Here is a 122,364-nt window from a genome sequence, read left to right on the forward strand (position 1 = left end):
CCTTAACCTCCTTTTTGTGTTTTACTTTTTTTTTTGCTTCTTTTATAGTTAGTATTCGTTTTCAGGCTATTTAATCATGTTGAACAAATATCAGGGGATGTGATTCATTTAAGATTAGGGCTGAGTATTGCAGGGTAACAAATGATGCTTTTAACTTGGGAAAGGGCAGTTTGCAGATTATCTGTATCGGCGTTTTATTTGCCTGATAACCAGTAAAGTTAATACATTTAAAATGTGAGCTATTTTGGCTCCGCTACAGCTCTGTGTCTGTCCCTCTGCTTTGGCTTTCACCCACCACTGAGTCTGACTTAATGTCTCACCCAACACTATCTGACTATCTTTTATTGTTTATTATCTTGACAGCTTCACATTTTTTAAATAATTGCTTAAAGCATTTGAACAAAGTTTTGTGTTGGAGTTTGTAACATTCCAAAATCTTAAAGCTATAGTGCGTAGTTTCTGTCTCTCCCATGAGGAATTCTAAGTAATGACAAGAATTCTGTCGGTGCATCCACATGATACAAGCCTTCCGTGATCACGCTTCACCCCCCACCCCTCCTCCACACAGTTGCTATAGTAACCAAGGAGGACACGGAGGATTAAAAAAACATGATGGACTGATTAATTAGCTTTGTAACAACTCATTTGGCAACAGCTTTAATGTAACGGACGTTTATTATTATAAAGGTTTAAAGCTTTCATTTTGATTTAAAGATTTTAATTTTTAAATGCGGTTCCAAATATTGTACTAATAAATAATAAATAATAAAATCGGAAGTACTAATAATCAGTATCGGTATCGGCCTTGAAAAACCAGTATCGGTCAATCCTTACTTTTAACTATATTTTGTACATAATAACTATACATCACAGTACTTGACTAGCTGAGCGAGAGGGCAGACTCCTTGCTTGAAGGCGAAATGCTCCACAGCTAAGAAGCTAATCTAAACCTGGGCCTGATGTGGCCCCAATATAGATCTAACAATAGCTACACAGAGCCCCTAAGAAAATACTGTCCAGATGCTTTGAAGCAGAACAGTCTGAAGTTGGTATGTTCAAAGACTTTCTGTTGTTACTTGGAAAACCAGAATGTGTCTTCGGTTCAGATATTATCTTCATCTAATCTAAAAGGACATGAAGGCAATGCATCGGAGCTTTCATTATTCACCCAAACTCAACATGACGGGCTAAGATAGTAATGTAATTGATTCTGTTTTCTCTTTGAATTAGTTCACTCTCTCAACATATTGGTGTATCCAAATACTCCCCACAGTAAAGGTAGATTTGTCCACATGGCAGACATCAAACATGCGGCCTCTTGGCTTTTGTCTTTGGGTGAAGAAAACTCTTACTTCTGTGTTTTTGGATGCTACCACATGGAGTTACCAAAGTCTGAAAGTGTTTGTACACACGCATCACATCCATCGATCCCTCTAATCCTGCTTTTAATTTGTGTATTGTGAGCACAACACCTGATAATATTCTGACTTCATTAATCCAACTGTGACTGGAGAAGTTTAACAGGTCCCTCTCTCCCCATTTTTCTCCCCAGTTTCTATGGTTAATGCCAGAAGATTCCTCTCAAAACATCTCAATATTTTACACCTGGAACATATCAAAGTAAATAATGGTAATGTCATGAACAAATAATTCACATTAAAAAAGAACAAAAGTACCATTGTCGCCACAATTAAGCTTTTCTGATTGTTCTAGGATTAGTGCTGGGTATTGAATGTCAATATTATAATAAAGTTATCATATTTTTTGGTACAAAATTAAATTCGTCCATAGCACAGAGTATCAAAACTTTAATTTATCACAAGTTGGAATTGATCCCAGGCTCCTCTTGTCCATGTGGGGAAATGTAATTGATAAATGATCATTCCTGCTTCAAATCATTATTTAGCAATTCTAGACAGAATTGTATTTAGGCATAGTTCTTGTATGTCTAATTTGTAAATTAATAAAGGATTTATTCCTCAAAGTATTGAAAAAAAGAATACTTATGGAAACAGTACTGCCAATCGGTTACTGTATTTGAAATTATTTTTTAAATCATTAGAAAGGTTTCAATGATATCCACCCCTATGTTTAATGCACTAATGGACAAACACCTGGTACCATTACCTGCAGGCAAGACAAACCACACCAACAAATAAATACAGGAAATGGCACAAAATAAGAACAAAATAAAGATACCAAATCCCAGATGACGAAATGCATGCCACAGTATCTTGAGCAAGCTTTTGGTGAGCACTTTGGCAGTCCTTATCCACATGCATTCTTGTCAAGATTTCCTTACATTACATTTTAACACAGGAGAGGAGAGATATTTGTACAACAAGACAAAACTGGGGGGAAAAGAGTAACAGACAAGTGAAGAATGTCTTAACAGGATAAGAGAGAACTGAAAAATGATAGCAGTATAAAGCGGTATAGGAATATTGTGGTGATGGAGGGGGGGATGCGGGGTACAGGAGAGCACAGGCTGAGCAGTGTGCACGTGAGACTGCGTGGGGTGCGCTTAGAGATGATGAACATGCTTGCAGGCAATAATCTATAAGCTGTGTGTGCAGGCATGGAAGTGGACCGCATGAGCACGTGAGCCTGATGATGATCATGCATGCAAAGGCGAGTTCTCCAGAAGCTGATGAATGTGGATGCACGTGTGTGTGTGTGTGTGTGTGTGTGTGTGTGTGTGTGTGTGTGTGTGTGTGTGTGTGTGTAAAGAAAAAAGTAGAAGAAAGGAAAAGATGGAGAAAGGGAGGAAATGAGAGTCATGCTCTACTTCCTGCTGGGAGGAAATGGCAAGGAGTAAGGCTTGCAATGCTATAACGATTGATGTGTAATGTACGCATATAATAATAAATTGAATTTATATAGCGCGTTTCACAAACTCAGTCGCTTATATATATATATATAGCATATGCATATATATATATAGCATATGCATATATATATATAGCATATGCATATATGTGCTGGGAATAGTCCTTCACTTTTTGTACTTTATTGCATTATAGATTTGATTAAAATGTACTTTGTTGGCCCTCAATCTACAAACAACAAGCCATAACGACAAAGCTAAAAGTTTTTAGGCCCTGCAGAACCACGGTTTAATTCCAGACACTATTTCCTGTTTCCTGAGAAATACTGTATAATGACAGGAAAAAAGGAATATTTACGTTTTAGGTGTAAACCAAGTAGGCTCATAGGTACACAATTGCGTAAGTCTTCTAAAGTAGTTGGGTAAATTCAACATAACAAAGTTTTGTGCCTCAGGCATCTGTCATATTGGCCAGTTACTTATCTGCTTTTATCTATCACTTAGTTTTTCTCATACGGGCTCTTCTTTCTAATCACCTGAAAAATGTTGATTAAAAACCTGTACAACTTAGCAACAACAAATACTTTGGCAACAATCCCAAATGAAGATATTTAGTGCTGTAACATTCATACCAAGTGATAGTAAATGACAAGGTGGGTAAAGTATAAACTCCAGACAGTAATCTGTGTGTGCTTCAGAGACATGTCCTAGATTGTGTATTATTCTAGTAGTGTATGTTCGGTTTCCTGTTTTATTTTGATAGTCTGGTGCTCAACTGTATGATCATATATCGCAATGAACTCTCTCGCACCACGCAGTTCAAAGTATGCATTACAGCTACGGTAGCATTCACGCTTTTTTCTGATGACACCGGTCTCTTGCTCTTTTCAATATCCTTTTTCTTTTACTGGGGGAAGAAGAAGACTCCTGTACCTGAAATTTACGTGTGGTCCTCCACGTTTCCTTCTTCAAGCTTGCCGGGGCCGGGAAGCTACGATACCCATTAGCAGCATTAGCAGCACCTGTGAGTTTATCATGTGACAGCGAAAGGCGGAGCAGTATGTCCTGTATGCCCCTTACCGGCTAACTTATTTCAAGATGGCACATGAATATGGAGCGTCTACCCCAGGTCATGCAAATGCAAATGTAAAATTTCAAGCCAATAGGAATACTTGGAATTGATGGTGGTGGTAAATATTTAGTTTGCAAATGGGCAACACAGATTTTGATAATGAACAATTAAAAAATTACACACTGGACCTTTAAAGCCTCTATAGACTTGGATAGCTTTGTGACACCGGCTACAGACTTCTGTCACAGCGCGGTCGTATCAGCGGCAGTTAGTAGATGTGTTTAGCCGCTACACAGCCCTGCGACGCCGGCTATGGTGTAAGAATAGGTGATTTTGAGCTGGGCACCGAGCACAGCGAGCTGCCAGTGAGCATTATGCAACAACAAAAGTTAAGTTCAGGAAAAAGGTTGTGGTTTTGATTGCAACACTCTTAAGGAACATGCTTTAACTGGGTGTTTTCCCCAGAAAGCTAACTCTGCTTCCTGGCTTGAAAGTCCTGTACTCCCTCCCTCTGCAGCCAGCCACGTTTTTATACAGCAGCAGTAAAATAAAAAAAAAAAACGTGGAATGCTTACAACTTACAGTGCTTAACTTTTTGTATCTTTTTGAACGTATGGTTCATGAGAACGGGCTGTGCTGTTGTACCAATAAATGAATGCACAAGCATTCACAAACATACCTGCAATTATTAAAATGACGACAACCTTTGGACATTTTTATTAACCTTAATAGCATGTTGCATTCAGAAAATTGTATTCTCCACTCCATGCCGTGACACAGCCTGTTAATTCTCCATATGCGTTTTCACTCTCAGATGTTATTACATTTCCAGAAATCTCTACCTACAAAAGACAAACAAAACCCATGTTAATTACTATAATCATCTCTATAATGTCATATTTCCTCACACACACCCCGACTGCTGGCTGCATATTTTCCATTGCAAAACAAACATTTTAGTTGCTGTTTGCACAGTCGACGTCATGCAAACAGTGAAGTTCTTCCTGCACTCAGTCTGAGTTTCCATCTTCACTATTGACATTCTCATTATAAATGTATATATTTTTTTCAGAATATAAGTATTCTATGACACATAATGCAAATCCAAGTTGTTTTTCACTTATTTTATTTGAAGATGAAGACGAAACACTGAATCGTGCTTTATTTTGAAGCGGTATTTGTTTGTGTGGTGGCTTCTCTTAGTGTGGCTGCTCCGCACGTCTTTGATTTTATTCTGCTAAATAAGTATTCATTGTCATTTTTCTTCTGGGTCACAGATGGCTATAATGAGTTTCAGTAAAGTATGAAATCCTTCAAATTTGAATCTAAACTATTGATCTGATGTAACATATTTATGAAAGCAAATAGATTTTGAACATGCAATGGATTGAATACAATGCACTAAAGGTTTCAGACCTCAGCCATGTTTTTCTTAACATTCTTTCATTGCAGTTATACATTTCTGTGACACTGATCATTTTTAGAGCTAGTAAGATGCACATACTACAGTGAGGCAATTGCCAAGATATTGGGAACTATCAATCTGGTTTGGGCACTTTCAGAAGAAACATTCTTCTGCTATGCAAGTTAAAAACACAACAAAAGTTGATGATAGCAGTTGGCATATTGTTGGCAATTATGAAACTGTGTTGGACAAGTTTAACGTATAATTATAATGAATTATAATTTATTTGTCTCCAGGGGGAAAAATTGGTTTTGGACTCTGCACTGCAGTACCACAATAAATGAATAAATAAACAAGACAGAGGAACAACACAGGCAATCACAGCACACATGATATAAAACCACCAATCATAAAAAAGATCAAATGTAAGACCAGCAGCATAAAAACATAAAACCTGCAGCTTAATAAACTAAGAGTAGTAAACATGCAGCATGAGTCACATCAGTCTTACTTCACACCCAAACACAAGAAATGCAATGATAGTGATGATAAATGAGAAAAATATCCATAAACAATAGATAAGATCAACTTTATTGATCCCCGGTGGGAAAATTCAGGTGTTGCCAGCTGTGTGGAGGTGAGAAAGTAAGCTGGGTTTCAAACTTCTCTGTCAGCCCTCTTTTTTTCATTCTTGATGAATCTATTTCTTTGACTTTTCATGTGAACAACCGTTTGCAACACTATGAATGTCTCCCAGGAGAGAGTGTCTAAAAAAAATGCATTGCTATCTCTGTATTTAAATGATATCTTGTCTTCCCCCTCTCTATGACAGTCAGCTTTTCACTCCACCATTTGATTATAGCCATTCGGAGACAACTATAAACACTTGATTATTGATCAGACAACGCGTCTTACAGTTAGCCTTTAGACAGCTAGTATAATGGCTGCCTTGGTTAGCAATAAACTGCTCAAAAAAAATCTACATTCACACATCACACTTAATGAGCACAAACCAGCTTAATAAAAGGATACAAACAGATAATGGTTCTTTTGAGATATAAACTAAAATATTTCTAAATCATTTGAAAAACCAAACATTTCATATTCAAATATGAAAATGTCCAAAAATACTTCAGATATGAGCTCAGGCTGTTAGGGACACAGTATACAGTATGTGATGTGATTCTCTGTTAGGAAACGCAGCCTCAGATCTCATCACTAAGAGGATTACTTGGGAGTAGAAGACTGGTATCTGGGAATCACTGTAGAGGAATGTACAGTATGCTCATTAATCCCTCTGTCTTTTATCCCCTCAGGCAACAAGAGGACTTCCAGGAAGGGGAATTCCTCCAATATCTTTTTTCTTAATGTTGAAATGAAACCTCATTATTCCTCGGCAAATCCTCTGTGCATAGCTGCAGACAGATTACGGTGGCTCTACTGAACTGAGCACAAGCAGCTACAGTACAAGCAGCTATATGTCAAACCATATATTAGCATAGACTATTAGAGTTTTAGGGCTGCAAATTTGATTATTTTTATTATCACTTAATCTTTTCTTTTTTTCAATTACTCAATTAATTGCTTGGTCTGTAAATTAAAAAAAATAAAACTGTAAGAGAATTGCCCAATGATATGTCATCAATGTTCTTATTTTGTCTCGAATCAACACTCCAAAACCTAAATGTGTTCAGTAAGGTAAAGATAAGATAAAGAAATACAGCAAATTCCCATAATTTTGAAACTAAAATAAGTGAATATTATTTCATTGAAAAATAATAACTGTAATAATAGTTGCCAATTATTTTCCTGGCAATTAACTAATCCATTAATATGCCATTAATATATTTGTAATTTAGTAACATTGGTTTTTATTAATATCCAAGCCATTATTACTATATTGGCATTACTTTCCTTTTAAATTAGTAAAAGAAAATTTAAAAAAACACAAACTTGTTTTTAGTCATTAGGTTATTTAACTGAGAAAATAATATTATTCTGAAGAATGAATTACATATTCAACTGCATGTAACTGCATTATTGAGTTTGTATGATAATTAATGGGGCTGAAGCCAACACTAAAATCTCTTAAATCATACATGTTGAACTTGACAACTGTAAAAATGTAGACTGTGATTTAATGTCTTCTCTCTAAAATACCACAAACAATTAACCGAAACAAAAAAAAGAATCATCACAATCTCAATTCATGCAAGAAATAAAATTGGATGTGAGGACGTGAAATGAACAGCAAAGTAATCCTCTCCTCATCAAAGAGTCCATCCAAGCTGCAGCTCCCTGAGGCGGCTCAGAAAAGCACATCAGGTCCCGTCTGGCTCCAGCAGCCACCCGGGGTGCCTCGTCCACGGGACAGCAGCCCAGGATGGATGGAGTTGTCTCTTTGCTACCTGGCGACTCCCCTCACCATTTCTTGTCTCCCCAGAGGCAATTGTGGTGTCAGTGAGATTAGGTAGTGATGCATGACCAGTGTGCCTTCTGTTTGGATTCATGGTGCTGTTGTTGAACTCATCATGTGGCCAGCCCAAACGCTCATAATATCCGATCGCACAGAGTGTCACTGCTGGCCTCTGCAGTGTGCTAGTCAAGAAGAGGACTGTGTGATGTGTGGAGGTACAGTACAGGCCAAAAGTTTGGACACACCTTCTCATTCAATGAGTTTCTTTATTTTCATGACTATTTACATTGTAGATTCTCACTGATGGCATCAAAACTATGAATGAACACATATGGAATTAACAAAAAAGTGTGAAATAACTGAAAACATGTCTTATATTTTAGATTCTTCAAAGTAGCCACCCTTTGCTTTTTTTGATAACTCTGTAAACCCTTGGTGTTCTCTCAATGAGCTTCATGAGGTAGTCACCTGAAATGGTTTTCACTTCACAGGTGTGCTTTGTCAGGGTTAATTAGTGGAATTCTTTCCCTTATTAATAAAACAGCAAAGGGTGGCTACTTTGAAGAATCTAAAATATAAGACATGTTTTCAGTTATTTCACACTTTTTTGTTAAGTACATAATTCCATATGTGTTCATTCATAGTTTTGATGCCTTCAGTGAGAATCTACAATGTAAATAGTCATGAAAATAAAAAGGAAACGCATTGAATGAGAAGGTGTGTCCAAACTTTTGGCCTGTACTGTATGTGATTCATCAGATTATCAAACGTATTCTCCTTATCCATTTTTGCTGTACTAGCAGAGAAAAGTCTACTTTATCTGACCTCAATTTGGGTGCAACAGAGTGCATACGAAGTACTTCCAGAGAAACACGGAAGTATAGTTAGCTGTTTACAGCAGCATTCCTCCCATTCTGGTTTCCAAGAATTTTACCGTGCTCTTCTGGCATCTGTGGGCTGAATCGGGACCATATCTGTTATTTTCCATCCCACCCTGCACTAAAACTCTCAAATACTAGAATTCTCTGCAGGGTTTGTCTGGTTTAGTCCAAACCACATGCTCATGTGGGTTGACTTCCTGAGCTTCCTTTCTTCAATTCCCTGACTGTCTACATGCAAATATGTTGCGAAGATGATGACGAAGATAAGATGGTGAATGGCTGCACTGCCATGAAACCCACTCAGACTCGGCGAGCAGCTAAAAGTGTGTCATGAAAAAACTATGCGTGCCCAGTAGGTGTGGACCGATTCTGAAGTACGTCAATCGTTTTACAAAGTTGGGGGGGAGAAAAGGACACTTTGTTCAACGTCAGATTGTATTCCGTCAAGCCGGAAGCCACATGAAAGCATCAGAGTGACTCAGATCTAATAGAGATTCACATTCAGTCATCACAGCAGTCCTGAAGAAGACAAAACAGAGCACTGACTCAACACAGAAGCTGAATCTTTTGTACCTCCTTTTCATTCTTCAGACCTTTTTGTGTTCTTCTTTTCCCTCTCATGAGTCACGAACAAACATGATTATGAACGTCAGCAGTGGCAGAAAGTATGGCATTGTCGTTGACGCTCTTGTGCATCTAATGCTGCATTTTATTGTTTTTTCTCCCTCTTAGTGCTGCTTACTTTCTTCTGTATTCTTTGTGAATCACACATACATGATACCGTGAACCTACAGAGTTCAGCAAAGGAGTAACGGTATTACCAGTATTATTTTATATTAAAATGAATGGGACACGGGCGAGTGAAAGTGTGGAGTTTATTAAACCCAGCAGGAATTATTAAGATCCTATTTTTAAATAATTTTTTGCATTGTTATCAGAAGAAATATGTAATTTAATAAAAATCAGAAACACATTATACTGTAAAAGTGGAATTTCTTCCAGGAAACAGAGTACCAAGTTAGCAAGAGATAAGCGGGGTAGTTAGCATTTCACCATTAGCCCCGTTGAGCAGACCACTCCGTCTTTAGCGGCCCCTGGTCGGTCTTTTGTCGGGAAGTGATTTAAACATGAAGATTTACCTTAATTGAGATTAATGAAAGTGAAATTGATTTAATGGAGCTGAGGCTTGTGGCGCCCCCCCCCCCCCCTCAAAAAAAAGTCTTGGGATATTCTTGTTTACAATGAGCATTACAGCCTCACGAAGCCACCAGTGTGGGCTCATTCTTAGTATTTCCCAAAGTCAATCAAACAGAGCAGATAGTACTACTACCCCATGTTGGATTTTGTGGTGGCTATTATTGTTGTGGATATCTACCCAGTTCCTCTTTGTCCTGTTTCAGACAAACATTACTGGAAGTGTACAATGCAACACTTCTTGTGAACAAGAGGATACATGTATATATCCCTGGAAAAACCTACCTGACACCAGGTTATTAGAACAAGGTCAAATGCTCAGTTTACAGAGTGTGTCTTTCCACACATCCATCTGCGTATGCGTGTCTCTGTGTTACTGCCGTCAGCACTATTAGGCCAGTGGACATCTGCTTGGCCCGTGTTTGCAATCCCAAGTAGCCTGAGCCTAACAGCTACATAATGAGGGTACAAAGCAGCTGGTCTGTGTTGATGTGTGAGTGCGTCCTTGCCTTAAGATGTGGACACAAAGCAGTCATTAGGTGTGTTTGTGTGTGTCTTTGTGTGTGTTTAGTAGATAGTCAGGACACAAAGCAGCCTTTATAGACTGAACAAAATTGTCCCATTCCCTACTGAGAGGGCTGTCTCAGGGTATGTGTGTGTGTGTGTAATGTCTGCGCAAACTAGCCATTTGGATGCAGTGTGTGTTTTAGCTGTTCAAGAGTGTATTCATGCTTACATTTGTGTTGGTGTTTATGTGCGTGCTTGGTTGTGTCGTTATGTTATGTAAGTGTGTGTGGGTGTGTGTGAGTCTTGCGTCTCATTCACAAATAGTTTCCACCGTTGGTCTATAGCAGTTGCTTGGATCAGTCGAGTTTGTGTGCCAGTGAACATGCAAACACACACTCACTCACTCTTTCTTTCTCTCTCTCACACTCTCTCTCTCTCTCTTTATTTTGTCTCTTACTCATTCACTTACACACACACACACACACACACTCACAGCTCAGGCTGAAGGTGACTGTGTTTTTATGCCAAATTACAAATCTTAGCACAGCAAGTGGTATTTGATTTGTTGCAAAAGCAGAGTTATGAATAATTGTGTGCACATGTGTGCATGCATTTATGTCTGTATCTTTGTACAACTGTGTGTGTGTGTGTGTGTGTGTGTGTGTGTGTGTGTGTCTTTGATATTCAAATTGAGCTCCTTGCTCTGGGTCAGTGGGAGGTGAGTCCTTGTGAGTTTTGTCTCTTTCGTGACATCATTTAGCTCCTGCAGTTCAGCCCCGATGCGCTGACTTTCTTTCACAGTGATTAATTAGCACATTTAATAAATGCAATATCTTATAGTTGAGGGTCATGGATGTTTTAAAAATTATCACCCGACAGTACCCAGACTGTTCAAATGTAGTTACTTGTGTTTGTGTGAATGAAAAGACGCGAGTAATCTGCCTCTTATCTGTCACTGCAGGTTTTAGCTGCAGCTCATTAGCATTGTTTTTCATTGTGACGCTCCCTCTCTTTTCACATCTGCAGGTCGTCGTCTCATCGAGTTCAGAGTTGACGTTGTAAGCAGCTGGATGACGGAGTTAATCACTTGTTGCCATGAGAGTTGAGAAGCTGTCTTTGGTCTATCACAGTAACACAAGTCTCAGATGTCAGTGTGTGTATTTGCATCCTTCAATGAGCGAGTCTGCTTACCTGTGTATTCATGCTTTGTCTTGTGTTCATAAACACGTGCGTTGCTGAGTGACATCAATCTGAAAGGTGACTCATATACCTTAAGGTCACTGTGAGTTAACTGGGACAAACTAAATAATTAACCGGCCTCATCAATACCTTATGAACACAATGCAAAGCTGCCTCGTTTACATCGTCCACAAAACTCAAACATCTAGAGGAGGCGATCAAATCAACAGAGGAAAATCTGAAAAATAGTTTTTCTCTCTTAAATTCAAGAAATCAAATTTCCGTTTCATATTGATCGGTTTCCCATGATGGCACTTAAATTAGATACATGTTCTGCTCTAAGCAAGATTTCTGCTTAACGCCCCCTTCCCTAACTACATTTGTTAACACCAGTATGGTCATGTGTTATTCAAATAGTGTTCTTATATGTCAGGACGTCAAATCTTTACTTGTGCCGTAAATGACTCCATTTGAATCCATCCACTCAGTTTTTATGTTCTCATTACCGTCACACCCCTCAACGTATATCCTCGAGCTCCAGAACGAGCCGCCTTTCTGTGCGTGTGATCTCTGGGCTATCCCTTTACATGATATGTGAATTATTCAGAAATCTGGTCACGTTACCATGGGTGTGCACCTCGTCTCATGCCAGCATTAGCTTGGTGACCTATATCATGTTCTCAGCTTTTATGTTAACGATGAAAATTAATCTGTCGCTGTTGTTCACCTACCACAGACATAATCATGGTGGAGATGAGCTATTTTGTCTCTTCTCCTAATGTTGCAACATGTACATACCTCCTACATGTTTGTGTATTGATTCCCTGTCATGATAATATTTTTCAGTGGAATAGCTGGGAACAATAGACTGACAGTCAGCTGGAAGCACCTCTGTTTGTTTTTTGAAAGTCAGAAAAGTAACAAATGGTTGGAGATTTCCAAGGTGACGCCTGTCCATGAATGACAGTATGAAGGCAGTGGACCATGCACCATCAAGCGGCATAATTGTACAGATCTGACTGTTGTCCTTTGACTTCTGGGTTTAGTGCAGCTTAGAGGTAACCTGTTTTCTTTGAGAAGTCAAACTTATTTAAGAAAAACATAATCTGCCAGTGGAGGGATTTAGATTTTCTAGACAACCGTTCTTCCGAGTGACTTCCCCCTTGGCGGATGTATTACTGTGGACCCAAAGAAGTGCAGGGTTGAGTGCAAACTCTTGAGATCTACAGGACATATTTATGAGTAGTTTGTTATGTGCAGTACACACTGTGTAGTGTATTGAGAGGGAATAGATGCTTTTGTTCCCAGAAATAGCCTGGTCCCAAATAGATACAGTAGCTGTTAGCAAACAACGCGTATACTCTTGCATTGCAAGGGGACACGACTACGTCGTGGCAGGTGTATTGCTCAGGATCCAAGGAAGCGCAGTGTCGAGTTTGAAGTTGTTTGGATGAGCGGTTCTTGAGAAAGCTGCAAGCTGCAATACTGGAGGTTTTGAACATCCACTGCACTAGTCTTTGAAAAGACATGATGATTGAAACTCTCAGACATTTTCACAATTCAATTTTCGATAGTCCTAATTTAAAAGTTATACATCAGAGTTTAAAAATAAAATCATGATCACGTCAAACTCCATGTTGAAGAATTTCTCATACAACGTGAGAACAATTTCATTGCACAAAATATTTGTTTACCTCTATAAAGAAGAGAATAAAAGTCTTCATGTTTGGAAATGCAGTGTACTGTATAATACAGAATATTCAAGTATTAAAAGATAATCAGCCAAGGTTTTATTCTTATATAACTATGAATGATATGGGACCTGTTTATTAACCATTGTGAGGAAAGATGACACAGCTGCTGTTTTTGACATTTCACTGTGTGACACCTCCTGGTTATTACTCACTGACTCACCGAGAAAACAAAATGATTTTGTTTGATTTTATATGATTGTAAATGACCTCAGCAGAATTGCTTTCTAACGAGCAATAATGACAGTGTTTGGGCGAATTGTGGACTTGGCACAGTTGAGCCAAAGACAGACACATGTGATTGTCTTGGAAAAGAAAAAATATGACAATTATTGATTGGAAACTTGAGACACTAATTGTGGACTGTGGTGTCGAGGACAATTGAAAATTCTCATTGACAGTCTAGTTTGAGCCACGATATCTTCCCTGTTATTAGGAACATTTTAAAAGTAAGGAGAGAAGATATTCTTAAAAAAGATGAGAAAGATGCAATGCTTAATGTCAACTATATGTAGGGGGAAGGTTAATATCCATGTATTTATGCATGTTGGAGAGGAACAATAATTATTTTGAAACAGGTTTATTCAGAGACAAGACCAAATAGACTTAATTTTAAGCAAATGGAATAATGAACATCTTAGTGCTAAGGGTACACAAGGACATTTTGTTGTGTTTGGCCTTTTTTATATTCTGTTGCTTGAACAATAAAGGAGGCATGTTCTGTGTTTTAATACCTATTGGGCACCAGTACTTAATGCCCCATTTTAAAATGTTCTCATCTGGCAACCAGACATGGAGACGTGAACAGGGTAGGTGATATAAAAAAATAGAAAAGGTGATATAAAAAAAAAAGTTATGGTTCTGTTAGTAAGAGGACATGTTTTAAAAAAAACATTTCTGTCATCATTCGATAGAACATGAAGGATGACCAAAAAACCAAATCTGTCAATACCTACCAATAACCTACCAACACGTCTAAATCTCACTAATTATACACATCTCAATTGTTTTAAACTGTAAAAAAAAACCATAAAAACACGTTGGGGATTTATTGTCTATGTCCCCGACTATTTCTTGACAGGTTGCAGTGACTTCTAGGATAGCTGTTTTCCGGTTTCCAGTCTTTGTGTTATGCTAAATGAAAGCTAACTGGCTGCTCTCTGGAACTTCATATTTACTCTACAGACATGAGAGTTCTCGTAGTCTATATCCTTGACGTTCCACTTCCGGGATTGCTCCGTTGCCTTGGACTTCCTTTGTGTTGGCATTTTAAACTCTGGTGGATTTATGAGGACTATGGTTAACTGCTCCTCAGATCTGTGCAGGGTAAATCCAGACAGCTAGCTAATATCTGTCCAATCTGAGTTTTCTGTTGCACGACTAAAACAACTTTTGAAAATACATGTTTCACCCAAATAAGTTCCTTCCAGAGGCTATTTTGCAGCGGAACCGCAGCTTTTCACGGTACTTGGCGCCGCCCAAGACGATAGTAACTGGTTTAAAGAAATGCCAATAAACCAGAGCACGTTTTTCTCCCATCCCGGAATGCTGTGTGTAGTAGCCAGACCTTTCTTTGCAGGGCTGTGGAGGAAGGTCTTCTTTTGTTTCTTTACACATCTTTACAAGCAGTTCTTGATACGAAACACATTTTATTTACATGAAATGTCTTGTCCATGTGTTTTGGAGAGAAACATGGTCCAAGTTAGGACAGCACAGGGAACACATGGATAACATCTCTCCTGCATCCGTTCACTGAAATCATCCATCTGCAACAACAGAGAGGATCAGCAGGAGGGAGAGATGGGGGAGAAGGAACACAAAGGTAGACAAAAGATAATAGAGTTAAAGAAAAATTAACTGGATGCTGGAACGACAAATTGATACACACCAAATTTCAAAATGAAAGTGTTTTTATAGTGTTTCTATGAATCTGCATGCACAGATCGGAGCATTACTATTACTAATATGCATGCCTTTAACTGTGGGATTACTTTGATGTTTAAAATTGGCCATATTTCTAAATTTGTATAACAAATTATAAAAGAAAATCCCCAGAAGCCCCTTTACAGTACTTTCATCAGCCATAGTGAAGTGTCAAAATAATATTTTGTTATTATGTTTAGTGTTATTATGTATGATGAATGAGATTAAATGGAATAAACTATATATCCCATGTATCTTTTAATGTACACTTTTAATTAATAGATCGGATTGCATATTCAGACATGGTGAGGTCCGCAGCATCATGAGGTATCCTAGAGTTTCTGAAGAAAAAAAATATGATTCATTATGCAAAGATTTTAGGCTTAGTTTAATTTTATCAGCTGAGCCACAACCACCACCTCTCCAGAACCCAAACATCCTTGTTTCCTGAAGCAGACAGTGTGGCATCATTGTCAACACAGGTACTGGGTCAAGAAACATAATACTGTAAAGTTTGTATTCTCTATTCATCAGAGGCAGAAAGGGTTTTCTTTTTTATGTTTTACAACTCTTTAAGTAACAAAAACAGGTTGTTTTAGCTGCAGCTGTGCTTGCAGCTGAGTGTAATTCAAACCTCCGGGCCAATCGTGACAGCTCTGCTCTCATGGGCTGTACTTTTTCACAAACAGATTATATTTCCACATTTGGCTGTGTTCCGATCACATTCCTATATTTTGTGTGTGTGTGTGTGTGTGTGTGTGTGTGTGTGTGTGTGTGTGTGTGTGTGTGTGTGTGTGTGTGTGTGTGTGTGTGTGTGTGTGTGTGTGTGTTTGCATGAACTTGTTTTACCTTCTCCAGATAAGACTTTATATGATATTGTAATACCAGGGTTGGGTGCACTAAACTTGGCTAAGACTTAAAGGGGAACATACATTTATCCATACTGTACATATATATATATATATATATATATATATATATATATATATATATATATATATATATATATATATATCAATTTTCTAGCTGTGAAAACAGCTGCAAATAATGTGGCTCTAGTGTCAGACTGTAAGGTATACATTTTGAGGCATGTCAGATGGTCTTATGACATCCTGGTGAATCATAGCACTATGATGTAATTAGAAATAAAACATACAAGCAGAGGTGTCAAAGCTTTGGCCACAGCATTGACACTTTAATACATACAGCGAAAAGAAGGCAATAAAAATGCAGATTCTAAAAAGTGATTTTGAGGTAACTATGTTTTTAGCTTTCCACTAGGTCACCAGTGTGTTCTGCATCATTTCATGTTGTATTTTGACCACATTTCTCTCATAATTATCAACTTTTGTCTGGGACGCACCAAAGCTGCAGTCACTAAAACTCTTCTCCCTCTCAGTGCTTGCTCCATAACATTGTTACTAAACCACAAATATAGCTTTGGTTTCCTGAGCTGTAAGGCATTTGTGATGGTTACAAAGGAAAAACAGTTCTAAGTTCTGAAATAGCCTGGGGACAGGGTGGATTACTTTTTTTTATTTTTTTGTCTAACTCACATTTGGCTATAGTCTAATTCTATTGACTAGTCTAACATACTCTACTTGAAATCAGATCCCATAATCAGGTCACGCATAGAACTAGATTCAGCTCAGTTCAGTCCACAATGCAGTTGCTCTGTTAAATTAATGAAATGTCACTCTTCATCTACAGCTCATGTAAGGATAGATCATGTTTCTGTTTTGATTGCATCCAGGTTAAAAGACTTGTTTCTTTTATTTATTTGTGTTTTTTTGTTGGAAGTCCCTCTGGAATTTTTACGAGTCCTGTCAGAAACCTTGAACACATCAAGGCTGAACAAATTCCAGATCAACTGCAAGCCAAAAGAACAAATATGACATGTTTGGGGTTTATAAAGTAATAACTGGGATAGTAATACTAAATCATTCTGAAGAAATACTGCAGTGAGGAACACTCCTCCGTGTGTGTGTGTGTGTGTGTGTGTGTGTGTGTGTGTGTGTGTGTGTGTGTGTGTGTGTGTGTGTGTGTGTGTGTGTGTGCGTGTGTGAGTGAGAATGTGACCTCCTGAACAGTGCTACTTCAAAGGACAGACTTTGTGTTTATGTTCTGTGCCAGAGCCAGAAAAGTATACACATAAATGGCAGCAATTGTTGATAAGATTGACGTAGCTGTACATGTCCATGATTTACAGAAACTCTGAAATCAGCATTGTGATTAAGTGATAAACGTCAGCTAAACTGCTTCCAAGTAGCCTGCACCACAGCTTCTGTGTTAACTGAAAATGACTTCATTAGGACGGATATGTAAGTTGTTATTAGAAATCAACTAACACAAACATGTCAGGCCCAATGAGTAAAGTGAAACAACATTGCAATTCAAGTTACTGATCTATGCATGGTAAAATTAAGATTTGTATTTGTGTTATGGGTTGTAATAAACACTGCAGTCTCTTGGTTATTGGGAGCACTATATATGTTGTTTTGCAATTCGCTATACAAATTTAGATCAAAGATCATTTTAAAAAAAGGATATTTGCACACCAATTTATCAATAATGCTAAGCAGCTGTTTATATCAATGTTGTTAAGCCCTGTTCCCACTGCCCTATTGTTGTCTGTGCTCCCATCAGACCATCAGTCCATTCACATCCAGCGTAACCTAGATGTGAATGGACTGAGCAGTCAGTTTTTAAAATATGGCCATAACAGGTTGTAAAAAAAAAATGACATATGACATAACATTAACATAAGCCAGGACCCATGTCATGAAATACCTCAAAATAGGACAACTCCTGGGAATGAACATATGCTGCTTTCATGGTGAATTTGATGATGGTATGGTTGTTTTTCCTGTTGACCTAACATCCCTGTCATCAGGGACCTTTATACACATTATCACAGAAATGTGAGTGTGGTGTCTTTGACATCTAAAGGCTTGCATAACAGGATTTGCCATCATCGATATAAGCAGTTAATTCTTTAAAGCAACACAAAAGCACTTTTCCTCTTCGGTCCCCCTTCAGGTTGGAAGCGGAATTGTCCATTGTAGTTTCTTATGTCTCATTTGAGCTACAGATCCACTACCCGATCTGGCAAACTTGCATAGTGCTGTTATAGCCGATAGAGGGCCGCAAAGCGAATGCAGAAATGCTGTTCACCCTGTTACAAGTTGATGAACCACTGAAACGATTTTGGAAACATTATTTTAAGGTACAAAAGAATCTTTGGTGTTGCTTTAAGGAATAGTTTAACATTTTTGGAAATACTTTCCTTGCTTAGATGATGTTCTTTGAATTGAACAAAGAGCTTTAGAGGTGCGGAAGATGGTGGTACATTTGAACAGAGCCAGGCTAGCTGTTAGGTAACTGGCTGCTGGTTGTACCCTCATATTTAATTGACAGACATGAGACTAGTATTTATCTTCTCACCTAACTCTCTACAAGAAAGTGAATATGCGTATTTCCCAAAATCTCAAACTATTCCTTTAATTGATTGATGATTGATTATTATTCAGTCAAGTCTTTATTTTAAAGGTCTCCATGTTTTTCTTTAAATCCATTCCTTTTTTTCCATCCACTCTGTTATGCTAGGTTTCTGTTGTTTCTCCGTGGTGAGCTCTCATGTCCAGCCCTGTGGACATTAGGCGCACTCACATACTTTTCTACAGAGCTATATGTCAAAACACATCGACAGTGAGAGTCTCTGCTAAGCACTAATGGCTTGTCTGTTTATGTGCTGACTGAAGTGAATTTAGGGGATTTCAAGCAGGAATCTGTACAAACACACATACTCTGCCTTTCTGTAAAACTATTCACTGTCTAGAGACCTAGTTAAAGTTCTGAATTTATTTCTTTTGTAGAAGCCATGCAAATCCAAACAAGCTACTACTGATGGTATGTTTGTCTTCTCTGTTCTTTTTTTTTTTTTTTTTTTTTTTTTTCTTCTTATACTTTATTAATCCCGCAAGGGGAAATTCCAATGTTTTCACTCTGTTGTTATTACACACAGGTCTAAATTACACACACATGCTCAGTACCTCTACATGCACTAATGGAGAGATGTCAGAGTGAGGGAGCTGCCCATGGAAAGGCGCTCCGAGCAATTGGGGGTTTGGTGCCCTTGCTCAAGGGCACCTAACATATAATGTTCAGACTCAGACTCAGGACTATATAAGGAAGGATAGTCTCTTTCAGTTTAAGCATTATTTCAACAAAATGATTTAATTTTAAAGTTTCTAAGGACGTCGTTAAATACATAATCCAGGTTTTTTTATGGCAGGCCTCACAAAGTGCTGATCTATAATTTTGACTTCCACATTACTTTGAATAGAAATGTAATATTACATGAAAGATATTTTAGATGTCTATATTACATGAAAGATATTTTAGATGTCTATAGGTACAAAGTACATTAGTTATTTAATAGTGGGTGTTCAAACTGTATGCAAAGTAAAGTACAGAGGCTGCACAATTGCATATGTCAGTGCAAACACACAAGTTGACATAAACATGCCATGTCTAATGTGAATTCACATATTATGTGAATTCACATTAGACAGGGCAATTTAGCTGAAGATGCAATGGCGGCAGTTGAAAATGGCTCAACATTTCAGGAACAGGAGGAATTTAATAAAAAGAGCTGGAGTCAGACACACTCCGTGGACACGTTTGGTGTGTATGTCAGCCTGCTACAGCTAACATCTGAAGTCCAATGGTCAAATTTGCAGGAGTAAAGTTTAGTCTGAACTTGCCTTAATAGTGTAGTAGCTATTGTCATTTCTTGCCCGTATAAAAGCACTTAAATTAACTTGAAATTGATATTGTACAGATCTCAAATCTCCATCTCAAATTAAACAAATACGCAAAATTATGATGACTTAAAAGGTAATCAAAAATGGCCACAAGAGGAAGGGAAAATGCACCCTGGAAGAAAAAAGGCAAAGGTCCAACCTCCAGTCAAAACCATCCAACCACCACTTATCCTGTTGGCTATGAACTTGTGAAAACAGCATGATGTGACATTTTAAACAGCAATTTAGCCTCACCCTCCACCCCACCTCAGTCACCTGAGAGGAATTATCTTCTCCCACCTGCGTGCCTCTCTGCCTGTTTGCACCTGTCTGTCTGTCTGTCTGTCCATTTTCCTGTGTCCGCTGGCTGCTCAGCATCTCACACAGACGTACACACACATGTTGACGTCCACAGAAACAATTAGGGTAAACTGTCCATACAGGAATATTCTGGTTTTACTGGTTTATTAATTTCTTCCTTCTGGCAAAACGTTAGCGGCTGCTTAGCATCCCATTATTACCAGCAATTACTCCCCAGCATCTGCACACCTGTCTGCATTATGCAGTGTCCCTACATGTCTGCACTATCTAAACACAGAGAGAGCATAATTATTACCTGCAATTACCGATACCTGTCTGTCTACATATCTGTCAGCCAGCTGTCTGCATGCAAATCTTAAAGTTAAAGAAGGCAACTGAAGGAAACCCAACACAACATACAAATAAGTAAAATGCAAATAGATATTTGTATAGTGAAATTCTGAAAATCTTTTAAATACAACCTTTCATTACGATCTTATATTGTATAATTTTAAATGTTTCTGTGGTTTTTCTTAAGGCTTCATTTGTGCCTATTTAAAGTCAGTTAATCAAGGGTTTACTTTATTGTATTAATGTAGCTGGTTGAAGCTGTGGTACTTGAAGCAATTGATAAAGCCCCATGATTTATTTTAATACTGTTAATATTTAGAGATTTAGAAGTCTTGGTTCAGTTTAGCCTATTTTATCATGATCATGTATTGTTTAATTCTTATGAAAGTGTTGTTAATTCATGTGTAATGTGCAACTGTTGCTGGGTTGGGCGATTTTGGAATTTACTACTTAAGCAAAATGTACATACAGTAGGTATTAAATGGATTATTCATTTCATTCTATTATTTTCCTATTTGAAAAAGAAATCATGTTTTTTTTAATTTGGACTATTCTAGAATTCAGATCATTGCCTACAGTATGTTTACGTCAACGTTAATATCGTATTTCAAAGCAGACGTACGTTTTCCATCATACTTCAAACCGGCCCCAGATTTGTTTCAATTGAGATTCAATTCAACATTTTACATCAAGAAGTACCACAGTGTTTGAAAGGAAAAATAGATGTCTCATTTCAGAACACTGTGCCCCAACAGGATTTTAATAAATCAGTAGAAATCTGTTGGATTGCTTTGTGGCACAAAAGAGGAAGCAAGAGGAAGGCCAAGGTTTTAAAGTGTCTGTCAGTAACAGAGACATTACCTCCAACATGTTAGTATATCTTCGACTAAAGTCATAACATCTTTGACATAATCTACAAGCTGCTGATATGTCCTCAGTGATTATTCAAACATAGCATATCACACCTAATTTTGGGGCCATATTGAGCTGTTTTGAAGCAGTTGTATGCAGAGACAGTCTATGCACTGATGGTTATAATCAACCCAAAAGGTTTTTGTGTGTTTTATTTACAGACTGCAGCCTGCATTTATTTATATATCTAGACAGTCTGGCTGCCAATACACATCTCTCACAAATATACTCCCTGTCGATGTGACTTAGAGTGTGTGAAAAGAAGGTAAAAATAGATAAAATAATGAAACGTAATGAATGGTTGAAACATCCCAGTCAGTCTGATACACATGGCCAACAAATGGCAACAGAAACCAAGCCTTAACATTGACAATTACATGATCTATCTTGGATGTCTTGTAAGAAAAAAAATATCGTAACAATATCCAATTTTAATTTTTTTAAGTTTAATATCAAATTCAAATGGACACATGTGGAACATAATGGATTGCTGTGGATAGGGGTACTTGAGTTCATCTGATGGAGCTGTGAGGGAACATGTGACAGAAAAAAAGTTTGAGAACAGCTGCTTTAGGGCTTTCCAAATGTCATTACCATTATTATCTCAATGTCCTGAATGACGTTGTGATTAGTAATCATATAATAAATGTTTCCAAACCTTTCCCTGAACCAGCACCCTCTTTGACTGATTAAAAATGACAAATGATCTCATTTTCATCATCATTTCAAGACAGATTCCTTTTGGCTGAAATCCTCTGTATCAGTGTCTTTCTTTCCTTTGGTAGATTATGTGAGGCTGAAGCGATCTAATGGATGAAGACAACAGACGTCTGACTGATTAACAGTCACTTCAGCTGAAGACTGGAACAGACAGCTCACTGATGTGAGATGTCTTATCCTGCAGATCAAAATGACTGGAGATGGATTCGCACAGCATCAGTGTCCTGCAGGGGTCACGACCATCGTAATCCATCACAGTTTGCTGTAAATGGTAGCTGGCGTCATTTCCTACTGTCGTTTACTGTATAACCAGAGGACCAAGGGAAGGATTGGCAAATATTTTACCACTACAGGATTCTCCATGTCCAGGCAGAAACATTTGTGGCTTCTTTGGGTTAAATCTCAGATTTCTTGATGCTAAATTCAAGATAGATTCACAGTTGACTTGCTCATTGCTCAGGCTGTACATGTAAACTGCAAATTAGGCAGCATTTTACAGATGTTCATGCTCGTACTCACGTAGGCTACATACACACTCACAAACAATGATCTGCAAGCATGCACAAACTGTATACACACACATACAACCATACACACAAAGGTCCATGGTGCAGACAGACATTTCATGGCCGCTAGTTTGAGCGATGACAGCAGCTGATTGCATCAGTGTTCAGGGCACGGAGGTTAACACAAACGCACACATAGAGAGAGAGGGCAGAGTGAACACCCACAAACACACACAAATCCGTCATGATGCAGGATGGTGATGAATCCTGTTTAATCGTGTGGTCAGAGCGTCCCAGGTGGGTGGGGTTAGACCTTCTTGGGGCTAGCTCTTACAGGCCAATGGTTCAGTCTGATGGCATCCCCAGATAGAATGGCAGCATTTATTCATATCCACAGAACAGAATAGAATGATACCGAATTAGACTTCAATGTATTGACATGAATTAAGATAAAATACAAAACAAAAATGGTAGACAGTGACACTGTCCTGAAGCTGCATGTTTCTGGAAGTTAGATTACTGTTTAAGTCAAACTAAAAAATAGATTTGACTACACTTTTTGTGTAAGGAAATATATGATTTCTACACAAGTTCTAACAAATGGCTACCAAGGATGTATGTTGATTTTCTCAAGAAAAAAAAGACTTCCAATGTAACATAATCTACTGTTTTCTGTTTCAGTAAATTCCCTGCTTGTCTTGAAACTATACACAATAGGTTACTCTTCATGTGCCCTAATTGCTCTACAAAATAATGGGCTCATCAGAGAAAATGAGGTAACACTTTACTTAAGGTATCGACATAATCGTGACATGACACTGTCATGAACGTGTCATAAACGTTATAAACAAGTCATAAACGTTTATGACTTCTGTCATTAAGTGTCATTCGGTTTTTGTCATGACAAGTTGACATTGTTTGGGTTGTCTTGGTTATGACAGCTTGACATTAATCAAAGGGACATTACCAGAAGTTGTCTTGGTCATGACAAATTGACATTACATTTGTTTGGGATGTCTTTGTAATGACAACTTGACATTAACCAGGATGACATTACCAGAGGATGTCTTTGTCATGACAACTTGACATAATGTCATCCTGTTTAATGTCAAGTTGTCTTAATAAGGACACTCAAAAGAAATGTAATGTCAAGTTGTCATGACAAATACATCTTCTGGTAATGTCATCCTGGTTAATGTCAAGTTGTCATTACAAAGACATCCAAAACACATTTAATGTCAACTTGTCATGACCAAGACAACTTCTGGTAATGTCACTTTGATTAATGTCAAGTTGTCAAAATCAACACAACCCAAACAATGTCAAATTGTCGTGACAAAACCGAATGACACTTAATGACAGAAGTCATAAACGTTTATGACACTTTTATAACGTTTATGACACGTTCATGACAGTGTCCTGTCACGATTATGTCTGCATGGCATTGTGGTGTTCATTGTATCTGTTTTATTATTTGAATTTTTCAGGACGCTGCAGAGTGTATCATCCAGTTTAGCGCTTTGTTAATATAGAAATGGATTAAATGATTTCATTGTGACTTTTCCAAGTGTTGTCGGACCGAATTTATCAAGTTCTGATCATTTCGCGGGGGTGGGTGGGGGGGTTGTGACGCTTCAAAAAATGTAAACCGCTGATTTACAGACGTCTCTTTTCACCATGTATGTCTATAGTAAAAAGTATTTTTGGGCAAGAGGGCTGAACCTGACGGGCCGGGAGTTGTAATGCCACTATTTGACCACTATGTATAATTTGCTTCAATGCTCGGCGCACTTCCTGGGGGCCTGTGCGCCAAGCCAAGATTAGCGCTTCCCGCTACCCGTCTCCACCGCTCTACCCATAGGAAAACACTGGCACAGCCAGCGCAAAGAGCTATTACCGTGGATCATGTGCAGGTGGCTTTAGCCTACAGCCTATGTTTGACGTATTCTCTGATGAGCCAATCGGAAATTTGGCTATTTTCTACGTGGCCAAAGTGAGCAGTGAACTCAGATATAAAACAGTCGTTTTATAGCCTATGGGTGAACTACTCGATGACATATTGTAGACTCATTATTACTCTGCGAAGCATTTACGTCTCAATTAAATGTTGACCCACATAATTGTAAGTAGGTTACACACAAAAGCCGCCACTGAATCTTATTGTTTATTATATAGCCTACCGTTGTAAACGCTCAACACTTAAACACCGTGCGCAACTGTTGCCAATCCTCTCATGATGACGTGATTCTACTCCCCGCGAAATCTTCTGTCAGTTATAATCAGGACAGAAGCTGAACGGTTACAGTGGGATGTCAACATAAACTGGCCAACACCGTCTACCAAATCAGACGTCACTCCACCCTCGTTTTGAAGGACAACATGTGCATTTCTTTATTTCCCCCCCCCTTCCTTCCCTCCCTCCCTTTCCATGTTCTCCACTTCTCCCTCGCAGGCCACAAGTGTTTGATTCGCTGTCTGGCCGTGCATAGTAATGAGAAGGGCACATCGGGCTGCTTTTTAAAAGAGCTGCTGGCTGCCTCTCCACAGCAAGCGAGAGAGAGAGAGACCTAAACGACTGATTGGAGGTTCATCCAAGCGCTCAGGACGCACAGAGTTGCACAATCAGCGCAAGACTCAAAGGGACTCCAAAAACAGAAACCCCTCAGCGGCTCCTTCAGTTTTGCCATCCAAACAGTCACTGCAAGTGGATTTTATATGCACCTCGAAAGACTTGTGTTGTCTTTTTTTTTCCCGTGTGTTTTCGAGAGCTTGGATTTTTAGGAGCTGGTTTTAGAGAACTTTTTTTATTTTTATTTGTGAAGACATGCATCGGTGCACAGCGGTGCTGCTTTTGTTAGTGGTGGCCTTATACGTCTTGAGCGCAGAAGGTAGGCTAAACTTAAAAAAAAAAATGTATTTGTTCATTTTTAGTTTGTAATTTTTGAAAATGTTGCATTGAAGTGATGGTAACATAACTGAATAACAAATATACGGTATGGTTTTTGACGCCTTATTTGCTTTGTTATGTGTGCATGGAAGGGAATTAAGTGTAAAATCAGTTTTCCATCCTGAGTTTGAAACGTGAGTAGAGTTGATGCCAAAGATCCCCTCATCTCCAGCACAGGTTGTGAAAAGAACTGCTTAGTTAAAGTGTCTCAGTGGTGTGTTTGCCTGCATACTTACGCTCACAAAATTACTCTGTTGGCATCACAAATATGCAACCTGCTGCGTGCATTTTACTGTTAATCTGGTCCCAAAACATTCAATTTAGCATCTTTTTTTCATAACCTTATTTTATCCATAAACATTAACAACCAACTAAAACTCGAGTGTGATGATGAATACAACTGTGGTGTAAAAATCTGATCTCATCATGAGCTCTTAAGTTGGCATTCACAAACATTTCTACACCCTGAACACCATTCTTGGACTCTATGTGTCTGGCAGTGCAAGTGAAGCTCACAATATGTAGCTGAAATAATTTAAGGCCGATACTCATTGGGCAATGAGGAGGACGGATTCGGGGAATGAAGCAATGAAATGCCAGTGTTGTGAATAACAGATTTAAGTAGGAACACATTCTACAGCACAAATCTAAAAGTTTAATTGTACCCAGTGGAAGACTTGTTTCTGCAAATGACAACTTTTTAGGACAAACTGTATGTCTGTATTTGCCAGGGGCATTGTTAGTCTTTATTAGCTCTTTGAAAAGCACATATTGCTTAAATGAACTTACATACTATCATAGTTTGGGACTAAAAGAGGGGAAACCATCAACTTACATTCAGCTCACATCAAAGTTGCTTACATTTTTATATACAATGTTTTATTATTGCCATCACCTAGATGCCAGGATATACATGAGTAAACAGGTACATATCTTTAGAAAGGAGACCCCAGCTCTTCCGATAGACTTAAGTGTTGAATCCATTTACCCCCATCAAAACCCCCATACCACCATTTACATGAATACATTAACCTCAGAGCTTTTGTTGTCCGGCGTGTCTGTGCTGAATGCTGGTACCACTACAGGGCTCGAGACTGATTTAGTGGCTTGTGGTGAGGACAGATAGCAGATGATGGATGAAGGAAACCTTGGACTATCCAGGTCATCACCTCCCACCACAAATATACAACCCAGCAAAACTCAATTTCCTCTGCCTTTTTTCTGCAGCGTAAAGTCACAGCTACTAGAAAACTGGACCTCAAGAAGATGTTGGACTGAAACCAATAAATGTATAAAGTGTGACTGCATGTTGCCTCAAGTGCAGGCATCCATCCCTAATGGGGTTAGGTTAGCCTGATAAAAAAGCAGCATAAAAAAGTTTCTGTTAAAGCCACAGGCTCTTTGTGCTTATACTTGAATCCTTTCAGTGTGAATTCATAAAATCATCTGAGCATTGGATGAAATAGTAAATCAGTTATTTTTGCTGACGTGCAAACATTAGTTTCTGAAGTAGCACGCAGCCTATGTTGAGGAGAAATTAAGCACATTTTTACATGCAAATTGAACACACACACACACACACACACTATTTTTCATTTATTTTTGTTTTGATTTATAATTTATTCTTATTTTCAACGTATTCTACAAGTACATGAATTAAGGAGTTGACTGAAAGAAACAGTGTTTGTAAAGCATGTGATGTTTCACCAGACTAAAATATTGGCTCTGATAAGCCGCCCGCGTCAGTGTGTAATTTAAAGATTGAGGAGCCAATTTGCTGTCAAATGTCACAAATAATTAATGTTTCTTTCACTTCAGTGTTCAGTGACTGAGACTAACTTTAATAATCTGTCACACAACACGATCAGTTTCCAATATTTTGAAATCCCCAGCGTTACAAGTTCATTATGTTACTTTTTGATGATTTTCGCATGCGTTTGGTTTCTCGACAGCCTACAAGTGCAGGTGCACCAGGAAAGGGCCAAAGATCCGATACAAGGATGTGCAGAAGCTGGAGATCAAACCCAAACACCCGTTCTGCCAGGAAAAGATGATATTGTGAGTGAGACTTTCATTCTCTTTCATTCTTCTTTTCTTCATTCTTTTTTCCCGCTGCTAGGTATCTTCATTGTATGTCCAGTTGTACCCTTTCCTTACTGGCTTTCTACATCTTTTTCCTTTCCTTCTTTTTTCCCCTATTTCCTCTCTATCCTTCTCATCCTTTGTACGCTTCTTTTCCTTGATCCCTTCACCTTTTCCTACCCATCTTTTCCTCACTTTTCATATACCCGTTTTAATTTTTTCCTCTCCTTCCCTTTCTCCTTTACTTCTTCTTCCCTTCTTTCTCCCTGTATTGGAATGCACTACAACATCACAGTATTTGTAACTGCTTCACATACTGATGAATAACCGTGATGTTTCCTTGACCATAAACATATTTGGCCGCCGTACAGGTATAAGCTGTCTGTGCTTTAAGCACTTAGGAGGATTTACAGTGTGATGATTAACTGATGATTTAATGGCACCCTGTAGTCAGGAGCGAGACATTATTTATTAGAATGGAATGGTGGAGGGAAAAGAAACACCACTTTCCAGAACTTTCAAACACTTTCTACATGACAATAATAAAGGGTTCAGTTAGATGTTCTACACATATGTGCAACATCTTAGGCTACATTTTAGGTTTTTTTAGCTCCAGTAGAAGAACTAATATCCATTTAAAATAACACGCCCAAACCGATTGTCTCATGAACAATTTCGTATACTGGGCATGCGTGCGGGGGTGAACAGTAAGCAGCATGTAGACTCCGCCCGTTGCTGGTGGTTGCCATGGTATCGTTAGTAGCTTAGTCTCACGTCTCAACGTTGGCGTCAGTGTCGTGTTGCCAAAGGTCTCCGTTTGCAGCCGTTGAAACTGCAACACAACCCCGGAGATTCCAAACCAAAACGTAGCAGTATAAATGTGGACTTAGGTTGTGTGCAATGTATGCATCATATGCACATGCATCTTTATTACATTACATCATACAAAAAATAACAATGATATTTGTATATAAACAATGTACGTTTACCTATCATCCCAACAGTATTATATTTCTATTATAACATCCCAAACTGGAGTGTCAGTTACAGCTTTGGCTTGCTTTGTGAATTACAGTCTGTTTGATCTGTCCACCTACTCTCTCCCTCTCTGCTATCTGACCTCTGACCCATAAAATCACAGCTCGAGCAAACAGACAGCTATTATGTTCAATTTGAGCCATCGTGGAATGCAGCATGAAAACTAGGCCTCTTCCTCTAAAGGGATCCAAACACACTCAAAGTATCCTGTGGCGCCCAGATAGCCAAACGACTTTGAATAAATAAACTTTAACATTATATATACCGTATGTTTTTTTTTTTTTTTTTTTTATGATCTTGGGTCAACTCCTGGAGACAAAGTCTCAGCAGCTAGAAATGTGAGCCATGATTTGCGTGTGGAATTCATTTGAAGTTTCATGTCAAAGCTACATGAAGGGACAGCAGATGGGGATGGGGATGTTATGTCAGCCTCCCTGGAGTCCGTTTTGTGTTCAAGGCACAATCTCTGCCGCCACCTGCTGGCACATAACATTATCACACAGACAACATAGTGTGGGTAACAGCAGTGAGAAAGTGATAATGTGGATTTGACATATGGCATTTTAGGGACAAAAATGCATTTTAGGGTTAAGACTTGGTTTACAATTAAGGTTGAGGTTAGGCATATAGAGGTTATAATACCTTTTAGACAAGTATCCAATGAATGAATGAATGTAAACCAATGCAGTGTCCCCTTAAGATATTGAAATGTGTGTGTGTGTGTGTGTGTGTGTGTGTGTGTGTGTGTGTGTGTGTGTGTGTGTGTGTGTGTGTGTGTGTGTGCGTGCGTGTGTAGATTAATCTGATTGCATGGATTGATCCTATACATTTTAGTGTTGTCAATTGATAGAAAATGAATCTGAAGCAATTATATTAACAGATTTATCATTATGAACTATTTTTGGATTTTGGATTGTAGGCATACAAAACAAGCAATATGAAGATGCCGCTCTGGGAAGTTTTAATGTGCAGTTTTCACCATTTTCTTTTTTTTTTTTTCTTTTTTTTTTTTATTGTGAAATGATTAATCGATTAATCATGAAAATAATAGACAAATACATTTATAATGAATACAAATCATTGGCTGGAGCCAAAGTGTTGTTTTCAAAGATGATGCTCTATAACGGGCAACTATTATTAAAGTAAACAACCTTTAAAGTGACATAAGTGCGATATAAAGGTTGAATCTTGTCTGTACAGGAGTCAGAATGTTTAACCATGTTTCCAGCTAATTTAAATAGCTCACGTTACTGTATTGTGTGAACAGTTAACTTTAGTTAATATTTGATGTGGCATTTTCTTTTGTGGGGTGCAAATGTTCCACCAAAACAAGTTCCTTCCTGAGACCATTTTGCAGAGGCACAGTCACTGCGTCCAGAACTTAGCGCCACCTAAAACGATTGTGATTGGTTTAAATAAATGCAAACCCTCAACCCAGAGCCTTTTTTCTCCTATCCTAGAATGTATCTGTGGTGTAGCCAGACCTTACTCCACAGCACTGTGGAGATTGGTCTGGCCATGTGAGACTAAATCATGAGTAATAAGTGTAATCATCAAGCGTGTTTGTGTGAATGCAAAACAACACTCTTGAGAAGTGCTAGAATTGTTCTAGTTCAGCTGTCTGGTCTGTTTCTGTGTGAGTGTGTGTTACCCAGCCACACAGCCATTATTTAAGGCTGCTCTATTAGCATGAGATGGGGGCCACCAGCCGCTGGTGCCCAGTGAAAAACGAGCCTCAGCGGGCTCCGGAAAGCCACAGAAAATAAGGGCATAGGAGAGAAATGAGCGAGAGAGTCCCCCTCTGGCCTTTGTTGTAGCCGTTTGGCTTACGGCACTCAATTTGGCATTCTGAGCGACCACTCCTAAACCCCACATATAAGCTCGGAGCCACAAAATGTCCCTGTTTTCTCCTTTTTCTTTTTTTCCTCTCCATTTTCTCTTCCTTCTTTTAGTCATTCAGTCTTTTATCTACTTTATCTATTTTATATATTTTTTCACCCGCTTTTTACTTCCTATTAGTCATTATTTTTCTTATTAGTGCCCTTTATCAGGTTATTTTTCTGTTTTTCTTGCTGCGTCTTGTCTTCTCCCTGTGTTGTTATGCCTCTGTCAGTTGTATTCAGATCCTTAAGTAAGAGTAGTAATGCCACACTATGAATATACTCTATTACAAGTAAAAGCCATGAATTCCAAATTTTACCTGAGTATTTTAGCAGTTTTTATATTCTCTTTAATGGATGTTTTTAATTGTTTCTAACTGCTCTTCAGTTTTTTTTTTTTAATGTAAAGCACTTTGAATTGCCTTGTTGCTGAAATGTACTATACAAATGAAGCTGCATTGCCTTTTCCCTTTTGCTCTTTGATATCTCTCGCAGCCTCTCCTTCCTCCCCCTGTGCTTATGAAACATTTTGCTTACCATGTTAGAGCCAGTGGCTGCACTTCAGCTGCCCAGGTGAATGATAATGAGGAGGAACTAAAGCTCATATTAACACAGTAATTAGGTTCAATCCCACCTCTGCTGAGCAGCCATGGATAAACGTTCAGGGTGTGTGTTTATAACTGCAGCATTGCTGATAAGAGTCCATTGGCATGTACGCATACAAAAGCACCTTCATGTTCTCTCTGTCAACCACACACTCAGAGCTCAGTTCTTCCATAACAAGGCATGTACGGCAGCCCCTCAATAGCCACACAAAATGACTACTGAATGAGCAGGAAAATAGAGGCTAAACTCATCAACCTGAATCTTTATACCTAATGAATGCAGTGTTTTTATTGAGAGTCAAGTCTTTTCTCTTCCAGTAAACTTATTTAGCATTCATGGTTTGGTGAGCCTTTGAGTGTGTCCCTGGATGGAGAGGCCCCATGGCATGCTGGGTGTTTTTTCCCACATTTCCCTTGTTTGGCCTGAATATGCCACATGCAGGCTGTCTCTACCGTTGCCTAAAGCAGAGAGTTACAGACAGACCAATTGATTCAATGAGCTTAGATGTCACATTTTTTAGTGGCAGCTCCATAATATTACTCCATTGCCAAGTAACTGGCCGCCCTGTGCAAGCTGATCTTTTGAATTGTGAGGGCATTTAACTGTGGAAATGTTATTGAGGGCAGTTTAGAATAGTAGCTCAAATTTGGGGCAAAAACATGTCAACGGTGCTACAACTTGATTGTCTCTATTCAAGTTACTCAGACGGGCTTTCAGAGAGTTCTAAATACCCCTAGCATTTTTACTTTATTCGGTTCTTACAAAAAGTTCATACAAAAACCTTTCACTTTAAGTTGGCTCCTGTAGTTGTTCTCAACCTTCTCTTAAAACTATTGAAGATAACATGGTTTTCTATTTCTCCAAACATATTGTGCAGCCTAATTAATTAAACCATTTAAACCACAAATGACTGCACTCTAAATTTCAAATGTGTATTGCTTAATCTGTACATTTTCTTCTCTAAATACGTCTACAGTAACAAGCAGATTCTGATGCCACTGTATTGTGAGTGAATATGTGACATTTTGGCCTGCTATTGTGTTATTTGGAGAACATTGGTGTTATTATCGTGTTGCTGTGAAAGCAACGGGAACTATCTTGATATACCTTACAAACTTCAATTTAACTGCCATGGACGTGCATAATATTATGAATGATTTGGTTTTATTCTTATATTTTGATTTTACTTTCTAACATCTCCGGTGTTTGTTTGTTTGTGTTGTTTTTGTTTTGTCTCCTCTTCTTTGCTCGCCCTCTCAGTGTGACGATGGAGAACGTGGCTCGGTTCAAAGGGCAGGAGTATTGTCTCCATCCCAAACTTCAGAGCACCAAGAATCTGGTCAAATGGTTCCGTATCTGGAAGGACAAGCACAGGTAATAATCTTCTAATTCCTCAGAAGGCTATGCCCAAGATGGACAAGAGGAAGAAAATTCTCATAGGCTTATATTCTCATACATGTTGTTGTGGCTGTTCTAGTAGCTCTAGTCAGCATGCAGTCTGCAAAATAACCTAATTATGCTACAGATGAAAACACTTAGCGGCTATAATCAATACTTACAATGGATCAAATAACTGTGTGTGAAATGTAAAAGGTGTGCCTCTTAGCGACAAAAGCACAAACAGCTTTCACCCGACTGTGCAGTTCCCCTCAGCTCTTCAGAGCTTTTCTAGTGTCGTTCTTTAGCGACTAGCTGGTGAACGTAGTGGAGCATTTATCTGTAATTCTCTCACGGGTCAATAGAGACCAAAAACAGAGTTGAAGGGGGGAGTGGATTTTAAAGGCAACTTTTTGCTAACACATTCATCGTATCAACTTAAAACCATACCAATGTTGTTTTTACAGCTTGTTTCTGCTGCCCCTATACAGCCAGAGTTTATGTAATAGACACATTTAGTAAGACACAACACTAAAAGGCTCATAATTGATGTTAGCAACCTATTTGTATTCTTTCCTATTATATTTCCATGTCCCTTAATGCTCCTCTAAGCACAACCATAATGCACACACCACACAACCTGCCTCTGTTATCGCTGACTCTGACTTGTAGACCATGTCCAAGCACAGTGGCCTCTCTGTGAGGCTTTATTGATTTGTTTTGTTCCAATTTCTACTCTCACTTTCCCTCCACCATGTGGAGGTCAGAGGTCAGAGTCAGCCACAGACAAAAAGCCCTGCGAAGACGGTAGAGATTCAGTATTTTGCTGAGTACAAGAGAACATTTCCACAGGGGACTCTGTGGGTCATACACGGTTTAAATGTCCTTCCACTTACATTATATCCACAAGGCCAACAAATGGAATACAAGAAACTGAGACTAAATAAAAACACCTGGTGGAGGAGGATAATGATGCTGGCAGAAAACAACTAAATGTGTCAATCTTGAATAAATGTTGTTTCTTTTTCAGGGTGTATGAAGCCTAAAACTTCGGCTACCCAGCACACGTGGATCAAGTGAGACAAAAAAAATAAAAGCAACAATACCACCGGGACTGTTTTTGCGAAGGACAAGATGTAATCTACAATCAAACTGTAGTTCTTCCCTCTTCTGCCTGAGATCTGTCGAGCACATTACGATATTTTTAGTTTGTATATATAAGCTGGTGAGCTCGTTTTAGTCGGCCATCACCGTAGTTACAGTCAGTCATCACCTCAGTCTTTACAACTGTAGTTATACTTGTCAAATAGTGGACGAGACACCACCATCTGTGTTCAAACAGTTGTAGGTTCATTCAGTTGTTACTTAAAGGGACTCTTTTGCTGTTAGGCTTCTTTCAAAGTGAAGAATGTGTATTTTTGAAGAAATGGGCAAAACTTCCTTTGAAAAATACAGTGGGTGTTTCAGTTGTTAAGATTTTCACTACTCTGTATTCAGTATGGCAGGTACGACATTTGTACAAAGCCAATATTTAGAATCTGATCACATGTGTTTAAAAGGTTGTAGTCAAAATGTAGTGATAAAGTTTCTCAATGAATCTGATACTGTATTTGTAGAGGAGAAGCAGTCAGTGTGCGATTACATATAATACAGAAGTTGCTATTGTTCGGTCAGATAGAGGAGGTCTGCCACTGTGTGTATGTTTACCATGTTCATGCTAGTCATATGTATCAAACAAACATATTACTCTGCAGCACCTATTTTGTAAAATATGATCTTATTAATTGGCAGGGTGTAGTTTCAGCAGATATTAAAGAATACAAATAGTTAATGTTGTGCCATTTCTATGTACAGTACAGTCTGTGGACTGGAGTTAATTAAAAAACAAAATCATAAAATACACTAAGAAAGCAAGACTGTCTGCAGTTTACATCAACAAAGCTCTATCTGTTATATATTTTCACTGGTTGGAAGATTTGTTAGTCAAACCTCTTGGAATAAGTGTGTAATTAGACAATATTTCATACAAACTGCCTACATAAGCACTGAATTTTGCTACTTATGATAGCGTCCTTAAAGAATAAGGCTGGTGATGTTCTCGATTTTTGTTAATGTTAACATATATCCCATGAAAATATTGAAAATCAACAATGTGTTACTTCCCAAATTCCCAAAGCTGTCTGTGGCACCCAGCCCTAAACTCCTTAAAACAGATGGGCGCTGTAGTTCTTAGCAAGCCCCACTCAAACAGGAATTAATAACGATTAATACACAATTGGTGCTCAACTGAGTATTTACTGTGGCACAACAGTGATTCCACATAAATGACAGTGACCATGCTTATGGTAATAAAGAACCATATCACCCAGTACAACAGTGAGGATTATTGATGTGTTTTTAATATTTTGTTGACAACAATAGTACAGAGGAATGAGATATATATAATGAGATATATATATATATATATATATATATATATATATATATATATATATATATATATATATATATATATATATATGTATCGACCTTGGATACACAATAGGTTAGTTGGATTGATTCATTGTTGTTGTTGTTTTTTCATGGGATTTGTTAACAATAAGAAAAATACTGAATATAATCAAAAATATATGAACTGTGCTGAGCTTTGGACCAGTGCATGAGATTTCACATTTTTAAACTTGAAAGGGGACAAATTGCCTGAAAACTTTAGCAGTCTAAAGCACACCTAATGTCCACATACAAAACAGCATTCAAATAGCATATATTTAAATAAATGTAGGCATTTCATTTTTGCTAATGATAATTTTACTGTCTCCTACAATCCTACGTGGGTGATGATACTCTGCTCTTTTACAATCTTATCTCTCCTCAAGTAGATCTCCTGAACAATGCTGTCAAATGTGTTATTATTTTGTGTGCTGTGGATACACTTGGTAATAATGACTGTTGGGTGTTGTTTTGTTGCCACCAAACAGAAATCTCACACACATATTTCTGCTTTTACACAAAAACACATTTCCTTTACCTTTTGAAGAATGTGCATTACTCTTGTTTTATATCTTATATAAAAATATATATATATAAATAAGCATTTTGTAAATGGACCAGTATAGCCTATATGTTTGTGAGAGTGAATTTATCTTAAGATGTTATATTGTTGTGTATATTGTATAACTGCATTACAATTGTTTTTTGCTATTTAAATCTTTGGTTTGGTAACATATATTGGGAGGGTGAGTGTTTGGACTGGCCCACCAAACACAGTTAAACATTCCATTGAGTGTAAAACAATAAACACAGCAATAAAGTATCTATAGAGCAGCTTGTGTTTGCATTTGATTCATTTTTCTAATGGAAAATGTGTAAAAGAGGAAGGAAGCTAGAGCTCTTTCAAATTAAAGTGTTGTGAGATAAGCAGCCCACCAGCAGCCCACCAGTTGGCGGTATATACCATATGATGTTTATGCAGACGGTAATATTAACGATACAGGGATAGTTTACCTGTAAATATTTTAGCGGGTGGGCTTTGGACACATACATTATTGTGCATACTTGCATGTATAGAAAGACACTAATTACAACAATATCTTTATTTAAAAGCTTTATTTATCAAATGTTGATACATGAAAAATAGAAGTTTATGCCAATATTATGAATAACTTTAATGTATCTGATTATGTCTACACAAAACCAGTGCCAGTTGGGATGACAGGGGCCTCTGATGTGGGTGTACTACATGGAGACTTGATAACTCTCATCAGGTATAACAATATACTAATATAATAAAGGTATAAGCAGAGCAAATGACCCCTGATCCTTTATATACATTATATATCTAGAACGGCAATAACATTCAAAGCTAAAAGCATTTACTGTTAAGAACTGTTACTTTCAGGATATTATTGATACATTTACCTTACTACCTCATTGAGCAAACTCTATCTGCTGATAAATACGTGAGATGCATATAAAAGCTTCTAAAGAAGCAGGTTAGGGGACATTAAGATTACGGATTGTATAAAATGGAAACATTCAAGTAAAGTACAGTAATATACTTAGTAACTTTTACCACTGCTGTTGGGAAGCTTAAGAATTTCACCAAGGGATTAACAAAGTCTTATCTTTAGCCAATATGATATATCATAATCAATTTGTTTATTATATTTTGTATTATTAATCTGAATCTGCAAAGTAACTAAAGGTATCAAATACATATTAGTGGAGTGAAAAGTACAACATTTGCCTCTGTAGTATAGTGGAATAGAAGTATAAAGAAAACAATGGAAATACTTGAGTAAAGTACCTTAAAATTGTACTTCAGTAGGCTAGGTAGGCCTATACTACAGTAGTTATATGTTCTATAACTTGTGACATAGACACTGTGTTGGTTAAACTGTCAATAATAGAGAGAGGGAAAAAATGAATAACAGATAAATGAAAGACAAAGCTTTTTTTGTATGTTTTAAATCAGCTGCCTCTGCCTGTCTGCCGTCTGCAAGGAGGGGACAGTATTTTTGGCAACTGTTCCCTCTGGCGAATTTGCGTTTTCCCAGGATGGCGAAGGCTTCGTTGGCTGGATTGGTTAGGTTTAGACATGAGGAGTGGGATTGGTTAGGGTTTGTGTAAGAATACCAGAGTAAGCCAATCAGAGACAGAGTAAGGCAGAGTAGGGTGGGACATGCCTTCGCCATCCGATGAAACCATGAGTGTATTGTAGGGTCCGGGAACACCCAGGGGTCCTTGAGGGAGTTCCAGGGTGACTCTGGAATTTCACTGTAATTCTATCTTAAGTAACACAATGTCAGCATGTGTGGCTATTTTGGTGATGGGCTTCATACACTTAATGTGATGAAACATCTAAAAGCTTCGATCCTACCATATGGGGGTCCCTGGGAATAAATATTTTAAAATGGGGATCTGTGGTCTAATTTGTGTCAGTTTAGGGTTCCTTGACATTAAAAAGTTTTGTAACCACTGATGTAGGAAACGCAAATTCGCCTCCCGCTGTGTTCACAGTGAGAGAGGCGGGGTCAGTGTTTGGCAGGTTCGTCCCTTGAGGGTGTGTGTGTGCGAGAGAGACTCGCTAAGCAACGACCTGCAAACGGGCATCCGAGCCAGTCCAAGCGAAAAACAGGAACCACATTATTTTCGAGTATCTTTGCAATGTCTCCAACGATATTTCTACAGCGTCTGCTTTGATTTCATCGAAGTTGCTGTCTCTCCAGACGTCGGCTACAGAAACGAAACAAGAAATTAATGCATCTTGCTCCGCGTTCCTGTTTGTTTTGACCTGGTAAGGTACCCCTGAGCGACTGATTAGCTCGCCTTGCTAACAGCGCTTCTTCTGGTTCACTCAGCATCTTAGTAGCTAAATGCTAACCAGCTAAAGCTAACTGTGTCTGACGCTTTCTGTCATCTGTTTAATTAACTATAGCTTGCATGTGTTTTCCGAATGTATCTGCCGCAGTTGTATCTTTATTTGGAGGCTAACATGTAAGTGCATAGTGGGTGTTAAACCGTGTGTTGCTTTATTTGTGTTTTTTGGGAGCTAACGGCTAGCGACGGAGGCAGTTCCATCACATCTGTGGCTCCTTTGCAGGCACAGCGAGCTAACTCGGAGACAGAAAAGGAAAAACTGACATAAATAATTAAATATTTGAGGGGTTTTGGATGCCACTAGCAAAACTGAATAACTCTTGTTTTCAGTTTCGCAGACACGTTGTAACGTTAAACAGTAGATTTGTGTCTTTGCTTCTGCATCAAGAATGTGAGATGCAACGGGTAATTCAGTCACCCTGGTTTTGACTGTTATTGTACACTACAATTGTACAGAAATGTTACATCCTGTTGTTTCGGGTGTCTGGAGTTCTTGTTCTTTTGAACTGTAGCCGGTAGTTTCGTTTTCTGTTCAGACTGTTTCTGGAAAGCTTCACAATTTACACAGATGCTCCAGCAGCTCGGTCATATTAAGCTGTCTGTGCAGGAATGTTCTAGTGTTTTCTGGCACAGTGTTGGCCATTAATCTTTTTTGTCTGTGCTGTTTACTGGTGAATGTGTTTGTATGTGTAACCGTTAATTCAGAAACGTTGTTTTAAGGAATCGACCGGCTGACTTTCATTTCTGGGCTCTCTGAAATCCTTTGCACATTGCATAATCGTATCCGGCCATTACCCTTAATAGCACACTATACGGGTTTTCCGTATAGTGTGCTGTTAATACTAGGCATACGTTTGTAGTACAAAAGGGTGTAGGGTACTGTGTGCATACTTGCATTACTGTGCATATACATGCCAACAATTTCATTCACATATACACTATAGGTTATGTGTGTATATATGTATAATAAAATAAATCACTAATTCCTAGGAAGTTAATTTTGCAAAATTTTAGAGCTGAAGCATTAATCAATTAGTCGGTCATGGAAAAATGTATCTGAAGCTTTTTGGATGGTCATTAATTGTTTAAATTGCAGTCCCCCAGTTTCCAGCTTTTTATTTGTGAGGCTTTTCTGCTTTTTTTTTTTTTTTTTTTTTGTCCTATTTGATAGTCCTTTGATCATTTTTGGACTGTTAATTAGATAAAACAAGCTATAAGGAGACATCATATATAGAGTCAAACTAAACGATTATTCCTTTAATGTTGACAAAATTCGATTATCAAAATAATTGTTACTTACAGTCCTACAATATGCCAATATCAACCAACCTAATGATGATCATTGCAGTTGTATAATAATAACTTCATTTATATGGTATATCAAATCAGAAATACAAACTGATTGAAAAATGAAGTGGATTTCACAAATAATATTAAAAGTTGTATAAAGGGGTAGAAAAAAAAAATATATATATGAAAACATAGTACTATAAATCTAAATTCAAGACTAACATAAAGGAAATCTAAATTCAAGACTAACATAAAGGAAGTTATTTATGTACTGTTAACTGTCCTGGCAGTATTTTAGTGCTACAGCAGCCTCTGATGCTTCTGCACTACATGCTTATTGGATAATGCATCTATTTGGCATTTAGCTTTAACAATATACTAATGTACTGTATGCATACAGAGGTGGAGGCATGTATTTACTTAATGTAAAGAAGTAATACTGCAGTTACCAGGAAATTTTAAAGGTAAACACACTCATTGTGAAGAATTATCACTTTTTGTCATCATCTGTTTTTAGGTTCCTGACTTTAGTATCTCAGCAACAACACAAACAACTTGACTTTAACCTGCAGCTTATTTGTGGAACACAAATTATCTATGGTCTTATCTGAAGGGCTTATGCTAAACCTGTAATATAGCTCAGTAAAGTTTAATCTGTTGGCAAAACACAACTAGGTTATTGTGTAAGATACAGCAAATGTGTCTATAGACAGACTGGAGTAAAGGTCAACTCTGCAATGATGTTGATGTTGAGTCAGCTCCTGTAATACACGTTGGAATTATGGTGTATTACACTCAGTTAAACATATGCAGTCTAATACATCAGTCCAGCAATAAATCCTTCACAAAGGTTAAAGTCATATTTATTTTTATTGTAACTGTTTTAGAGAGGTGTTGATTCAACTTTATGGTCATTTTGGAGGTTATAGTTTGTGGTGCTGTTGAGCTGTGTAATTCTGAGAGATATTTTTAATATTTGGGCCAGTCTATATTAATTAGATATTAGAAACAGCTGCTTAGGTTATTTCTGTACCATTTAGCAGCACCACAAACATAACATTCATAAACGATTCACAACAGGGCTGTGGTATGTCTCAGCTACAGGGTTGCAAGCAGCTAACTATTTGTTTTATAATGGATTCATTTGACAGTTAATTGTGGGCGTTCGGATAGCTGAATGTCTAAGTTGCAGAAAATATAACGTCCCCGATTCTTAAAAAAATAAATAATTTCCTAAATATTTTCAAGACCACATTGACATATTCAAGTTGTTTGTTTTGTCTGACCAAGCAATCAAACTCCAAAGATATTCGGTTTACTGTCATATAACAAAGAAAAGCAGCAAATCCTCCCTTTTGAGAAGTTGTAAACCAGCAAATGTTTGGCATTTTTGTTTGAACAATTACTGAAAAGATTAACTGATTATTAAAATAGATCAACTTGTTGACCGTCTAATCATTTAAGCTTTAGCTAGGTGGTTGATTAACCTCGCGACTCAGTCAGTATATTTTAATGTTTTTGACTAACTTGACTTCCCAGACTAATTAAAATTGCAAGCCCCTAGATACAGATTCACTAGGTGGGTTCCTAAACCTAGTTTGAAAACATTGTTAAAGAGCTAAAATAGTATGTTAAAGCCACACATTTGAAAACGATCGGATCGTAAATGTGGAGTTAATTCAGTGAAGATACTAATAAAATGCAGCCTCAGGGAGACACTCGAGGCATTGCCATGATTAGCATTCACCTGTAGCCTTTTATGTGAAGGATGTCACGTATGCACATAGCAATGGTGTCAAAACTCTCCAACCTCCTGCCGTGTGAGATACGACTGTGTATGTAAGACGACCCATAGTTTTTATATGGAAGGAAATCACGCGCACACACAGCAGTCACAGCAGTGTCATAACCACACAGCTGCCTGCAGTGTGGGATTGTTGTTGCCAGGTCACTGAGTGGTTGTTTTAGACTCTGTGGACAGAGGCCAAGCTAAACCAAATGTGGTCCAAATCTCTCTTAAACTGGACCCACATTGCCAGAAATTCACCAGATTTAATCCGTCTGCAGTGTTTCATAACCTCGCTTTTTATTGGTTAAAATATAATTAGCGTTTATGATTTAAGCATTTAATTATTGCTATTTTGCAGCATAACATACAATGGACAAAATAATAAGATGACAGTAATTTTAAGGAGTAATCAAAGCAGTGCAATTGTATAGAAATACAACGATGCAGGCTACAAAGGAAAAGAGACATCTTATTATCTAAAAAGAAGCCTTGGAGCATTATCTTCTGGTGTACATTAGGCCAAAATAAGCCGAAAGTGCTGTCCCCGCAGTGTGGCACTGACCTGGCCCAAAGATTGTGTAAATGGAGATCAGGCAGCTGAAATAACAAAGGCTTCTACAGGAGAAAAAAAATCTTGTATTCATGTGTTGTTATCTTTCCCCATGAATATCAGGCCCACAAGAGCATTTTACTTTCAGATCCTGGACTATGCATGTTCATTTGAACATATTAAGACATAGGAAGACCAAAAGATCTTTGATAAATGTAATATTTCCTATGCCATAGAAATGTAGTAAAATAATTAATGTGACTTGCTGACACTAATAAAAAAAAAATGTTCCCTCATAAATCACATCTTTTCCTTGCATTTGATTGTAAGCACAAAACATTGCAGAAGAGAATTTGATAAGTGGATACACTAGCCTAAGACCTTTTATCTGAAACCTGTAGAACATTTTAACCACAGTGTCGAGACTGGAATTGTCTTGTGTCAAAAAACACGATGCATTTCAGAAAATAGAAATCTTACCTTGGTTTGATAAATACAAAAAATTGTTTGGCAGCCGGTAAATATTTTTCTTTTGGGCATTATTGGATTCACAGGATTTGGCATCAATTTCAGGAATTTCCTCGATTTGTCAATTCATTGGATTAGCCAAAACAAACTTGATATCTGTTTATTTTATCCATAAATAGTTTTTCATGAAACATATTTTCCTTTTTGCGACAAGGATGTCACTAGGTAATGGCAGGGGATTTGGTGAGACAAGCTATTAATTTAGCTGAATCAGACAGAAACGCGTAATCTTTATTACGTTTATAAATTGCTGTATCATTTGACATTTTTTGTGCTACACCACACCAAACAAAGGCTTGAGAAGCAGAAGGCCTTATCTTGAGGCAGATTGAGAAATCCTGTGCTGAGCGGCTGGCTGGGTTGAAGTAATCTTGGGGTAAGAATATGTTCTCAGTAGGTTTAATCGCAGTGCTCTTAACTGTACAGCATCTGCTGAATGTGTCAAGCTACAACAGAGATTGCGTAGTGATGAAAGTCACATGACTGGAAATACAGGATAACCCACCTTCATAGCCTATATCTGTAACATTAGGCACCATTTTCCACCCTGGTTGGTGGATTTTTGCATTAGATTAAGTCTGTGGTTTTCCGTTTGAAAGATATTTTAAAACGAAAGTGTGATAGGAAATTCCCATGTACTAAACATCTTTTTGGTCACACGTTGGTCTTTTATATATTAAAGGAACACGCCGACTTATTGGGAATTTAGCTTATTCACTGTAACCCCCAGAGTAAGACAAGTCGATATAAACCCTTCTCATCTCCGTGCATGCTGTAACGCTGTCTGATGGTTCCAGCATTAGCTTAGCCCAGCACAGATCCTGCAGGTAACTGGTTCCAACTAGCCTACTGCTCCCAATTGTGACAAAAGTGACAAAATAACGCCAACATGTTCCTATTTACATGTTGTGATTTTATAGTCTGGCGTGTACAAAAAACAACGTAACATGAGACACAGCCATCTTCTAACAGTAAACAAACCGGGAACTATATTCTCAGACAGGCTTGCTGCGAGCATATCACTCCGCCCAAGTACTATATTCTTCCGCCTGAGAATATAGTTCCCGGTTTGTTTACAGTTAGAAGACGGCTGTGTCTCATGTTACGTTGTTTTTTGTACACGCTGTGACTCTATAAATCACAACATGTAAATTGGAACATGTTGGTGTTATTTTGTCACTTATTGGGAGCAGTAGGATTACTGGAACCAGTTACCTGCATGTTCTGTGCTGGCCTGATGCCGCTGGAGCCATCAGACAGCCTTACAGCACGCACAGAGATGAGAAGGGTATGTATGGACTTGTCTAACTCTGGGGGTTACGGTGAATAAGCTAAATTCCCAATAAGTCGACGTGTTCCTTCAAATGACAAATGCCCATTCACAAGGTACCAGAGCTAAAAGTGATACCTCTAGATTGTTTTTTGCTAACCAACCGATTGATTTTTGTAGTTTAATTAATCAACTTTTTAAGTGTAAATATCTTTAAATGTTTTTAGAAATTGAGCAATAGAAAAAAAGATAGATAGATAGATAGATAGATAGATAGATAAAAGAGAAAAAAATACTCCCTGTTTTGAGAACTAACTATAAATGTTTTGTGAGAAATTGCTAAAATGTTTAATATTACCAAATTGTCATGTGTGTCCATTAGTTAAGCAATACTCCCGCTGATAGATGGGCCAAAGCCACGTGTAAAGATTTTTTAGTTTAATAGACAACAAAAACAACAAATCTCTCGTTGATTCTCATCATCTTCAGTTTTATTATTGACACATTTGGGTCAATCAGTCTACCAGCCCGACCGATATCACTGTCTAGATACTGAGTGATCCATGCTCACCTTGTTAGGTAGACTGATGCTTTTTAAATACATGAGCTAATTGATTAATTCAACCTTGACCTCAGAGTTGAGCTTTCCTGCCTTGGACTTGGCAGTATAGTGCTGCTTGGCTTAGATTGAAGAAGAAAGTAATAAGGTCTGTTTCCTGGCAGCAGACCCAGTGACCAAAACTAGCCAACACTGCTCTAGAGTCACGTTAGACCCGGGCCTGCTCCAACGATTTAAGTCAACAGTTGAGAAGACACCCATATTCGACGGACTTTAATTTTGTCAATCAAATCACTGAACTTTTATCTGTGTCACTGTACACCGAGCAGTCTAAGAGTAACAGCATGGCAGAATGTTAACTTTACAAACCAAGTCATGTCTCAAAATAACCCAACCTTAAAACTAGCTAGAAGAATGGTAATAAAACCAGAAGCACATGACTAATTAATTTACCGAAGACGCCCCGAGCCTACGCTTTTATTTCCGGAGTCATTGGTTGGTTAGAAGAGCCGACTCTGAAAATCCCTATGGACCTTTTTCACAGCAGACATTTTGACTTATATCATAGTAGGAAAAGCACAGCTGAAATTGATAACCTTAACAATGGCTCAGTTCCATCAAGTGTCCCAGTAAGCTATTTCAGTGAGTCAGCATGCACAATACCAGGGCCTCTCCTAAGTGGAATGCAGCCATCATCAATGGTTTGGAATACACCTGTGCTTTTCCTACTATGACATGTCAACATGTCTGCCGTGAAAAAGGTCTACTGGTGAACAACACTGGTGAGACAGAGAGTTGTTGCTTAATAACGTAATTCCTTTCTTGGAGCTATGCTCAATTGGTCATCTCTAGCTTTTGGGTAGAACTAAATTTTGATACTAGGGCTTTAAATATTTTGTCTCGAAATATTGATTTAATGATACTGATGATGTTGACATGGCCTTTTAGCAGTAAATTAGGAATACAAATTAGCTTTTTGGCTGAGCAAGACTAGCACTGCACAGTTGTACATTTTCTTTGAGGTTTTTGTCATTTAAGGTGGACTTTGCTCATGTAGTTTGTTACTTCAGTGTGAGAGAGTGAAGGAAATCTAAGTAGTGCATCATAAACAAAAAATCTACTCTACTGTGTGTTCCTCACATGACTTTTTTATAGTTTAAGTTGCATGTGGAAAATAATGCATTTGACCCTTGGCCACTGGCAGTGATTGAGCAGCAAATCAGCGTATTGATCTCATTTGTCTGCCCTTGTTTGAACTGATAATAATATAATAATACGTTTATTTGATATAGCACCTTTTACAGACAAAGTCACAAAGTGCTTCACATGATAAACATTTGTAAAAATACGTAAGATCCAACAGAAAATTAGCAAGAAAAAATTGAAAGACCAATGAAAATCATTTAAATATTAAAACCTAACACCCAAAGTTACAACCATGAGTCAAAAGCGAATTTAAACAAAACGTAGTCATGGTCAGTAATATGCAGCTCCTCAGGGAAAACAGAGTCAAGATTAAGACCAAGTGTAAAAACAAGGTCCAAAGTATGACCCCTGACGGGTGAGGGACCAGACACATGTTGGATAAAATTAAAAGACTCCGTGACATTCAGAAAATCAGCAGTGAAAGTGCAAGACATGTCATCGACGTGAATATTAAAATCTCCAATCATAACCACTTAATCCAACCTAATAATAGATGATAAAAAATCACTGAATTCAGACAAAAAAGAACTGTTTGAACCAGTGGGTCTGCAAATTAAAATACAATAAAATGGATTACCAACAAATGGACCCAGTACCGCCTAAAAAACACTCATCTATAGCCAAATATCTTAGTCATAAAAATCAGGTACAATTCTATTAAATGGGCCTTGAAAAACTTGTTTAACATACAACAATAACCTGTCACTTCATATACTGTGTGAGACAATCCTTGGATCTGCACTGTCAGTCTGCATGGTCACTGTTTGCATGCTCTCCTGTCTGCTCATTTGTCAGCTACTCTCACAGCTGGTGTTTTGATCTGTTATTTACACAAAGGCACAGATGGAAATGACAAGACTAGTACTATCCTGTGTAAGCTATTTGTTCTGTGTTAATTGAGTCTCATTCATGTAATAGCACAAAGACAGTTTATTCAACGATATTTAACAGGCTCTGGGTTTCCTCATTTATACGCTGTACTGTCCTCATCGCACCGTCGCTGCTTTCATAGAGCTGTCAGCCATGTACAGAATATAAAGACAGCCGATTTAGAGGGATCTTTTATTTAATGCAGCAAAGGCAGACTCATACTGGCTGTTATTTTCGTAAGCAGTGCTCTGGAAATTTCCATCAGTGTGAGACAGAGCAAGAGAGAGGTGATGTAGATCAATACTAAATCAATAAGGCTCAATGTCATTGTATCAGAAGAGGCGGTGCCCAGTGACTCTGGCAAGCTCTGCTAAGGCTGTAAGTCGTACGCCCACTGTTGCCAGCACAGAGCTGCACTTGTTTCCACTGTAGGCATTCAAGCTTTTTGCAGTGTCACAACCCCTTAGGCCATCAAAATATGGATCTTATTTTACTGTTTCCCCTTTTAGAGCACTTGTATGGCATTTCAGCCCTTTTATGAAATGTAGTGGAGAGTGACATGAAACTATGATAACCTGGAGTGTAGTGAACCAGACTAGTAGATCACCAGTTCAGAGAATCTCCCTCCTCCTCCAGCAAATGCTATCAAGCAGGTCACTTAACCCTTGCAGTGGTGCACAGTGTAGTATATATATATATATATATATATATATATATATATATATATATATATATATATATATATATATATATATATATATATATATATACAGTGGGGAAATAAGTATTTGACCCCTTGCTGAAGGTTTGCCCACTTACAAAGAATGCAAAAATCTACAATTTTAATCATATGTACATTCTAACAGTGAAAGACAGAATCCCAAAGAAAATTCCAGAAAATCACATCATATGAATTTATTAAAATGATAACCATCTGATGAGGAAAACAAGTATTTGACCCCCTGGACAAACAGCATGTTAATATTTTGTAGAAAAGCCATTATTGGCCAGCACAGATGTCAAACGGTTTTTATAGTTGGTGACAAGGTTTGTGCACATTTCGGCAGGGATGTTGGCCCACTCCTCCCTGCAGACAGCCTCCAAATCATTCAGGTTCTGAGGTTGTCGCCTGGCAACTGAATTTTAAGCTCCCTCCAAAGATTTTCAATCGGATTCAGGTCTGGAGACTGGCTAGGCCACTCCAGAACCTTGATGTGCTTCTTCTTCAGCCACTCTTTTTGTTGCTTTGGCGGTGTGCTTAGGGTCACTGTTGAAACACCACCCATCTTCAGCTCTCTCACTGAGGGAAGGAGATGTCGGTCCAGAATTCCACGATACATGGGCCCGCCCATCCTCCCCTCAATACGATGGAGTTGTCCGTCCCCTTGGCTGAAAAGCACCCCCAAAGCATGATGTTGCCACCACCATGCTTGACGGTTCCAAACACGACGAGTTGAGTTGAGGCCAAAAGTTCTATTTTGGTCTCATCTGACCACATCACCTTCTTCCAGGCCTCTTCTGAGTCGCCCAGGTGGTGAATGGCGAACATCATGCGGGCCTGTACATGTTTCTTCTTGAGCAGGGGGACCTTTGCGCTGCAGGATTTCAATCCATTGTAGTGTGTTACCAACCGTTTCTTTTGTAACTGTGGTCCCAGCTGCCTTTAGTTGATTCATCAGTTCCCCCCTTGTGGTTTTGGGATGATTCCTCACTGTTCGCATGATCAGGGACACCCCACGAGGCAAGATCTTGTGTGGAGGCCCAGACCGAGGGAGGTTGGCGGTGGTGTGGTGCTTCTTCCATTTCCTGATAACATCACCGACAGTTGATCTTTTTCTCTCCAAGTTGCTTTCCAATTCTCTTAATCCCAGCCTTGTGCAGATCAACAATCTTGTCCCTGATGTCCGTGAGAAAGCTCTTTGGTCTTGCCCATGGTGGTGATGTTGGATGCTGGTTGTTTGGGTGTTGACAGGTGTCTTTTATACAGGTAGGTGAGGCAGGTGTATTTCATGTAGACAATTGGTTCGGATTGGGGCTGTGTCTTAAAGAAAGACTAACTGGCTTGTAGGAGCCAGAATACTTGCTGTTTGTCCAGGGGGTCAAATACTTGTTTTTCCTCATCAGATGGTTATCAATTTTAATAAATTCATATGATGTGATTTTCTGGAATTTTCTTTGGGATTCTGTCTTTCACTGTTAAAATGTACATATGATTACAATTGTAGATTTTTGCATTCTTTGTAAGTGGGCAAACCTGCAAAATCAGCAAGGGGTCAAATACTTATTTATATATATATATATATATATATATATATATATATATATATATATATATATATATATATATATATATATATATATATATATATATATTTATATTGCAAAATCTAAATCATTATTAAAATGGTTGTCTATTATTTTTCTGTAAATCAACTAATTATTTCAGCTCTATATCAAATATGGTAGGCTGGATTGCACATGGAGCAAGCTTTGCTCTGTTTATCCTGTCGGGCAGGCATATTCATCAGATCCCCAGGCTTCAAAGGAAATCCACTTGAAGAAAATTCAAAAGAAGCGCTAGGCCTATAGGAGTGAAGTCAATTTACCATTACACAGTATGATATATAAAAATAAGTCGGTAAATATCTCATTATTTTTGTTTGATGTTCCCAACACACCAATATTCTGCTGGTTTGGTCAGAGTTAAAGATAACAAGGCCTGAAAAAGCCCATGTCCCCTGAAGATAGCGTTTATTAATTTATCACTGACAGGGCTAGCCTGGGAGGAGTAGCTAAACTAGTCTAGGTCAGTGAGCTGCTGCTCTTGATTCAAGGGCAAACACTTGCTTTACTGCCTCTGTTGTATTTCCCCTGCTTTACCTCACTTTTTTTTTTCCTATCACTTCCTTTCTCCCCGCTGCTTTCTATCCTCTAATCATCCTATGCCATTCTCTTTCTAATACTATTTTATTCTGCATAACGCTGCCTCTCCTCCTCTTATTTTTCCTTTCATCCTTCTACATCCACCCCCCCTCCCAGCCTGACTTGACCTGCTGCTATCTGCCTCTAAGACACAGAACAATGACTTCAAAACTGTACGCAAATGCTGACCCACTATATCCTACGAAGCCTGGAGGGTATCCAAAGTAAAACTTAATTTGTGCGCTCAAATTACTAATTAATTGAGCACTAATTAGTAGCTTGTTTTCTTGTGGAAACAGTACAGATAAACAAGCAAATAGACACCCTGGCATGGAGAGAAGCATTGTACTGTAAGTAAACTGAAATGGCCAGAAACCAAAAAAAAAAGGTGGATCATCCTCTGCTAAAAAGGTGTACAGTACATTAGGACATAGTTAATACTACATATATCCAATATACAGCCAACCCTGGTTGTGTACAGGTGCAGGACAGAAGGCAGCAAAAAGGACATTTGTGTTTCACATACAAGATGTTTTCTTTTTTGTTCACATGGATGTTTGCAAGGTCAATACATTGCATCAATAAATACTTTTGTGAGCTTGGCAATTTCTGTGTGCACAACCTCTCATGCGTCTTAAGTAAACTGAAGCATGGGTAAAAAGGTAGACAGACAGGTAAATGTTGACAGCCACACAAAGTGGCAGATAGGCTTATATTAAGAGATAGCACACTTATGTACTCAGCTTTGGTCTGGTTAAGTAGAGTTCAGAATATTCAAATGACCCTCGTCTTGCACCTGCCGACTACGTTGCCATGATTCTGAGTTGGATTATTTATAGTACCTGAAAATCCGGTAGGCCTCAAAAAATATAGCATAGCACATTTGGCCTGAAACTTGGCCTTTGTTTCCAACTAAATAACCTTCTTTCTTTTTTTACATTGGTAAGCATATTACACAATAATACAATAATAATACTGGTCACTTGACTTGTACCATGTTTTCTCCAGAGAGAGCATTAGTTGGTACACAAGAATACGAGTCAGGATCCCAAAGCTTTTGGGTAAAAGTGCTTTTTGGAGAAACTGCATGTGTGGGGAATCACCCAGCAAGAGCTTCAATGCATGAATAAGACTGACGTCTGAATGCTGACCTGCACATTTTTGCAGATCAATCTATATTATGGATGTCTATAAAAAAGATGTGATTAAGAGCCATAAGACACAGTCAAATTCATAGTTTGAAAAACAGATAAAAAGGTGTACAGTACATTAGGACATAGTTAATACTACATATAATGAGGTAAATATTGGCCATTATCTTAAACGAGCAACTTAAACTTACTATCCTAATATTATTGGCTATACATTGTGTATTTACTCTTACTGCCACAAGACAAACAGTAGGGCTCACTGCTAATGGCTGACAGCTTAAAATGGGCACAAGCAGGTTTTAGGTCAACTTTAGGGCTTGTTAGGTGTTTGTGGGTTTTAATTGTTATTTTTCCTATATGTATTTATGTTTTAAACCACAGTCTTTCATTTGCAATGTTTTATTCTTTGAACACCAATCTATGAGTGTTTTGTATATACAGTAGACCGATCCAGCTGTGTGTACTCTTTGTGTGCTGCTTGCAACACTTCAGATCAAAATAACAAACTTCATATTAAACAACTTATTAATAGACTTCCTGTTACACAGCTTCTTCCAGTTAAGCAGTTAAACATCCTGGATGGCTAACCAACCTAATGTTAGCTGAAAATTAACATAATTCCCATAAGGTTTCAAGATAAATGCTCAAAGAATGGCATTGAAGGTGTTTCATATGTTCTTATCGACTTGAATATAAGACAACCTTTCTTTTCCAACAATTGTTTTTGGAAAAAGTTGGGAGTAAACTTATCATCCTTTTTTCTCATAAAAGTGGAACATGAAATCCTTCCAATTTGAGCAGAATGTGAATCCCACATTGTGCAGCTTGTCTCTCAGTTACATACTCCCTCTGGCTCTTTGAAGCAGTCAAAATGTTATTTTGTCCAGCAGTTAGCATTTTTCAGACTTTCCTTTTAAAGCTCATTATCCGTGATAGTGCTAGTACTTGGCTGCTACCCAGATGAATTGATTCAGTCCACGGTTTGTTTCTGAATTCAACATTGGGAGAGGTATTCGCACGTCATGAATGTATTTCCTTCGTGGCAGCAAAACACCAAAATCTTTGTTTAGGGATGATTTACTCAAAAGGACACACAGGGCCAGATGTACTAACGCTTTTGCGCCCACTTCAGGCATATTTGTTTCGCAACGTGCACGTAAAAGCATGGCGAGGTATGTACAGTACAAACAGGCCGCACTGAGGTAAAAGCACAGACTACCTGTCGCGGGAACTGAAAATGGCAAAAAAAGTGTCATGCATATGCATTAATGGGAGGGTGAAGGGGAAAGTGTGAATTTCCCATAAAGAGATGGGAGGGGAAGCGTAAAGTGTGCCTAATTATGTATTCCGCGGTACAAAAACCTCCTGTGGAAGCGCACCTCTATTTTGCGGTAAAAATTCTCCGCCTCTTAAAAGCAGATGTAAACCAGGAAGCGGGTTTCCTCGCAAATGCCTCCTGGTGAAATGGCAGCAGTAATCCGAGCAAGACGAAAACATAGGCCAAGGAGACGAGCTGAAAGGATTTTTGCCACAAGGATCACACTTTTTCAGTTTTTCCGCTAGCATAGCAACAATAAGGCTACAAAACAACCCATACCAACCCAAATAATATCTGATGTTGTGAATATGTAATTGTCTTGTCCTTGAATATAAGACCCAGTCTCACGGGAGTTCGTGAAATGGTCACGCTATTTAATCTATTGATTCGTGTACACGGGTACGTTTTTCTTGTTTTTTTTCGTGGTGGCCAGCACGAAAATGTAAACTAATGTATTTCAATGGGAAGCATATGTTGTGATCACAGCACGACTACAGTAGCGAGTAGTATGAAATGCCGAAAATCAGCGTAAGGAGGTTGGTTGGGGTGGTGGATGGGTCAAACAACACAGGACTTTCCCCCCGGAGACCGGGGATAGTGGCCCGGGTGTGGCGTTTTGTTTCCCCGTTGTTGTTTTCCTAATCACAACCGTCCCGAAAATAAATATTTGTGTGTGCTGTAAAGTGGTTAGAAAAAAATGATATCAGAATTGGCTAAAATCGGCATCGGCTGGCCTAACTCAATGAAAATCGGAATCGGCCTAGAAAGTTGTAATCGGTGCATTTCTAATGTTTCCCATTTCGTGCTGGCCACCACAGAAAAAACGAGATAAACGTGTTCTTGTACACGAATCGATGGATTAAAAATAGTGTGCCAATTTCACGAACTGCCGTGAGACCGTGTTGGAATATAATACAACACCATAATTCGTATTCGGGTCAATATATTTATCAGGTACTTGTTTTTCTTGGCAGGTTTATCTTTAAATCTCAGTCACATGTAGTGATTGGTATCTGTTTGTCTCCTTGCAGATACAATCCACACTAAGACATCTATACACTGTTTGTTTTTAAGGTGTGTACTTGTTTGGATGTGACTGGTTAAACCGGTGGGTACAAGGAAGTTATCCGTTGGGTCAGGGGTCATAGGATCTATGGATCCAATAACCCAACGCAGTAGACAAATACAGATGTAGCAGTAATTTGTTTCCTCCTGATTTATTTTTGTAGAGATTCAGGCCAGAGGGAAGGGATCAGTGGGAGGTGCTTCTCTGTTTGTTTTAAGATTTAGATTTAGAGTAGTAAACAAACTCAACAGACTTACTAGTCTAGATATCTGTTTGTTTGTGAGTAAAAAATGTTTCTCTTTGGGTTTTAATTTTTGCAACTTATATTGTATAGACTTTGATACACTCTTTTTAGCTATGTTTTACCCCTTGGGGATTGTAGGCTGACGCAGAAATCTGATGGATTTTAACTTCTGAAGAGGATTCCTGCTGTCCGACCTTTCTCTCTGTCATGTACCACTTCCCTGATATTGGTTGACCATGACATTTTGTCTGGTGCTGATAAACTATGCAGAGTTTGACTGCTTTGATCTTTTATTTTTTATTTTTGGGGGTTTTCACAACATGATGCAAGTTGAAATTTGAAAACCCGAGTGTAATAATTGTGTAATAATTGTAGGTGCTATGAAACTTAACTGTGTCCTCCTCCTAACTGGGCCTGGTGAGTGTGTGTCTGTGTGTGTCCGTGTGTGTGTCTGTGCGTCTCTGTGTGTGTCTGTGTGCGGGAATGTTGTCTTTCTGCACCTGCTATTCCCACACAAAGTTACACAATTGTTACATTTCAAGCACTTTCACCTGTTCTGATTAAGTTGTAAGAAATAAGCACTAATAATGATAAAAAATCTTGATTCTATTTTATATATATATATATATATATATATATATATATAATTGAATTTCCTTGTTTTCACACACAAAAAACTGAAAATGATCATAAATGTGATCTCACAGAGGTAAATGGCAAATATGAACATAAATGATGTATGTATCCTTGGTAATTGAGCTAAAGTAAACATCTGTTAAGTATTATTTACATTAATTGTTATGGCTGTATTGATTTAAAAGCCTAACAATGTGGTGGGTCCACCAGACCCGGGAACATCGGCTGTGTAACAAAATGTATGAACACCACACAAGGGTTAAAAGACATTTGCTTTAAGTGCTGCCACCCTGCAGAGCGCAGTTCAAGCTTCATCTCTGGATGTGTGCAGGTGGCGCTTTTAGAAGCCAACTGAAATCTGATATACACTAGGCTTTTTAAATGTACTGCTGCCACCACTATGGTAGAATACTCTGATCAAGAACCAAGGTACAGATTTCCAAATAGGTCTGGTGCATACCATACATTGTGTTCTCTTTTCTCCAGGTTTTTAAGTTTATCTTCTTCCGTTCTGTCTCTTAAAAGTTCAAAGAAATGATTTACTCATAGTATAAAAATATTAACTTAATCTTAAAGGGGCTCTAAGTGATGTGACGCGTTTTTTAGGCTACAACATTTTTTGTCACATACAGCAAACCTCTCCTCACTATCCACGAGCTGCCTGTCCCCTGAACACACTGAAAAAACGCAGTCTCTGTAGACAGCCCAGGCTCCAAAAACAGCAACAAAAACAAACCACGCCAACCTGCACAACGAACCATAACAAACAGTGTTCCAGCCGACAAGAAGGAGCTGGTAGAGTCATGAATACGCATTGTGTAAGTAGCCTACGTGCTAACGCTGCTGCAGTGATGGCTCAACCAGCTCCTTCTTGTCAGTTGTTGATTGGAACACTGTTTGTTATGGTTTTTGGTACAGGTTGGCGCAGTTTGTTTTTGTTGCCGTTTGTGGAGCCTGACCGGTCCATAGAGACCGCATTGTTTTACAGTGTGTTCAGGGGACAGGCAGCTAGTGGATAGTGAGGAGATGTTTGCTGTATGTGACGAAAAATGTTGTAACCTAAAAAACACGCCACATCACTTAGAGCACCTTTAACTTTTGTTGTGGTTGGCTACCACAGAATGTAAAAAGTTTTAATTCGTAGATTCATGAGTTTGAACGTTTAAGCAGTTTATAATACTACGAGGAAGGATTTTACAACCCTGGAAAGTTAATTTATTGCAATTGCAATGTAAACGGTAGAATCATCCGTTTCACATTACAAAGTAATCCACCAGAAATGAATGAATGTTTGCTGACCCTTTTTCACACGCCTGTCTTAACATGGCTTGTCTTGTTGTGTCCCCTTTTATACTTTTCTCTGTGTTCTCATATTCTCTCCGTTGGCCTTTTTTTCTCCTTCTGGTCTTAGTTCTTCTTTCTCACTTACTTGTTCTTTCTCTTAGTGCACCGCCTTAACTTTCTCTGTTTACCTTCTAACAATGTGCCTCATTGTTGAGGAGGAGGTTGTCAAGCATGATATCTGAGATTAAGACACCCATGCAGACAGAAACACAGAAAAATCCATTCTAGACTGTTCCATTACTGACCAAATCCTCACTACAGAGGCCTTTTTAGGGTCAGTTTTCATGGCGGACAAGGCACTGGTTTGGGAACATTGAGTTACATAATCTCTGAGTGTCATTGTCCTCATCTGTCTGTTACAGCTCAATGTTGAGCCTGGCAGTAACAGGACCGCCCTCGCTTAAAGGTTGTATGCACTATGGTATTGTGCTATTTAGCTCCTCAAAATTGTGGTCGTCAAAATAATCATTTTACAACAATCAACATTTTGCAGTAGTTACGGTTTTTCATATCCATTCAGTTAGCTGAGAACAACACACTCTGGTGTGTTTGTGGTACCTCCTTTGGTTTCAATACCTAAATTTTGGCCCTGACCCAATACAAGAATTTCAGCTCCAATAGTGGGATTTTCTCTAGCTTTTAAAGAGGCTTAGGACCTAGCAGGTCAGTTGGTTTTGGAAAGAATAAAGGCTGAAGAATGCCTTTAGAGGACTCAGCCATCTTTATGAGCAAACATAAGACTCCTGACACCCCTATTTAATAAGCATAAGTAATATGATAGTAGTTTGATGTGGGAAAAACGATTTTGTACAGAAATAAACAAACCGATATCAAAAGATGTTTGGGTTTTACTATCTATTATTATTAATAATAATAATAATAATAATAATAATAATAATAACCACTTTTTTGACAGAAAATACTATCCCAAAAAGACACATCAATCAAAGCATACCAGGTATTGACTAAAACGATTTACCGTATTAATGGCTTTAAAGGAACACGCCGACTTATTGGGACTTTAGCTTATTCACTGTAACCCCCAGAGTAAGACAAGTCGATACATACCCTTCTCATCTCCGTGCGTGCTGTAACGCTGCCTGACGGTTCCAGCATTAGCTTAGCCCAGCACAGATCCTACAGGTAACTGGTTCCAACTAGCCTACTGCTCCGAATTGTGACAAAAGTGACAAAATAACGCCAACATGTTCCTATTTACATGTTGTGATTTGTAAGTCTGGCGTGTACAAAAAACAAGGTAACATGAGACACAGCCATCTTCTAACAGTAAACAAACTGGGAACTATATTCTCAGACAGGCTTGCTGCGAGCATATCACTCCGCCCAAGTACTATATTCTTCCACCTGAGAATATAGTTCCTGGTTTGTTTACGGTTAGAAGACGGCTGTGTCTCATGTTACGTTGTTTTTTGTACACGCTGTGACTCTATAACACTGTCACTCCACAAATCACAACATGTAAATAGGAACGTGTTGGTGTTATTTTGTCACTTATTGGGAGCAGTAGGATTACTGGAACCATTCACCTGCATGTTCTGTGCTGGCCTGATGCTGCTGGCGCTGTCAGACAGCCTTACAGCACGCACAGAGATGAGAAGGGTATGTATCGAATTGTCTAACTCTGGGGGTTACGGTGAATAAGCTAAATTCCCAATAAGTCGGCGTGTTCCTTTAATGGCTTTAGAGAAACCTTTATTTGGAAAAGGTAAAAGAAAGTTGCCTGTGTCAGTGAGAAGTGCAGTTTAAAATTATGCAATTGTTTAGTTCATGAGTTCATACATGCTTTTATCCCTGGGAGATTAAAAGTAAATTAACAAAATGTCAGCAAATAACCGCAATATCTGTTCAGTCTACTGTGAAAATTGAAACTATATTGTGGGTACCCAGGTAGTGCTGGTGGACTAGCAATGACTATGTCATACGTTGTTTGTTAGCCCTGAATAATGTGACCAAAAGGAAGCTCCCTTGGCCATGTACGCTATGACTCGGCTCAAGTGAAAGCTTCCTCCATACTGGCAGACCGCTCTATCCTGCCTACTCCTGGCATATTGTCTGTGAGTCATACAAATTTATAGGTCAACCTCTTAAAGTACAGTGTAGCTTACAGGTGGAAGCGAAGTGGAGCTTACTCTAATGGTTTTGGTTTGACTGAAAAATGTGAAGGAGGCTAGACCAAGGCCATTTAAGGCAGAAACTCAGTGTTGCCTGTGCTATAGAAAGATTGATTTTTGTTAATGTTTGTTATTTTGTTCTATGTAGCTCAATAGCTTCTGCATTGCACCAGTACTGCTCAGTTTGCAGTCCTATATAGAGCTATTCATTATAGAAATGTATTGATTTATTAGCAACATTGTACATCTGGTTGGAATTATATGTAATGTATTACATAAAGAGACAATATGTAATCTTCATTGAAAAGAAATCGCCTGTTTTTAAAGCGCCTTTGGCACATCTGCCATTGAGCTGAATACCAAAGAAACATGGCAAGGCTGTAATTCTGAATCATCGCTTTCCCACTAAATACAGTAACATTTACTGCAGTCTGAGCATTGGGTTTTACAGCTTTCATACCATGGCAGGATTTTATTTTCATGTTGTAGTTGCCAAAACTCTTAAAAATGCTTATTGTTGGGCGCCTGGGTAGCTCACCTGGTAGAGCGCCTGCCCATATACAGAGACTCGGTCTTCCACGCAGCAACCGCAGGTTCGTTTACGACCTGCATGTCATTCCCCCTCTCTCTCCCCTTTCATGTCTAAAAGCTGTCCTGTCAGAAATAAAGGCCTAAAAAAATGGCTTGTGCAAATGCTTGTTGGCTAGAATTGTTATGTGATTATAATTGCTGATTGGCTGATTTATTGGATGATTTTTGAGGAGCTTTGGGCACGGTTAGGATTTTCTGATCTGACTCTTAGCTCTTAGATAGCTGCTTTTAACAGATTAGAGCAAGCCCTACATATTGAGGCTCAACCCCATGCATGTGTGCAAATGAAAGACTATGGTTTATTTCCAGCAGGTGTATTTTTCCTTCTTCCTCACTCCCTCTCATTGTCTCTTGTGTCTTTCTGACTCCATAACACAGAACTGTGTTCTACCAACCTTAAGACATACTGTACATGCATAAACGCATGCATACACGCTTGCATGCTTAAGTTGCAACAATTAACAGTCACACACCTAACATACACAGATTCAAAATGACATTTGCTCACATTCACAGAGGCATGCACAGACATGCAAGACACACAAACACAGGCACAGCTTTTCCTCACCTCTAGCTGACACTTGGACAACATGACATCTCAAGCCTCAAAGTAGGAAGATACCATTAGAGAGGAAGGAGTGGAGATAAAAAGGGAGAGAAGAAAAGAAGGGAAAACGGCATGGAAAATGGAGTGAAAGTAGGAAGGGGGGGTGCCAAAAACTAAAGAGATATTTACCCTTAAGCACCAAAAACAATAAATGAGAAGAAAAGAGGACCTCAGCCCATGCATCTTTTATTGATTTGTGTGTATAGCAAGATTTTTAAAGTAAGTTTGTATTACTGGTCAATGCAAAGGCATACATTGTCTTTTATGACACCTTACTAATTATGGCAACCAAACCGGTCGAATTGTAAGAATTTGATAAGAACCAAAATTATTAAGCAGAAAGTAATACAATATAAGTGATAACAAGTTGTATATGAAATGGTTGCTGCTGCTACAAACATATGCATCTGTTCTTATGCACCATACTATCTTCCCTAGCAAACACTTGACAGCAGGTGTTGAGAACAGAAAATGTAAAAGCTGTTGATATGGCGCAGCTTGTGACATTGCATTACATTACAATAGAAAGTAATGAAAATACTGTAGATGTTTGCAAACATACCAGGGATTGTTACTTAACAGATTCCATCTTTTTCTCTCTCCCCACCTCTGTCTTCACCCTTTCTTTTTTGTTCTTTTCTTATGTTCCTCCCTCCTCTTCTTTTTCTCTCTCTGTCTCTCCTTAGCGTAGCTAGAAGGGAATCCTGCAACAGGGATTAGCGGTCCGTCAATGAGGAACTACCGGCTCATCTTCTGCCACAACCTGAAGCAGCCATAGATGGTTTGGTGGTTCACTGGCTAGGGGAGGAGAGGACACACACTTTCACTGCTACACGGTGAGTAAACACACACATGCAGGCACATCCATTGCCGGAGGAAGGAATGGACCCACTTCACTTTGATTCGATTGATTGTGACAGCCGATATATCCAAGGCTTATTAACTAAACTTGGCAACAAAATACTAACTGATTCAGCACATTAGTTCTTGTAAAGGAAAACATAACAAGAACAGTCACTTTCGTCATAATGCTGAACATCAGCACATCTCCACTCTGAATATTATGTAAGAATAAAACCTGTCCTGCGCACTGACTTAGACAGTTTACTTACTAAAGCTTAACGGTCCCATGGCATGAAAATTTCACTTTGAGGTTTTTTTTAACATTAATATGAGTTCCCCCAGCCTGCCTATGGTCCCCCAATGGCTACAAATGGCAATAGGTGTAAACCGAGCCCTGGGTATCCTGCTCTGCCTTTGAGAAAATGAAAGCTCAGATGGGCCGATCTGAGCTCCTCTCCTTTCTCTGCTTTGCCCGCCTAGAGAATTTGGCCCACCCATGAGAGAGAGACATCATGGCTTTCAAACGCGCAAAGTGGCAGTTGGTCAAGGCCACACCCCCACCCTCCACCTTGCCCCCCTCTCCTCCTCAATAGCTACAGACACAGAAATGGCACATACTAAGGAAGCTCATTGTGGGACTGCCTGTAATTCTGCACAAAGGCTGAATTTTGGGAAAGAGACATCAGATACAGTATTAGGGGATCACTAAGGTCTATAGAAAAGCTTCCAAAGAGCACCATGTCATGGGACCTTTTAATGTGAAAACAAAAATGGCCTTGAATTCCTTACTAGGTGTTCCGTTATGTCATCTTTTATTACAAGCTGACCGTAAATACAACAAACTGATTTTAAACTAGTTATCAGAGTATTGAGAGGAGCAACAAACAGCTGACCACTTTGAATCTGTTGTTATTGTAATTAGTGATAACACTTTTATATCTTTAAAAGAACAATATTAATTGACATATACTGTAAGCTTAATTGGAACAAAACCAGTTTACATTTTCTGATAAACATTTGGTGATGTTCCTCCTCCCCCGATGAGTACACTGAACACCATCTGCCACTGTTTGCACTCACCAAACAACCATCGTCAAAGTCAAACTTTGAACAGACATGATTGTTGTACATTCATGCTTGCCTTGATTGATTTCCACCCCTTTGTCTGACTCAGGCATTCACAGCATGACCTTTGCATGGGAATGGCAGAGGAAATGACAGATACTGAATCATGTTAATATAATGTAAAACATCCCCTGTGGGAGTAAGTAAGAAGTTGATAAAGTACTACTTTATACAGGGGGAAATCCTGGGGTGCTAATTTAGCCACCCTTTCATTTAGCACAGGACAGACAGGACACCTGCTTCATAATCCCTGTCTGACAGCAACACCACCACTCAGATACTTTACCTAAATCTGTTTGTGGTCATTGGACAGTAGATTTTCCCCAGTCCCAGACACAGAATGAACTATAATATATACCCCCCCACCCCCTTCTTTCTTGGTTAAATGTAATGAGGGGAGGTTTGCAAACATGACTGAAGATGATTTACCAAGGCTCTTATTTTGTAAATCATTCCATTTCACTTTTTATTTTTTGTTTTTTGTCTGATCTCCCTCCTTCTGGATTTCTTTTTTTATTCCTAAAGACGTGAGGGCCTTGGCGGGGTTGTGGTGAGGAGGAGAAGGCAATGAGGAAGAGCGTGTCTCCGTTGCCAGGCAACGAGGGCGGTAGCTCAGCCAGCACTACACGTGTATTTGGCATTCCTTTGGAGGAGGTGACGCGCACTCACACAATCAGTGGCCTTGAGGTTCCTGCACTGGTGAAACACATTGTCGACTACATCGAAGAGCATGGTGAGTGATACACACAGACAGACAGACAGACAGACAGACAGACAGACAGACAGACAGACACAGTGATGCTTAAACCCCAAAATCAAGCCACTTCTTTTGCTAACATTAATTTGTTTTAGTTTTGGGCTATAGATCTTTTGTTTCAAATCATTTCCTATTCAATATGTGATCGTTTCGATCAAATCAATATTTACAAACCTAAAATATCAATGAATGCTGATGACACCAATGAAGCAATTTCATTAAATTATAATGCCTGATGACCCAATAAAATCTTTCATCAAATACATTTGCTTGACTCATACACACCCACATGTTTGTAGTGATGCATTTGTTTGCAGAAATTGGCTAAATGTTATAATCTTCTTCCACTTTATTTCTTAAATATAACCAAAGATTCAACAGTAAAGGAATTGTTGATTTAATGGAAAATGTTAACTCTAACTTCTTCAAAATGAAAGCAAAAAGCATCGAACATATACAGTAATTTACCAAATACTGAATGAAACACAATCTCTAACATTTTTATATTCTTGTGTATCACTGTTAACATGCACCTACGTCCCCCCCCAGGTATTAAGAGCTTACATTCTTTTGTAATTGCCCTCGGTTTAACTTACTGTATTATATTAACACTGGATTATGTTTCATTCATCTCAGCTTTTGTTAAAAGCGAAAATATGTAACTTTTGAATGAAAAAAAAATGACAATTTCTCTCATTCGAACAAAACATAATTTATTCTTTAAAACCTTATATTCAGTAAAGTAACACAGGACTTTGTACCTTCATGGAATTTTTCCTTTTTGACTGAAAATGCAGAACCATAGTGACATTTCACATGATTTAAGATTGAAAGCAGGAATAAGACTACCAATACCAGTTTCAGCCCAGTTGAATTCCACTATTTGTTGTCACTTTTAAGTACATACTTCTGAGCGCTAAGTACATATGATTGCTTTCTGTAATGTTTCAGTATCCCAAGCACGCCCTGCTGCTGTTGACTGCTTTGCATCTCGATGAACCCAAAATATGTCGTTAGTGGAGATCCAGTTTATGTGATAAGATGAACTCCGAATGCACCGGCAGACAGAGCCACGGTCCGCTTCCTTCTTCATTACATAACCGCTCTGTCAAATACAGCTGAACTTGTGAAAACAGAAGAGCTTAACAGTGAAGAGGGGAACCTACCAAAGTCATTAAAAATTTTAAACTAACCAGCCACAGACAGAATTTATCTGCATTTGGTTGGTAATGGTACTGGCTACAGTACATAACACCCTCAGTTCCAGTTTTGTGTTGCATAACACATATACTCCTGTAAGACATCTAACCAGTCAATCGACTTTGTGTTAAGGATGCATTGTTGGTGACGTGAACCCTGAAGAAATGGAGAAATTAAGTCATTTAAATTTTTTGTAACTTGTTTGCCTCTCATCATCTGTGATCTGTGCAAATTTGCATAAGCATGTCAATATCCATTTATAGAATTGATTTACAGGAGAAGCAATTTGATGGCTGTAGAAAGGCCCCCCATATGGATCTACAGTACATATTATAGAAAGTAATACAAGTGTGTAGGATAGGTGTTTTAATGAGGCCTGGGGGTTTGTGAAACCTAATCAGCACATCAAGAAAGAATGTTGAACACATATGACAAGTTAAACAATGGAAAAAGCTTCCTTTTCTTGTTCCTTTCTTACTCCTCTGTTGTGGAGTGTGGAGATAGTCACAAAGAGATTTTCTTGCAAAACCTGTCAAGTCAGTGAATATTTTTTTTTAACTATTGGAATGAAGCTTCACCTCAATTGACCAGTGAAGCAGGTTGGTGGTTTGTGTGACCCAGGGGCCGCTCGACCATATGAGGTTATGTAATAAGTCTTTAATCCTCTCGGGCCTCTGCTGGCACATTAATTAGAGTGGTGCTGCCAGTCCAGAAGTTATTCAGCCAGCGAAAAGGCCTTAATCTCTCTTATTTGATTTGTGTGTGATGTCTGAGGTTTTAGTAGGAGCATGGCATTGCAAATATCTGGTAAAAAGGGAATCTGATGTAAAACAGAGATAAGAAATGGAACGCACTTCAAGGTGTGTGTTGGACCAAAGCTGTGGCATCTGTGACAGATTTAATCGCTCATACAATACAAAAAACAGGGGCCGACTGCTTTGGTAGATACACGCACATCTTTAGAAATAGTGTTAAATAGGGCTTATCTATTTTTTTATGTAATCATTGATCAACAATATGATGAGGACATCAGCTATGTGCATGAAATTGTGATGTGAAAAGGTGTTTTATTTGTTTTATTTTGGTGCTCTGATTGTGGCCTGAGCTGGTTGTGATCAGATCACAAGTGGACAGCTCTAAGTACAGGTGATTTTATTAATTTTAATTATGTAAAGGAGAGAAAAAGTAATAGTAAAAAAATAAATTGTAAAACTGGCTCAAGCCCTGACTGGACCGACGGATGCTATCGGTTTATCCTTTTAATCACAAACACTCACAAACACTCAGTGTGGTCATGCCTCTTTTTTTTCATACGAATAAGGGAGGAGTTCACATACACAAAGTCCAGATGAATTACACCAATGAAAAAAGCCACTCCAATTTGTAAATATTGGAAGACTGTTGTTGTTAGGTCCCTGACACACCAAGCCGACGGCCAGGAACTAGTGGCGACGAAGGGTCAGTTTGAATCATTAATGTAGCAGCAGCAGAGAAATTATAATAAATTATGAGCACTCCATATGTAATAAGAGTTCTAAAAATCAAACTTGTTCATAGCTTTCTTTTTTTGGCTTAGCTGGAGTTTAGGTGGTTTAAAAGCAAGGATGTTGGCTAGATAACCAAACCAAGCTCAGAAAATATAAAAATATAGAAATTGAATAATGATATACAGTATGTATTTAAGGTAAGTAATTATTGCTGTATGTGTCCCCAGGTCATCTGGACCTGGAGGGGCTCTTCCTTGTTAATGGCAATGCAGAGCGTGTGGATTGGCTGCGCCAGCGTTATGACAGTGGTGAGGAGGTGGAGCTAGAGAAAGAGGCGGACCTGGCGTCAGTGGTCAGTTTGCTCCGACTTTTCCTGCAGGAGCTTCCTGAGCCGGTTATCCCAACAGCGATACAGGGGCACATTCTACAGCTACATCAAGGTGTGTGACAGGGACTGCTTCTCCCACTTCTCCATTTCTCCAATAGCTCACTCACCCCACCCTTTTTCTCTTTCTCACTTTGAAACCAAAATCTGATGTTTTATTATTTTGAAGTCAGTTAATGATGTTAGTTTTGCTTGTAGCAGACAACGTTGCCTTTTTTGCCACCCATTTGTACTTCTGTCTACTCCCCCTGAGTCCTAGTGTGAAGTGTGACGGTCTTACAAATGTACTGCTTAGTGCCTAAGCTTACCTAATATTAAGGCACAGTATGAAACACAAACTATTGTCTCTTATTTCTGGATCTTTATCTAAGTTGATTTTGCGAAACCAGTTATGACTGTGGTCTTGCAGACTTTAGTTATCTGAGCTGTGAGTTCATAACACTAGGTGATTAGAGGTACTGCAAGTACCTAGAGTAGATGGTGTATTATGTCTGTCTTAAAACAGTACTGACATAATGCACATGTACACATTGAAAACAATGTAATGACCATTAATGCTTTCAATGTACTGTAAGTATATGGACATGTGATTATTGCATAAAGATTAAAAAATTTGAACCTCCATTTAAATGGAAATGGTTGTTTGTTTATATTGTCCTCTTGATAGTCAGAACTGTGTTCTCACTCTTATTTTATTTTTTTCGTTCAAAATTTGGAAAAAACAAGGAAAGCATAATAATGCGAATTGCTGTTGGTTATAAAAGTTATAGATAGACCAGTCCAGGCAACACATGTTTAGTGGACAATGTATAATAATTTCAACAAATCTTCCACTTCCACATTTCTTCTCTCCTCTTCTGATCTTTTCTAATCTCCTTGTCATGCATGTTACAGCAGTGGCGAAGTTTGCAGGGACTCTCCATGTCATAAATGTATCTATTATATTTTATAATGGCACTACTACTACATTATACTCTCTAATGCCATCTCCTGTTTCACCTCATTTCATCTCTCCCAGAGGATTGTACGTTAATCTTATCGGTGTCTGCATATTTTCTTGAGTGAAGAATTTCTAAGGTCAACTGTGAAGGAACACAAAGGACTTGAAAACCCATAATTCAGTCCACAGCATTTCCAAATACAGTAGCGTTTTAGCCACATTGAGTGCAGCATGAAGAAAGCGTTCAAGCTCTAATAGTAATGAGGACTATAAAGAGCTTTTTCCATGTAGTATGTACAATATGTACAATGTTCAAACTCACATGTAATCATAACCGGTGTCCTGCTCTTAAACATCCCCAGATTACAGCAATGAAGAGGATCTGTGTAGAAACTTGAAGTACTTGCTGCAACAGCTTCCCCAGCTGAACTACGGCCTGCTGCGTTTCCTGTGCCGCTTCCTGGCCAGCGTGGCTTCACTTCAGCAGGAGAGTTGGAACATTGGGACACTGGCCGCTGTCTTCGGACCAGACATCTTCCAGTAAGATGCCTGCATAGGGCATGTTTAATAATTGTGGTTAATAATTGCGATCATTGTACCTTTTCAAAAAATTTGAGCTATCAGATACTGAGCTAAGGGCAACCAAGTGCATGTTTTTCTGCCTGACAAGTATTTATTTAAAAGTTCCAGACAGGTTATACAGGTTTTTTTTGATGGTTTGCATTTCTATTCCTGCGCATAGAGCCGTAGAAGGTGTGGATCTGCCAGTAATAGTATGTATTTAAATGTCTTGTGTCAAAACTGTGAAGTTGTTTGGTTGCAAATCTTTAGTGGGAGTGCAAATTGACCCATATCATCAAATAAGCATTCAAACAATGGCACTTATACATGCATTTATTCAGCTATTATGTTTATTTTACACCCCATGCGAGGCAGTGTACAACCAAAACAACACACTCGTCTTTTGTTTGCAGTCTGTCAACAGAAGGAGAGGACCTTCGAGACCAGGAGTCTGTCAGCAGAGTTCTGGCAGAGCTGTTGGACAACCAGGATGGCCTGTTTGACTCCGAGGACGACGACGTCTCCACCACCAACGACTACAGCTCCATCAATGAACAGGTACTGCCCATCACCTTTTGTTTCTAACTTCTTCATGTTCTGTGTCCATCACTCCATCTCTTTTATACGATGATTTTTAATATCACTTAAATATTTTATATTGTATAAAACAAATTGTATGTACATTAATATTGTTTGACTTTAACAGTGGAATCATATTAGGACCATATTATTGTATCGTTTTACAAAATGCTGCAAATTGTGATTACAAATCAACAAAATGAGTTGGCTGTATGTTGATATGCTCAAAAATCTTGGATTTTAGTTTATAAATCATTACTTGTAATTGTTGGCATCACCAGTAAAGAAGGCAAGAAACGCTCAAAATGTTAAAGATTACAAGCATTACTTCACAGTTCTACTACAAGTGGCTTTGTGGATTCCATTGATACTACTTTGTAAATGTTACACAACCAGGCTCCACTGAACAGGGATTAAATTACTACATTCTATCTACAAACAAAAATCTCTTCCAGTGAAGAAAACCACAGGGAATCCATTCAGGCTGATAATTATTAATTAGCCGCAGTAGGTCAGGCAGCACTCGTGTTGTATGGGAATGTAAGTACTCACTTCCTCAAGCTATTGTTGTACAATACATAGAATTACTGAACAGAAAGTTCTCCATTAACAAAATATCTTTCAGAAGAATCTAGCCACACCCACACATACTGGACACAGAGCATTGAATAAATTCTGAGGTGTGCTAAGGGTTCAGTGTCGAGATCAGAGTATGACTGCTGAGAGCGTATACCAAAAAAAATGTCTCTCTGCTTTTTGGCTACGTCGAACTATAAATACCATTTGTTGTCTTACATTGGACACACCGAACGTGACTAGCAGACTAAACAAGGCATTTCCCCTGTTGCCCAGCAACAAAGCGTCACTACTGTGCCCACAGAAAAAGGAATGGCGTAGTTAACATTTAATTTAACAGTGGCCCGATTACAGTCTGTTATTGTATGATAACATATACATGAACACAATAATTACCCTTGATCGGTATCTCACGTTGCCTTTCTGCCGTAATTCCTGTCACATTTAAGAGAACATTCCAACACAGCAAGGACATTATATAAATAGCATGTTTAAATGTTGAAGTTAAAGGCCACATCATCATGAAAGTCTGACCAGGAGAGATACAGCAACTACAGTATCTACACCTGTTCAGTTACTTTTAACGGCCTTCTTTAGATTTTAGTTTCCTTTCTGCTTTCTCCACTGATTCGCTCCTTTTTATATTTCTTCTTTGTTGCAGTTTCTCTATTTTAGTGTGTTCTTAAGTAAAGTCATAATGACACGTAGCTCCAATTTTGCTAGCCATGTAATCTTAAAGTCAGTATCTCTCATGTCATTCCCATATTTAAGAAAAAACATCAAAGCTCTACCAAAAAGGTGTTGGTTGTTAAATTAAGATTAGATCAGCAGTCTTATTTCATTTTTATTTTACAGTTTCTTCAACTTTTTTTTTTATTGCGTGACATGTCAGATGAATGAGAATAAAGACTACAACATTACCAATAGACATAATAAGAGAAAGAGCAAAAGAAGAAGGAGCAGCAGGGACAGTGTGATAAATCTGTAAAGACAAATCATCGGTGCACTGATCCCTGTGTCTTATGTAAGAGAGAGGGGAAAAAAAGTGGGTGGCTCAGAGAGGTAGAGGGAGAAAACGCAGCCAGGAAAATGGGGGTGAAATGGTGAGAGTGCAGAGAGAGAAGAGGAAGAATGAAGGGAGAGATGGCGAGGGAGGAGAAGGATAAGAAAAGAAGCTGGTGATGATGTAACCAGGCAACTCACACCTACAGCCCCTGCACTACACTGGGGATGGCTCTCTGTGCGAACAAACCCTTATGAAGGGGACTATATCCCACACACACACACACACACACACACCCACACACACACACACCTACACACCTGCTTTCACACAGGAGACACATGCTTCTGGTAACAGAGGCTAGTTAGAACAATTGAAATAAACTGCAGAAATAAGGGAGAAGGCACATTTTAAGACATGAAAAAAATAGAAGGGTAGAAGCACATGAAAGATTAAACTTAATGAGGCACAATGAGATGCTATAGATAGTCCGGATCGGGCTGAATTTTTCTGCCCGGCCCACGTCCGACAGAGCCATGACCGAACCCGGCCCGAGCCCGACAGGCATTAAGAAATTTGTGTCCGAGCCCGACACAGTTAAAATCAAATTTTTTTCTCATACTAATGACACATGTAAAAATGTAAATGAATGAACTTGGCTTTCAGTCTGGGGTTTATTTTGGACACCGCACACACTGTGTACAAAACTTAAACTTATTCCACCAACTCTGCTCCGGTCGCATCTACAACACGTCTGCTTCCTCTTTCTCTATTCTTTTCTGCCGACTTACCACACACACACACCCACACGCACTGAGCTCTCTTAAAGGAGCCGCAGCACCATTTTACAACAAATGCCTTATTGCACTGATGTGATCGAGCCCGACCTGAACCCGACCATAATTTCTAAATATCTGAACCTGGCCCAGCCCAGCTCGGTTCAGGTATCCATGCCTTAATGTGCTAAACTGGATTTTGGCTTATTTATTGGCAAATCAATTACTGTAAATTATTGTTTAGGTGAGAGCAAGGCTGTGCTGAGGCGTGTTGTTGCTATGATGATACCTGTGTGTGTGTGTGTGTGTGTGTGTGTGTGTGTGTGTGTGTGTGTGTGTTTTGATTCAGTGTTTAAAGCCCTTTCTGCCAGGGTATCTGGCTCAAAGTAGTGAAAAATAACAAAAATCAAAACTCATTCACATTTTTTAAGAATATAAAATGTCCTCATATCCGTGCATTCAGTGCTGAGATAGTCCGTGGGATTTTTGTCGTAGCTTGGACAATGGCTGGACTCTTGGACAATCCGTTTTGATTCCTCAGCACGTTTTCTTGCACACTAGGCAGAAAATATACTAGTTATAAACCACATTGCATTCTGTGGTATTAGTAAGCAACATGGAAATTGTGCAACAGGACAGAACTAGTGTATAGTGAAATATGTAAAGTAAGCAGACTATCCGCTCCTAATTAGCTAGTATCTCTGTGTTTTCAGGGCTCCTGTTGGCTTTGCTGTAGAGAAAATGTGGCTTGAAGGCTTGATTTAATTTGGCCCTGAACCCTCAATGTGATGGCAGTTTTACATGTTGGTCTCATGCACAAAAAAGACCGAGAGTCACTTTTATGTGGAATGTAACATTAATCTTACTAGTTCAAATCTAGGGAAACTTTTGAAGTCTGAAAGCAGTTGAACGCCACAGAAGCACAAGGTTAAACATGCACAGAGATAATTTAAAACCCCCATACAGTCATAATCGAAGAAGCGACACTTCTCTAGCCTGCTAGATTAGTCAGGCTTATTTGTCCAAAAAAAAGAAACTAGCAGCATAAACTTTTCAAATCTAAAAGACCATGCAACTTATGTTTTTCCAAATAAGGAAAAAGCTGTTTGTCAAACATGGTAAAACCTGTGAAACACCAGTAACATCCACATTTTGTATAGAATTACAATGCGTTGGCTGAATTGATGTTTAATAATCTAACATCAGAATGAAGAGGGCATACAAAAGAGCCTTGAAAACAGTTTGAGACTTATAATGTCAGTTGTCATTGTTCTGTGTTCCTGGCCCATTAACAGTTCAACTAATGATGTCAGTGGGGCTTGTTGTTCTCTCCGTTTTCCATCTCGAAACTCTGGACCGGAACGCTAAACCAGGGCCAAGGCCAAGACCTTTTGTTCCAGGGCGCTCTCCGCGTCGTCTTTTCACCCACTCAGGCACACAAACAAACACACTCCATACAAAGTCGTACTTTTGTATCAAAAGCCTACGTAATACACATAAACACACAGCAACTTTTTTTTACTCTGATTTGGGATTTAACATGATTACACATTTTCCACAGTCTTAAATAAAGTGATAATATTTTCAGCACTACTGTATGAATGACCATTCCAAGTCATCCTGATGGTGGATTTAACAACTCTTCTGCTCTAATATTGTTACATCACCATAAAGCCTTTCTGATAACTAACTCAGCAGGGGCCTCAATCATATTCACACTATTTTAATGACTGACTGCCTATAGCTCAGTTATAAATTCAAGTGTCATTGTACATTATGTCAACTCCTGCATTTGAAAGAGTATACCCAAGGGTGGCTTCTACAGTGGGGGAAATAAGTATTTGACCCCTTGCTGATTTTGCAGGTTTGCCCACTTACAAAGAATGCAAAAATCTACAATTGTAATCATATGTACATTCTAACAGTGAAAGACAGAATCCCAAAGAAAATTCCAGAAAATCACATCATATGAATTTATTAAAATTGATAACCATCTGATGAGGAAAAACAAGTATTTGACCCCCTGGACAAACAGCATGTTAATATTTTGTAGAAAAGCCATTATTGGCCAGCACAGATGTCAAACGGTTTTTATAGTTGGTGACAAGGTTTGTGCACATTTCGGCAGGGATGTTGGCCCACTCCTCCCTGCAGACAGCCTCCAAATCATTCAGGTTCGAGGTTGTCGCCTGGCAACTCAATTTTAAGCTCCCTCCAAAGATTTTCAATCGGATTCAGGTCTGGAGACTGGCTAGGCCACTCCAGAACCTTGATGTGCTTCTTCTTCAGCCACTCTTTTGTTGCTTTGGCGGTGTGCTTAGGGTCGTTGTCGTGCTGAAACACCCATCCTCGACCCATCTTCAGCTCTCTCACTGAGGGAAGGAGATGTCGGTCCAGAATTCCACGATACATGGCCCCGTCCATCCTCCCCTCAATACGATGGAGTTGTCCCGTCCCCTTGGCTGAAAAGCACCCCAAAGCATGATGTTGCCACCACCATGCTTGACGGTGGGGATGGTGTTCTTTGGGTTGTACTCGGTGTTCTTTGCCCTCCAAACACGATGAGTTGAGTTGAGGCCAAAAAGTTCTATTTTGGTCTCATCTGACCACATCACCTTCTTCCAGGCCTCTTCTGAGTCGTCCAGGTGGTGAATGGCGAACTTCATGCGGGCCTGTACAGGTTTCTTCTTGAGCAGGGGGACCTTGCGTGCGCTGCAGGATTTCAATCCATGACGGCGTAGTGTGTTACCAACCGTTTCTTTTGTAACTGTGGTCCCAGCTGCCTTCAGTTGATTCATCAGTTCCCCCCTGTGGTTTTGGGATGATTCCTCACCGTTCGCATGATCAGGGACACCCCACGAGGCAAGATCTTGTGTGGAGGCCCAGACCGAGGGATGTTGGCGGTGGTGTGGTGCTTCTTCCATTTCCTGATAACTGCACCGACAGTTGATCTTTTCTCTCCAAGTTGCTTTCCGATTCTCTTGTAGCCCATCCCAGCCTTGTGCAGATCAACAATCTTGTCCCTGATGTCCGTAGAAAGCTCTTTGGTCTTGCCCATGGTGGTGATGTTGGATGCTGGTTGTTTGGGTGTTGACAGGTGTCTTTTATACAGGTAACGAGGTGAGGCAGGTGTATTTGATGTAGATAATTGGTTCGGATTGGGACTGTGTCTTAAAGAAAGACTAACTGGCTTGTAGGAGCCAGAATACTTGCTGTTTGTCCAGGGGGTCAAATACTTGTTTTTCCTCATCAGATGGTTATCAATTTTAATAAATTCATATGATGTGATTTTCTGGAATTTTCTTTGGGATTCTGTTTTTCTCTGTTAGAATGTACATATGATTAAAATTGTAGATTTTTGCATTCTTTGTAAGTGGGCAAACCTGCAAAATCAGCAAGGGGTCAAATACTTATTTCCCCCACTGTATATATAAGGTGATATCCAGAGTCATTTTTTCCATCTCACAGATCAGCGTCCGTGATAAAATATTCTCCTAGTGGATGGTGTATAATCCAAGGTTATATTCATGGCATTGTCCATTCATATTAATGGTGAATAACTTGAATAGCTGAATGAATTTTACATGATGATGTAGATCAGACTTTAAATCAAGGTCCTTAGGTCCCACAATCCAAAACATTTTATTCTGCCCATGAAATCGCGCAGAAAGAACACTGATCTGGATGTTGATAACGGGAAGCTGTTTGTCTGTCTTTATATTATTTTTAGTTTGATGTAATGGAGAGGTGGTATCCCCAAGCTTAAGACGATCATTCAGTTTCAATTATTCATTCAGTTTTTTAATTGATTAAATGATTACACCAGGTGGCGGCCTATAGCTCACCTGGTAGAGCGTATGCCCCCTATAGACTCAGTCGATATCGTACCTGAGGCCCTTTGCTGCATATCATCCCCCTTCTCTTTCCTGTCTTTCGTTAGCTGTTCTAAATATAGTTTTTTTTAAGAATTACACCAAGTATGTTGCGGTTATGATACTCTTCTAAAACTCCTAGGCCAGGCCACCATGTTTTTAACCTTTTTATTTTTGTGTACTAGTTTTCCCAACATAAGGTGAGCTGTGTAACTGCTATTGCAACAATTGGCACAAAAGACTAGGTTATATACAGTACACATAGCACACTAGGTGCAAAATGGTTGTGTAATATGGAGTAACAGGGTGTGGTGATCAATCATTATTTCTCAGCTTTTCATTTAACAGACACCTACACATTTTCATACCAGTTTACAGACACCTACACAGTGGGGCTCTACATTTTCACCGCTAAGTTGAATTTGAGAAGCTGGTCATAAGAAAAAGATATACAATGAGAGCCATCTCACACACACACACACACACACACACACACACACACACACACACACACACACACACACACACACACACACACACACACACACTCTAAGAGGAGTCTTGTGAGTCATCTTCCATAATCTGCACATGTGATAATTCAAGAATTTCCTGACAGCCAATCGGATCTCTTGGAACAGAGGGGTTGCCATAGCAACGACACAGTGACAGCAGCAGATGGGGTTGCTGTAGAACTGGAGTGAAGAAGAGAGGCAGATGAAGAAAGAGAATACAGACGAGGACAGTCATACAGAGGAGAAGTTTAACCCAGGTTGCCTCCAGGGTTTTCCCCCCTCTTGATTTTTAAACACTTGCAAAAAAAACTACTGCCCAAGGATTTCTGTTGTCTTGTTCACATGCTGTCAACTGTCGGTATTATGATGAGTTATTTCTGTCTACATATTTACTTCCCTTCCCTTCTCGCTCCAGCAGCTACCTCCCTCCTTTCCTTCCCCTCCTCCCTCTCTGGTTTACAGTCAGATTAATTACATTCTGCCCTCAATCACTCCCTCATTCTCTTCCCTCTGGCTCTCTTTATCTTTCTCTGGTAATAATTTCACTAGATATATGGAGGTTTTAACTTCAGTTGCAGTAACTGTTTCCATTTCAAACCATCTTTTATAAACCAAAGTACTTTAAAATAAGCAAAAGCAGCATTTTTTTCCTCCAACTATTCTTCTTTTTTCCATTGTCTTTTCTCCCCGCAACACAGTTAGTGTTCCGTAGAGGCAAAAATCAATAGACACATGTAAACAACACATATTTAAATCAGGCTAAATATTAGTCATAAAAACAAATGCAATATCTTGTAAGTTTTCAAGCAGTGTAATAGGTTTAATAGTGTATCATGGTGGGCCTACTTTGCCTTATTACATTATTTGTAATGTGACATTGGTAAATTGCTAAGTCAACAGAAAGTGAGCTCTCACTAAGCCCTACTTTAAACCTTCCATCTTCTCTTTCTTGTCCACTCCCTCCCTGTCCTTCCAAGAAAATGTTTCTAAAATTTTAATTTTTTTTCTCTCTGCTTACCGCTGTGTCTGTGGTTTCAATGCGTTACTCATTAGCTTCATCTATATTTAGAAGTCTTGAGGAACAAAGTGTAATTACTTGTTCTTGTCATGCACTAGGGATTGACTGATTATCAGCTGCGACTTGCTGATGCACATTCAACCCGCGTTGGACCCATTCATATGAGACAGCCGTTTGTCACTGTTGTAAGAGAATTCAGTCTGCAGTGTAGTTCATACACTTGACTGATAAACAGTAACATTGGGCTTCATGGTCAAAGAAAGTTTTTTTGATCACGTCTACACTTCTGTCCATACTCACAGCCCCGCCCCTCCTCTCTTTCTTGATGGATGCACTAAAGAGAAGGTCTAAAAGTTAGAAAAGATTTTTATTTTTACTGCAAATGTATATCGGTTATAGGTTGACACTGATATTAAAAATCTAAAAATCAAAATGATTAAAAAAATCTTTACTATGACCTTTTGTCTTTGTGAACATAATTTGACTCTTTTTAATTCATAAAGTCCTGGAACAGATACTATTATCCTCTTAACTGGCCTTCCTAATGAGGCTTTTGATGTCGGGACATACATTTTTAATATTTGCTCCTAATCCAGAGATAATCAAACATTCTCTAACCTTCAGTTTTCAAAGGAGAAAGAAAATGCCCATATTTAAAAAAAAAAATAAAAATAAAAATTAATCAGCATAGTTTATTTTTTACTTTTGGCTTCTGAGAACTGCAGAGAATACAACATAGCAATTTTTATCTGAGCCTTTTTACACCACTTAAAATCATATATAATTGTGGGAATCTTGTAGTTCAGATCAACTCCCAAAAAATAACGATTTCAGATAATACAGTCAACATAGGAAAGATTTTTTTGCACACCTCTTTTGTCGGGCAGGTGCGTAGGATATGATCAAAAGTTGTAGATCAAAAAGTTTAGAGGAAATCCCGCACACTGACCATTACGCAAGCAATAATTTATTTAGAAAAATCCGTTTCAGCCGAAACGTTGTATTTTTCGAAATAAATTATTGCTTGCGTACTGTACAGTGTGCGGGATTTTCTCTAAAAAGATAATACAGTCAAAAACAATAGGGTCCACGCAGCTTCGCTGCTCGGCCCCTAATTAGTAACTGTGGTAATCTCTAAAGGTAAAGGTAAAGGTACTTTATTTGTCACATACATGTAGCGAAATTCATTCTCTGCATTTAACCCATCCCTCAAGGGAGCAGTGGGCAGCCAATGACAGCGCCCGGGGACCAACTCCAGATCTGAGCCAGTGCCTTGATCAAGGGCACTGCCTGGAGAACCTAGTACATGTTTTTGATGGCTGAAGATCTCTGGCTGTAGTTCCGCTCACAGTTGAGTAGGCGGTCCTTTATGTGACACAGGACACATTCCTGTTTTCACTGCTATCGGAATGTGGACACATAAACCTAGACCACCTCCGAATGCGGTTTTAGTGACCAGATCTCAATGCGTCCGGAGAGTGTTTTCACCTGTACTTAGAGCTGTCCACTTGATGGGATTTTACTATCAGGTCGATCTGACCGTTAACCTTTTGTCCTATGACTAACATTGTCTCCACATGCTATTTCATCTCAATAAATGAATTATTTTTAGTGGTAACCTTTTGTGTCATCTTTATTTCCGTCTTCAGATCACAGAGCTGTTAGACGATGAGAAGTGTGAGGCCGAATGTGAAGAGCTGCCTCAGGACGGAGAGGAGGGTCCTGCCTCCTCTGACTCACCACAACACACACACACTGATGAAAGCCCCACAGCCAGGTGAGATGCATAACTACTTTATCTTATATAAGACAGTTAATTTTTTTTTTTTTTTTTTTTTGAGCTGGTTGATCCCTAAGTGAGGATGTCATTCAACAGAGGTCCCAAACTGGACTTTAAAACCATGACATTGCAGTTACATTGTATTTAGTTGATTATCTGCTGCTTTTCTCACTCTGATTTACACTGATTTTATTTGATGTGTCATGGACGAGTTATAATAACGTCCCATCACTGTCTTACGGCATTCATATCATGGGCCCTATCTTGCACCCGGTACAGCACAAAGCCCGACGCGAGTGTCTTTGCTAGTTTAAGACCCGTCCAGCGCCCGCGTCGTTTAAATAGCAAATGCACCTGCACCCATCTTTGCGCCCATGGGCGTGCTGGTCTTACAGGGAGGTGTGTTCAGATGAATTATTGGCATATTGCTATCTTGAGGCAGCGAGAAATGATCGCGCCATTGACCAACAAAAACCTGGTCTAAACTCAATTGCGCATCATTTCATTGTTATTTTAACAGTGAATTAATAAAATGCGCCTAGGCTCGTGCACAGCACGCGCACACTATGCTTGTTACACACACACACAGGGACGCGCAGCAGCACACAAATTATATAGATTACAAATAAAAATATTACGGTGCAAATCAGCCATTGTAATAGCAAAGGTACAAACGTGCCTGGCTTTTAAAGGGAAATGGAGATGACATGCCCAAAACACACCTATGAATTAATGAAGACGCTAAGTACAACCCCCGCACGGACCCTTTTTTTCAACCGTCGAACTAGCAAAAGTGGATTTGGAAACGCCCTAAACGCACCTGCGCCATGCGCTTCACGCCGTGTGCTTATATCATTAAAATAGGGCCCAATATCTCTAAACTTTTCAAGAGTTTTCCTACATTTAGAGGTTATTTACTTAATGTTGAATATTTTTCAGTAGCTAAGCTCATAGCTGCCAACACTCCCGTTTTTCCTGGGTTTCTCACGTTTTTTAGCCCTATCTCCCGGACACCTCCCGCTTTATTTCTCCCGGGAAACTCCCGTAATTTGCATGGCCCAAACTCCTTTTATAAATAATCAGACCAATATGTTTGTCTAATGTTGACCAATTGCCAGATCTTGTATGAAGCGCATCCTATTCACACAATCCACACACCTTATACAATTTTCAATACTTTTGTCACCTCAACCTGGCAACCTATAAACCAGTTGCGCAGTTGATCTCTGCGCAAGCTTCGCAAAAAGTTCAGACCCGAAAGCAAGCCGATAAGAAAGGCAGGTGAAGGTGGTGTTCCCACAAAGAAATCGAAATATAGCTGTAAATTTCAACAGTGTTGGGGCGCAACAATTTACATGCATCTTACCTAGTCATATCGACAACCTCCACGCTTATTGTAAGGTGTGTCGCATTGATTTTAATGTAGCGCACGGGGGGGAAAATGACATTACCCAGCACATTAAAACACAGCAGCACCATCGCGCAGAAGCACATGAGGGCACACGGGCGATTTCATCCTTCATCATGAAAGAACAGACAGAGGCAGAAAAAGTGAAGCAAGCTGAACTCAAGATGGCAATGTTGGTAGCACAGACTTACAGTACACTTAACAGGACCCCCCCTTTCCACACCCCCACCCCAGAGCTTAGGCTAGTAGGTAGGGTTACACTGCTTTCGTAGTACTTGGACAGGGTTATTAGAAAGACTATAAATAAGCCATAAATAACCTTGTTGACTGGTGTCACCTCAACTGATGAAATGTATAGCTTCTATATGTATTTATTAGTGTATACTCACTAAATGTTCTGTGGCTTTGTCAAATATAAATACAGTAACTTCCAGAAGATGCTGGGAAGTAGTGACAGGAAATCTGACAACATACAGTATGAGTAGTCTACGATGTTTTCTATGTGTATTAGTTGTGTGTTAAGATAAATGTTAAAATGAATGTAATCTCTAAACAGCATTCCAGATTCAAATTATGATACACTAATTGTTTAAAAAAGAAAAAGTCTCCCCACACTTGAGTCATCTGTTCTGATTTTTTCACATCATAGTCGCTCGACCAACGTATTGACAAAACAATCATCCAAAATGTTTGTTAATTCGTTTTCATGGTCCTGCTCACAGCTATTTCGATTTGATGGCACTAAAAGATGCAGAGCTTGTGTTCTGACCTGTTAATGTTTTGTAGCTAGTGACCAATCAGAAGGCAAAGGTCTGACACCCATGCAGACGCTCACGTACGCAGGATAATAAGGCTACACTGAGGAACCAAAGGTCAATCCCCCTGCAGGAACATGAAGTTCTTCTCAGGTTCTTCTCATCTGTTGGTCTCCTTTTAACTTGTTTACTGAGCACTAGACCCTGACTACTGTATATAGACACCTACACATTTACACTTAAAGGGAACAGTGAGGGTGTATCAGTTCGACATGCACAGAGGAGCTGATAATACTGATGAGAAAGAGTTGAAGAGTTGCTCACATTTTTTGTTAGTTAAATTTATCGGAGAGTAGAGAAACTCAAAAATGTTTTGACCCTGGTACGGGAAGCATAGTTTAAGTCATACTGCTAATGTGTGTTTTAGTCTTGTTTGAATCAAACTATCACTTTATTATGTCTTCAGTTAAGAACACATAACATCACAGTATTTTGACTAAAGCCACGGGTGTGCTGTGCAGATAAACTCATGTCAGGACAAAACACAAGGAAGTGAGTAAGTAAAGATTTATTTATAGAGCGCGTTTCAAAACAAAATTTGCAAAGTGCTTCACAATTAAAGCTATAGCGTGGAATATCAAAGAGGCAGGACAGGAACAAACACAAGACAACATCAACAAAAGAGAAAAAAGCGAGGGAATATTAGTGAGTTTTGAGAAGTAAAAAAAAAAAATTATCTGATAGTGAGAGGTAAAAAGGTTTTAATTTGAGATGAAAACCGCCAAATTACTCGCTCGAAGTATATACACTTCAAGTTATTCAAAATGAATTAAGACAGAGTTAATAATAATAATAATAATAATAATAATAATAATAATAATAATGCAAATGGACTTGTTAGCTCAAAATTACCGATTCATTATGTGAAAACAAATAACCTCAACTCTTCAACCAGCTTTACGGTCGAACACGTCTGACAAATGTTCTATTTTATTATTTAAATTTGCATGGATATCTGTGTCCAGCTTCCACAGTGGTTTACGTGTCCAATTCGAATGAAGCTGAATGAAGATAAAGACGTGTGTGTGTGTGTGTGTGTGTGTGTGTGTGTGTGTGTGTGTGTGTGTGGGGGGGGGGGGGGGGTCATGCTGCTAGTCGTGCCTCACTGGCCTTTAAGATGATTACAGACAGTAATCCATAATCCACATACACACACATACAGTTTCTTACACCATACACAAGTCTAAATCATGCCCACATGACTGAGGGGGTGTTAGATGCAGAAAATGATTTTAATTAAACGATGCTGGCCAGACTTTTTTTTTTATCCTAAGTCTCATGTGATTGTTTTATTTAGGATTAAATCTCTTTTAGCTGTGGTTAGCCTGCAGCCATCATCCCTGTGACCTTGTCTAACCGGTGTCTGGTCTGGGGGATTATTGCTGTATTTGTAGACCCCGGAGTCGACAGCCAAGATTACAAAGCCATTTATATAATGTAGGCTCAGAGTTTAAAGAATACATTCTTTTAATGGCAAAAAATATTGAGCAGTCTTGATGTTTAAGCATTTAGTCTCATTGCTTATCTGACCTAAAATGAAAGAATATGTATGCTTGCTGTGTTTTATGTGGAAAACCTACTTGTTTTACTTCTGGCTCCACGTGTAACAAACTTCAGACGTGCACCTAATAGCCGGGACACACTTAGCCAATTATCGGCCGTTAGACAGTCTGGCGAGGTCAGTGACGCAAATCTGTTCGGTGTGTCCCGTACCGTCATCAGTCTGGGGGGCTGTCGGCGTTCATTTTGGCCAACCTGACATGTTCAGTCGCCGGCAGGGCAGTCGGGACTCACCCGGAAATGGGGAGCGGAATGAGGTGACTAGAGTCTCAAAATCTGACGAAAATCTTTTAAACTGACCTTTGTTGAGCTGAAATGAAGACAGATTCAGCAACTGCATGGCCTATTTCTCGCTTAAAATGTTTTCAGAAACACGTTTCAGTGAACTATTTTAGTACAATAACGGCCGCCATGACAGTCTGGCTTTGAATTTCTGGAGAAAACAAACCCATGTGATGCGTTCGTCCAATTAGCTGCCGGTTTTCATTTCCTGAGCAACAATACAGATTAGCGCCGCCTGCTGTCTCGTCTCGTCTTTTTGGTGTGTTCTGTGGCACTTTTTGGACCAAACGGGGAGACTGATCATTTCGACTGGCTTTTCTGTCAACGGTCGGCCGTCTGGTCAGTGTGTAAGCAGCTTAAAGCTCAGTCATTCCAGCACAGCCTACAGAGATGATCAGTTATTAAAAAAAAAAAATTCTGATCCTACATCAAGTGTGGGGGTGTGGCCTTGACCAACTGCCACTTTGCTTGTTTGAAAGCTATGATGTTTCTCTCTCATGGGTGGGCCAAATTCTCTGGGCGGGCAAAGCAGGGAAAGTGGCGGTAACCTATGACCTCATAAGGAGAAGATTCCAGATTGGCCCATCTGGCAGAGCAGGATACCCAGTGCTCGGTTTACACCTATCACCATTTCTAGCCACTGGGGGACCATATGCAGGCTGGGGGAACACATATTAATGTTAAAAAAAAAAAGTGAAATTTGCATGCCATGGGACCTTTTTAAGATGTGAGAACCTGTGAATTTTGGGCATTTTTAAATTGTTACAGCTCTATAGTACTTATGTTTAAAAAAAAGAAGTGGCTTGATGGTTAACGGTGAAGTAGGGGATTTGAATTGCGGGGGTATTTTGGCGACGATAATGTTATTAGTGTTGTAAGTTAGCAGTAGACTTAATTAACCCGACCCAGGGTGAGTCTGATGAAAACTGATGAGTCTGCCCGGTTCAGCTAAGAGATTTTCGCATTGCACAGCATTGTGAACGAACAATCTCAGAGATTACATTATTTTCTGCCTGTGTTTAGAAGTGGTGAATGTAGGCTACAGCTCACAGCAACTTAATACTATATAGCGTTGGCAAATGGCTTTTTATTGAGTTTCTTCTTAGCGAAATAATAGACACTGAAAAGCGTAGGGCCTTTTTTTTCACCAATCTTATTCCAAACAACTGTCGCAATGTTCCTTTCAGCTTTCTGCTCGTGCTCCAGGAAAGTGAAGAAAAGTTAGTTTGGTATATCCAGCAATCATGTAGCTAAATTTGCCACCAACCATGCCCCCAAACACGGACACACACGCTTTATTAGATAGGTTTAAAGTACTCTTGAAAAATTTGATGATTAAGTGTACAAGTGCATTTTTTACTCAAAACTCCATGATTGTTTTGACAATAGATCAGTGTTTCATGTGTACATCAGTTATTCTCTGACACATAACTGGTTGTGTCAATTCTGAAACGGAGAGAAAGTTCCCGTCTAGTGACTCAACATTAACTGTAGCTGAGTTGTTTGCCTAGCACTTGACAGACAGGTCTGTACTCTGTGGCTGTTGCAGTGCTTGCTTAATAGACTCTGACAGCCAACACACACACACACACACACACACACACACACACACACACACACACATACACACACTTTACATGCTGACAGCCTCTGCTCATTTCAAATCTATATATAATCCCTGGTATTTGTCTTCTGATCTCTCTGCTTCCCCTGTTTCTACATCTGTCTTCCACTCTGCTTATATCCTCTCTCTCTGTTTAAAGTATTTTTCTTGAGGCCACTGAAATATCCTGGCAGGCTGAGAAAGAGGACTCTTGGGATGCACTCCTGGCCCCGGTGAGAAAGAGCAGAAGAAAGAGGGATGGATTAATGAAGGGAACAGAAAATCATAGGGCAGAGAAGGGCCGTGAGGCAACAAGGAGAGGGTGGGAGAATTGGAAAGTGTCCCTACTTGTGAACGACTTATTGGTTTTAAGACCTCTGGAAAGAAAAGGTCAACCCAGAAGATTGCATTTAAACACATTATAAAACACTTGACTTCAATTTTGTCCTCGAGTAAGAGCCTTCCAGCCTTCATTCTTGCTAGTCATTTCTCACCATTACAAGCATCACACCATCCTGGCATGCCTGTCTTGACGTATGTGCCGACTCGTGTTGCAGATAACCAATATTGCACTTCCTTCTCGATGAATCCCTTTTATGAGATTTTTCTTCCTGTTATTTTTATGTGGCTTTGGAAATGATTAATATCCCACTGTGACACTACACAGTTCTGGATAACTCTGTTCTATTTGTAGCAAATATATGTGCACTACTCTTCTCTAGGTCAAGTACATTTGCTTTTTTCATGGGAAGTACCTGATAATTCATGCACATGTAAACACAGAACAAAAGCAATAATTTACTTTTATTGCTTGTCACACTGTAAGAGATCTGTGTCAGACTGTACAATATTAATTTGAGGCATGTTAGATTATGGGAGGAATGCGTAGTGAACAATAGCGGTACAATGTAAACGGAAACATTCGTTGACAAACTCCCACAGACGCATGCGACGGTGAAATGGTGATTTATCCCTTTAAATGTGAATAAACGACAAATTGCTCCTCATAACCGCTGAAAACTGTAAAAAAATCAAACCCAAAGTCCAATTATTATGGACGCTATCGGACATTAAGCGTCTCTGCTTCACATTTTCAGCAGGGTTGACTCTCCACGGTTCTCATGGGCTTTATAAGTCCTAACGTGAAAAAGCTTAACGTGGTTTGATGTACCTAAACAACGATCAGTTGTGATCACCAAATTTCTCTCTCATATTGCTCCTCATAACTACTGAAAACTGTCAAAAAATCTAACCCAAAGTCCAATTGTAATGGACGTTGTCTGACATTAGGCGTTTCTGCTTCATTAGATTTAGATCATTCACTTTTGTTCTTTTCTTTTTGACGACGTAGTTAAGGCAGCAGGTGTGTGTTGCTTAGGCGGCCGCCCTAACTGCGAAGTGCTTCGGGAAACCCTGGCAGAGGCATGTCATCAGCCCATGTCATCCATCTGCGACAGTCTTATGTTTTAAAAATGCAGCAAAGCAATAAACAAGCTTTGATAGTGTTGCTGACACTTGTAGCTCACTTCAGTTGTCAAATTTAAACCCTTTTCCATAATGTAGGTAGTTCTATGAACCCAGAAAGTGATTCATTAAGATTTCGGATTAAGATTTGAAATATTTTTTGAAACTCAAGCAAGTCAGCACAAACCCCACAGCAGTGGCTGAAAGGATAATGGGCTTTTGGTTGGTTCTTCTGTTATAAATTGTTACCTTTTGATAGCTGACCTCATTTTATTGTGACACTGAACACAGGGATACATACTGTATTTCAGCATTGCATATGGTACCTTTAAAACTCAAGGCATCCATTCTTCTTTGTTATGGTTAGCTATATTAAGAAGTCCTCCCTCTCTTTCCTTCTGTTTGTCTCACATCATTCCCTCCTTTTCCTGCCTTCCTCACCCTTCACTTCCAGATTGTGTCGAGGCCTGGACTCCTGCATTGGGCACAATGTGTAACATGATATACTAACTGACCTAGATAGCACCACTCACCACGTGTGCTATCAGTTCTCACCAACAGTTATTGTACAGCTGTCCTATCTGGCTTTCTAAGGAGCACTATCGTCCCTAAACCATCACGGAAAAAGATTTTATTTTTATTGTCCGCACACACGCTGCTGAATCCTCCTTGTGTCAATACGTTGCCACTGTAGTTTCTTTGTTAGTCGCAGACGATAAAGTTAAATTTTGAGATTAGGGTTTGGCCATACTAATAAAAATACCAGCAAGGACAAATCAATATCAAACTTTAGCCAAATCTAGTTGATGATTAACAACTAAAGTTGCATATTTCATTTCATTTCATTTATTTTTATTTGAACAAAAAAAAAAAAAAAAAAAAAATATATATATATATATATATATATATATATATATACACACACACACACACACACACACACACACACACACACACACACATACAGTTTGTACCCATATATATAGATACACATATGCTTACAAACCCATGCACACAAACACCCACACACACACATAGATACACAACACACATACATACACACACACACACACCCACGCACACACACAACAATAAGTGTGTAGTAACACACAACGGGAAAAAAAAATACATACAGTGCTTACAACTAATATTAAAAATACTATTGCAATTTCAAAAAAAAATAGTCCGAAAAGGAGCAGGAGGAAGCCGAAGCTTGTAATGTTTCCTACCCCTCATTCACCCCAATTCGTTTTCTTCATTCATCATACATTCCCTCACGATTCAAATCCTTTGTTCATCTATCTACATCGTAGGTAAGTCAACAACATTTTCGCAATCCATCACCGTAACAATCCGCACCCCAACACACCGTCATCTCTCTGCCTCTTCATATCCTTTTAATAAAGTGGTTTTTTATAACTTTTTAAACATATCATTTATTCTTTCTTTCCTTGAGGAATTTCTGGAATGTCGGAGAGTTAAGAAAGGTCTCACCCACACTCAAAAGAATTTTAAAATAAAACTCTTAAAGGACGTCAGGGAAGGTTTTTTTTAAAAATCAGTAACTCCCTCGAAAAAAACACAATATACCACATTTTACTTAATTTAATTTATTTGTTGTATTGCATTGTAATTTATAATGTACAATGGTTATACAAACCCCAATTCCAATGAAGTTGGGAAGTTATCTAAAATGTTGTGAACTACAAAGACAAGATATTTAATGTTCAAACTGATAAACTTTGTTTGAACGACTTCAGTTGCTCAGTAGTCTGGAGTCTCCATTGTTGTATTTTGCGCTTCATAATGTGCCCCACATTTTCATTGGGAGACAGGTCTGGACTGCAGGCTGGCCAGTCTAGTACCCACACTCTTTTACTACGAAGCCACGCTGTTGTAACACGTGCAGCTTAGCATTGTCTTGCTGAAATAAGCAGGGACGTGCCTGAAAAAGACGTTGCTTGGATGGAAGCATATGTTGCTCCAACACCTCTATGTGTACCTTTCAGCATTAATGGTGCCTTCACAGATGTGCAAGTTACCCATGCCATGGGCACTAACACACCCCCATAACATCACAGATGCTGGGTTTTCTTTGTGCTGATAAAAATCTAGATGGTCGTTTTCCTTTTTGGCCCGGAGAACATGATGTCCATGATTTCCAAAAACAATTTGAAATGTGGACTTGTCAGACCACAGCACACTTTTCCACTTTGCATCAGTCCATCTCAGATGAGCTTGGGCCCAGAGAAGCCGGCGGGTTTCTGGGTGTTGCATGGTAGAGTTTTAACTTGCAGTGCCGCCTGAGGGATCGAAATTCTTTGCAATTGTACATTCAATTCAATTCAATTCAATTTTATTTATAGTATCAAATCATAACAAAAGTTATCTCGAGACACTTTACAGATAGAGTAGGTCTAGACCACACTCTAAAATTCCAAAACCCCAACAATTACAGTAATTCCCTCAAGAGCAAGCATTAGCAGTGGCTATCCCTACATTGAGAAACGTTGTTCTCAAACTATTGGACAATTTGCTTACAGGTGTCAAAAATGGTCTAACCGAATGCCTCATAGAGTCAGTCGGTGGTTGAAACGCCGTTAAACATTAGTGCATTAAATTGCAGTTATCCATAGCAAATAGGGCTGCAAATAACCGTTTGTTTCATTATTAATTCTGTTGATTATTGTTTAATAAAGAACAGTTCATATCCCAAAAGTATTTGATTTACAATTATATGAAATGGGTAAAAGCAGCAAATTCTCACATTAGAGTTGCTGGGACTTGCAAAATGTTCTGTTTGATAAATAAACAATAAATCACTTTTAAAAATTGTTGGGCAATACTTTTTTTTATCAAATTAATTAATCATCTAATCATTTCAGCTAAATTAGCCACAGTTCTTTACAGTAAAGCTTACACTTATGGGAAAAACAGACCTAACATTTATTTAACCTCCCTAGAAATGGAAAATACTGTGTTTATAGAGTGCACAAAATGGTGTAATTCTGTAAGTGTAGTCATTTTTCTTGGTATGTTTTGCTTAAGCAAGAGCCACATTGTCTTGAATTGAAGTACCACTAAATCTTGCCAGGAGTAAGAGCCATTGTGTGGTTATTTTCCTTTTGTATAGTATTGGCTTATTCTTGTGTATACCGATAATATTGACTTTTACTCAACAGTTGTGTGTTACCACTATTTAAATATTCTTTAGTGGGCACCATGCCACTGAGGCTCCCGCGCAAAGACACTTAACAAATCTTGTCCCGTGTCCTACAGGAAGATGCCAAACATCCTTGAAAGCATCTTAAAATGGAATTTTTTCTATAATATCTTCTGATAAAACAAGATGTCCGTGAAGGTTCTCAGTCATCCAGGTTATGTTCTGAGCAGCACCTCTGAAGCAGCTGGTAACACACAGTTAAAAGATTAATTTGATTTAGATTGGAACAACTCATCAAGTATTCTCAGGTTATTCTGTTTGTGTTCTTTGTCTTCATCACTTCTCTTTGTGATATCGCTTTGTTAAACTATTTTATCAAAGCCCTTTTTGATCAGCTTCTCTTTCTAGTGCTTGGTAAAACCTTGTATCATCTCCAGCATGATATCGTTTTTTACTTTGATTTGAAGAAAGTTGACCTGATGTCTAATCTTGTTGGAAACACACTTGCTTACTCACAGAGAAACATTATGAGGACAAAAGGAACTAAAACTAGTTTCCTCGGGAGTGACGTAGACACAGATATAACTGTGAAATGCATATTTGAAATACATTAATTCATTTGAATACCCCTCTCACTCTTTTCTGTATTGCTTTTTCTCTGTTGCTGTTTTACTTTCTCCTTCTTTCCTACTCTTTTGCTTATGTTCATACTTTCCACTCTGTGTCATTTCATACTCTGCTAAGGTCTTTAGGTATCACTGTCGCTCGTCTCAATAATTTGTTAAATGTATTGATGCCTTTATTTGTCTGAGAAAAAGCTCAAGGGGTGATATAAAAGACACAGGTGTGTGTTTCTGTGATCACGTGCATCTTGCACATGCGTGTGTGAGCGAGTGTGCGCACACCATTAAACAGACCACTAGTCCGGCTTGAGTTTATATCACTACTGAGTGGACCAGAAAAATCAATCCTCCCTCCCCCTTTCTGCCTCGTGATTGGCTCGCAGAAGTCCTTCCCTTTTTCCAATTGGCTCCCAACTTCAGCCCCTCCCATCTCATCGGTGCTCCCGGAGGTTGTTGCCTGGTTACATCAGAAGCTCATATATTTGAGCAGAGCCCTGGATGTTTACTGCAGCACTTTTACAGACAGTGCAGACTGAGACAACCTCACACACACTCATTTAAGAACACACACACCGGTTCAGAGGACGCCACAGAATGCACCCAGGCAATACTCTGCTGCTAGACCTGCTGGCACTGTCGCTGACACCTCAAAGTGCTCAACTGCAATAACCACCTACTGGATACAAGGCTGACCTACAGACCGACCCGCTTTTGACAGAGAAGAAATCTGAAGGAGAGACCAAGATTCCCAGCTGGTTACGGCTCCTACAGGAGATGTGTCAAGTGGTTAACAGGCAAAAACAAGGAGACCAAAATCGTGCTGAGTCTGGTTCAAAGTCAAGCCGACTTCTCTGCAGGTTTTGAAAAATAAATAACAGACTGGACTTTAATAACCTAAGCTGACCGCACTGGGCAGAAACAGTCTACCAGACACCTTCAGGCTGATTAAAAAAAAAAAAAAAAAAAACTGAGACAAAACAAAAAGGACCGAACACAGTGAGAGAAAACACAGCTGGGAAAATGAGAATGGCCTGTGACATTCTGCTGCAGAGGTAAACATCAGGGTTATGTAACTTCTCTAGTCTGACTGGATAAATGATTGGATGGATGGACGAACTAGAATGTGAAAGAGGAAAAAGGGCAGGAAATTTGATGAATTAAGTGGATTAATTAACAAAAGAATTAGAAGTGGAAAGTTAGGAGAATGAATCGGCTTGTGAATGAATTACCGGAAACCTTCATGTTAAGTGATGTAATACCTTTTTATTATGAATGGAGGAATGGAGGGAAATGAGATTGGATTGTGTTTTCTTGCTCATTGTTTTGTTACCAAGCAGAGATGAAAGAGAATAGAGAGACAAGAGGAAGTCTGTGTCTTTTCTTGTACAGGAATCGAAACCGAGCAGATGAAGAGAAAGGGATCATGGCATTACTTAATAGCTGATATTGTGTTATGCAATCTAAGTATAAAAAAAGAGCAGCGTCTGGCAGAGGATGTGTCAGCATTTTGCTACGTGGAGGGGCAGAAATGGCACTTGTCCCCTTTTAATAAGTATTCCCTCAATCAAATATACTGTTTTTATTATATCTAAGGCATGAAAGTGGGTGCACTCATGATGGGAGTAAGTCACATTTGTTGGCAGTTTCTTAAGAAGCTCTTAGCAATTAATTTGAGAAATATAACAAAATATTTCATAGTCCACTATCGCTGAAATGATTGGTCAATGAATTGACAGAAAATGTTATTTAATACGTGAAGAGTAATGTTCTGGGATGTCATTTATAAACGTGGCGTACGCACAAACGGGGCTAAAAATGTGCGTACGCCACTTCCTACGCAAAGGTTGTGATTTATAAAAAAGAAAAAAAACTTGATGGCAGAATATGCAGCCCTCCACGCAAACTCTGACCCATGCATACGCACATTTTGGAGACGATGGGAATTTGAGACGCAGATGGTGAGGTGGTGAACTGAAGTCAGACTGCAGAAAGTAAATGTGGGAATAACGATTACTCATTATATTTTCAAGTATTGATGCCTCACGCAAATTTTTTCATTCCATATCATCCACTTTATTATGAAGATATATAAAGCTAGCAGTGTTATTTTCACTGAGTGATAACTGTTACATGAACACCTTGTAAAATCCAACTCAAATCTTAAATGAAAATTCTTTAGGATAGCATCAAATACCCTAGCATTAGATAACTGCAGAACACAGGTAAATAATTAAATGTGTGTCTTTAATACTGTGCATATATCATCAAATGTCAAAGTCTGGAAATACAGCCGTTAAGCTCTCGCGTAATTGTTACACTTAATGTCCTTGTTATCGGTCCAAACTTTAATAATGCATGAAGAAAAGTAGTAAGCCTATTAGGCTTTCGTATTTTGGCAAGGTGTTAACAATCACAAATCGTTGTAAAGATATAAATACTGCCGTGACAACCGTGCGTAATGCTTCACGGTGGCACTGCTGGCACTGCAGGAGGACTAACCCCCAATGGAAGAATCGGGAGAGAAAGAGACTTCAGGGACCATGACGATGACTGGCTAACATGCCGATTTAAATTCCCTAAAGCTGCGCTCTTGGATCTATGTACTGAAGTGGGTCCAGTAGAGAAGGCAACGCGCAAGAACTGTGCCATCCCGGTCCAAATACAGGTCCTCGCCACTCTGGGGGAAACCGGCTGTTTCCTGAGGAAAATGGCAGACTGCTAAGTGTTTTGTATAAATAATAAAATAATCCTCAACTATCACCAAGGCTTGTTTACACTGCGTGAACAGGCCGAAATTATAATTCAATTTGCAGCAGTTCACCAGCGTCTGAGAAGTTTTTTGCTTTTTCCCCGCCAGTCGTCATGATTCGGCGTAATGAAAGAATAACTGCCAGGTTCATTAACATAGTGATCAGCATTCATAAGGTGCTTTGCATTGACTATTTATGGTTAACAATGGGCGTGTACAGTAGGGTTGGCTACCGGGTACCGATTGAACATTGCTTACAGATATTTTTTGCGTACGCCATTTTTGGCTTTTGGGCATACGTACACTTTTAGTAATGATCCTACGCACAGTTTTATAAGTGTGTGTGTGTGTGTGTGTGTGTGTGTGTGTGTGTGTGTGTGTGTGTGTGTGTGTGTGTGTGTGTGTGTGTGTGTGTGTGTGTGTGTGTGTGTGTGTGTGGGGTAGGACTTTCCGTGGGTGGATGCGTAGACTGCAGCAATTTGTAGTACCTCCCAGCCAGAGCAAAGTCAGGTTTGCTGACAACAGCACCTCTCTGAAATCACAACTAACCTCAAACTCACCTTACACACTATCCATCACATAAAAACACATAAGCAGTAAAATATTTATTTCTCTCTCTTACACACACATCTCCACTGACCACACAAAGTTCCTGTTATTTTATTTTGTTAATTTATTTCAATTCTGAGATGTTTTTGTTGTAGCCTCTTTCAGTTGAGACGAGGCCGCTGATACCACAGCACATCCTTTCAGCTCTGCAGTAAATACGTTTGGGAACTGATACTCTTGGCCTATACAGTATATGTGATATGTAGTATATAGTACATACGTTTAGGCCAGTTGCGTAATTTTTTACAACAAAATTACCTTGGCCAAATGCAGAAAGGCAAAAAATAAGAACTTTAACTTGGAACAGAGTATTAAAAAATAAGCAGGAAGGAATTTCTACATTTTGCTGCAGTAGATCATCTGCAGGGTCATGGCTTACTATGCCTCTGCTAATATTTGAAGGTCACAAACCTTGTGGAGATATACAGTACAATGCTAGATTACAATATGATATGAGGTCTAATATTCTTTACTTCTAGAAGTGAGAGAAGATTGTGCAGTACAAAAAACGGTCTATTCAGCTATGCACAAATCTAATGGTTTCATAACCAGTAAAACATTCAGGGCCAGTAATATGTCACCAGTAAATGTGTAGATTGTGGAGTCCACATAGAGCTATACTCCCATGTTAAAATAGATAACAAATGATGATTTAGATGCTGCTTATATGCCCACCTTTTAAAGGTGTTTTATGGTGTTCTTGTATAAAATTGTTATGGTGTCAATTAATGTAGTTATAAAGCTGTTTTCTCAACAGGATCATAGTAATTATGACATCAAAGACAACTTTAAAATGAACTATAATGTTAACTTGAGGGTGATATTGCTGGGTACTGAAATATCTGGGTACTTAGGTGAATAAATAGATGCTGTATTTTAATATTATGTTAATATTTACTTCTATTAAAATAAAAACACGTGCATTTCTTAGCCCTCAGGTGATGCTCACCTTCCTTCTAATGTAGTAATCTGCCACCAGAGGGATGTGTCCTTGCTGTGATCATGCTGAGGGCTCTGGTTAGCAGACAGCAGATTAGCCAAATGGGATCTCAGTGAATCTGGCAAGAATTTGTTTTACTTCGTCACTCACCTCAGATGCCTTTTAGGATGTGTTTGATGAAGCAGTTAGGGAAATCATATAATAGTGAACTAATAATGTGTATAATGTGTTTTAATCTGATTTTTAAATTAAATCAAAGCAATGAAGATGTGCAGCTCCTAGAAATGAGCAGATGAAAAATAGCTTCAGTCGTCACCACTAAGTCAATTTTGTAAACAAGCGGAGCATTTGTTTGTTTCTGAGACGTTATCAAAGACAGTCACTGTCTACGTAGGTCACATTAAAAGGTTTTACAGTGTCACTGCCAACAAACAGCTAGCTAAAAGTGTGTCTCCTTAAGATGTTATCAAGGTCTCATCTCTGTATATCTCTATATATTTTTGTCTGACCAATAACCAGTGGATAGTTTCTCACTTGCATGTTTTATAAATATATTTTTTAGAAAAGAAGTGGGAAGAAATGCCCAAAAGGGTCCTATAAAGGGTATGTCATGTATGGTCCTTTAGGGCTCAACTGACGCTGCTAAGGGAGTTTGAGGAGGCCAGAAATACCCCAAAGGCCACAACAACAATTTTACTTTTAAGAGTTTAGGGGGAAAATAGTAGATCGGATATTATCTTTGCTACTTAAGGCACATTGAGATTATGTAACGTCTTCAAGGACCCTATCAAGGATCTATTGTTAGTGATGTAGCCACCCAGCGCGGCCCCTTAGGGCACGACTCAGCAGGAGAGCCTGAGCCGTCAGATTTTATCAGCGCTTCGAAGGGACAGTTGCTGCTGTAAAGAGCCTGCAGAGTGTATTCCTGTTTAAAGGGCATTTCTCTATGCCGACTAACAGAAGATCTGATGTAATCTCAATCCAGATAATTATGGACTCAAATATATTTGCCAGATGTTGGAGAGAGATGGCCAGAATAGATGTTAGCCTTACACAAAGTCAGAAGCTTTTCACATTTCATTACTTGCCTCACACCCACAGTTTTTTGGGCTGCTTTGGCAGGCTTACTGTTTGATCTCCACACTTCTCTTTGTGTCTGTGTCTACATCACACACATTCACACTCAAGGTTACAGTGTTAGAAAGGGGAATGTAAAATGGGTTGTTAAATTCAAAGCCAGTAAGAATCGAGGGAGGAGAAGGAGATTAAAGGGGAAAGAAACATTGTGGAGAAATGAGAACTTCAGAGAAAGATAAGCAAAGGGTAGAGATGATATCAAAAATATTTTTGTATAAAGCATGATGGGGTGAAATGAGAGAAATGGAAGAGAAAAGGGTAAAGAGGTAAGCGGGAATAATCAATAAAGTGGTATGTAAATAGAAAGAGAAATTAAAATCAAGAGAGAACTAATGAGAGGAGGGCAGAAAAGATAGTTGGAGGGCAAGAACAGAAACACAAAGGAAGGGTGACTATAAAAGATAGAGAAAGAAGAATAAAGATGGAGGGCATTATCATTTCCTACAGTATCTGCCATTAATAATTCAGTCTGTATCGATCAACCTCAGGACTTCTAACTGGATTGTGTGTGTGTGTGTGTGTGTGTGTGTGTGTGTGTGAGAGAGAGAAAGAGCCAACATACATCCACACAAAAAGGTTTTGGAACTTCAGCTGTTTTTCTAATGAAATGAGTTTGACCGTATAAGTCACACACACAGTATATATGAGATGTACCCAAGCACTTGGCATAACGTGAACAACCTTGTGTTGTGTGTGTGTGTGTGTGTGTGTAGGAGTGTTATATAAATCTGGCGTGCCTGTCAGTGTGTTTGTGAGGCCAGCGGACACATCTGAGCCGCCTCCCTGTTTCATGCCCCACACACACCAGGGCTCCACACTAACTTTCTGCCTTGGTTGCACTGGTGCGCCTAACTTTTTTTATTTAGGTGCACCCAAATTTTTCCTTGCATCGCCGTAACGCTGAATGCCGATACACAATATATAGCTCTGTATTTTTTTACAAAGTGGGCTTACAAATTTTGGTCGCATTTGCGAAGAACAAATATGACTTGACACACACACACACACACACACACACACACACACACACACACGCCCTTCTATCTGATCAGCAGGCTCTGTAGCCTAAATAACAATCTGCCCACCCAGAGTGGCGCCAGAGACTGAATTGTCATTTGGCACAAGGGATCTTAGATTAGGAGACAACTGCAGTGAGAACATACACTCATCATGCTGACTTGCACACTTTATTCTTTATTTCATTCTTTTTCATCTCTACTTCTTTAAACACTCAGCAATTCTCTGGCTCTAAAAAAAAAGTCTCTGGCTCTAAAACACACACACACACACACACACAGTATGCACATAAATGTGTTCATGGTTAATGTCGTTCTTCTTCCCTGTTTTGACTCTTACTGCCCGACACTCTCCAAGGTCATTTCATGTCGGTATGAGAAAGGAGTCAAGGAGTACGTGATGTTCTAACCATGCTGTCCTTTTCCTCTCTCTCTCTCTCTCTCTCTCTCTCTCTCTCTCTCTCTCTCTCTCTCTCTCTCTCTCTCTCTCTCTCTCTCTCTCTCTCTCCAGCTCCCACCTCTCCCCTATATCCATTCTGCCTGCTGACTCTGCTGAGTAAGTACACTAACACACACACACTCACCAGCAATCTAGCCACTCGTGATAATGTACATAGACACTTCTTTGTGTACACACACTGTAACAACCTATACCAATGTATACCTAAAATTCCAGCCACACTAAGAAACTGCAACAAGTCATTTAATGTTCAACTAATTGAAAAAAAGCAAGCAAGCAGTTATTGTAATTTGAAAAGATAATAGAAAAACTGTAAACATAGGCTAAGACAACCAGTTTAGTTGAAGTTTGAACAGCAAGTAAAGGTCAAACTGCTCAAGAGGCAGATAAAATAACAAGATTCAAAAACGAAGAAAAGTTAGAAAAGTTGGGAGAAAGGTAAGAGGAAGTGATAAGGAGGGAAGAGGAAAGTCGGCCTTGTGTTTTGATTATGAAGCTAAACCAAAGCATTTTGCATGGCTCTGTGCTTTTAGAGCCTCAAGGACATGAACTCCCCAATCACATGACAGTCAGGCTTCTGGCTGTTCACAGCATGACATGGAGACAGAGTAAGATTATTTTTCGATGGTGCTATACATTAATGTTGATATACTGACCTGAAGGCTTGAGGGCACAAACACAAAATGTCTCAGGGTTTAGGAATAACAGATGACAACGTGAGTAGTCTAATTCATCAATTACAAAAGAGAACAAAATGGCTGCATTTGTTGACATCAAAATATCATTACTTATGTGCTGATTATTTTCTTACTTATTCGAATAGTGTGTTAGAAAATACTGAACAATTCTTCACTATTTCCAAAAATCCCAAAGTGACATGTTTGTTTTGTCCGACCAACACGCTAAAACCCCAAAACATTCAATTTGCTATCCCACAAGCCAAAGAAAAGAGACAAATCCTCACAATTCATAAGCTGAAACTGTTGTTGAATGTTTTGCATTTGACATAGACAAATTGATTATTTAACTAATTGTTTCAGCTCTAATATAATGGCACAACATTTAACTTCAGGTTGGCTTACTTTATTTTTTTCAATATGCCAAGAACTGGGTGTTTGGCTTACCTTTGTATTTAAAAAAATAAATAAAAATGTTTATAATTCCCTTTTTTATCTAGATAAACACAAACCCTTGGAAGATTAAATTTAAGAAAACAATAATAATAATAAGATAAATAAGCAGTTATTTATAAGGAAATGGATGGACAGGTAGGTACCTGATAGGTACCACATCAATTTATTACATTTTTAAATTGCTAAATGGTGGATGAGGTCCTCAATTGGTTTGCACTGGGCTTGTTGACCATGACATTTCAGAAATTAGGCTACCAATAATGAAGAATAATTATAATAGCATACTAATCTTCCTAAGGGAAAACATGTCTCTTGAATTTCATTCTCCAGTAGTTTGACTATCTTCTGGGTGTCATGCGAGTACATTAACTGCTAGCACATTTCCAGACATCCATTAGATAGCGGCAAGGGCCTTGGTTGCATAGACTGTCTTGTTTCTCTGAGAGTGTTTAATGTCTTCACTTTCTGCTGGCTACTAGGATGTGTTCAAAAGGGCTCTCCTCTGTTGGGAGGCATGAAAGGTTTTAGACAAAAGTCAGACGACAGCAGCAAAGCACATGGTGCTTTTCGTGTGTGTGTGTGTGTGTGTGTGTGTGTGTGTGTGTGTGTGTGTGTGTGTGTGTGTGTGTGTGTGTGTGTGTGTGTGTGTGTGTGTGTGTGTGTGTGTGTGTGTGTGTGTGTGTGTGTGTGTGTGTGTGTGTGTAAGAGAAATACTGCAAGCATCTTTTACTGATTAAGTGTTTTATGTGTTTACTGTGTTTGTGTGTGATGGATAGTTATTATTACTGAGCTTCCTACACTTAGAGGTTGAGTTGCTGCTGCAGGCGAAGGTGGGCTTGTGGTCCAGAGAAATGTGTGCACTGTTTGTGTGTGTGTGTGTCTGATATATACTCAACTCACACACACACATATGTATTTGACCTCAGCTTAACAGCTTTATGAGTTTTACCTTAAATGGCTTAAATGGATCTAAAGCCCAAACACAGTTTTGTCCCAGCTCTACAAGCTCAAGTCTTGTATATAGTCTCCTGTTTTATACACCAAACACACCCAGTTTGATTTGGTAAATGTATTATACAGAGTAGAGATGTTTAATAATATAAATGTGAAAATAGAAAACATAGTTTGAGGAACATACAGTAGAAAGTATGATCCATCAGGAGCAGCAGGCGGTGTGGAGGAGTGTGAAGAGAGCGGGGTGTTTTTCCCAGTTAATGTATTTTTCTACCAGGTCCTCAACCTCTACTGCTGTCTCAGCGGGAAAACAAAGCTAACAGCCTGGAAGAACCAGAGTAAATTAAGGAGGGATACTTTAGGATCACGCACACACACACGCGTGGCAAGCAAGTTAAATAAAATATCAGTAGAGCCTGTAGATCAACCATCACATGTCGATGTGGAAGAGTTCAGAATGTGACTGCTGTTGTTACCTTTTATAGGCCGTAATGTCTCCTCTCTTCTCCCTCGCTTCTAGTTTAAACATTATTAATCCTTTTTAGAACTGGACCAAGTTTTTTGACTCAATAAGGACTTATTAAATAGCCCAGAATGGAAAATAAACCATTTCAGTGATTATTAGGCTCACAGAATGTTTGATTCATTACTCATCTTCAGTAAATGTCTCTTACTTTATATACCTCACTTCCAGAAACATTTCTGTTTTTGGCATGGAGATAAACACATCAGTTTGTTATTTAAAGCTCCAGTCGTTGATTGATTAGTAGAGATCTTTCTATTCATTAAAGTAGGCTGATGAGAGGTAGGATTATGTGATGAGGCTTACATGTGGTTCCAGAGATGAAGGTTTTAACCTGTGCATCATGACTGGATTACTGCTAAACATTCTTAAATGGGTGAACAATCAACTAAGCTTGCTGGATTCAATGTAACAAAATAAATCTAAAAAGAAAAGAGCACATAAATTAATCTCATGTAGAGACAATTCAATTGACAATCATTGTAGAACAGAGAATAGTAGCTTTATTTTACAGTTTACATAAGTTAATGAACTGTTAAAACATTTAGGCGATTAGTTTTTATTCTGATCAGTTGGAGGAAATTGGATTGTTTGAAGGATTACTAAATATTATATAGTATTTTTTTTTTGGTATGAATTCTTGTTGGTGAATGTTACAATGCAGGTAGTCTCGCATTGCCAGACCTTCCTCCACACTGAATTATATTATATTTAATCTGTTATTTATATAACCTGTGGTGCATCGGATATATAAATAACAGATTAACTGAATTATATTATATTTAATCTGTTATTTATATATCCGATGCACCACAGGTTGCTGACATCCTGCTGTATTAGTGCTCTCATTATGGTCATAGCTGATAGTGAACTGAACGTTGTATCATTAAAGTTTGACTGTTTGAAAAATATGTTGACGTTAATCAACCACCCTGATACAAGCAGGCACCCATATTGAGTGCAAAACAAAAGTTGATTTGGGATTTGATTTTAATATATGTGGATTTACCCAGATATTTTTTTTGGCTGCGCTGTGTTGGTATTTTTTTCTGCCATACAGTCCCACCACTGCTGAGAAAACAGATTGTCACAGGATCTTATCCAAAGTAGTTAAGTAAACCCAGTAAACATTTGGCTTTGGTCCTGTGTAGACACAATCGCTGATAAACTGAGCTGTTACGGTTTATACTTATTAAGGTTGAACTAAACTCATTCCAGTGGAGGAAACATGGGCTGCATCATTACTCAGTATTCGCGATAGATTAGTAACTAACTGCCTTGCCAAAGTTTAAAAGTGGGACTGCCTCAAAGAAAACTGAAATAAAACTTAACACATTCAGGGTTTGATGTCCACTGGGGCCACCCTGATAAGCTAACTACAGAATTTAAGGTGTCACAAAAATCAGATAAAAACATCAGAAATTATGTGAGGAAAATGCCATTTTTAGTCAAATCACACCGTTAAAATAAATAAATAAATAAATAAATAAAGCGAATACACATAAATCTTGATAAATAACGGGTGTGTTTTTTGTGTTTTCCCAGGATAATCCAGCGAACCCTCAGGGCTGCAGTGGAGCAGCACTTCTTTGATCTAAAAAAAACCTCCATCGGCCAAGATCTCAGCAACTATGACAGCCAGGGGTGAGAGTGCATACACACACATTAACAATCACACACATACAGTACATAGACAATCATGAAAACAAATTACAATTCAAGTATAAGAACATAGTCACACTGATGTTCTGTACAGCTATGCCAAAACTGTGCAGACTGTGCTACTGTTTTTTTTTTCTTATTTTGTCTATATGCTATCTTTCGTTTAATTATTTTAGGGAACCCAACACGTCAAGCCCCTTTTTCTGGGTTTCCTTTGCATGTCTTTTTTTTAAATTATTATTATTATTATTTTTTCATAGATGTAACACTGTTTTGTGCTAAATAAATCAAATCAAAGAAATATAATCAGAACAACCTGTTGTGTTCTGCTTCTTTCCCTCCATGCACCTTCTGATAGAAACATGCGTTACACAGATTCCTCAGGGGTTGGAAGTGGCATCGGATGACTTTAAAGAGCCATATTTGCCATAGTGCACATTATGTACAAAAGCACGAAGCCAGACAGATGGTTCAGGTTACCAGTAAAGATGTTGACAGCTATGATGTTAATTAGCAAATTCTACATGTTGATGGGAGCAGCTGTTCAGTGGTCACCTCTGAGACAAAACAACATGTCCGGTAGTTTGACGCTGCATACTGAAATAGGCAGCTTAATGTTCCCATGCGCCTTCACCATAAAGGCACAGTGTCAGTGTTATTTTAAGTTACTATTTTATTGAGATTTGTATTTGTTGTTTTCAAGGGTGAGTCCCATTAAGCCTGCAGACCAGGGTTGCCATGGAGACGAGGAGCAACAAACTGACCCTGAGGACAGTCCCTGCGACACAGAAGGGGAGACCCCACTCACGCAGACCGAGAAGCACATACAACACAGCCAGAAAGACGCACAGGTCTGTGGGAAACACACACACACACACACACACACACAAATTCATACCACACATATACTGTACATCTGCACATGCTCAAACACACACTATCAATGTTTTAGGTCGCATATCCAATACACATCCGACAAACAGCACAGAATCATCCATGTCATGCACACGCGCACACACGCACACGCACACACACTCGCACACGCGCACACACACACACACTGGAGATTTCCCTCAAAAATGTTCACAGACAATACACAGATCCTGACCAGTTGCTGTGTGGGCTGGCAGCATATTTCCCATAGCTAACCTCCTTCCTGTCTCAGTCTGTCCGTTCATTCCAAGGCTGAATTTGATATTATCAGCACAGTCCATCTTTGTTCTGATTTGGTTGCTACAAAAACTGGAATTCGGCTGGGGTAGCCAGCAGAGACAACAACAAACATGTTTTACAAATGTACACACAGATTAATGAATATGCTGAGACACAGAGGCAGTGTTTTGTTCTTACAAACTTATAGTCACAAGGGAATGACTTGAGGCTGAAATATGCTTGAAAAGAAGTGCTGCTCAGTGACCAGAGAGGTTCTGCATCGTTCACAATCATATCCACCATTTACACCCTCTGTATGCCAGGGGTTCATAGTAGGTTTAAAAAGGGATATAGCTTCAAGTGCACCCAAACTCTTCATTCCACATTGTTCACATTTTGGTGAGAAAAAAATACGACCGAAATTAGGATCATATTTTCAAATCACAGTGGCACAACTTGAATTGATTGCATACAGAGAATGTGTATATATATAGAATAATTTCAGTGAGAGTCACACAGTGTTTTAGTGAGCCTTGTCACAGTGGAAATCAAATCCCCTCAATACTACTACCTCCCCTTAAACTGCTCTTGAGCCTCAGAGCTCCAGACGGCAGAGATGACATCATGGTAGTGAGATGTGTCCTGGGACTATTGAGAAACCTGTCACCTCTTGCCAAGTAAAGACCGCAACACCTGTGTGCCAAACTGCAAAATACACACACACACCATTTACTCTCTTTACGTAACCGTTATAATACCAGTGTGATATGTGCTTCATGTACAACAGGTATACACATTGAGTCATCATCCTGCTTCTCACTACAATTCCGAGTTGTTCCACAGATTCATGTGATAGCCACCACAACTTTTCTTTTCTGACAAACACAACACAGTCCAGTGTGGATATTTAGAGCCTTAAATCAATGATGCTGTAGTTTAAGCGATGGCGATTACTAGGAAACGTAAAAGTTCTGGGTTGTGAGTTATAAAGGTTAGAAGTTGTTGGTAAAAGCCCCTTTGCCTTCACTTTGGGATTTTTTTTTTTTAGTTAGCACAAAAACCGCGTGTTCCCGAATGCTCAAAGGAAGTGAAACATGATGATGTATGTAGTTTCTAAGAGTAGGGATTCACCTGTTTATGTCTGATTTCTTTTTGTTTCTATTCATACCCAATAATGTTTCTTGCTCTGCCCGACTAGTTTTGTTTAAGTCTCTGATTTCCATTCATAAAAACAGTCAAATTAATCTGATGTTGCTTTCTCCCAGGATTCATTGGACACTGGCGCCACTCTGGAGGAGAGCTCGGGAATGGACCTGGATGCAGAGGCTGTCAGAGATGCTGAGAACAACATCAACACTGCCAGGTGAGCTGGGTAGATTGTCAGTTTGCCTTTTATTAAGTTCAGTTTCACCTTACATCAAGAATATACAAGTACAGTTATCAGAGTGAGTATGAATTATCAAGACCAGAATTTCAAGACACTACAACAGACCTTTATTATCCCTGTCTCTCTCTCACCCATAACTCGTGTAATTTTACACGTCATATTGTATCACGCCTTCCGCTTGTGATTGTTAAAGCAACACCAAATATTCTTTTGTACGTTAAAATAATGTTTCCAAAATTGTTTCAGTGGTTCATCAACTCGTAACAGGGTGAACAGCACTTCTGCATTCGCTTTGCGGCCCTCTTATCAGCTATAACAGCACTATGCAAGTTTGCCAGATCGGGTAGTGGATGTGTAGTTCGAATGACAGCGGTAATGGACAATTCCGCTTCCAACCTATAGGGGACCAAAGAGGAAAAGTGCTTTGGTGTTATTCTGGGTAAACCCTGACGAACTTCCGGCAAATTTGAGATTTGCTCTGCAAGTCAGTCTGGCGAAGAGCCCATTCAAACCCATTTCCAATGTCCTCAAAATTGAGGCACCAATCACAACCTTTGAGGCGGGCTTTACGCAACAAGGATAGCGCAGCGACGGCGAGCAGCTTTTTGTTTACATTCAACATGACGGCTACCAAAGCCGTGCTTCACGTGCTCTGCCATGACCGGCGGCCGGCAGGTCAGTCTGACATATGCCGATTTCATGCAGGTCAATACTACAATTAACTGACAATATAAGTTATACGAGTTACAGTTCTCAAGGACGCACGCACACACCGACAGCACAGTCTCCTTTTCCTTCCTCTAAACTTCTCCGCCGTGTGTGGCCCATACCCGCTCGCGTTGTGAAGCGCGTGTCCGCGCTATTCTTGCACATGTACGGGAACCTCGTGAATTAACCTGCAAAATGTCAGCTGTTTGGAAATTCTTCAGCGTGTGTGCAGAAGATAACAAGTTTGCAATATGCAACACCTGCAAGGAAAAAGTAGGGCGTGGAGGGACGACACCAAAAACCAAAATCTTTTTTTTAGTTGGATATTGGATGTGAAAAGCGTCACCCAGATCGTTGGTCTGATTGGTTGAAGGACTATCCAATTGCGCCCAGAGGCATTTGAGTGGCGTCCGTTGGTGACACCCCTTTGGAAATGAACTTTCAATGAAGCTTTCCCAGACCCACTCTCAGTTACAACTGAGAAGGGTCTGGTGTCAGCCAGGCTACTTTGGTGTTGCTTTAACAAGCACAATTAATGTACTGTGGTTGATGTGTCACGCAGCATTCAATTGTAAAAATGGTTCAGGCTGACAGTGATTAAATGCTGTTTCACATTTATTCAGGAAAAATGGGTAAAAGTTAATCAGCAGGATAAAACGATAAATAGACACGGCATTGATTTTATTTGTAACAAATGTGAGATTTTCCAACAATAAATCATTTATGGTGTGGAAAGGCTTTTAGTTGTGTGACTGTTCTTCAGCTGTTGTTCAGATCTGCCACAGACACCAACAGTGTCTCAGGAAGACTCCAAATAAGGGTGAAGGATTATGACTAAAATACTTTGGGATCTCCAAATTATCATCATTCAATTGTTCTGGCAAGAGTGCGTCCAAAAATGGTTTGGATTTTGCTATAAACGCCAAAGATTTCTCAGGTCCGAGAGGTGACTTAGTTTGCTTTTACCAGTGTTGGCACATAAAGACTGGTTAGGCAATAGATTTAGTTACATAGCTATAACCAAAAAATCTGTTCTAGATTTCTGAGCAAAAATATATAAAAGGTATGTCTCCTAAAAATTACAATTTGGGGAAATATTTGTTGAGTATTTTGTTCACTTTACTTTTAGTCACAGTTATTGTTTCAAATTTGTCTCCTGTTTCTTATCTTTGTTTTCAGTCTGGACGATCAACCCTGTGACATCATGGAGCAGACTCAGACTGACACCATAAGCTGTGTAAGTAGTAATAAAATGGAATATATGAGAATAATGGTTTCTGTGTTGGTTTTATTTCAAAGGAGCCTTTTTAATTAAATTGAATTACAAGCACAGAAGCGTCATTTTTGAAGAAAATTACTTCAAGTTTGTTACAGTATCTGTCACACTGCTGTACTTTCCTTCTTTTGTTTGCTTTTAATTAATTTCCCTTTCTTTTATCTTTTGTACCTTTTAGCTTCAATTATTTGTTTTCTTTTTCCTTTATTCTTTCCATCCCTGATTTGCTTTTTTAAATCTCTCCTTCTCTTCCTCCAGGATTCAAGTTCATGCCGCTGTGATCAGAACGCCAACACCAGCAAGACCAACATGAACCACCTGTCGCCATGCCAACCAAACTCTGGCCACAACCCCCACCTCCAACTTTTCCCTGACAACCAATGGGAAGGTAGGAGATATTATGTCAATATAATATCATTGTAATAGAGAAGGAAACGGCACAGTAAAACAGACCCTTTCAGTGGTTTTCTATATTGATGTTATATTGATCTATAAAACACTTCATCCAAGCGAAATGTCAGTTATATACATTCATGTTGTTGTCTTTAAAAGCTCTCAAATTTAAAAGTCTATAGTATATTTAATCTCAGAAAGAAAGGGCATCATAAAATTAAATATATTTGTTTTTAAAAATCATATCTGTTTCCAAAACATTCTCTTTTGGGAGTGGTCATCCATAATTCTTTTAAATATCTAGTATGACTCAGTGAAAAACTCCATTGACTGAATGTTGAAGAGTGAAGTTGTTATGAATGATTGACCTCACTGCTCCTCGTCTCCACTGTCTCTCTTCCTGTCCCTCCTCCTTCTTCTTTTTCTTCTCTCCGTCCTCCTCCTTGTCCTCCTTCAATCCAAACAGCGTCACCCCCCTCACATCTCCACCTCCCTCCCATAGATTTCTCATGCATGCATCTGCAAAAAGAAGGCCAAGGTAAGTAGTTTCATATCTACCCGCCCATCCACCAGCCTACCTGTCCAGTCTTTCATCCTTTCCTGTTGCCGCTGTGGACACAGTACAGCAAACTTTATTAATATATTCTCATATCTTAAAATGTGCTTTTGTAATACTGATTATAAATAAATCCCTGCATGTGAAACACTCTTCTAACACAGCTGGGGAACTCTTTCTTGCTCTCATCTTTGCTCTTCCCTCTTGCAACAGGATTATGGGATGGATGGATGGATGGATCAGGACACTTATTCCTGACTCTACCTGGTATTAAAATCCGATCTGAGTGATCCGATCACAAGTGAACAGCTTCAATTACATGTGTTCCCACCTGGCAGTAGAATGTGCCCTCCAAATACGTCTTGAGTGACCACTTGTGATCGGATCTAAATACTTGGCTTTATATATGCAAATAAAACACGTGACGTGCGACTTAAGTATAGCAACTGCAGGGCACAGAGCTCCGACAGCTGTGGATATACAGTAAGATCAGGCAGTACAGGAACAAAAACACCCACACATCACCGACATTATGATAATAACATCCAAAACACACAATTCACTCTCAGTGGTTTCTGTGACATGAATACTTTGAATGAGTATGTAGTTCCGTTCACAGTTTAGTAGGTGGTCCTTAATGTGGCCCAGGACACATACGCATACTTACTGCTATAAGAATGTGGCCATGTGTGACCCAGACCATCTCCGAATGTGGTCTGAGTGATGGGATCTCAATGTGTCCTGAGTGCATTCACACCTTTACTTAGAGCTGTCCACTTGTGATCTCATCACTCAAATTTTAATACCAGGTGAAAATGGGGTTTCTGCTCCTGTCTCGTTATCGTCACAACCCTTCCTTTCCCCTTGACTCAGCTCATTGGCATAGCGCGGACAGTCAAGACACTGTTAATCAGGCAAAGAGTGACTCAGCAGGGTACCGAAGAATATAAATTAATTTATTGTTAAATGTATCTGCTAAACAGCTCCTCCCAGGTGTTTTTTGTGTGCATCTTATTGATAAATGTACCTCTTAATTATTAAATTCTGTCCCTCCTTTACTTACTTCTGTTAGCTTACTCTGACTCTCTCCTCTCTTTGTTTCTGTCCTCTCTCCAGACCCCGTCCCCGCTTTCAAATCCTGGCAGGACGACAGCGAGAGCGGAGAGGCGCAGCTCTCCCCGCTGGCTAGCCGCATGCTTCCTCTCCCCCTGCTCCCCCTGGAGGAGGACGGTGAGGAGGACGAGGAGGAGGGAGGGCAGGAAGCCTCCCCCTCCTCTTCCCGCTCACACCCTCACCTCCTGGCACGACGCTTTCTTGATTTCGGAGCGCACGGTGCCCAGCGATTCCTCCAGCAGGACCCGGACGCCATCTCACCAACCAAAGCCCAGAGGTACTATCAGGCGCGGACATCCAGCTGCAGCTTACTCACTAGCATTGCTACTAGATTGTATTTGTGGGTTTAAACTGTATGTATTTTTGGCAGTTTATTCATCTTCATGTATCCTCTGTCACTCCAGGCCGCGGCGAGCATCAGTTGGCTCCAAAGAGGCGATGAGAGGAGGAGATTCAATGACTCACCAACTCACCAAGAAGCTTCAGCACCTGAAAAAGAAAATCAAGCAGTTTGAAGAGCAATTTGAGAAGGAGAGAAACTATAAGGTACAAATAGATATTGAAAGTGACTCTAGAGTATGTACTGATTGTTTGATTATTGAGCAGTAAAATGACTTTGAACCAGGGCGAGGGGCGGACTTGTTAAACAAAAGTTGTACTGTAATGTACTTCCTGTACAAAGAAATTGTTAATAAAAAAAAAGTGCTAATCAGAAGAAGAAGAAGAAAAAAAATATATATATATAGATATTTGATTTATGGATTAACATAAATAATGAACAATGGAAAACCCTATCCAACCAAAGATCCTGCACTGTCAATCACTCTAATTAAGACATTTCAGTCCCTACACCTCCATCCTCCAGCTCCTCCTCTCTCCTTTAACTCGCTCTGACTCTTCTCGGTCTTCTCTCCTCTTCACTTCATATATGAACTTTATCTGATGAAATGTCAGAGGATCTAAACATTAAAAATAAAGTGCAAGATTGTTTTTAAGACTGCAAGTCTCTGTATGTAAAAACATCAGCCAAGTGCTTAAATTAGTGTTGTAAATTCCACAGTGTTGTCATGACCTTTTCAGTGAAGCTCTAACTCTTGCTCTGTGCTCTCTCTCCTCCTCATCTCTCTGCAGCCCTCTCATGGAGACAGGGCAGCTAATCCCAAAGTCCTCAAATGGATGACCGACCTCACAAAGATCCGCAGGCAGATCAAAGGTAGAACCACTTGTTCTTTTTCCTGTGTGTGTGTGTGTGTGTGTGTGTGTGTGTGTGTGTGTGTGTGTGTGTGTGTGTGTCTCTGTCTGTCTGTCTGTCTGTCTGTCTGTCTGTCTGTCTGTCTGTCTGTGTGTGTGTGTGTGTGTGTGTGTGTGTGTGTCGGGGTTAGAGTATCTGTGTGCCATCCTGGTCCATGCTGCACAGCTTGACCCTCCCCGCTTCTTACCTTTGACCTTTGTAACATCGCATGTATGCTGGTCTAACATACGCACATACACACACACACACACACAGTTGACGTGGCTCACACATGCGTGGCTCCCACCCATCAGTGTGCTGGTGCGTCCTTGTGAAACCACATTCATTACCTCTGCAGTGAATTCAGTAAGGTGAAACGGTGGATAAGACTTTAACTTATACATAAATAGAATGCATAATTTTGCAAATATCAAAGAATCTTGATAAAAAAGCAGAAGTGTTTGTCCTTTGATAAACTGGTGTTCCTTGAAACACAGGTATTAGAGTGCAAAATATGACATATCTGATGTATAGAAATGGTTTTCTTCATGTTGACGTGTCTCTTGTCCAGCGTTTCACCAAACTGAACAAACTCCATGACACTCGTCCACCCTCTCAGTGTGAGGTGACAGCTCTCCTTGTCGGAGAACGCAGTGGCCGAACCATTTCTCTCTCTGTTTCAAATCAAAATTGAAAACAACAATAACGCGAGCACCCGCTCTCCACTTTCCTCCCTCCTCCTCCTATCGCCCAACCTACCGATTGATTGATTGATTGATTGACTGATTGACTGATCGGCCAACCAGGACGCCAGCACCACCTTTTACCGAGAAGCACGCTGAGGCACCAGGCTTTGCTCCATTCATACAGACGCCACCATGCTCCCTCCTTCCCTTCCTCCTTATCCTCCTCCTCTATCTGCTCACCTCCCCATCACACACTCACCCCCCTGCTCCACCCCTACTCAGGCCTGAGCTCTAGACCGTATCACCTCAGTAAGTACCAACCCCTCAGTAAGTAGACATTACATACATTACTGACAGTCACAATGAGGCGGCATTGTGAGAGCATATTACTTCTTTGTTTTGGTGTATTTCCTGTTGAAACCGCATGTTGGGACAAGACATTTTAACTAAAGGTATCTATCAAAGGTGTGAAGTAAAGTGAGGAAGAGAAGGGTAGGGTTTTTTTTCATTACAATTTTATTTTATAAATGGGGTTTTATTGATAAACAAATGTATGTTTAGGCGTTGACTATTTGCTGGGTTAAAATAATATCTGTTTTTATTTTATTGTGACTAAAACTGCACTCTTAAACGTTATACTGCAGGCATTATTCCATTGTAATCACATAAGGGGAAAGTGCTGTGTGCACAAAAAACATGTTCTTATTAATTAATTAACGTTATTAATCTTTAAATAATACCAGAACATTTTATGTAGTGTTTATAATGTTTTTACAATGAAAGAACACCACAATTTAAGTACAATCATGTTTTTTCAAACCATAGCTTTGTATGCTTTTGCTGAGGGCAAGTTGATTTAATGGAATATGATAATTTCAGAGTAACGTGATGCTTTGTCCTGAGATAATATCCAGCAGGCAGCTGTACGTATCGGTCTGTAACCATCAGACTGACTCTGGGGCCTTTAAATGTCATTTTTAATGTTTTTAGAGTCAGACGCTGTAAGGGAAGTGTTCAGGAAACAGTGTTTGTTTGGAGTGTTCAGGTTTCGACTGGGTGCGCTGTTCTTGTTTGGGGTGTGTGTGTGTTTTGTCTAAACATGTTTGTCTTTCTCCTCATACTGTGACTGGCTGACTATTACCACCGCAGCTGTCTGTCAGACTCCTGCATGTCTGATCTTCCAGTGAAAGATGTTTAATACGCTGTCTGAAGGCTTAAGATTTTCTCTTTCTGCAACCACTTTTCTTCCTGTACTTTACCCTCTCTATCTCTTCTCCTTTTGTTTCCTTCCTTCATCTCTTTTACTCATCACTGTATTCCTCCTTCCCCAGATGCCAAACACCGTGCAGAGAGTGAGCTTGGCCCCCAGACTCGTCCTCGGAGCAACACCTTACCCAAGAGCTTCGGCTCCACACTGGACCAAGGCGCTTGCGATGCAGCAGGAGAAGTGAAGGGTCAGCGTCCCACCATAGAGGAAACACTGGAGATTATCCAGTGCAGGGTCAAAGGGAAGAGGCAGGAGGACGGCTGGCCCGATGACATCAAGGTTAGCAGATCAGGGACTGGATCAAATACTCTTGTTGATTAGCCACTGGATTCATTGAAACAATAACAATGTATTGTTGCCCTGCAACCGTGAACAGGACAAGCATTTTAGAGAATAGAAAGATAGATGGAGGGATTTTTTGGGGAGAAACAAGTGACCGATTTTGCCTGGCATTTAGTAATCATTCCTTGCTTCAAAGACCAGACAAAACATGTATTATGTATCCTTTTGGGGGTATTTGAGGTTATGGAAACAAGCTGCCACTTAATACAAAACATTTATAATAATTACTAGAAATTAGAATAATGCAAATACACATCATATAGGTATACTTGGGAGCCCCCCCCCCCAAGAAATGTATGAATGAAAATCAGAGGAAAAGTATATATAAAGTGAGCCAATATGCAGCAGAAATTACTGAGACAACAAATGTATTTGTTAGATTATCATATACAGGCTCAAACTTGGACTTTTGGCATAAAACGTGTACACATTACAATAAAAATGACATAAGATGTCATATTGTCAGCCCATTGAGGCAAACACAGGGACCTTGGCAGGTCACAGCAGTACAACATTGGTACATGCCATTTGCATAGGGTGTCACGATCTAAAGTGGTTATATCTCTATTACATGATCAACTGTGTCTGTCTCTGTAGAAGATGACCAAGGAGCAGTTGTCCTGTGAGAAGACGGTCCTTCAGAAGAACCTGCTGCACTATGAGGGCCTGCATGGTCGACCAGTACGTTACCAGAATATCCTAAATCCTGTGAAGCTGTGTCAAACACCTGCTTACTCTTGTTTCAACCGGTTTCTCTTTTTCTCTCAGGTTACCAGAGAGGAGCGTCTGGTGGTGAAGCCTCTCTACGACCGCTACAGATTGGTCAAACAGATGCTCACCAGAGTCAGCATCACACCTGTCACAGTACGTACACATAATTACAACATTACATCTATGCCATTATGTTAACGACATGCTCCTTAAAGTACGTAAATGTGTTATTATAGAAGTCTGTACAAAAAACATCACAATCATTATTATATCTTGTTCTTTTATTATTAGGTACATCTAGCTAAAAGTACTCCAGTCTAATACAACAATTATTTTAGCAAGGTGCACTTGTACATTTGCAAATGCAACAGTCAAACAATATAAGTATACATAAAATACTAACTCACATGCTCTTGGTAATGTCATTCCTGTTTTAATTGCATATTAAATAGGGCTGGGATGATATGCTTTTGTCCTGATTCGATTCTTTCACGATACATGGCTGCCGATTTGATTTGTATTGCTATTTTCATTTATTGCGTTTCTAGAAGTATTGCGATTTTCTTTTCCTTCTTTAACAAATCAAAAGTTGAGTAATACACTTCTAGAGTCAATATATCATGATACATTTGAAAAAATGCACATCACGTCAGTCAGTCAGTCTGACATTTATTTAATTTGTAAAAAAGTACATAACATGGATTTTCTGCTTTCGGCCAATTTTAGAAATCATTGCAAAATAATCACGATACATGTGTGCATTTTTTTCACCCAGCCCTAATATTAAAGTAGTGCGCACACACACACACACACACTTATCCTGCATTAACTCATCTCTCTCCTCCCCAGGTGTCCCCCTCCAGTAAGAGGCGAACTCAGACCCTCCAGCCAATCATTGAGGGGGAAACCGCTCATTTCTGGGAGGAGATCAAAGAGGAGGAGGAGGACGAGCGGAAAGAAAGAGAAGGAGGAGAAGAAGACGAGAAGGAGGAGGAGAGGGAGGAGGAGGAAGAAGAGGAGGATGAGGAGGAGGGAGAGAGCAGCGGTGGGGAGATGCAGAGCTCTGATGTCATCATGGCCGTCGACTTTGTGACGTCTTCAGACGGATCAATGAGCAGCCAGAAGCAACCCGACCGGCAGAGCGATTGTCCAACGAGCGGCAAAATGGAGGAGGGTTCGGGGAAGCTGGCGCTGGACCTGCGGCTGTCCAGCTCCAACGCCTCGTCCATGTAATAACACACACACACACACACACACACACACACACACACACACACACACACACACACACACACACACACACACACACACACACACACACACACTTTATGTATATCCTCTTATCCTTCCTGTACAGGAAACACCTGCGTCACAGTAATATAAAAACATTACACCAACTAAAATATAAGGCTCTGTGTTTGAAATTATGGATTATCCAGTTCGGGCAGTGTTGTATATTTTAAGTTAAGTTGTAAGTTTTTTTTTAACTATATTAATTAATTATCAACCCTTAATTATTCAAATCTCTGATGTTACTTTGCTGACTTTGCAGACACAAGCAGGAATAATGTGAGACAGAAAGAAAAGAATCTGTAATCTGGCTGTAAACGTGTCACAGATCTCATAGCCCTCTCTCTCTCTCTCTCTCTCTCTCTCTCACTCACTCACTCACTCACTCACTCACACACACACACACACACACACACACACACACACACACACACACACACACCTCAGGTTTGCACATCCAGGTCTCTTGCCATGATTTCAACAGCTGATCCCTAATGCCACCACAGCTCACTTCCTGCTCACAGCGACCTCACTTCCTTACTTCCTTTTCTCTCTGGATCCAATTCTTAATTTAAGAGTCAAGATTCAAATGATGGTTGTTTTGTCATTTTTGAGAACGAATGTGATTTAATAGAATCTTAGGTCTGCGAGCCCCAAGACTTGATTCTAACATTCGCGCTGAGATTTAACTTAACTGTAAAACTTTGCAACTCATGGCAGCATGTGTAACTAGGTTCCCATGTATCTCATCATCCTCCAGGCCAGAGCTGCTGGAACAGCTGTGGAAGGCCAGAGCAGAGAAGAAGAAGCTGAGGAAGACCATCCGAGAGTTTGAGGAAGATTTTTATCAGCATAATGGAAGGTAGGGGGAAGACACACACAAACACATCTGCTTTATCAGAATTTAGAAATGACCTGAAGTACCCTAAAGGCTGATAGTTTATACATGCACAGTCAACCATGTCTGGCTTGTAAGGCGAATCAGCACTTGGTATAAAAGTTGTCGTGTCGTCCTTGTGACCTGTCTTGAGCGTTGCTCTGGTGTACGCTTCGCCACACCATTATGTGTCGTGTCGCGCTGAACATTTTCCTGTTGTTTTTTTTGTCGTGGTCAAGTCTTACATTTTCCTTTTTAGAGGACTTAAAAAAGGTCTTAAAAATAATTACATTTGCTGTTAAAAATGTGCTGATACCCTGTCTAGGCATTGTTATCCAGTCTGATGTACAAGTTGCACAAAACAGATTTTAATCCACGCTGGGTCAAAATAATGACAGGAAATCAAAATTTTATTGAAATATTGGAGATAATCAGTATGACAGGTTATGTTTAGGTTATAGATTATATTATGGTGCCTTAAATCCCTGCTGTAACATGGCAAGAAAGCTGTCGGACTACATGTTCAAACAGTTCTGTCTTACAGACAGTTACAGTTCTGGTATCAGAAATGTCGACTGCTGTAGTCGAAAGCATCACAGAGAATGAGCTAGGCGAGACAAAGCCAAAATAATTCCGACTGGCTTGTCCTTCAGTCGGTTCTTTCGCTATGAGACACTATTGTGTAGTCTGAGCCCAGCCGTAATACTGTCTGAAGAGAACTGATAAATGTCCAGTAAAACGGCCTGGGAAGTAAGCGTGTGTCATTTAGAGGACTTTTTCTGCTCTGTCTCCCTCCTCTGCCTCAGAAATGTTCAGAAGGAGGACCGGGTGCCGATGCTGGAGGAGTACAGGGAGTACAAGAGGATCAAGGCCAAGCTCCGCCTGCTGGAAGTTCTTATCAGCAAACAGGATTCCTCCAAATCCATCTAGACCTGCCCTCCCCAGACACCAGCTGTCACCGCACACAACAGCTCTCACCAGTGCTGCGAGGACATCCTGCCCAGGATGTCCCATCAGTCCGTCAGACGTCATGACGCCTGGGGAAGGTTTAACAAACACCTCACATTACTGCCCAGGAAGTGGAGACTCCGACTTCATGACCTCCACTTGGTGTGCTGCATTTGTGTCATGGAGAAAACAACATTAGAGTGACTTGCTGGTTCAGAGTTACAGTACAATATGTCATCATTTAGTTCCAGGTCTTGACCAGGGCAGGGACATTTCCAGTTTGAGGGACTTAACCTTCATTTTAACTGAAGAAACCAAAGTAAAGTTATGGTTCTTGGGTCTGAGTTTCTGGTAGTACTTTCCAATGCCGTAGAAACTATTCAACTAGCACTGACTGGTCAAACCCGATCCTCATGGCTGCAGCTGTGTGTGGATTTCTCTGTGACCACCACAAAAATGTAATTAGTAAGCAATAAATTAAAAGAACATGATGACTGTGTTGTCTCGTGGCGTATAAACACTACATCTCAAATGGTTTTTAATACTTAATCGCTCTAATTTGCCAAATCTTTGTGGCAAAAAAGTAAATAACTTTTAGCTGCTTTTTGTAGTTGCTGAAAAAAAAGCCCCATTAGTGAGCGATATGCATTGAAGCATTGAAAAAATCTTTGAGCAAATTTTAAGCATTTTTGATCACAAAATCAGTTAAATCATTACATTTGTTTGATAAATATATGATTATCAATATGTGACTACATATATTTGTTTGTGATTTCAAAAAACACATTGGGTTCTTATGCCAAAACTCTGAGTTTAATTGTCCACTTTATAGATGACATAAAAGGTGCATTTTTACAGCGATTTTCCCATGGCATGAATGCAGCACCACTACCAGTTAAACTTAAAATCACTCCCGTCAGCCACGACTGCTGCCTCGTCTGACTGCATTTCATCTGAAACATGGAGAAAAAGGAATCATTGTCTTCATCACTAACTTGACTCAAGACGTTGCACTCGTCTATTGTGTTTTGTTTCCTCTTCTTCTGAAAGAGAAAAAGACATTCTGACTTTTTAATTTCAACAAACTTTCTTTTCTCAATCTTTTTGTTCTTTGTGTTTGTTTTCCTTCATGCTGAGGAATCTTATCGGACAGCTCGAGGACTGGCATTTTAGACGCTCTTCACTCAAGACACTTGTTCTTTCTTTGGGACGTCCCACTGTGTGAAAAATCCCTCTTTTGCCTCTCTTCATGGAGTCACAGTTTCTTAAAGCAGTCTCCTTGGCGCGAGGCAATCGGTTATTTTATTCTGTCACTAATACTCTGTTTAACGTCCTGGAGGCTTCACACCTTCTGACTGATTTTAAAATTAATTCACAAGTTTAAAAACAAGTTTGTGAGTGTATTCTTGTTATAAAAAAAAAAGTGTATACATACATGTTGGTGAGACACTGCTGTTCACGTTTTTTTTTTTTTTTTTCTTGAATGAAAAAGAATATGTGTTGTATTCTGAGGAAAATGAAAAAAAAAAAAAAAAAAGAATTGTATTAACTCCCAGTGTGAGTTTGGAGCTGTTTGTGAAAGACTGATATTCCTTTTCATTTATTTTCATTCTTTAGCATTTTCTTTGTTTTTTTTTCTATTTTGGCAATATTTGTCAGTAAGATGTACACAAGGTTGGCCACTCTGAACTTCGTTTCCCTCTTGGACAAAAAGACGTCGCTTTTAAGTCGTCGCAAAGCGCAAGCGAGTTTTGAAGTCATAGGTTTGGGATTTTAATATTTCTGACGGCACTTAAAGGCAGCATTAGACTGAAGATGCTCATAGCAAACAGTCCTACTCAGATGAGGAGATTTTAGGATGTAGATGGATATGGTTGTTGCAAAAATCATCTGGAAAAATTCTTCACTGGTTGTGTGACTGTGTCTCTTCATTTGTTCAGTTTGCTGCGTGGAGTCGTGGCAGGTCCTAAGGGAGTAATGGGTGATAAATGCTGAGGAGAGGAGCCAGTATCTGGCCCACGTTGCTGCAGTTTCTTTGAAACCAAAACCATGTTGGCTACAGGAAGTGGCAGTACGACCAAGTTTGGTATCAGCGCAGTTAGATGGAGAGCTTTCCTGAATAGCAGCAGTCAGCAGTTGCTGTGCAGCTGGTGCGACTGTTACTGAGTAACTGATGTATCTCTGGTGGTCCTCTGGTTGAAGTTTTCTTGTAGCTGTATTGTATCGATGAGGTGCCAAAACTGCCAGTTCTGATTTTAATCACAGAGAAGCAACTCAACCAACGTCTTGTGGTTAACTGATCTTTTTCCCCTGGAACTGGTGGGTCAGTGCTAAGGCTCTGATTAGCACTCTAGCATGATGTCCACAATACTGAGGGAGGGAAGATGCTTCATTCCTTGGCTGTGTTTCTCTTTGGTTGAAATCTGCAGTCCCATTGAAGTTTAATTTCCTGCTGGCAGGTCAAATGAGGGCAGGAGAGGAGAAAAAAGGAGGTTGAGGTTTAATGCATGCCAACGAGCTTGTCCTCGTTTTTTTCTTCTTCGTAGAGGCCATGTTGTCACGTATCGGACAGAAGTCAAGATGTCACAGTGTGATTGAAAAGCGGAACGAAGAAATTCCCAACTGGCGCTGAACTTAAGCTGAACTTAAGCTCTAGCTGGTGAGTGAGTAGATGATCAGAACCTCCTCGGCTCGTTACTTGTGAGATGTTTAAGGCCGATAAGACAAAGTAGTGCTTTTCTTTGCTGAATCATTTACCTGCCAGAATCAAAGTTGACTGCAGTCTTTTGTCTGTCAGTGGACGGCAGATGGTGTCGGTTTGAAAACAAAATTTTGAATTAGTCAAGAGTTTTGTGTTTGTTAGTGCTAAGAGGGAGGGTGCGCTGGGTTTATCAGGACGGTAAAGTTTGTGGGGTTGATGTAAAAAGATGTTATTTGCACAGCATTCACCGAATGCAGCCCTGTGTTTTTTCATTTGTTAGTTCTAAAAATAACGCACTACTTCTATACAAATATGTACTGTACATAAAAAATAAAAAAAATACCGAAGGAATGAATGTCAAAAATGTTTAAATTATTTAAAACATGATGTTTGACCCCCTTTGGTTCATTATATTTGTGACACCCTGAGAATGTGTTTTTTTATTATTATAAATATTGCTATTACTATCATAACCATTATTTTGTGTGATAATGACAATAATAATCCTTTTGTATTTACTCACAAACTGTAAAACCAGCTGTAGAAGTTAGTCTGGCACTGTGTGTGGTTAATCCAACCTGAACCTGCTCTGTTTCCTGATTTATTTTTGTGGCTCTGTGTAATATAAGCTAATATAGAAGCATTACTGTAGTGAGCTTGCATGGCAAAAGAGAACATAATAGTATGAATAACATGATGCATTGTTTATATTATTTGTGCCATGAAGAAGCAGCAATAATAAAAGTTTGCGTGGAGGTTTTACAGTTTCGGGTCATGGGTTATTTTGTGTGGGATTGACTTTGTGTGAATATTTGTGGTACAATATTATTTAATGTTTTTAGTCTAATTTGTTTTCGCCCTGATGCACATATTGTCACACACACTCTGCTTAAACTGTATTTTTACCACTGTTGTCAGCATAATGTTTATCTTGGAGCTGCTGAAAAACCAAAATAAGAATAAAATTTGAAGGTGAACAGGGATTGAAAAGCCAGTGACGGATGTGTCGTATCTGAAAACATGAAGAAATGATCAGTTTTTCATGGTCAAAACGGCAACAGAAAAGATACAAGATATATTTTAACAAGTCTGTAAAGTGATTTGAGTCGAGCGAGTCTTTTAAATCTTTAAAATTTTAAAGGAGAAATAGTCATATTGCTTACAGATGTGATCAGGAAAGTTAGAAATCCGATACTTCACGACATTTCTTGGACCCGAGTGGTTTCTTTCTTCTTTCGGGTCATCTACATGTGATACTGTGTTTTATCACATCAATATATTGTATGTCTCTATAAATGTTTTCTTACTTTGTGAATGCTTTTTTCAGTTTTTTCTTCATTAACAAAAACGATGAGAAAATACAATCGGTAAACATTTACACATGAAAAATAAAATGTACAAGCTTGCCACACCAGTTCTCTCCCTTCTTGAGTCGCATAAAGTAAACTATATTCTCTGCCGACCTCCCCTGTTTATTTAAAATTTAGATGAGTTAAGTATGTAGGGATGTATGAAAATTAACCAAATGAAATCTGACAACTCAGACAACTGAGAGCACTCATTTTTTTAAAGATATATTATGGCCAAATATGTTTTTAAAAAATTGGAGAAGAATATTTGCATAATATACTACAGTATAGTCTGGATCAAGGACAGTGGATGTTCAGCCGGATGTCCCTCGCCTTCTGCTCTCTCTGTGTTGCCGTTCTCAAACTCTGTTCCCTTTGGAAAACAACAAACTACAGCAAGCTACACGATGAAAATAGCAGGTTTTGAAGAAAATGTGGATCGTACAACAAGGCGTGCCGGCCTGGTTCTTTCGGGGGATGGTTGTAAAGATTTACAAAGAATATGTTTAAAGCATTTACTATCTAACTGGGATGTTTTTGGACCAATTGGTGGGGATTGAGAGCTAATTACGTTTAACCATGTATCCAGCTAATTTGAATAGATCACATTACTGTAACGGTTAACTCAGTTAATATTATATGCAGTGTTTTCTTTTGCGGGTGGCAAATGTTTCACCAAAACAAGTTCCTTCCTGAGACCATTTTGCAGAGCCACCGCCAAGACGATTGTGATTGGTTTAGAGAAAGGCAAACAAACAAGTTTTTGAATGTGTGTTTGGTGTGGAGATAGGTCTGGCAATGCAAGACTAAGTACAATATGACTTTTTATGACATACTATATATACTATGACGCTTTATGACATAATATACTATGACTTTTTCTGATATTTTATGGCATACTATAGTATGACTTTTTATATTTTATGACATACAATACAATGACATTTTGTGACATTTTATGACATACTATTCTATGACTTTTATGACATTATACCATGATCTTTTATGATATTTTATGACATGAGTTTTTAGACATACTATACTATGACTTTTTTGTAACATACTACACTATGATTTTTTATGACATTTTATGACATATTATACTATGACTTTTTAATATTTTATGGCATACTATACAATTACATTTTATGACATACTATACTATGACTTTTTGTATTTTATGGCATACTTTACTATGACTTTTTATGACATACTATACAATTACATTTTATGACATACTATACTATGACTTTTTGTATTTTATGGCATACTTTACTATGACTTTTTATGACATACTATACAATTACATTTTATGACATACTATACTATGACTTTTTGTGACAGTTTATACCACATACCTGCAAGCTTGTACATTTTATTTTTCATGTGTAAATGTGTAAATGACATTTTATGACATACTATACTATGGCGTTTTATATTTTATGAAATACTATTCTATAACTTTTTATGACATACTATACTATGACTTTTTATGACATAATATACTATGACGTGTCAAACAAAGTGACATGACAAAAGTCAGTATAGTATGTCATAAATTGTCATAAAAAGTATATCATCCATGACTTTAAATGACATGCTATTCTATGACTTTAATGACATTATACCATGACCTTTTATGATATTTTATGACATACTTTTTATGACACACTATACTAGGACTTTTGTGACATTTTATGGTATACTATTCTATGACTTTTTATGACATTATACTATGCCTTTTTATGACATACTATACTATGACTTTCGTGATATTTTATGACATACAATACAATGACATTTTGTGACATTTTATGACATACTATTCTATGACTTTTATGACATTATACCATGATCTTTTATGATATTTTATGACATGAGTTTTTAGACATACTATACTATGACTTTTTTGTAACATACTACACTATGATTTTTTATGACATTTTATGACATATTATACTATGACTTTTTAATATTTTATGGCATACTATACAATTACATTTTATGACATACTATACTATGACTTTTTGTATTTTATGGCATACTTTACTATGACTTTTTATGACATACTATACAATTACATTTTATGACATACTATACTATGACTTTTTGTATTTTATGGCATACTTTACTATGACTTTTTATGACATACTATACAATTACATTTTATGACATACTATACTATGACTTTTTGTGACAGTTTATACCACATACCTGCAAGCTTGTACATTTTATTTTTCATGTGTAAATGTGTAAATGACATTTTATGACATACTATACTATGGCGTTTTATATTTTATGAAATACTATTCTATAACTTTTTATGACATACTATACTATGACTTTTTATGACATAATATACTATGACGTGTCAAACAAAGTGACATGACAAAAGTCAGTATAGTATGTCATAAATTGTCATAAAAAGTATATCATCCATGACTTTAAATGACATGCTATTCTATGACTTTAATGACATTATACCATGACCTTTTATGATATTTTATGACATACTTTTTATGACACACTATACTAGGACTTTTGTGACATTTTATGGTATACTATTCTATGACTTTTTATGACATTATACTATGCCTTTTTATGACATACTATACTATGACTTTCGTGATATTTCATGACATACTATACTAGGACATTTTTATGACTTTTTATGACACACTATTTCTATGACTTTTTAATGACATACTATACTATGACTTTTTATGATATTTTATGACATACTATACTGGGACTTTTTATTACTTTTTATGATATTTCATGGCATACCTTACTACATTTTTATGACTTTTTATGACACACTATTCTATGACTTTTTAATGATATACTAGTCTATGACTTTTGTGACATTATACCATGACCTTTTATATTTTATGACATACTTTTTATGACATACTATACTATGACTTTTTATGGCATACTATACTATGACTTTTTTATGTCATACTATACTATGACTTTTTATGGCATACTATACTATGACTTTTTTATGACATACTATACTATGACTTTTTTATGGCATACTATACTATGACTTTTTTATGGCATACTATACTATAACATTTTATGACATACTATACTATGACTTTTTATGACATACTATACTATGACTTTTTTATGGCATACTATACTATGACTTTTTTATGGCATACTATACTATGACTTTTTATGACATACTATATACTATGACTTTTTATGGCATACTATACTATGACTTTTTATGGCATACTATACTATGACTTTTTATGACATACTATACTATGACTTTTTATGGCATACTATACTATGACTTTTTTATGTCATACTATACTATGACTTTTTTATGACATACTATACTATGACTTTTTTATGGCATACTATACTATGACTTTTTTATGGCATACTATACTATAACATTTTATGACATACTATACTATGACTTTTTATGACATACTATACTATGACTTTTTTATGGCATAGTATACTATAACATTTTATGACATACTATACTATGACTTTTTATGGCATACTATACTATGACTTTTTATGGCATACTATACTATGACTTTTTTATGACATACTATACTATGACTTTTTTATGGCATACTATACTATGACTTTTTATGACATACTATACTATGACTTTTTTATGGCATACTATACTATGACTTTTTTATGGCATACTATACTATGACTTTTTATGACATACTATATACTATGACTTTTTATGGCATACTATACTATGACTTTTTATGGCATACTATACTATGACTTTTTATGACATACTATACTATGACTTTTTATGGCATACTATACTATGACTTTTTTATGTCATACTATACTATGACTTTTTTATGACATACTATACTATGACTTTTTTATGGCATACTATACTATGACTTTTTTATGGCATACTATACTATAACATTTTATGACATACTATACTATGACTTTTTATGACATACTATACTATGACTTTTTTATGGCATAGTATACTATAACATTTTATGACATACTATACTATGACTTTTTATGGCATACTATACTATGACTTTTTATGGCATACTATACTATGACTTTTTTATGACATACTATACTATGACTTTTTTATGGCATACTATACTATGACTTTTTATGACATACTATACTATGACTTTTTTATGACATACTATACTATGACTTTTTATGGCATACTATACTATGACTTTTTATGACATACTATACTATGACTGACTTTTTTATGGCATACTATACTATGACTTTTTTATGACATACTATACTATGACTTTATGGCATACTATACTATGACTTTTTATGGCATACTATACTATGACCTTTTTATGACATACTATACTATGACTTTTTTATGGCATACTATACTATGACTTTTTTATGGCATACTATACTATAACATTTGATGACATACTATACTATGACTTTTTATGACATACTATACTATGACTTTTTATGAAATACTATACTATGACTTTTTTATGATATACTATACTATGACTTTTTATGGCATACTATATTATGACTTTTTTATGACATACTATACTATGACTTTTTTATGGCATACTATACTATGACTTTTTTATATTCCATAACATTTTATGACATACTATACTATGACTGACTTTTTTATGGCATACTATACTATGACTTTTTTATGACATACTATACTATGACTTTTTATGGCATACTATACTATGACTTTTTTATGACATACTATACTATGACTTTTTTATGGCATACTATACTATAACATTTTATGACATACTATACTATGACTTTTTATGACATACTATACTCTGACTTTTTATGGCATACTATACTATGACTTTTTATGGCATACTATACTATGACTTTTTTATATTCTATAACATTTTATGACATACTATACTATGACTTTTTATGACATACTATACTATGACTGACTTTTTTATGGCATACTATACTATGACTTTTTTATGGCATACTATACTATGACTTTTTATGGCATACTATACTATGACTTTTTATGGCATACTATACTATGACTTTTTTATGACATACTATACTATGACTTTTTTATGGCATACTATACTATGACTTTTTTATATTCCATAACATTTTATGACATACTATACTATGACTTTTTATGGCATACTATACTATGACTTTTTTATGACATACTATACTATGACTTTTTTATGGCATACTATACTATAACATTTTATGACATACTATACTATGACTTTTTATGACATACTATACTCTGACTTTTTATGGCATACTATACCATGACTTTTTTATGACATACTATACTATGACTTTTTTATGACATACTATACTATGACCTTTTTATGACATACTATACTATGACTTTTTTATGGCATACTATACTATAACATTTTATGACATACTTTACTATGACTTTTTATGATATTGTATGACAAACTATACTATGACTTTTTGTGAGTTTATACCACATACCATTCTATGACATACTACACTGACTTTTTATATTTTATGACATACTATTCTATAATTTTTTATGACATACTACACTATGACTTTTTATATTTCATGACACACTATACTATGACTTTTTATGTTTTATGACACACTATTCTATTATTTTTTGACTTTTTATGACATACTATACTATAACTTCTTATGTTTTAATGACTATAATCATCAGTCTCATTAAAGTGTATCAGAGATCCCAAAAAGCAGATGGTCTCACTCCATGCTGACTGAACAAAGTCCATGTAGTCCTGTTGACATTTGTACAAAACACCATTGCGCTCTTAAAGGACCCCCCCGTGTTTATGCTATCCAGTCTTTTCAACGGATAGTAAACTTGTGTAAAAGAAAACATCGCAAACATCCAAAAGTGCTAAATGCATACTTTTACCATTTCAGACAAAAGCACAGAAGTCAGTTTAGAATTTTTTTTTGCAAAGTAAGCCCGCTTAGTATTTGTTGTTAATTCAAATTATTTCAAGTTTGAAGGTTTACAAATCACATGTAAGTTCAGTGCATAAGCTCCAACTATGAATGTATGAAAGTTTAACAGTCACAAATCACACAATCTCGCAAACACACAGCAATTACTGTAACTCACAATATCAATGGTTTAGTTCACAACATCCACTGTTTATAATAAAAATATAACATCTGCGCTTAGTAAGAACATTATTCATCTCAAAAAGCCTCCAAAAGATACATCAAATGACAAAAATCTAATTTCAAGGCCAATTTAGTTGCTGTTCTGGATCTTTCAATAGAGTCCTCGCCAGTTTAGACTAAAACTTTTTTTCAAGTCAACATGAATGAGAAGCCCTATAAAAGGTGCCAGAATTGTGGAAAGTTTAAACATCAGCAGCTCTGTGGTAATTCAGCAAACTCAACCCACTAAAACATTATCATTTACAGTCTAAAAAAAAACAATGCATTTTTCCTACAGTCCAGGTAGCCACCGGTTTCCATTTTATCAACTTAAATGCTACGAGTAGTTTTTATTAGCAGTAATGCTGTGAAGAAAGCATAGATTGCTTAGAAAAACATTTTCCCTCTGGTGGGTTCAGACTGATTAGTGGCTTCAACATCCAAAGCTGTGCTTGAAATCACCCCTTTACCTGCATTTATTTACCTTCCATCATTTTGTTTGTGTCAAATTCTCCATATAGTGCCGTCACAAATTCCCACAATGAAACAAAAAAGTAGTGTTCATTGTATTATAAAAAAAA

General features: G+C 38.6%; 2 protein-coding genes across 6 annotated transcripts; both read left to right on the forward strand.

The window, feature by feature from the left end:
• The first annotated feature begins 25,043 nt into the window (after positions 1 to 25,043).
• Positions 25,044 to 34,693, forward strand: cxcl14 (chemokine (C-X-C motif) ligand 14). Its single transcript, XM_028590019.1, has 4 exons — positions 25,044 to 25,637; positions 27,649 to 27,754; positions 32,563 to 32,676; positions 33,710 to 34,693. Exons 1-4 carry the CDS (start codon positions 25,574 to 25,576, stop codon positions 33,723 to 33,725), a joined length of 300 nt encoding a protein of 99 aa, XP_028445820.1. The 5' UTR covers positions 25,044 to 25,573; the 3' UTR covers positions 33,726 to 34,693.
• Positions 34,694 to 37,735: 3,042 nt separating this feature from the next.
• fam13b (family with sequence similarity 13 member B) lies at positions 37,736 to 115,698 on the forward strand. Of its 5 annotated transcripts, none has more exons than XM_028589019.1 (24): positions 37,736 to 37,975; positions 58,818 to 58,967; positions 60,625 to 60,832; positions 63,771 to 63,983; positions 65,231 to 65,408; positions 65,843 to 65,987; positions 75,415 to 75,542; positions 93,426 to 93,470; positions 97,530 to 97,628; positions 98,350 to 98,497; positions 100,064 to 100,161; positions 102,073 to 102,130; positions 102,428 to 102,557; positions 103,029 to 103,100; positions 104,235 to 104,508; positions 104,636 to 104,777; positions 105,363 to 105,444; positions 106,269 to 106,457; positions 107,480 to 107,694; positions 108,355 to 108,438; positions 108,526 to 108,621; positions 109,318 to 109,697; positions 110,519 to 110,620; positions 111,442 to 115,698. In XM_028589019.1, exons 3-24 carry the CDS (start codon positions 60,667 to 60,669, stop codon positions 111,563 to 111,565), a joined length of 3,168 nt encoding a protein of 1,055 aa, XP_028444820.1. In that variant the 5' UTR covers positions 37,736 to 37,975; positions 58,818 to 58,967; positions 60,625 to 60,666; the 3' UTR covers positions 111,566 to 115,698. The 5 variants fall into 5 exon arrangements, with proteins under 5 accessions (XP_028444820.1, XP_028444821.1, XP_028444822.1 ...); XM_028589020.1 differs by having other exon boundaries at positions 58,823 to 58,967; XM_028589021.1 differs by having other exon boundaries at positions 58,827 to 58,967.
• Positions 115,699 to 122,364: the final 6,666 nt, after the last annotated feature.

This window comes from Perca flavescens, chromosome 10, assembly GCF_004354835.1.
Source record: "Perca flavescens isolate YP-PL-M2 chromosome 10, PFLA_1.0, whole genome shotgun sequence".
Classification (NCBI taxonomy): Eukaryota; Metazoa; Chordata; class Actinopteri; order Perciformes; family Percidae; genus Perca; species Perca flavescens.

What these genes read in the sequence shown, in the direction of transcription:
- cxcl14 (XM_028590019.1), top strand. Translation starts at nt 25,574, where the DNA reads ATGCATCGGTGCACAGCGGTGCTGCTTTTGTTAGTGGTGGCCTTATAC. An exon ending in ATACGTCTTGAGCGCAGAAG is followed by an intron (nt 25,638 to 27,648) that starts GTAGGCTAAACT and finishes GTTTCTCGACAG; the next exon opens with CCTACAAGTGCAGGTGCACC. An exon ending in TGCCAGGAAAAGATGATATT is followed by an intron (nt 27,755 to 32,562) that starts GTGAGTGAGACT and finishes TCGCCCTCTCAG; the next exon opens with TGTGACGATGGAGAACGTGG.
- fam13b (XM_028589019.1), top strand. Translation starts at nt 60,667, where the DNA reads ATGAGGAAGAGCGTGTCTCCGTTGCCAGGCAACGAGGGCGGTAGCTCA. An exon ending in AGACTGACACCATAAGCTGT is followed by an intron (nt 102,131 to 102,427) that starts GTAAGTAGTAAT and finishes CTCTTCCTCCAG; the next exon opens with GATTCAAGTTCATGCCGCTG. An exon ending in AGCTCCAACGCCTCGTCCAT is followed by an intron (nt 109,698 to 110,518) that starts GTAATAACACAC and finishes ATCATCCTCCAG; the next exon opens with GCCAGAGCTGCTGGAACAGC.